At 41.4% G+C, this 144179-nt stretch overlaps 2 long non-coding RNA genes across 2 annotated transcripts; both read left to right on the forward strand.

The window, feature by feature from the left end:
- The first annotated feature begins 4293 nt into the window (after positions 1–4293).
- Positions 4294–91314, forward strand: LOC149918388 (uncharacterized). The gene is made up of 4 exons (XR_016465415.1): positions 4294–4416; positions 84049–84154; positions 85773–85977; positions 90788–91314. It is a non-coding gene; the product is annotated as an uncharacterized LOC149918388 (long non-coding RNA).
- LOC149918389 (uncharacterized) lies at positions 47381–61058 on the forward strand. The gene is made up of 4 exons (XR_016464934.1): positions 47381–47546; positions 47673–47813; positions 52484–52684; positions 56747–61058. It is a non-coding gene; the product is annotated as an uncharacterized LOC149918389 (long non-coding RNA).
- Positions 91315–144179: the final 52865 nt, after the last annotated feature.

Here is a 144179-nt window from a genome sequence, read left to right on the forward strand (position 1 = left end):
ATTGGTGATAAGTGGTTGCACATTTTAGGTCTGTTCTTTAGGTCTTAGTGCTTATGATCAGGACAACTTTGGTCCTGAGGACAAACTCTGTCCTGACAAACTCTAACAAGATATCTCTTCAACATTCTGAATGACTGCTTTGATTGCAGAGACTGGAGAAATCCTGGGTTTACTCCAGGGAGTAAAGCTATATACCTTTTACTTGAGTGATTTTTAGAACCAAGCAAAAATGTTCCTTTTTATTAATCATTCAATTATCTAATTTTCAACAGCGAAGCACATCACTGGTGAAGGGTAAAAAGGGAGTGATGCCCATCACTGGAAATCAAAATGCAATACTGGAGCACGTATACAGGAAGAGAAACAAGTCTTGCCTAGCACCAAAACATTAAACCCTGCAAAGAACTATCCTAGATGGACAAAACCACTGATTTCTGTGCTAAAGCACTTTTCACATGTTTGTGCCTTATGTTGTCTTTATGTTGATCTATTTAGTTAATCTGAACAATCCATGCCATCATCAGCATTACTATTTTTTTCACAGCTACCATTCAATTAGATGAATAATCAGTACCTGTTTTAAGTAAAGTAGTAGAACTTGTAGTGGAAGCTATTAAGATTGGTGTGGAACAGAATGGACCACTCATCTCTTTTATTAGAAGGCTGACAAGAAAGGGATCTGTTTCCTAAAGTGCAGGCTGCTGGGAGAGTAGTTTACTTCCAAGATAGCTGTACAGCACAACTTTGTACACTGGTACTACTCAGTCTATTGAATACATGGGAAGCTGATGAACACAGCAGGCTATGAAGTGCCTGACCCATCCCTACTGATGCTTTGTTTGTTGGCTGTATGTTTTGAGTGCTCTAGTTTTCTCCATCTTTACACTGACATTATACCAGTTGTAATTGCTTCCTGTTCATCTAAATACCCAGTAGCAAATACTTCTGTGTTGGCTGCCATTAACCTAATGATAAAACTCTATGCTGATGTCACTTTTGCTCATGAATTTGGATATAACTGAAAGATGAAAGCATAATTAACCTGTTTGTGTCAAAACTAAGCACGAGAACGTGCAAATGTCAGTATGGAAAGCATATAAAACCAACCAAACCAAATCAGAGATTTCCAGAATCCTCAGCACCTGGTACAGGACACATGGAGTTTTACCCCTGTGCTGCAGAAATAGTGCTGCAGTACAGAAAGGAAACTTTCAAAGGTGTTGATTAGTTGCAACTCTTTAACAGACCTTTGTGTGTCTGAAGCTGACTGAAAGAGAAGCACAATGGATAAAGTTCAGAGCTATAAGATCTAGGGGTGCCAAGTACAACGGGCTGTCATCTGATGTCCTGCCCCAAGAAATTAGGATGTTATCGTCAGACAAACTGTACATGTGTGTGTGTTTGGAAGAATGAACCAATAACAAAGCCAATGTCTTGCACCACCAAATAAGTAAGTCAGGAAGAGTTTAGAAGGGCATTATACCTGCTAGTGTGGGGGATGTTTATAGCATTGAAGGAGGTAAATATTAGTAGTTTTGTGCAAAAGAGACTCTCGTCCACAGACGCAGAGTGTACTGAGTGTGAGAAGGGCATATGTGTACCTGTCCATCCCAGTCTCTTCCAGCTTCCCAGTACCCAGAGCATAAGTGTGAGATTTGTGTTACAGTGGTCCCCTTTGCCTTCTCCAGGCCAGACACTGTTAATTCAGTCCAGCATTTCCTGGTTGAGTGACCTAGTGAATGAGAGCTTCACTGGCTCAGGCTGAACAACGACAATCATTCCTCTGCCATTGCTAGTCCAGAGATCTCTGTTCTTTATCAAATGAAGAGTGAGAAAAAATTGCAAAGCTGCTAAATCTGCTATGGAGTATAGAGAAGACTTGTTTGCAATCAATGCAGTTATCACTGGCAGAGGGATGGTGGGAGTTGACTGTCTGAACAGCAAGGAGAGCAGATAGTGGGCTGGAAGGCAAAAACAAGAAACCCATTTGATGTGATGAAGGAGAGAGAGCTGTCAGAGTGATGCATGGAGGGACCAACTTATAAGAATGAAAAGAAGTAGCTGAGCAGCAACACTCAGTAGATCTGAGGGAAGCACAGAAGTGTCAACTTTACAGATGGAGTGCTGGACAAACTAGAAAAACTGGTCCACAGTTTAGACAGAAACTTCCAAGCTCTCTTGGCTTATGCTTGTAGACTGCAAGAACAACACACAGTTACATCCTGTGGGAGCCCAAAGGGCTGTCATTTATAAAACCTGCCCAAAAAAGAGACAAGGACAGAGGCAAGATTTTTGGAAAAAGGAGAGTTGAAGCAAATCAGTTCATCTGGAGTGTTTGGCACATGGGATAAGATACAGAAACTGTTGCAAAAGCATAAAATGAGAGAGATTCCAAGGAAATAAATCTAGTCTGGAAGGGAAGGAAAATGAACTAGCACATGACCCCTGGTAAATAAGGAAGGGAGAGAACATGGTACCTAGAGAGAAGGTAGCAAGGAGACGGAAAGAAGGGGATTGCCTCTCTAATTATGGCTATCTATCTGTAACTTTCTTGAGATATAATGGGCAAAAGATGACTAACAAACGGCTGAGTCATGGAAACCGTGTGACTGAGAGTCTAAATTCAGCAGCTGATGAGCCTGAATAATCACATGAAACTTGGAATTTTTCCTCTAATGCTGTTTTGGTGCAGGTAATCCTAAGCCTCTGATAGCCAAGCATTTTCCCACTGCCATTTGGAAACATGCAGTTCAGTAAATAACTCAATATTCATGCTGACAGGTCAGTATATTACCCCATTCACCCATTCCTAGTGGAGGAGGATACTTTTGGCCAACTAAACTATTTGTCCATTTTCTGTCCATAGGTGCATTTACAGGGAAACTTAATCTAACGTTGTTAGAGCCTTTGCTGTGGCAATTCTGGAAATCAGTTTGCTTGGAACAGAAACAATGGTTTGCCAGTAGACTCATTGTCTACTTTCTGCCTGTAGTAGATACTTCAGGAAATAAGGAGAACGTGTGTCCTCCATTTCACGCTGCTGATTATTGAAAGCCTTGGTATCATATTTCTTTGACATATAGTGGTACTGCCACCAAAAGAAGCCTTTCTCTCCTCCTCTCCCATGATCTAGATTGAGGAACTAAAGTAGGTTAAAATTATCTCCTTTCCTTGACATCAGCTGACCAACTGAGTACTGCTGTTATCTGAGGTATTTCAGATAATATCTTTATGGAAAAGATATAAAGGTGAAGTTACCTCCATCTTCACAATGGAATAATTTGTTTTCCTGATAGCAATTACTGAATAAATGCTGGCTGATGGCAACTGGGATTAATGTTCCTCCCCAGCTGAGCTGGGGTTTCCCGTGTGTGCAGGGGGAACATCTGGGCAGCACTGGGCTTCTGTGGGTAGTGTGGATTAATGGAGTTTCTGATTTGGCAATCTGTAGCTTCTGTGAGACTGGCAAGTTGACCCACTTCTCCCTTACATTATATCATGGGAAAAGGGCAATAAAACAGGCACGTTGGCTACTGAGGGCAAATCTCAAATAGGCTATCAGCCCTAGGCTTCAGACATTAGTCATATGCAAATCAGTGAGAGATCAATGTCTAGGAAATCACCTACTGAAAATATTTTTTAAAGTATACAACACATCCTCTTTATAAAGAGACAGATCTGACAGGGCTGTTAGCATCACTTTTCTGAGCAGAAGCTGGACTTTTTCACAAGATTTTGTGATAAATAGGCTAGCCACGGGGAGAAGGGAAGCAAGGTGCTACCTGGCTCCTAACCCTTCCTCATTCATCTTCCATCCCTTTTCCTTCTTAGCCAGAGGGTCTCAGCAACTGATGCTTCTATGAAACAGCTGAGAGGAGGTGGCCTTCATTTAATTTCTCTGTGGAAAGTTTCACTGTCACAATTCCCTGAGTGGTACACAGTGCTCTGAGCCTCTGCCTGCACAACAGCTAGGTTTCAACATTTCTGTTTAATCAAGAGTGAAGCAAATGTCAGAGATTCAATGTTCTAGATCAGCAGTTTACAACACTGATACATCTTAATCAAGCAATTAGGTGCTTTTTTTGTTGTTGTTGTTGTTATTGTTTGGTGTTTTCCACGTTAGAGAAGGGAACAGATTTGCTGCTTTGCTCTGCTGACTGCTAGCAGCAGTGTTTGTTGTTAACAGAGACATTTACACCTAACCACCAGTTGGCAGGTGTTAACACTTTGTTACTTGCTATTCCCACATGCTGGGGATTGTGGGAAAGCTGTCAAGCTCTCTGTCTTGTGTAACGCTTCTGTTTTACGATAACAACAACAACAAAACCCCTGAACAAATGCAGAAGCTCTGAAGGAATACAAGGCTAACAACGGAAGCAAGAAGACAGTTTGGATGCCTTCTGGCTTCCAGGAGAGGTAATATTGGGCTTTGCAGAAAATTTGAGATATTTTTCTTGTTTTGGAAGCAGGTAGATAGAAGTTGAGCAATTTTTTGTTCTTTTTTTTTACTGATGTTATGGTCTGAAACCAGACTGTAGTATGTGTGTGTGCCCTGAGAGTTCCAGTCTACCTCTGACATTGTACTCGTTTGTACTCAGGAAAAAAAAAAAAAAAGTGTGATAAATGCAATCTATGAAAATAACATGGGAAGAGGGCTGTAATGCTTTGAGGGTGACTCTTGGAAATGAGAATTTCTATTGGTGCAGCCCTTCTGCAGAGTGCAGATGTGGCCAGGACTAAAAGACTTGCGAGCTACAGCAAATAGACGCGTAAAAATACTTCTTTGTCTCTTCTACTTTTGGTCATCCACATACTCACATACGTTGTCTTTGCAGCTACAAGGTCATTGTTTTATAGTCAAGTGATCCAGGGGATTGATTTATTGCTGATTAAGCGAGGTTTGATTGATTTTTGATTTACGTGAAGACAGGAAAGAAGGGGGAGTGGGAGGTGGAAGGCAGCTGCAGAGTCAAATACAAAGCGATCTGTAGCTATGAAACTCACAAGTGGGCCAAACGCTATCATAACTCACGTCTGTTCATATGACTGGCTGTAATAGGGCAGCAGTGGCTAATATGCACTCCTGAGTCAGTGTTACACTTAGCATTTCCTTAATCTGTGGGACTGTGCCCTCAGTGAGGAGGGACCTCATCGATGTACCTTTTGATGGGAATGAGGAAAGGAGTCACAGAAGCTATGCAGTGTGGATAAGCTGGTTTCAGGATAGGGCATTTCTTCAGATATACCCATGTTGACTTGAATTCATTCATGACTGTCCTGTCAGCTTGAAGCAGTGTGCCCTGACAAATGGGTTGGCTATGATTTTTCCTGGAAATACTGCATGACATGAGGGATTGGGTGGCAGCTGAGCAGCACGTTGTTAATACCGTGGATGTAGAGCCATGCTCTGGTGGCCTGCCCCAGGTCTGTATTATGCAAGGCATGTTGACATAGCCTTGATATCTCTGAATTTAAGTTGGTTTTTATTCTGAAAGACAAGCTTGAGATTAGCCAAAGTTAGTGTCTTAATGAAGGGACTGCTGGAAGTAATCTGCTGGGCTGTTTTGCAGAGTCCCAGGGTTGAATCTGAATGGCCTCTTGAGACTTCACATGTCTGTAAACTGCAGCAGTAAGTGGTTTATTTTATGGAGTCAGCCTTAATTTCTTAACATGAAAATCGTTTGTCTACCTGTGCTTCACTTTAAAAAGCCTAAATGCAGCCACCTTCTGCAAGCTGGTACTGAAATTTCTGCCTGCTAAACTTGGATATGTGGAGGAGGTACTGGCTTGTATGCATCTGCACAATGTGTTCCCTAACTTCAGACTTCTCTTAAAAAATAATTTTCCTTTGCTTGGCCACTGGGAGCAAGTCAGAGATGTCACTAATATTGATAAAATCAGAATGTTGAACTAATATTTGCAAACATATGCTGTGTGTAAGTGTGGTCCTGAATTTTTTCCTGTGCTTATTCAGTGATAATTGTGTCTTTTGAAAACCCAGGGTAGAAAAATGATGTAGCTTAGGGAGACCCAACAGAAAATCAGAGCGATCATTTCATGAATGGGACTCAAAAAGCAGGTTTGGCTTGTGCCACACATTGTGGCAGCTTACACTGTGTTAACTTAATTTGTTTGAGCAATACTTGTTTTTTTAAAAGAGGAGTCAGCATGATTTGTAGATCTTACAGGACTTGGTAAACATGAAGTTTTTGAGGTTAAAGTGAAAAGTAAGTTATTTAAAGCAGTGAAATTGTAAACTAGATCTGAGGGCAAGGCCAAGTTACCAGGCAATAAAAAGGTCCTTTCCGAAGACTAGAAGTCATTCCTCCCAACTTGAGGCCAGACATAGCTGTTAACACAGTCTTATCCATTGCAGAACTAAGTGAAATAGCTTATCTTGTGTGCAGAATGGTTTGTATCATTTTCCTTTGCAGTGCAGCAGGTTGGAAAAGATGTTAGCAGTCTTTTATGTCCTTTGTGGGAGAGTGAGATCTTCCTGAAACGTGGCAGTACCTTTGATGCAATTATATCCACAGTTGCTTTTTCTACTTTTACTGTGGAGAGGCCTACAGAGGAGCCCACTGTACCAAAGGCTTACAGAGGGGCCCTGGATGTGGCAATGCAGGCGTACACACAAATCAGTTTCTCCTTAATAGACCGTCTGTAGGGAGTGTGGATCCTGCAGATTCAAAACCTCTCACCTAAGCTGCTTGCTTATATGAGTATCTGAGAGACTAGAGCAGAGTTCTGTGACTTCTTAGCATCTTAGCTGTCCTGAGTTTTAGTAGAGTCTTCAGTATTCCACAAGGGGATTCATGTTTAATCTGAACTATTTGATCTTCATAAGTGAAACAAGGAAGGAGTGATTTCCTGAATTCCTGGCAGGATTTCTGTTCTTATTTTTTCCTCTTTATAAACTTCACTTTCTTTTTTTTTTTTTTCTTTTTTTCTTTTTTTTTTTTTAGCTTTCTTTTTTTTTTTTTTTTCCCACCCCACCCATGCTCTGACAGTGCCGGGAAATTCTGTACTTACCCAGCTGTACTGTCTGAAGAAAGCCAAGTTTTTTTTTTTTTTTTCCATGAATCAAAATCATAATAGTTCAAAATAAGTTATTAGCTCACTGAGTTTCCCAGAGAGAAGACATATCAGATACTTTACTGATATGCCCTTTGTACTTAGCCAAAAGGCTAAACAGAGGTTAGGACAAGTGGATACACACGACTTCTTTATCCAAGTCCTTGAGGACTTCCCATTAGCTAAGTCAGAGATTAACATGGATCAAGTAAAACAAGTTAATTTGTTTTGGTTGCAGCCCTTCTCCTCATGCAAACAGTGCAGCCTGTGGACTGAGGTGTCATCGTGTATCCTTCACATTACTCTCTTGCATGAAAAAAATACACCTCAAATAACTCACATCAAAATGGTTCACTGTTTGGGAAAATGTATTTTGAAATAGTTTAAGACTATGTTGATTTGTGTGTTAGCAAAGGAATCAAATAAACATCTTGTATATACAGCCACCGCTTCTGTGTTGATGAGATTGAGTTAATGCGTTGTGTTTTTTTTCTTGCTACTGTTAAATCAACTCCAAAACACTGGAGTTCTGTGGGTTAATACTGTCTTGCTGTGCTAGCAGTAGAAAAATGTTTGTTTGGACTGGCAGGAAACACTCTTATTTATTGCACCTCTCGCTGGGTGCATTGTAAGTTCTGGGCCACGGCAAGTGATTATGCAGTGTATAATCAGTGTTCCCTTACACAAACATTTGCACCCAAATCAGAAGGATGATAAAATCTGACTCAGTAACAACACCATAAGTTAGAACTAAATGTTATCTGTGACTGGAGTTCCCCAAATGCCCGGATATTTTCACCCAACAAGAACCAGTACACCGAAATAGAAGCCTGCATGAGAAAGCCTTTTAGGCTGCAATAATATTTCCTCAGCCGCACTCACTGTTAGATCCTTCCTGGCAGAGCTGGACTGCATCAGCAGGTCATGTTGACTTTGTCTGAATTGATGGGGTTTCAGCAGCTGTCCCTTGCTGCTTTCAGGAAGTCAGGTTGGGAGCTATTAGGTGAAACAGCCTTGTAAGATCAGGAAGGTGACACCAGTGCAGGGCTGTGAGTGGGGTTATGACTTGTGCCCAGAAGAATACTGCCCATATCCATGTGTAGGTGTGCCAGAGGGCTCCATAGGAAGAAATGTAAAATTCATGGTGTCAAAGTTCCCTTTCTGTACTGACCCTTGAGGAGCACAGCAGATGTGATATAGCTACTGCGTTATTTCCCAGCTGCTGACTAGTGAACTTGCAGGTTCTTTGCTGGGATGAGATCTATGCCCACCCTCACTAACTCTGTCCTTCCTAAAAAGCTGTCCTTCCTCATACAGTTTGCAGTGTTGCAGGTTTCAGGGAAGTATTAGAGAAGGAGAAATTGAGAAGAGGTCTGCATATCCTCAGAATAAGCAAATTGGAAAAACTTGCCTAAGAAATCTCTCCCTTTTCCTTGGGTTTGTTTTCATCTTACCTGCATTTTGCTGCCAGAGTGGTGAAGCCTGGAGCTGATGAGAAGCTTCTCATGGGAAATATGTTTTTCCAATAGTGAGTCTGAGCAATAACTCAGATAGTCAAGAAATAGTCTTTTCTCATCAAAAGGTCACTCCTGCAGTACAGATGTTTCACAGGCAAACATTAATATGTGGAGCTGTGATGCTGATCCTTCACTTTGGTTTGATGCTGTTTAATTATCTGATTTTTGAATAGCGTGGTCTTAGGTGGCAAATGGTAACTAGTACAGACATCAGAAGTTGAGCAGCAACTTTACTTCTTCATTTTCCTTTATTTATTTATTTAACTTGGGAACTTAAGAATTCCAATCTCGCTGCATTAAGCTAAGTCATGCAGAAATGCTCCAGCTGTTCTTTGCACTATGGAAGCCAAATTTGGCATTTTGATGTTTTTTCTTTCTCTGTTTTTGAGAGACCAATTGTGAAACGACTGTTAGGTAGCAGAATCTTACCTTGTGTTCTGCTTCCAGTTGTTTAGATTTTCATAGCTATCTTATTTAAGGTGGACTAATTCCAACTCATTGTGTTAAACACGAAGTCCACCAGCAGACAAACCGATCAGTCTTCTTTGGGAATTGGGATGTCTGGTGGCACTGGTGGACTATTAGCCCTTTAGAGTCCCTGTTCTCTTTCAGTGAGTGTTCTGGAGACTGTTGAACACACAAGAATTTTGGTTGAAAGCAGTAGAACAAATCAACAAAGCATAGCTACAGTTTGTTTTCTGTATTCAACAAGAGCATTATTGACTGTGGTGTATAGTGAACTTTTCTCAGCTTTCTCCATTTGCAGAATGAGACAGTCCTTTTAATCTCCCGAGGGAAGATTGATGGAAGACTTTTTTTTCTTTTCAAAAAGAAGATTTGTGTTCTATTTTTTCCTAGCAATTTTTAGGTGTGAGCTCTCTCTGAAATGTGAATGATCTTCACCACGGTGCTTGAACAAAGGCCTGTAGTCCATGCATAGCATGGAGCTGCTTGTCCTCACCTCATACTCAAGAGTATGAAAAAGTAGGAGCATTGAGTTTGGGAATGCTGAATACACAACATTAATTCCTAGAGCAATGTGACCCTTGCCCAGTTTTGGATGCTGATAATATGTGAGCAATTATTTCAGAGTCCTGCTTGTTTCTTTCTGCTTATGCTGTGTTTGTTGGAGGCACAATTAGGAAAACAACACACAGCATGTGCAGCCGCATGCATCTGAGCAGCTCCAGAGGTTGATCCGGGTTTTTAGTAACCACGTGCTCACATGCAACATGGTGTAGCCCCATTCCTCAAGGAAGCATGGACTTTCAGTGCTCAGTAACTTCTGGCTTAATGGGGATGAAAATAGTAGGTGTCCATGTACCAAATTATGCATAGCCTTTTTCACAGGACTTGTACTTTCAAAATTGTTCCTTTTGTTGTTGCTTTCAGTGAAGCTGAGGATTTCCAGTGTTACTAATATTCTTAATCTAAGTCTTTTTAACAGAAAAGATAGTCAGCTCTCATATAGCTAGAGCCAGGTGACTGAGTGTGATGGCAAAATGACAGGTGTTGTGATAACTAGCCTGTAATCAGTAAATGTGCTAGGTACACTTCTGTACTTGACCATGTGACAGCACAATAGCCTGTTTTGATCTTCATTTTCTCCTGTTAATTTGATGGCCTTTCTTATATCTCTCCCTGCCTATAGTCTTGTTAATTTGTGAGCAAGTGGTCAGGAAATCAGAAGATCATATACTTTAAATGAACAAGACTACATAGAGCTTTATAGCAATTCAAAAAATATGAAAATATTCGAGTTTCTGATATCACCTATTTTGTGTGTTAAAGATAGTGGGGAGCAAATCTTACAGGAAGAAGATGCCTTTTTTTGGAAAAAATAAAAAAAATAAGGAAATGGGCAATAGAAGTTGTCGTGGAATATGTAACAAAACAAAGGAACATGGCTTAATGGCCTTTTGATTTCAGAACCTTAGTGCTACAGCGGTGCCACAGATTTGACAGCTGTAGGAAATGTTAAACCAGTCCTTTTTCTGGGATTTGCCAGGATCACAGAGGCACTTGTACAGAAATCCATCAAATACTATTACTTCCATATACATGGTAATAATACTCTTAATCTTTATTACATTTTCTCTTGGGCCCATATAGTGCATGAATGGTTCTTGGCATGGTCACAGATCTATAATTGTTTGTATATTTGGCTTTCCTCTGGCCAACTCTAAATGAACATGTGTGGGAATCTTTGCTGCGTATGGGATTATTGAAGTACCATTACTATTTCTATACCTGTGCAGCATTGTTGATTGTGTCATCCCACTCAAAAACAAAACCCAAGGGAAATGCAGGAGAATCTCGGTGAGTTTTTGATCAAAATGATATACTGGAGCATCTAGTTAGTGATGTTCTATGATGTTAGGGCTACCTCTGGATGTTTCAAATTTATGTTGGCAGCAGTAACATTTATACTTTTTCAGCATAGTATAGAGGGGATAAGGCTGTGCTTGCAACTCATCTAGGAACACCTGAAGGAACTCTAAGCTACCGTGTCTGATAGTACAGCATTCAGTGCAGGCAGAAGTCCTGCCTCTGACAAGATAAACACACAGGGGACATTTCCTTTCAAGTGAGCTCGCTTCTCAGTCTGAACCAAAACAGAGCTATCTTTTTTTTTTCCTCCCTCAGCAGCCCTTCCTTTGGATCCCAGTATTAGGCACAGTACATGAAGTCCTCTGTTTTCTTTGTCAGGGTGATGTAGCTGCCGCTGGCAATGAGCAGCCAGTGGCCTGAACGCACCAGGAGCAGAGATCATGAGTTTCTGTGTAAATGACAATGAATGGGGAGGCAGAGACACGGGAGAGAGGAGGAATTTGGGCTTACAACATAACAAAAGAAGCTATGAGTTATGCTGCTATAAAAATTCTTCTGCGGGGTCTTCGAACCATTGGCACATCTCTGTTGTGGTTTATGACATTATTGGTACATATGGGGAGAGTGCCAGCCCTGTCATCCAGTTTTCAGGGTTATTTACTGTGCCACTGTCTGGAGCAGGCAGCTCAGAGACAGGTACTCTCACACCCTCTCTCCATTCCTACACTGTAGTTCAGCTATTTCCGTGTGGTGAAATCTATCACTATGGGGGAAAAAAAAGGGGCGAGAAAATGTGCTGGTATATTTGCTTGAATAGTGCACTGCAGGGGCCTGATTTTTCCAGGGAACTTTTGTGCCTCTGTGGCATCAACACTTGAAGTGGGACAGTTGTGTCTGCAGAACAGACCATGCAAATATCTGCAGAGTTCTGACTGACCAACAACACACTCAGAAGTGCTTCGTAATAGTCTTGACGGTGTTGGGGTTAGGGCTGTGGCATGTGCATGTGCATCAAGCTGCATGAGTTTGTCTCGCAGACCTTATGTGGCCTTTGGATCACCAGTGATCTGATCTCTGTTTCTCTTGTGTATTTTCTCTGGTGGTTTGATTTGGATAGATTTCCAAACTGTTCTAGGTGGTTTGAATGTCATGATGTGGTGAATGGCCTGGTCTCAGTCATGCTGCAAATCTTTTGTTGTTCAGTTCTTCTGGACAGGACAGAGTCTCTGGCCCTAAAGTGACACGAAGACTTCCCTAAAGGCAAGGAGGCAAACAGGAAGTGTGACTGTTCACAGTTTCTCCTTGATTCATTTGGGCTCAAAAGTTGGCCTCACATGTGAAAGAATAGGGGAGGCCTCTGCTGGCTGCCTTGTGGGAGACTTACACTTTACTTTTCCTAACTTGTGCCACAGAAGGCTGTGATCTCTTTCAGTTTTACGTATCTTTGCCCCGTTACAGACTTACCCTGCCTGTAGAGATATCACAAGGAGTTTGTCACATCTCTCTCTGCCCTGACCTCAGCACCTTCACCACTCTCTCTGTGGTCCCTCCCTTTTTGTTTTCCTCTTATCCGTCTCCCATTTTAACCTCCTATTAGGCAAAATCAGCTGTGCTGTAATGGAGGTTGTATGTGGGCTGAGAGAGTCAAAAGGATTTAGACGCTGCTGAGCACAGCGCATCTTCTTGACAAATAGCCTGGTTACTCTGGGCGAAGTAAGAAAAACAAATCTGGTTCTCAGCCATCACTGCCGAAGCCTGCGCTGCTGCTACACCCCAGACAGCGCTCAGTTCCCGTAAGAGGAGCAGGTCGATGGGAAGTTTTCTGCGGCAGCACTCCAGAATGCTCCCCAAGAGTCTCTGGGAGTGTCAGCAGATTTTTAACCTGAGCCAAGAGAAGGGCCTCAGCACATCGCTGGGCGGGCTGACAGCACCTCACAGCTATGCGTAGGACTAGTTCCATGTCAATGCACAGCTTTCCTGTAACCTCCAAGCTCTGCTGAGGACGGCACAGCGGAGGCCCTCGCTCTGCAGCAGAATGGTGCTGCCTCTCCAGCCAGAGAAAAGAGAGGAGAGCAGTTCTGAAAGAGGCTTTTTGACTTTGTGCCCTATTTCCGCTCCTCTGTGTTCTGTCTGCAGAGAGCGCTTAGCAGACTTGTGAACCTGGACGGCCGTGGGTTGAAAAAAAAATAAAAAGGAAAAGTGAGGGAGAGGGAAAGATGAAGGGAATCCGTTAAAAATTGCCTCTGTTACCTCATTAATCTTTTGCAGCAAATAATACATGCAGAATTCGGGCTAGCAAAGTCTCCAAAGAGTAACATTTTTTTTTGGTGAGGTTTTAACAAATTAAAGAAATAAATTAAGTCACCAACACAGCAGGCAAGTGTTTGAGGCCTCCAGGATTTGTGTGTTTTACCATTGTTCTAAAAATAAACCAGGGGAAAAAAAAAAAAAACTAAGTCTTTCCTTTGAGAAATAATATTTGCTCTAAGTGGCTGCACTTGGGCTTTACTCCTGCATGGCACCACACCACCTTCGTGGCCCTGCAGCTTTTTGGCAGAAGTGGCTGGGACAGAGGTAGCAGAGCCCTGCAGTGAGGGGGAGAGGCATGCTAGGAAGCTGCTAGTGAAAATTAGAGTCCCTGTGCCTCACCCTGCTGCAAATGCTGAGACAACGCATGTGGTAGAGATTAACAGTCAGCTGGCCTCACTAGGCCTAAACCCATGGAAAAATTTCTGTCCGCTTTGGTAGGTTTTGAAAAGGTGGTGCCTTGTGGCTCAGAGAAATGTCCATGCTCTGTCCTGGTGTGGAACAAGGTGTACATCCCAGTGTCTGCAACAAACAGCGTGGGCTGGTTTCTCTTTTCTCCTATGACCACCCACTCCCCTTTCATCCCAGCTGCTGCTGTAGCGCTGCTCACCACCTCCACTCCAGCACATCCTAGAATCATAGAATGGCTTGGGTTGGAAGGGACCACAAGGATCATCAAACTTCAACCTCTCTGCCGCAGGCAGGGCTGCCAACCTCTGTATCTAATACTAGATCAGGCTGCCCAGGGCCCCATCCAACCTGGCCTTGAACGCCTCCAAGGATGGGGCAACCACAACCTCTCTGAGCAGCCTGTTCCAGCACCTCACCGTCTCCCTGTCCCGTTCACTGCCTGCTTTGCTTCTTCCAGCTCCACTCAAGCCTTGCCTTGGGAAGAATAGCAACTCTCACCCTCCTTCTAGCCCATCCCATAAACAGGAGCAAGTCTTTTTTATTACAGAGTGTGATCTGCAGGCAAACAGACTGTTGGAGGAGGTTTTTTAAAGGTATAAATGATAAGTAGGTGTCTAGCTTCCCACTGACAACTATCAGTAGAAGTAGGGCATCTTGAATTCCTCCTCCAATCATTGTTCACATTGAAACTGAATTTAAAAAAAAAAAAAAAAAAAGGTTAAAGGATGTATTCAGACTTGTGAGGGCTAGGCTGCTGTTTTCTAGCAGGTATCCTGCAACTTGCCTGTAATTCCTACTTGCCTAAATTCTGCTGTAGTGGGAATTAGATATATGCACTAGCAATGTAAGGAAAGGTTTACTCTGACTTTTTTGCATAACTTACAGCTGCTAGAGCTCCATCATTCATTCCTTTAACCTCAGTTCTCTTCTCTGTAGAAGCGTCTCAGTGGAATTGGTTCCTGATTTTGTGTAATCAGTGGGGTAATCACATGTGCACAGCATGCATGCACACACTCATGTGCGTGGTGCTTTTGGGTAAGGGAAAGCCAGTTACCCATGGTGTTTCAGGCTCTTTGCAAATCTGTTTTTCTACTGTAGCTTTTAATTGCAAACACTCCTACTATTTTCCCCCTTTCATCCTTTCCTTATTCAGTGCACAGAATAAGCTGTGCTCAATTACTAAGTAGCAACTTAATGTTTTAGTTTTCTCCCTACTGCTCAATGTGTGGCCCCTAGCCATATTTACTGCACAATATTCAAGCCCTGCTCTGATGACAAAACTGTTCATTTCCTCATGGGTTTCTCTATGTCCTCGTCATTTTTGTATCTGTGGCTATGCAAGTGATTTATGGTGGAACTTGTTCTGGTGCTTGTCCCCAGCCTACTGAGGGTGCCCACTTACTGCTTTCATTCTCAGGATGGTTTTAGAGTGGAAAAATATGCCAGGGAAAGCTGTATAATTTTCTCTGAAGGGAGGTAACTACTTTATTTGTTTGCAGCTGGTGCATGTTCTGTTTTGTTACAAAAGCTGTGGGTAAGTAGCAAGAGCAAGGCCACTTTATTCTGCCTGCTTCAGTTTTGGAGAGATGGGGAAACTGCCCTTGGACAAGGGCAATAGGACAAGGAAGAACAGTTTTAAACCAAAAAAAGGGGAGATTTAAATGAGATGTCAGGGGGGAAATTTTCACTGAGAGAGTGGTGAGGTACTGTAACAGGTTGCCCAGAGAAGCTGTAAATGCCCCATCCCTGGAGGTGTCCAAGTCCAGGCTGGTTGGGGCCCTGGGCAGCCAGACCTAGTGCCTGATTTAGTGGGTGCAGCCACAGCAGAGGGTTTGAACTCTGAGGTCCCATCCAACCCAAGCTATTCTATGAATCTTTGAGGGCTATAGGGGAGAGCAAAAGAGCTTTTACAGAGGGCAGTATGTGTGAGAATGGATGAAATTAGTGTGGAGGCTGCCATGTACTAACTGAAGGAGAAGACATATTTTTCCATCTATTTAATGCTTTATTGAATTTCTCCTTTACATAAATTTAGGATAACTTTTTTGTGTGAGTTTTAAAGACTCAGGGTATCTGAACAAAGAGGCTCCTGGAGGTACACGTCTTGATCAGTGTTTTCCAGAGCGTGTGGCTAAACAAAGAGGTTTTTCTAAGTACTGCAGTTTCCTGAAGTATGTGGGACACCCTTTAACAGCCATGATGTAAAATACAGGGAAACATGCATACGTGCCTCAATTCTACTACTGTGGGAAAAAATAATTCCTTAGTCACTGCCCCTGTGGCTGTGGTGTGAGGCCTCAGCTTGGCAGGAACCATGGTTCAGTCTCCTCTGAGCTGCCAGCTCTCTAAACAAACTGTATTATTGAAACGGAAGAATCTGTTTTCCACAGGGACTTAATGTGACTTGTATTGAGCCCTGGGAGTTTCTAAAATACCAAATTTTGAAATTGTCATAAATAAAAATGGTCGTGATTTAAACAGGAAAGGCATCCTACAGTACAGAAATTTTGAGTCAGTGGAATCATGGAAGCAAAAGGGAAATGTACAACTGGTTTCAGTATCTGAACAGCAAGGTTTATCAAAGCAGGGGTAGAGATGCTTGTAGCTTCCCCTAAAGGACTTTGCATGTGGGCAGGGAGCAGCTGTGTTGCTGCATGGCCCCTTCTCCATGCTGATGATCAGCTCCAGCCTTCTGCATGAAACATCTGTAGTGAGAGGCTTCTGGCCTTACAGGGAGAAAGGGAAAGAGAGAAGCTTGCAATAAATGTTCTCAACTTACTTATAAGACATTGCCACATAAGTAAACAAGTGTTCTCTCTCGTTTGCTTAACAGAACATACTAACTGCAGGGATAAGAAGTATGGGGCAATAGGACAGGTTCTTTAGAAGTGACTATGGGATGGCTTACAGGGAACCAGGCTAAAGTGAAGCCAAGGATTGCTTTATGAGCAGCAAGTTTTGGAACACAGTAAAATATCTTAATTTTTTTAAAGAGGGCAGTTTGGAATCTCTGGCACAGCACTGAACCAGGGCTTAAGCACTGTAATGGGCAGGTGTGGGGCTTTTAAAAGGGGCTGACCAAGATGGAGGATATTCTAGGTTCAGCCTCAGATTTGAGTCAGATATCTGTGATAAGAACTGCCTTTAATGGGAAGCTGGAAAGGTAATATGAAGATGAAACAGTTTGAAATAAAAGAAGTCTGGCCAAAATTTTCTATTGCATGGGCTGCATAAGCACCTCTGTCTCAAGCTGTAGTTACTGATTGATCTATTTTTATTTTCTCTGCATCCCAGAGGCAAGAGTAAAGACTCCATGCCAAAAAGGCCAATTTTCCCTGTTTTTACCAGAATGAGCCTGAATTCCTGAAGGGCCAAATCAGTGAAGTTGCTCTAAAATTTTAGATAGTTTTGTAAGCATTGACACCAGGAACAGAAAGAGGTGAACCAAATCCCAGGCAGAGGATCTAAGGCCCTGGCTAAGTTTGGATCTTTCTCCACACTTGATATCTCATCACTGTGATTTAGATTCCCCTCTGCTTGATGTCTTTCCAAGATTTCTCTGTATTCAATTTATCCATGACAGGCTAGTGAACATCGACCAGCACTTCTATCAAAAGTTTTGGAAAGGGGACAGTTGAATATAATCTACAGATAACTGCAGCATACCATGACTGCAGATAACTGATCTCTCTCATGAGCAGATAATTCAGTTCTGTAGCTCTGAAAAGTTTCCAATGTAGACGCCTCCCAGGAGAACAGTGAAGATGTTACTGAAGTTGGGATCCTCTAGCATGGTGAGCTGGACCTGGAAACTCCCAGGTTTATATCTGCATCTTGGTTACCCAGAGGGTTTTATGGCTTGGGTAATGAATGCCCTCTAGGGTGATATGCTGTGAGGGCTTTGCAGCTTAAGCCCTCCACAAATTAACCAAAAAGGAAGAAATAAACTGCATTTTCTACTCTTGATGCAGTGGAAATATACAAGCAAATGTATTCATCTCTGCTGGGCCACATTTACATGCACATGTTTGTCTCTCACTGCCAGATCCTGCTATGAACTCCAGCTCTGCATGCTGTTAGAAATGGCAGAAAGAGATAGATATCTGTATCTATGCACATGCCCATACATACTTTTCGACCTGTAGCATATGGTGATGTTTGTTTAATCCATGGGAAACTCACATACCCATACATGATGTAACATGTATTTTCTCCACAAAATGCAAGCAGTACTTTTACACTGGTCTGTATTTTTTTTTTACGGGATCCGTAAGTCCATTTCTGCTGCATAACTGGACAGGTATGCTTGGTATTTTCTGCTTTTTCTTCTTTTTTTTTTTTTTCCTTAACTCCAGTTAAAAAAAAAATAAAGAGAAAAAACATAAATAATTCAGAACACATGCTTTATATCAACTGTTCCCCTGTTACTATTTTATCTCTATAAACAGGGCAGAGGCAAACCCATCCAAACATGGAAGGGGAGGAAGATGTATTGCAAAACTGTGGATGGGTCATATGAGTCAAGAATACATCCACAGATTTTTTTTTTATTTTTTTTTCTCTGGAAGGCTTGGCTCAGTGGTATGACACCTGTATTTTAGTGCTTCTGTGTAATGAGTTGATGAGTACACATATGGTGAATTGTTTGCACTCTGGTTGCCTATATGCACTCACTTTTTCTCTAGGACTTTGGATGTTCAGGCTTCCAGATATTCAGAAATCCCATGCTAACATGCTATATATAACAAGAGACTTTGTTGGAGGGTGCTAAACTTCTTGGTATTCCCTAGGAATTAAGCTCCTTCTAAAACACAGCGTTCGGGTCCATTTTTGTAAAAGAGGAAGCCTCATCTAAGCTCCTAAGTTATATGGAGTGCTTTGTTGAGTTAAAAAACAATTTGGATTGGACTGGACCCATGTACGAACCCTTCTCCCATGAAGATGTGTTGTTTTCATTTGCCTTTTCATCTTGTTGGTTCAACTGATCAGCTGCTGAGATAATTTCTGAAAGTTGCTTTAATTTCAAGCACGCCCTACGTGCTACCTGTAGTTCATACTTACTATGGTTAAATGTGGCTGAGAGAGCCCATACCTGGTCCTGTGTAGCTGTTTGATTCTTTTCAATAAGTTGATGAGGTATATTATTGTGTATTTCTTCTGACACCACAGAGTTAGACATAACCCTATTTCACTACGGTGATAATAAATGTCACTGTTACTTATGATTTAAGTTCTGCAAACTTAGTGCTACAAAACTAAAGATAGCATAACATATTAGGCTATATCCTAGGCTGGTGCATCTGCAAATGTAGAACATAACAGGTCAGTTTAATGTTTCAAAATACTCATTCCTGTGCCCTTTAAAAAATCTATGTGAAGGACACGCACATCATTCTTTCCCGGTACCTCATTTCTTTGTGGCTATAATCATAAAATCACTTCAACTGGAAATCAGACACAGTGGGGGACCCTAAAACATAGATGCATCTGCTGTGGTTATGGGGAATTCTAGACAGAAGGTCTTGCTCTGCCATGTTTTTCATCTGATCCCTGACAAATCTGTTAATGTCTCTTTTGAGACACAGCACCAAAGGGTTGCTATGAGGGTAAGTTTGCTAATGTTTAAAAGTATTCAGATACTGCACTGACAGAAGCTATATAGGTGAAGAGATAGAGGAGACATACATTTATTAATCTGGTAAAGGACTGGTATTTGACTCCCAGTCAAAACTGTATTATCAGCATGTCTCTTATCTCTGGAATTTTGTTTTGTGCTGTGCTACTTTGCTTGTTGGTTTGTGGTTTATTTTGACGCTTCCCAGAAAAGAGAATATTAAAAACACGTACAGCAAAAGCCTGGTGAAAGTTGTAAGCAGGTCTGACTGTCTATGGCATGACAGCCAACAAATACTACCCCCTGATCATTTACAGATTCTTGGGAGATGTGTTGAGTCTCAAAGGGCTGGATGGAGGACAACTCACCCAACCTGCCTTTCAGGAAACAATGTAATGTTTCCACCCACTTTACGCTCTCCTAATTCAGGACATGTGTAGTGTGTAATGATGAATGGGCCAACTCGTTATGTTGCTGTAAACTTGGTTCTCCACCTTAGAATACACCCTTGATTGACCCCTTCTTTTGTGGAAACTCAGCCCAGGGTTTTCAATTCACCTCTTGGGGGAGAGACAGATCTCACTAGCTGCTCGCAAATGCACTTCTGCAGAAACAAAAATGCAATGTTTTGTTGCTCTTGTTCCACCGGACAGCCTTTTCAAGTGATATGACTTCTTTTTGTGTCCCTTAAACTGTGACCAGTATTTATTTATCCCTTTTTAAACACAATAATTAATTTAAGTAACTAATCAGCAGTGTTGAGATGATCTTTGAACTACATTCCTACTACTGAAGGAAATTTGTGAATCCATAATACAAGAAAAATTCTATTATCTTTATTCTATTAGCTTTTGTACTAAAATGATTTGGCATCAGGAAAGACTTGCAATTCTGCATTAAATTTACAGTGTGGAGATGTGAAAAGTATTTATAGATTTCAAAAGGTGTTCCAGCTGAATCTGACAAGATTGTCTGGATTGTTTGTTATGAATAAAACTGTTTCAAGTCCCAGTGATTTGGGGACTAAGTTAAGTTTTTAGGAGTCCAAAGGACAGATTGTACAAGTAGTTGCCTTGTGTGGCAGATAGAGAGCAAATGGCCTGGGCTGCTTTCTCAGTCAGTGGAGACAGATTGGCACGTTCAAGACATGTTCCATTTCCATAGACTTTCATCTTTGGATGGGAGTTTATTGGTTGATCATGTCAGCTGGGACAAAACAGAGGGTTGTAATTAACCTTTGTCATCATCTGCCAATTCTAATTCTGTAAGCTTCCAGTTAAGAGAATGTTTCTGAGAGTTACCTGAAATGTTGACACTTTGGTCAGAAGGTGACCACATCCACAAAAGTGAGTGCCTCCTGTGCAGTCCTAGGAATTGAGGTCTTGCTGTTTGTGTAATAAGAGAGATTTAACAGGACTGTCTCCTCTCCTCCAGTCATGTACTAAGTTATTAACAGCACTAGAGGACCTAGTTCCTCAGTTCCAAATGGCTTCTATGATATAAAGGCTCCAAGAGGTTTAGCTCAAACTAGTCAATACGTTTCTAGACATGCTCAGCAAAAGTCCTAAAGGCTTCTCAGTATTCTGAAGGAAGACACGTGGTTAGATGAGGGACAGAAGTTCACTGACTTGATGTCAGGCTCCTCCAGTCCATGTAAGTGGTACTGTGTGTACGTATGTGCAGGCTTAGATCCAGTCCTTTCTCCCCTGTAGCCTTGAACTGGCAGGTAGATGTAACCAATTCATGGTATCCAACTGCAGGTCTAGAGTCAGGATCTGATAGCAGCATGTGTGAAGCATGGTTTTCTGTGGCTGTGGGCTTTGTGACTGAATTGTTCTGTATCTAAGAAGGTGTGAGTGCTATTCCAGGCTTTGGCTGTTGCTGGAAAATTCCTCAAAGTGCTTGCCTCTGGGGGTTCTCTGGTGACTAATAAATATGATAACACAGCTCTTCTTAGGGCTCTCTTGTTAAGAACATCACAGTTTTTTTCCTGTGCTCCTTCCTTACTTTCTCAGTATTTGTGGAAATTCATCTTTTATTTCTTAGTCCTCTAGCAACTTGACTTGAAATGTGCTAACAGGTTAAAAAGGCTTTGTTATGAGGTGAGAAGTTAGGTACAGAATGACATCAAGTGCTTTCATGAGAAAAGTAAAATAAAAAAGAGCACAGTATCTGTCCCAGGAAGCTTACTGTACCTGTAAAGGATGGGCAAAAGACAATAAGGTGAACTAAGGGGAGCAGTGTTTTTTTAGAGCTCATTTCAAAATGACTGGCAAATTCTTTGAGCAACTTGATGAGGCCCTCAGTTAAGTTTGCAACTACCTCCATTGCTGGAGTGCAAGGATATGAACTTGCTCAGAGGTATGATGCAGGAATTAATATCCTCACCTATTTTCCATTGCTTTATTTGCTTCATTATGTACTATATACTCCACAAGGGTTATGTAGGGAAAAGAGAAAAAACAATGAGAATCAAGATGAAAAGAGAGGATTGCTATTTTTTCTATAAAGAGCAGATTGCAAAAGTGTGGCATTTTTCCCACACATCTTGCATAGTTTTGAGTTTGGGTTTTTGAGGAGTTTTTAATTAATGTATTGTTTAAGTAACTGTAATGAGAAGAGCCACTGCCACTCTGATTCTAATGAGGATTGCTTGTGCTCTGTGTCTTTCTCATTGTGGCCTGTATCATTTAAATATTTTAACCAACATGTGCTTTGGCAGATTTCACTTATATCTACTTAAATTAAAGCATGTCAGTTTAGGAGCTAGGAAGCATGAAAATATTTGAGAGAGACTTGACATTCACTGCTGAAATCATTGCACTAAATATCTGGCACCAGTAAGATTACTTGAGAAGGGTTAGAAATTCTTTCTGTGTATACAGGCTGGACGTTCTGAACTTAAAGGAGAAAATATGTACCTCAACTTCTGTGCTCATAATTAGGGTCTCCACCAAAATTTCAGCTTGTTTTTTTTTCTTTTTTTTCTTTTTTTCTTTGAGCAATATGTGACTGTTCAAGTTCCTCAAAGTTGCTGCTAGGAGAACAAACAGTACCAGTATCTCAGAAGTAGTTGGAGTTATAGCACGAATTTAGCTGTAAAAGGAATGGCATTTCCTTATGTTCTCATCCTGCAGAAATGCAAGAGAAGATGGCGCTGAGCTGGAAGAGTGTGATGGAACTTAAGATATTTGGACAGCCCCAGCCACAGGAGATGAAGCTTAATTTCCCATGTGTATTTATATACTCTCCTTCTTATGGGTCAGTGCAGCAGAACATCATACCATATGTAGTATGTATAGAAGTACACAGTGGCAAACCTTTCTGTGCTGGAAACTACTTGCTACACTGAAGTCAAAATTGGTTATTAATACAAAGATATTACACATCTAATGTGAAACTCATATGTAGTCTAATTGTAATGGTACTGAATTGGCCATTGCAAAAGGGACCAGAACCCAAAAAAGGGAGTCTTTGCTACTACATATAGAGTTACTTTCTTTTCTCATTCAGGGACAGAGAATATGCAGTCAACAAAATAACTCAAAGGGGGCAAGATCTCAGGATAATTCAGGTTGGAAGACACCTCAGAGGATTTTAGTCCAACATTTTGCTCTCAGCAGGATCATGACTTTCAGATGCACCTTGAAAACAAAAACCTCCAAACCTCAAAGAAAGGTGCACAACACAGAACCAAAGAACCATAAAATACTGTGAATTGGAAGGGACCCTCAAGGATCATTGAGTCCAATTCCTGTCTCGACGCAGGACCACACAAAAAATCAGACTGTATGTCTGAATGCATTGTCCAAATGCTCCTTGAACACCAGCAGCCCCTCTGCTCCCCTCATTGTGGGGGCAAAAATTGCCCCTGATAATAGTATTTCAGCCTACCTACATGTGTGTGTGCCTGTGAAGGCACAATTTCTGTTATTAAGCAGACATGTAAGTTTTCTTATTTACTTATCAACTAATAATGCATTCTATGCCTACATTTATCCACTTGTACATTCACTGAACTGTGTATTTTTTTTTCCATGAAAGTCATATAATGAATTAAATGTTTTATGATAAAATCTGAAGCACAGATAAAAGTAAAGTACAAGAAAAACAGTATATATTTCAAAATATGAGAATTAATGTACAAATATTACATACTTCAAAATTAGAAACAATTTCAATACATTCTCATGTAAACCCAACTTTATAGTTTCGAAAGGGGTAGCAAATATGAAATTGCCAAAAAATAACCAATCACTAAGGCTTCTGAATGCAGACTTGTAGATTATAATCTACTAATAACAAATGAAACACGTGATGTGCATCACAAGAATTTTTTAACGTAGCTCTTGGAAGGGTAAAAATGACTGCAAAATCTGTGGTGTCTACACCTTGGCACAGAAAAAATAGAGTTGCAATCAGACATTCAGCTTGACAAAGAATTAGATCATGTCTCTTTACCAGACGTAGTGAAGTCCTATCGTACACAAGAAAAGTATTCCTCGCCTCACAATCCTGCCTTAATCATGTCATTGATTTTTGGCAGTACGTGTATTTGTGAACAACTGTTTTCAAGGATGAAGCACAGGAAAAGTAAAAGTGGATCAAAAATCTCTGGTGAGCACCTTGAGAACTCACTAAGAATTGCAACCATTTCTATCAAATCAGACACTGATGCGTTAGTTTCATAAAAGCAAGGTCAAATATCCCACTAGTATTTTTTGCCCTTTTTTTTTTTTAATGTTTTAATTAAAAAAAAAAAAAAAAAAAAAAAAAAGTTTTGCAACTTACATATATTAATTATATTACATATTTTATTTGTGGCCCAAGACAATTCCTCTTCGCTCAGTGGAGCCAAGGTAAGCCAGAAGACTGGAGACCCATGGTTTAGAGCTTGGCTCACTATTCTTGGTGACCTTGTTCAGCAATGGTGTGCTCTTCTGATGGCTGACTTCTGGTGCCTCAGATGACATAGATGAGGCCTAGCTGATGTTCTGATATCTTAAATAACATAAAGACCAGTATTGGGTGTTAAAAACAGAATTTCTTCTTCCAGACTATTGGAAAAAGACTGCCTGGACTACTCTCTGAAACTATGACCTACTTAGTCATCTACATCTCTCCTCTCCAAACATTTTATTCATATCTTTATCAGTTTTTCATATTTGCAATCAGTCACAGGAAGAAAGAGGCTTTTCAGTATCCCATTATCCATCCTTTATTCCCCGTTCTTTATTCCCTGTTTCCTTTAGTATTTAACTCTTGTAGACATTATCATCTGTAGTTACCATTTGGCTGTTTTGGGCTGTATTCTTTAATATGACTTACTTATTGTCAAACCTTCTGTAAGGTCTTACAAGGCCTGAGCACAGATTGCTCAGCACAGTCTCATAGCCACGGGAGGAGAATCATGAAATCTGGATACTGGCCCTGATTTGCCACTGATTTATTGCTCGCCCTTGTGTCCAAGTCAGTAGTTTTAAAGTGGCACTAAGCTGTCCCTCTACCTAAGCTCAGCTCATGAGAAGGTTAGCTCTGTTGTGCAAAGCTGTTTATACTCTGACTGATATTGGGTAGAACAATGATGAGGAAGCTGGGGTTGACAGAGCTGAGCTATTCTTTGTAGCGTTTGAGCTTTCTTGTAGGGGATTTTTGCTTGGTGTTCAAACTCAGAAAATGTCCAAGTGTCCAGCAGAAACCATATGGAGAAGTGGGTTTTTGCATTGAGAAACACTGTGCAACTCATCTCAACTTCTGACTTTATTCTTCCATTCTTCTATGCAAGAGTCTACCATCATCTCTCTTTCTTCCAGTTCATTCCTTTTCAGACCCAGAATCCCTGCTAGCAACCTTCTTAAAGTATTGAAGCGCTGAATGTTTGAAGCAGACGGGTAAATCTTTACTTCTAGATTAAGAAAACTGAGATAAGGAAAGAGGAAATGACATGACAGAGGGCACCTCTGTGCTTTGCAGAATTGCTGATTAACGTTTGCTGGGCCCCTTTTAATCAAAAAATGTTGGAGGGGCTCAGGAACATCATACACTCAGGGTTCCTCTGCGTTTTGGTTCTCAGTGGTTGTATGTAATGAATTTGTGTCCTCTGAAGAGCTGGACAGGCTTTCTTCAGCTTTAATGCACATTAATTTTTATGCATAATGTGGCTTGAAGAAAAGATGAATTGGTGGGTAGCATGGAAACCTGAGGCACATTGCCCTTTCAAGTAATGATTCTGCATATGGAAGGGTGAGGGGGAAATATTGCCATTAGGGCCTCTGTGATCTGTTCAAGGATAAATAATTTAGAAAACCATATTTGATTTGGAATGAAAAGTCTTGACAGTTGTACAGCAATGCACAGCGCTAATGTGGGAAGTCAGTCACAAACCACATTCATCACTGAACAAAACAGCCCTTATAAAGGTTTTATTTGGGAAAACAGAGAGCAAAGCAAAGCCACGTTAATTGTAGGTGGAGAAAAGCATCCTCCAGGCATCTGACATTTTTAAGAAACAAGACCACGTACATCAGATGCATCATGGTCAATGTTATGTGTATGCACATGAACAATTTTAAGGGAAGAGTATGCTGGAGTTTCCAGCACATGTAAAACTGTTTAAAATTAACTTGTGTAAGGTTTTATGGCATGCTGTGTAAGCCAGCAACATGGGGCTGGAGTCTCAGGAAGGCATCTGAGAAGGTAGAGGTCCCTGATAGTCTTTAATATCTTGGATATCCCATTCCTATGCTTCTGTTTTCCAACTGGGAAATCAAGATAGTGCCAAGATGTGACGGAGAGTCATCAAGTGTCTGCTTTATTCATTCTCATTTTGTAGGTTACGTTACTTTTTCAAAAGAAGTACTTGGTTCAACTACTGGTTGGTTCTCCTTATGGGAGAAAAATGGTGAGTTTGACAATTTAGATCCAGGCAGTAATGTCAAGGAGGTGATTTCACAGTGGAGGTAGGGCATGACAGATAGGGAGGAGCAACCACTCAGTTGGAGGGGTCTCCTGACAAGTGGACGTGTCAGGAGACAGTAGAGATGAGCAAGAAGCAAACAGCTATTCAGGCATCTTTGGGATGGCAAAAAGAAGCTTCACAGGGACCAGAAGGGAATATGCATGGCTTGCTGTGCTCCAAATATCAACCGAATTGAATGAAACCAGGCATGAAAGCAAGGACCTGTAAGAGGGTAGGGAAAAATTGATTTATGTTATCCATTTTATGACGATTGTCTTTGACCTAGTCAATCCAGTTTACAATGTTATAACAAGTGAAGGTTTCTCATTTCTATAACAGAAAAATATAGTTTTTTGGTGTTCAAAAACCTTTCTCATTTCCTTTGAGGGGCTCCAGATAAATGGGGTTTGCCTGCCAAATTGGGATTTCATGGCACAGGGATACTCTTTATTTGAAAGATAATTTGGGATTCTTGGAGTACGAAGTACCACAGAAGAATATACTTCTAATTACTGAATTCCTGAATCCTTAGTCTCACCTGGAAATCCACTTCATGCACTCATATGGAGCTTCTCCCTGTTGGTGAGAGCCTTGCTGAATTCTGCAAAGATTCTAAGACTTTAGTCCTTGAAGGTATGCCTATGTATCTTCTCTGCTGATACCTAATAGAAGCAGAAGCTGAAACATCTCCAGACAGTTAAACACTCAAAATTTTCTTCTTTGATCCTTTTTGTTGTTGTTGTTGTTCCAATCTGTTTCTTACAATCTTTTTGATGCTGAAGTGAAAGATTTTTGGGGACAAGACTCTCTCTGCTTTTGTGTCCCTGGAGGTGGGCAGATCACTGCTCAATGCTGCTATGGAATGATTCCCAGCAGCTCCAGGTCTCAGCAATCCATATAATTCCGTAAACATAAATGGAGAGGTAACTTTCCAAGTTTTACTCAAAATAAAGACACACAGTAAAACATGTGACACACAAAGCAAAATGTGTGATATATGGCTTTCTTTCTTTTGATCCTTTTTTTTTTTCTGTAGATAGCACATGCCAATTTTAACTTAAATAGTTCCACTGAGATCCAGTTTATTAGCTCTATTAATCTTTATGTTTTATAGATGGAAACCTCCCTTCTTGCCCATTGCTGCAGAAGTCACTGTACTAAGTTTCCAAAATATAATGGGAGCCCATTCAGACATCAAGGTTCTGGTAACTTGAATATGTTGGTGGTGGGAATTCTGGACACATCACTCAAAGTAAATTATTAATTATGAATAATAATATTTATTTTTATTAATTGTGGGTATGGAATTATTCTGGACTCTCTCCGTGTTTTAATGTTTTAGGCAGTGCTCCATGGCACTTTGACCAACATTTAGAAAAATGACCTGTACCTCAGAGCAAATAAATTTTTATGGAATGGAAGTGCAGGGTAGAAGTGAATAAGCTAGTTGCAATGGAAATGGAGTCTTTCAAAACACTGGAAAAGTTAGGCACTTGCAATAGCATGTGGTCTAATTTCCTGAACCTGTGAGAAAGGACATGAGTTATTATATAGCTTACTGCTTAACATATGTTTGCTTCCTCATGTATGTAGGCAGCAAGGGGGAAATATGTGCATGAGTCAAGTCCAGCATGTCTCGAACTGTCTCTTACCTACTCAAAACCAAAAGCAGACATTGTGAATGGCAAAAAGGCATGCTAAGAAGAGAGCCGGAGCAACTTAGAGCACTCTAGATGATTTTAGGCTGAACTGGACTGGAAAAAAGTTGCTTTTGTTAACAGATGCTTTTGTCATTGTTTGATAGCTTTTAGTTTGCTAAAAATTTATTGTCCAAATATTTTGAGGTTATATATTTTCATAATCTGAGCCACAGTGATCAATTTTGTGTAAGAAACGTATTCATCTGCTGCTCCTCTGACACAGCAGTCTTTCCCCAAATTTTCTGCATTCTTTTCACAACATTACCTAATAATTGAAGCTTACTGAAGCTTGAAGTAGAGGTGGGAACAGAGTGTGCAGTGCTTATTTATTTATTATTTGTTTATTTTAAGAAAGAAACATATCCCTAAGTTTAAAACTAGGAAGAAATCTTGATGTCTTTAAGGCTGCATCAAGATGGGATCCTGCAAACAGTTTTGTTTGCCACCTAGGAAATATAGAGTATTCACAATTCATATTCAATTTCCTGCCTATACAAGAATGGATTCTGGATTTCAGAGCCTGATGGTGGGGTGACATTGAATACAAGATTGTGTGGCACTTTATAGAACTTTTCCTTTATTAGCTGCTCTATAATCACATTAAGTTAGACTGAAAATTTGAACTAATTCTTTCCCTTGAGGCCCAGGCTTTAATAATGTTAAAAATCTGTGAAATAGGATAAATACAATTCAATAATTATATTGATAAATAAAATGAAAATCAACTAATTGTGTCATTCACTCAGTTGCCTGCCCCCGTTGTTGCTGCCTTTCTGCATCAGCGACTGCTAAACTTTTTCTGTCACACTTCAATAAATTTAATTGTACAGAATAAATGAGCTAATTTTTGAAGTCACAGGCTCTGTTTGCAAGATAAGGTTGGTGATTTATTGACCTCCTCTAACTCTGTAAGAGTGTCACCCTTCTTTTCACTCTGACAACCATAGGAGGGTTTTTTTGTCCCTCTTCAGCCACAACACTGCTAAATCCTACTTTGTGTATTTACCTTCCCATCTCATTTTCTTGAAGTCACATGATATGGTACAATAGACCAAGGATCCCTGTTTCAGTTGGTGGCTGCTCAGACTATTCCAAGTCATTAGGAAAGCTGTGGGGTTAGTAACTTTCTTTTTAATGCTGTTTTCTTCTGATGATCATTTCATTTGTTTTTCAAAAGGGTGGCTGTTGAGAGAGGGTACAAGAAAAGGGACAAAGATGAAAATCCATTTTCCCTAGAAGCTCTGGTCTGTTTCTCATTCATGAATCATGTGCTTATCCACCTTAAGAGGATGCGCACTCATTTCAGTGTTCATTCACAGTGATCATTTGACCCTGAACGTAAGCAGATATTAGGCATTAGACATGGCTTATGAAAATATTGCTTGCTTTTTAACGTTTGTTTCATAGAATCACAGAATGACTTGGTTTGGAAGGGGCCATAAAGATCATCTGATTTCATTACCTGCTGTAGGCAGACTAGATCAAGCTGCTCAGGGCCCCATCCTGAGCCCTTTTATATGGGGCATATAAAAAAAAAAAAGGGTTAATTCGATATTGTGGCACAACGCTCTCATCAGTTGTCATGCTGTAGCAATATGATCTCTGCTTAAAAATATATTGGTATTGTATCAATAAAGCACTTCAGAGAAAAGTGAAAACAACATAAACACATCAACTGTTTCAAAAAAAATGTACTTAAAGTTATACTTCCCTGAGTCTGACAGATAAATCCTGTTAATGAGAAGGATGGCAGCACTTTTTGTATATCATTAAATGACTACCTGTTGAGGTGCGTGGGTCTGTGCAAAGCAAACATTTTTTTCCTCTCAGGGTACACTATATCTGTTGTTCAGAGTGTGAATATGCTCTTCTCTGACAGATGCTAGGCAACACAGCCAGTCAAAAAAATATGAAAGCCAGCTAGTTTTTAGCAAACTCCCCTCATAGAAGTGAACAGCAAAAGACTTTTTATGGAGCCAGGATTTCAGTTGGGCATCTAGAACACAAACTATGAAAGCTTTTTTCTCGTGTTTTAGTTGTTGTATTGGACTTGTCTCTTCTGTAATTTTCTTCTAAAGAAGACTTATATCCTCCTAAATATTTCCTGTCAGATGTTGGCTAGGAGAACCGTATCCCAGGGAATTGTAGATGGAGGAATCACAACATCCCGCGTGCAAAGCAGTCCCAATTTCTGCCAAACTCTTCAGTGTTCTTAACTCAAACCACTTGTAGTCTTTGTGACTGAAACTTACAGCAAAAGGCAGACTAACTCAGGAAAATCATCTGCCACCTGGCTCTCCCTTCCTTCAAACAAAAACTTGTAATGACTTATCAGCCTGCCCTGGGAGCTCAACAACACGACCTATGTATGAGATAGCAATTGTTGCTTCTCACCATCCTCACCACATATTTGGTGTTTATGCCTTGGTTGCAGTGGGTCATTTAATTTAGACTACGTCAGGTGCCTGTGAATCTACACATGAACAATTATATTGTTTTTTTGTTTGTTTGTTTGTTTGTTTTTTCTGAAGGGAATGAAATAAGATTAAATTAAATCTGAATCAAAGATACTCTTTGGGGAAGAAATCTCTGCCAACTTTAACAGGATAAAATTCTGTGAGTATGTAATGTTTTACTACGCTGTAGTGAAGTACTTTGGAGAAAGATTTCCAGTTCATACAACACTTCCCAAACATGGATTGACGTTGTGCTCACCATCATTTTTCTACTTGCTAAGCAAGTTCCAATTGTTCTGCAGATTCCTTGTGCGGGGAGCGAGAAGATAACATTTGTACTGAATGGACTTGTGGGAGGTGCATGGGACTTCTGAAAATGCTAAGTGTGATCCAGATCAACTTTTTTTTTTTTTTAAAACTTCCCTTGAAAGACTGTATTTCCAATTAAATAGGAAATCAGAAAATCCACACAGTAAAAGAAATGCTCATTTTCCACATCACAATTTTTTCTGATGTGGCCCTCACCAGTTCTTAAATTTTAAGTAGAGGAAGAGAGCATATTTTCTAATTAATCCAAATTGTACGCATTCATCATGCTCTGTACACTATAATGCAATTCTGCCCTCCTTTATCCTTTTTTTTTTGTTCATTATGTGTATAACTGAGACTTGGTCTGATCTAGAACTGACTTGGCCAAATCCCACCTGCCTGTCACTCTAAGTCTGATCTATGGACCAACTGAAGGGTAAAAGCTCTGGTGAAATATGCAGTCTGTAGATGAAGCCAAAGTTGGGCAAATAATGGCTTTTTGTGAAAGAAAGCCTATTTTTTTCCAGTGCTGAATGTAGAGGCTGAACTACGTAGGCATGGAGATAAATCAGGACAGAGTACAGAGATGGGTCTACATATAATCTGGTAGAATTGAGGTAATTTTCTGAAATACCAGGCTTTTGGTTCATTCTGCTGAAGAAATAGAAGCCAATCCCATTACTAGGGCAATGCATGGCTAAGGCCAGGGCTAAGATTTGAGATCTTCATGTGTTCAACTTTAAAATTGTGCACTGAAGCCCAAGTGAAAACAAATGGATTTCTCTTGGAGAGAGGAGCCATTCTCTGCCCATGCTTCACTTGGGTCTCTATATTGCTAGACCTCATCCAGTCCCCAGGTCAGATCTAATATAATTGTATCAGAGCATCTCCCTAGCTCACAAAATGCATTTACTGCAAGGCACTTGTTTCCAGTTGGGATTTTTATTTTATTTTGGTTGTAGTTTTGAGACTGACTTGGAATTTTTTATATAACGTCAGCCACCGTGCAGATTTATGCATTGTACTATAATTACTTAAATAAGGGATTTTGTATACTACAGCCAGTGATTCATAAACTGCAGGGTATCTGCAAAAACAGGCTTTCATTGGGATTATGGGATGTAAAATGCCTGAAGGTTTTTGCCTTTGATAGCAGAGCTGCCATTGCATCCACACAGGGTTTGTCTAATAAATTGTATTAGTGCTTTCCAGCATCCTGATAGCTTCCCTCCCCCAACCCTTTGCTATTCTGAAGTTCTTTGAAAGGAAAAGTGGTTCTCTGAATTATTGCTGTGGCAATCACTAAAGCGTATGTTCAGCGTGCTTGGTGTTGATCATGCAGTATAACAGAGAAGAAAGTTGAAAAGGTTCTTCGGGAAGGACTTAATATTGCCATATTTGCAATAACATAAGATGAACTAGAAGTAAAGAAGTTGTGGAGGGTGTGGGGAAAAGACTCCAGTTGGATGTTCTCACTGCCTTCAAGGCAATTAAATCACTTGGCTTATTTCAATTCATGGTTATGTGGCTAAATCTCCTCCCTGCTTTTGGAAATAGTCTCAGTCACTGAAAAAAATGGAGCTGTTGATTGATTTAATTTTGTAACTTGACATGTCAAATAATTTTAAGTCTGTGAAAAGGAAGAGGACATGCTAAAGCCATGATGTTCATACCTGTGTGTCCAACCAGTATGTTACACCAGGAATCCTACTATTTCCTTCTAAGAGATGCAGCTAGAACTAGGCAAGAGGAATCAAAAATATCTGATAATGGTTGTCGGCATGATAAAATAATCAAATAAATAAATAGAATGAAAATCAACCAACCCTAATTCATTTAGAGGATAGCCAGCTTCTCTCCTTGCTGACTTTTCTGTCAGCCCATTTATGAACGTCTGCAAGTTTTGTGCCGTGAAGACAAAAACAAAATTGCTTGTGAGCTTCAATTATGACAGGCACAGTATTTCAGACATGTTGACGCTTGTTTTTATGTTGGGATCCACATGGCTGCATTTTATTTCTACAGGTTGGGAAAGATCCTGTTCTTACTCATATTTTTCTCAGATCTAGAGCTGTATAGAAAAAAACAAAAACAACAACAAAAGAAACTGCTGTTACAAACTGCCTGTCCTCTGAAGTCATTACAGCTCAGGTAGAGATGATCAGTGAATAACAAGTACAAGTCAGGGTTAGTAAAACTACAGCGCATGTTTGGTGCTCATCAGATTCTTTGCTGGCTTTTGTTCCTGTGCATTAGGCATCACGTCAGCCATTAGGAGCAAGAAAATCCAAAGCCTCCTGATCTCCACTCTTATTCACTTCTGACTGCTCCTGCCTTGAGCTGCCTGGTGTGCAGCAAGTTGCTTTCGGTTTTAAATACTTGCTAAAAATCAGAGGGCAGCAAGCAGGACATATCTGTGTATATGGTATTATTGAATACCAACAGACAGGGCGATATGTTTCTGGCTGCTCTGCTCAGCAGAGGTCTTTTAGGGTTAGGTGCTTTGTAAGGGTTTGCTTTTGTTTTTAAAACCCCGCATGCTTGCACTCTGGCTATTCTCAGCTCTCTTTTACAGTGCTCAGCCATGCAGAGCAATCCCAAACAGGGCATCAAGGGACACACAGCCCCACAAAGCTGCAGGTGGAGCAGAACTCACTGAGGCTGCTTTCCATATGTTCCTTCCCATGGGGGCCTGCCTGGACCTCGACCTGAGGAGGAAGCAGAATGGAAACTTAATGGAGAAGCGAGTCCCACCCCTCAGGTACATGAGGTTGCCAAGCTCTTTTGTTCTGGTTCTCTCTGGTTTTAGCATGCTTCTGTCTGTGAGGGGATACTAAAGGGGCACTGTGATCTTCCCTTACTCTGCCTAAGCCCACAGCAGCATCTCCGAGTCTTCAACCTTAATTTGCAGCATTCAAAAGAGCCTTCCCCTGTTTCCTCTTCTTCTCCTAATTTCTATTTTTTTTTTTTAAGTCACTTCACATTGATTAATCATTTCATAAATGTTTCGGGGTGGGATTGTGAAACCTTTACTGGCAAGAATTTTTCCCCTGGAGTCAAGGAGACTACTCATTAGCATGACTACTTGCCAGCATGAGGGAGGGATTCGCAATCTGGACGTTTGTAGTTTTAAAAATATGTCTCTATTTGGCTGATTTGGGCAGCTGAGCAGGGCTGGTTATGGAAATCAAACTAACAGGCTGTCACACTCTGTTTTACTTCAGAAAGCATCTATAGTGAAATAATGTATTTTTACATAACACACACACATTGAAACAGTACTTTTGGTAATCTGATCGGTGTCTTCATTCTGATGAGCATTCTCTGAGACCCTTTCATTACGAACCAAACCAAACCCTGTGTCCTTAAATCTCTTCTCTATACACCTCTTAGGCTACACACAGTCTAAAAATGTGTGTAGGTCACTACTGACAAGAAAGCCATCATGTGCCAAGTACACAAACCTGTCAGAAGCAGTTGGTGCTTGCAGAACACCTGGGCTTGAACCAGGTGGGTGCAGGGTTTAGTGGCTGAGAAGCTGTGTAAGGTTGTGTCTGCAGGCCATGAATGTGGCATGGCTATACCTCTTGTTCCTGCTTCCAAGAAACAGAACTCTGAGGAAAGAAGCCTGGCTTCTTTCCTTGTAAAACCCTTGTGTTACTCTGCTCTGAAAGTAATGAATCCTATGTCATGTTGGCCCATGACATCAGAAGAGGATATTGATGGTATAGCAATAGGGGCTGAACCTTCCCAACAATACTCCATTACATTTTGTTGTCGTGTGACAGATGGTAGCAGAGGGGCAGTCTGACAGAATAGTGTCTGACATGGAAGCGCGTGATGAAGCAAAGGTGTGTCACTGAATTCCCCCATGTGGAATAAATGGCACTCATTGACAGTCATCAACGCTTGCTGAATGTTTCTGGAGACCAAACAGTGGATGTGAGCACAGTGAGATGATGGGTGGAGTGTTTCAGCAGTGGTGACAACAACAATGGGTCACCTCTGCTGGTGCAGATTTTTACAAGCATAGCATGAAGGCTCTCATTCGGTGCTGGTGAAAATGCATAGCTGAAGGTGGTGAATGTGTTGAAAATTAGTGTTCCGTAGCTGAGAACTTTCTCTATCAAATAGTGCTATTGTATCTATTGTGTATATATGTATACAATATTGTATATTGTATTGCTTTGTATCTTTTGTAGTTACCATGGGAATAAACAAGAGGCATTACTATTGGAGCGATGTATATTACGCTATTTCCCTACTGTGAACTGGTCACTTCCCCTTTGTTTAAGGACAAGCAAAACGATTCTGCTGCTGCTCTGAGTGGCTAACAGCAGTGGTGACCTTCAGGCTCGCTACTTTAAACTGCCTTGGGGTGATCCCAGTGAAAAAGCAAAACAACATTATCTTTCCCCCACGTCCTCCATCTCATTCCAAGGCATTTGCTGCTGCCCTGCATGCAGTCTGGATATTTGGCCTGGGAGCTGGGCTGCTGAAGCTCAGGAGTTCCCCTCCTCTGCGTCTCCCTCCACCTTGCACAAAGCTGACAGGGAGATTTTTCACCTCCTTACTTTCCTTTTTCCTCTTTGATTAACTTTGGACCAGATGGCCAGTCCCCAATCTCTCAGCATGCATTTGACTGACAGGAGCCTTTGATAAACCTCATAAGAATGAAGTCATCTTCAGGTCACCTCCTCTGCCTGGCCTTTAGCATCCCGCACATACCACCATTATCTACTGAATAGGAGACAAAGGAAATTAGCTCCAATTCCCTATCATCCCCATTATTTCCACACTGATTTAAACAATGAGGCAATGAGATGCCCTTCACTTTCCTCAGAAAGGTACAAATGTCAGCTGTTAAGAAATGCAAACAAGAGGGTTCCCATGTTAATGGATGGGCTTCTTTGTAAAGCCATGAAGTGGTAAAGTGGATTTATTCACTGCCTGCCTGCTTAACATACTTCTAAACAAATTCTTTAACCACTTTTATTTTATACACAGTGCAGAGTGCTTGAGAAGCCGCATTGTTTTGGTCTGGAGATTTATAATGAGGTGATATACCACACTCTGCTGTGTTGGGTTTTTTACATATGCAGTTGTCAGAGCTTCATTTGGGCTCTGATATATACAAAAAAAGGTTTAGCTGCATAAGAATCCAAATACTGAGATGTAGGAAAACCACCTCCAGGTTCAACTGAGAAAACAGATTTGGATGTGCTGGACGGAGGAAAGGAGCATGAATCAGAACAGAATCTCTCCAGAGATTTATAAGTAGTTACATCATGTCCACTTGGCTATGAAAGAGAAACAACAATATGCTTTGAAGAGTGTTGCCCTAGGGGTATTTTAGGCCAGGCAAGCTAGAAAATACCTTTAAAATCACATAGATGACTCTGAAAATAATGCCTTCTCTTTACTTATATGGAAATTGCGACAGATAGAAAGAGTACCATAACAGTTTAATAGAGCAAATTCTCAGCTACAAAACACTATTTTTCAGCATAGTCACCACCACTAGCTGTGAATTTTTGCTAGCAATGAACAAGAGCCTGCATGCCATACTTGTAAAAATCTGCACCAGCTGAGGTGACCCATTGTTTCACAGTTGCTATGATGGTGTTGTTGCTAAGAAAATGTTGCCCACGTAGTCCATCTTTCATCGACCTGAACAGTGGAAGTCAGAAGGCGCCAAATATGAGACCATATGGTAGGTGTGGTAGAACAGTCCAGCCAAGACTGGTGATGTGCTCCACAGTCCTCAAACTGGTGTGAGGCCTGGTGTTATCTCATTGCAAGAGAAAGGCTGTCTTTTTTCTGTAGCTGGAGTCTGGAAGTTTGAGCCTTCAGCAGTCAGCATTGTGATGTAGTGGTCAGAGATGATGGTTTGTATGGATTTCTTGAAAACCAGAAGGATCACCCCTTTCCTATCCCAAAAAGCAGTGCACATCACTTTACTTGTTGAGAGCTGCATCTTGAACTTTTTATTTGATGGGGAATTCATCCATGAACTGCTGTTTTGCTACTAGCTTATAGTGGTGACACTACTCCCCATAACTGGTAATGATGCAGTCCAGGAAACTGTCAGCTTCAGCTTTGCATTGGATCAGTAGGTACTGATAAACTTGCATGCTTTCAGTTCTTTCAGTTCCTGTGGGACTCACCTGACGCAAACTGTGATATTCAACATTGCCACCATTCTTTCCAGTGCATTGAAATCGATGTTCAGCTCACAGTTCCTTGGTTGTAATCTGCTTAATTGTGGAGATAAGCTGACCAAGATGTTATTTCGTGATGTGACAGCTGTTCATGGCCATCCTGAACATGGCTTGTCTTTCTCGTGTCTGCCACCACTGCTGAAACACACCACCCATCACCTCACCGTGCTCACATGGTCTTCACACCACGTTTGGTCTCCAGAAACATTCAGCAAGTGTTGATGAATGTCAGTGGGTGTTACTTTTTCCACACATGGGCATTCACTGACACACCTTTGCTTCACACTCACTTCCATATTGGACGCCATTTTGTCTGACTGCTCCTCTGCTGCCCTTTGTCACATATCAACACAATGTAATGGGATGATGGTGGGAAGGTTCAACTCCTACTGCTATACTACATCCACCTCTGATGGCCTCTAATCTTGGGCCAATATAATAAAGGAGGAGTCATTACTTACCTTGATGAGCTTTCTTTCCCAAGATTGTGGTCTTCCACTTGAGTTGATTTGTCTGGCAGTTAGATCTGTTCTTTCAACAAGAGGAAGTATCAAAATGTTTGGACACTTGCATGAAACTATTCTCCAGATCACTGGTTCACCCACATACATTGCGGAAGACTAAAACAGCAAAAATCTCAAAATTAATGCTTGGGAAAACTTGTCTATACAGTGTGATTTACATTAATATACAATTCTTCTTTGCTTACTAGTCAGAATCTATCCTCTGAAAGAGAGATTACTACAGAATCACCTCCTGATGTACGGTTGAAAAACACTGCACAAGAATGTATCAATTTATTCTATAGAACAAAGATCAGGCTGAGCTAGGAATTGTGTTCCAGTTGTCTGGTATGAAGCAGCATAGGAGCAATGACAACATGTCAAGTCAAAAGTCTGGTGAGCAATTCTGCCCACCTGTTATGCCACATTGCTAGATCTTGATTTCCTGTGTAGTCAGTGGAAAAAAGTCATCTTGGTACCCAAGTTAGGCTTGTAGAGAAGCCAGTCATGCCTACTTGATATGTTGTGACTGCTGCTTGTGAAACGTAGGAGTCTGAATTACTCCTTGCTTATTGCCCTCAGATGCCATTGTAGAAGAGATTTCTAAGTTGGGCTCTTATGTTGGGCAGCATGAAGACGGCACTGAAAGTCTCAGCCTTTGAAGGACTTCCTGTTGCTTTAGAGTCATAGGCAGAGTTTGCAACATACCTCTAGTCACTCATAAAGCTGTCTTCCTTTTTTACAATGTTTGCACAGATACCTGCATTTCAGCAGTGTCACAGAGAACCCTGATGATGCTTCCAGCCAATTTATGCTGCTGGCCACAGTCTGGCTAGCCATGAACTTTGTCTGGAAAGTGGTGGTAGAACTGGAGTAAAAAGGGCCAGTCTAGATTCAACATATTGGTGTTGCTGGAGGAGGACATTAATGCATACAGAGTCTTTCTTCTTTTGCTATAGGAAAGTCTTTTTATGGAGGGCTCCCCCAAGACCAATTGGGGCTAGAAAGGTTCCCTTTTAGACTTAGGCATATAAACTCCAGCAGAAGCCTGCTAGCTGATAGAATGCTTAAACAAGGTAAGTTAGGCCTAATTCATTCTTCAACCATTCCTGCAAAAATCAAAAGAAATATTTTGCTTCTTTCATCTTTCCAGTTGAAAAGCTACTAGTGTGGCCTGCGCCATTACAGAATTCCAGCTGCATTTGAATTCTACCTTCCTTGTTCCTCATTTCTCTACATTCTACCTTGGAGTGGTGAATCAATTGCCACAATTTTGTTGGTGCTGACAATAAAAGGACAGTCCTCTGACAGCTCTAGGGAGCTTTTAATTCATGTTACCTCTCCAAGTATTTAGCTAGCTAGCACCAAAGATGAGATGCTTGTTTCCCTTTCCCAAGTTTCCCCTTTTCCAAGATAATGTTTCTGTCTTGATAATGATGGACTTTGTCACCAAACTGCCTTTATTTCTGACGCTGACATCAAGCTGTCATGCTGAATGAAGATGAGTCCTAGGCTTAGATAACCTAGGCCAGGGCCTAGTCCTGGGAGCATCCATTAGCCTCTCTAGTATTTTTAAGTCATTTGAAACTGCACTTTTGCACTGATAAGGGTGGAAAGCTCAACACATTTCCTTGTGTCCTGCTGCACACTTTGTGATTGAAATCTGGAGGAGGAGTTGAGCAGTGGTTATGAGTTTGGCAACCATAAAGGTTCTCTTATAGACCCTGCTGTGTAAGAGTGCAGATCAAGGTACAAAAGCACTCCTCTGGAGAGCTTGTTTTCTTTAGATAGAGACGGCTGAGATGCATGGAGCTGTTCTGTGACAGAGATTGAAATCTGTCTGCACTGCCAAGTGTTTTGTATTTTTTTCAAGCATGACTCTCTCCCACAATTTGTTCTTCACATGCAACCTGTCACTACTTGAGGTATTCAGCTTTCTCTGTGCAGATAAGTGGTCACACCAAAAAGATGGACAAATACACTGGCACCAACACAGTTTCACTTAGATCACTTTACAGTAAATACGGAAGTCCCTCTGAAGAAGCAGGAGCATGGCAACAACTCTAATCTCAAGGTTTAGAGATTTTTTTTTTTATGCAGAAGTATCAGCTGTCTGCAGTTCGAAGTGAGGGGTTGAGGGTGGGGGACTTATGCTTCCCATTTTGCTTTTAAAAAGGTCACAGTGAAAGCATGTGATAGAGTATTTTGCATGGAACTGCCTATGACAAAGACAAAGACAAGGGGTTTGACAGAGTGCTATGAAAAGCAAGTGAGAGAAAAGGAGAGAAAGATCTGTGTTAGATTTTTGAGGTATATTTGAAAGAATGAAATAAAAAAATGCTTTCAAATCCTCGGGGACTTTCCAATTTATCAAGAAAGACACATTCTTCCTAATGAAAGGTTACTGACCTTCATGAATGTGACAGTTCAATTACAGCCCATTCATATGCAGAGCAGCCGTTGATAAAGGATTTAGGAAATGTGACTAGCATAGCAAAAAAAAATCAAAAAAAAAAAAAAAAAAAAGGAAGGGGGAAGTGTCTAGAAAATTATTTTTTATTGTGGAGCAAGAAATATAAATAAGATTCAGTCAGGTAGTAGAACCTTTTCTTCTCTGGCCCAGCAACCCATTAGATTTGCTTCAGTGAATACATTGACTTTTTTCCTCTTTTTCTACTAATATTTCTGTCTTTTTAATCCTCTGAACTACTAAACCTAACAAATCATAAAGCCCTTGGGGTGCTGAGATGCAAGGTTTCAAACATTTTTTTCCTCTGACTGGCAGAGAAAGCTGGAATGTGTCCTAATGTTATTTTAAGTGCTTGACTAGTATTTAAACTCTTAAATGGATGGAAAGTTAAAGCAGCAGCGAATGCACACGCACATACATGTACCCCCCTTCCTTTTCCTTCCACCTTCTCCTCCCCCCGTTTCCCCCCACACACTGAGTTTGGCCTCTCCAAGGCTGTTAATAGCCAAAGCAGATATTGGCTAGACTCTCCGGAGCCAGCCTTCAGCCAATGGAGGGTGACACCTGTGAGCTGATGTTTGTTGAACTCCTCCAGGTGTAGGAAAGATGCTTAAATTGACATAAGGCAGGAGCTGTAAAAACAGGCAAGTATGTCATTCATACATAAAGCTCTGTGGAAGATCCCAAGGCCAAGTCATTGCAAAACAACTGGACAGAAAGAAAAATGTTTCACTTGCTTTGAAATAATTCCAAAATATCTGTTTATCTATCTGCATGCGTACACACACTCATGGATCTAGGCCTATGTGCACATGAAGTATTCCTGCAGAATAATGCGAGGTGCATGTCCCTACATACCCAAGTACAAGCCAGTCTTGTGCTTCAAGGTGATGGCAAACAGAGGGTTGTGAAGGTAGGTGAGAATAATCCTTTGCATAGTGTAAATTCTCACAGGTGGCCCCAGAAGGAGTGGCTGCGGAGGAAGTTTACTGCTGACCTGTATTTATGTTAGGTCATGATTATGCGGGAGGCATTGTCTTCTACAGAGCAGCAAGCCATATTCTTGATTTGAGGCAAGTGCTCAAACCCAAGTGCAATCAAATGGGTGTAAAGAAGTGCTAAAATGTCTGTGGAAGGGAGAGCCAGAAGACATTTCCTTGACCTCTGCTCAGTATCTGTGAAACAACTTGCTTGTTTCTAAGAAATTAGAAGCTTGGTTAATTGGCTCTACCTCCACCCAGCTGAAATTTTCCACAGTTTTCAGGCAGGGTAGGACTTCAGAAACTGAGACTGCGATCTTTGCTCTTGGTAGTAGGGCAAATGTGGGGGTAGTGCACTATATTTTCTGCTTCTACTATGGCTAGTTACAATTTCTGGGAATCAAGAACCTCTCTCAGTGCTTTAATCCACTGCATTAGATGCCCATCTTCCCTGACTGCTTGCTGATTTTCAAGACTTATCCCTAGTGGATATTTTGAGCACCCTGCTGAATATTGTGTAAGTTCTCAGGAAGGTCCAGAGGGCCTGTTCTTGAGGTCACGAGGCTTTTCATCAGTAATCATCCCTTAGTGCTCGCTTTCAGCCTCTGTTGCCTCATTTAGGCAACAAATGATCATTAGGTTTAGGTGTTCATTGTAGAGGAAAGAACACTTCCTTGTCCTTAGTCTAATTTTAGATCAAGGGCTGGCATGGAATTTGCTTTGGCAGCTTAGAGTGATAATGTCTCATAGTGGGGTATACAAATAAAGTAATCAATCTGTCTTTATTGGTTCTTTCAGATAACTTTGAAATGCATAATTGTAGGGTATTGAATTATGGAAATCATGGTAGAAATTACTGGGATCCCCTTGGAATGGTCACATTCTCACTTCTCTTTTAAGCAGAAGATCATCTGATCAAAGAGCATTTTAGGGCAGCTTGCTTTATTCTCCCTTTTGTTCAACACGTACCTGAGGCCCTAGGAGAAATGAAACCAATACATTCCAGAAAGATGTGTTCCCCAAAAGCAGGTAGGTGCAATGCAACAGGCAACCCAGTGCCTATTTTGGACACCTTGATGGTTTTTTTGTATGCTTCTTGTTCTGGTAGTCTGCAGTGCAGACTGCACTAGAAGCTGGCCAGGCTCTGAGAGATGACCATATCCTCTCTCTCAGCCTTCAGCTGCCTCACAGCTCAACATAGAACCAAGGCCCTTTGGCCACAGGAGAGGAGCTTCCTACTAATATGCTCACAGTTTGCTTTTAATCTTGAAAATAAAAACAAGATAAAGGAATTGAAAATACTGATATTTCAAAGGCCAGAAAACCTCTTTCAGATTCACTGTAGATAGCATCCCCGTCCAGCAGAACATTAAAACACTAGAACATTACTTTTGCTGAACTGAGGACTGAATCAATTATATTTAACATCGAAAGAGTACAAGTACTAATCCAAGTACACCCTATAAAATTCTATGTGTCATCCCTGAAATATGCTTTCTGCAACCTGCTGCAGTGTATTTGGATTATGATGTGATATAAAGAGTTTACTGGAATTCTTCTGGGCTAACCACTCTGCAGTGTTTTGTCTTTGTCTCTTGTAGATAATGCATGCCATCAAGACTTTATTTTTTCTTTCTTCATAAGATCCACAAAACAAGACTATAAAAAACATGGCACAGAATATCTTTACTGTCTTTCAAAATCAGCCTTACTTTCCACCACTAGTAAAATATATTTAATTTACTTTCATTGGCCAGTGAACAATTTGATCAACACTGATTTTTAGATCAACACTAGATTTAGATTTTTAGATTAACACTCATTTTTAGACAGCTTCATTGTCATGGAGATTTTAATATTCAAATTCAATAAAAGACATCTTTACTGAATGCAAAATAATAATTATCGGTAGCAACATCATGAGAACATTTCTGATCATATTTGCTTTGGTTAAAAATATCGCCTTTGTTTTCTGCTTGCATTTAATTGGCAGGGTGCCTTTAAAGTTTGCTCTTGGCCCTGAGACTTGAAAGTGCAGTCAGGCATGTGGCTGAGAGCAGTGCTAATAGGCAGCCTGCATAACCTCACCAGCTAAAGCTCACAGGCTATGAAGGGGTTGTTCAGCAGGGGAAAAACACAGCCCGCTGCCGCTCAAGCTAGCATGAACTTTACATACTGCATGCCTTACTGATTGATTAAAAATGTAGTCATCCTTAAAGACAAATCACCTAAGGACTTTGAGTAAGTCACAAACAGAAAGATGGTTTTATGGAGCGTACTTTTACGTAACGGGCTCTTCCAGGGCGAGGGCTTTGTTTGCAAAGTCAGTGAAAGTTGGTTGGTGATTCTCGTTAGCTTGCTGGTTGAGGCAGGTTCTCAGGAATCAGCTCACGTGGAACCCAAACTGCACCTGAGCAAACATTGGAAGGTGGGGAAAGAATTGCTTTCAGTTTGCAGCCACAAAAGTTAAAGTGAGTTATGCATGTAGCAGTGGGGAGAGCTTTCTCTCATGGCAGATTGTTTGATAAGATAGGGCAGGAATTAATTTTAGTGGGGCTAGTAAATGTTAATTACTATATGGCTGCCCCCTTTCTAGCTGGATTTAAAATGTATCTGGAACAGTAAAATGAATCAAACCCTCTGTCTCTCAGTTGCTCTGACACTGTCAGCTGCTATGAGATGATATACAGGAAAGTCTGATATATTTGTGTACATATAATGTACCTGACTGCCCATGTTCTTTTTATGGTAGACTTAACAGTATGTAGCTACAGTTTCAGTTCAGCATGAAGAGCATCAGAGACAGAAGAGCAGGTCAGCATGCAAAAGCACATCGTGTCCAGGCCAGCAAAACAGCCTCTGAAAGAGTATTCAACCCATCCCATTGACAGTTAGTCACTGGATCAAAACCTCAGCTGATTTTCTTGCATGAAGTAAGAAGAAAAAAAAATTCCTGTTGTAAGCAAATGTGATGCTATCAGTGTGTGCTAGCTGCCCTCTTTCTGTTTAGGCAGATTTCAATGTGGACATAAATTCTTTCAGGTGCAGCTAATTAAAACTGTGCTGAAGAAGAGAAAGGCACAGTGAGTGCATGTATTATCTGACTGGCCTTGTGAATATTTTACGTGTTAGGGTAGAGACCATTCTGTCTATAGTCTTACACATATTGATACTAAGAACCAGACCCAAACAGGCATTGTTGGCTCATATCCAGGAACTGTTACAACTGTATGTGTATATATCAAGCTTGAAGTATTTAAAATGACTCCAACTCTGGTGTATCAAAGTGTCTAGAAAACACATTTCTTCAAAAGAGCCTTTTCTACTTTGGAAAAAGCAAGAAAAATAGTAACAGGCAAGATATATTACAAAATCTGGGCCTCCATCCAGGAAAAGCACAAGTTTCCAAGATCCTCACATTTTTACATTATGGCTTATATTGAGGTCAAATCTTTTTAAGGTGCACATTTTTCTACTGGGTACTTGAAAAGGAAACAATGTGTGTTCATTTCCGTTCTGTTTCTTTATAGTGCATAAAGGAATCCTGTGACATTTGTTTTTTAAAAGATTGTGGCTTCTTTTTTTTCCTGTAAGGTTCTCCTCTTGTCTCTTGGTTTGCACTGCACCAGCTTTTAGGGCTGAGGATTGCAGATCCCTCCTTCAGGAGGAACGATAATGAAACATGAACAGACTTTCTCCAACAATTTTTTTTAGCAATCAAAGAAAGCCTATGAACACTTGAAACTTTTGAATCTTTGTTCATTTAAAATGGGTTTTGCTTTCATTATCACTCTTAACCCAATCAGTTTTCCAGTCCTCCACAGGTCTGGAATGAGATAATGAAGACATGAATTTGCTACTGTCTGAAAAGACGCTGGGAGAATAAATCCCTTAAAAATAATATTAATAAAGAAAAAACCAACAGCTGAAAAAAAAATCCAATCTTTTTTAATAGCCTTTAAAGATTTTTGTAAGATAAAGAAAAATCTCCTTAGTGAGTTCAGCAGTTCATCTCTTCTGGCTGCAGTGATGGAATGCTCTGCTCTTGGTACCATCCCCTTAGAGAGCAAACTGGCACTGGCACAGATTAGCACTGAGGGTTGCTTTGTTGTTCCTCTCCTGGGTTCTCTTGAGGGCATTGCTGGGATGGCTCCAGCTCAAGATAGTGTTCAGCCTACCAGGCAGCCGATCCTGTCCTACTGTTTTGTGCCAGGTGAGAGTTATAGCAGATACGTTACATATTGCTGTCTGCCCTTGGCCTCACTCTGTACACTCCGATGAAAATCCTTTCCACTTATCCCCCTGTCTGCCACAGTTAATCCTATGCAGCCCTTCTTTTTAATACTGCATGTGGATACATGCAAAATTCATTACTAAGATGCCTTGCTCAGGTTTATCTTACTTTCTATTTGCCTTTGAATGTAAGGAGCCCCAGGGATTTCATATTGTGGCACATACTGACCATTTAGTGAAGCTGTTAAGAAAAGAGAGGCAAGATATGGTGATGCATAGTCTCTTGCTAGCCAGTCAGCTACACAGTTTAACAATGATGCTATTCTACTTTTTTCTTCGCTTGATTCATGTTTTTCATGAATCATTGACAGAGCTGGTATCAATCTCATTCAAAAAGGTAACAGATTCCAGTGTCTGCTGTATTATACACGGATAGCACGTGCATCCATTGCACAGGCTTTGCCTGGACAGAGATACTGTTTGAACATTTGCACATACTGACAGTCTGACAGATGGAGAACATGTTCGATCTACCATGTATGTGCTGTGCAAATGCTCCTAAGTCCATCCTGAGTTCATCCAACCTGCTGTCTGTGTGGGTTGGCTGATGTCTCAGTGCAGCTGTATTGGCCAGCCTTGGCATGAGAAGTGCTGAGTGGGGCTCTGTGGTGTGCTCAGGGCAGTTGGACACCTGCAGCCCTGCTGAGAACCATGTTACTGCTCCTGCTTGGACCTGTCTGTAGGGCAGCCAGCGTGCCCAGGCAAATGCTTCAACACTTATTTTTCATTGGATTCTCAGATGGAGAAAAGCAGGTTTAGGAAATCTTCTCCTGTGCAGTTCTGGAGTCCCACAAAACCACTCTGTCTTTGCTCCACATATCTCCTCTCCTAAAAATAAGGCCAACAGAAAGAGCAAAGCTAAAAGGAAATGACACTTTTGGATAGTTCCCAATGACTGGAATAGCCCAGCAATTTGCTAGAGACAACATAATTTATAACGAAAGCTGAAGTGATGCAGAAGAATCAGTCCATGGGTTTTGGACCTGGACACTTCCCATGGTGAACTCCATGCATTTCCATGGGAGGGATCTGAAGAACTTCATTGTTTACTCTTTTTTTTTTTTTTTTTTCCCCTGTTCCAGGATTATGTGGTAGCCACTAATCTTAGTATCTCATATTAAGAGATCTTGGAAGTACATGCCTTCCACTTCTGCCTCGTGTAAGAGCTTGCTTTATATACAGTGAAAGATAAGAGGTTTATTTTCTCTGTTAGAGATTGTGTGGGTAAGAGAACATCCAATCTGTCAAACTCTTCATGACTAATAAATATTAACTGCTTCAAGTTTCTAATTACCTCATTTAAAAAAAAAAAAAATCTGTGGCCAACTACTTAAATATTTAACCATCTGCCAAAAAACACTCTTAGAGGTTTATTCTACAGCATATAGGCAATGTTGGAAGCTATCGTATTCTCTAAATTAATATGACATTGATTTTTTTTCCCTCAAGTCAGTAAAGATAGCCTGTTAAATTTTGTCAGGATCTTCACATAATGACACCCCAAGCATCCTCCAGTACAATGTGTTGGAAGTTCAAATCAACACAGAAAGGTTGAAAAACTCCCTGTGTTAAGATATTGAACAGTTAGTTAACCCATGATGAACACATGGGAGCTAGACATAGAATATGCCCATTGCCTCTTCTATGTGATGCATTAACTGAACACAGTAGGATGCATGCAGAACAAGAAAAATGATACTCATTTTCAATTCAAGCTTAGCAAAGCAGATGTATACCAGCTGGGCTCCCAGCTCATCATCTTCTCACTTTCACTTTCCTTTGCATTCTTTGCTTCTCTTGATCTGGCAATGTCTCTGAGACTAATACCTTGTGGGGAAAAAAGGGAGAGAGAAAGACTTTGAAATGCCAGGCAGCAAGCAGGAGCAATCTAGACAGCAGGTGATATTTCAAAGCATCAGGTCAAGATGAGTCATCAAGCCCTAAGGCTTTATCAGATTCCAAGAAGCCTCTGAATTCCAGAAGCTAACTGACCTCTTTAAAGGTGGTAACGAATAATCGATATTGTATTTGATCCCTTGCATGAAGGTATTACAACAATGAAGGCACTATGCCTTTTGAAAGGAAGAATAACATTTTGATCTTACATGGTAAAATTGCCATACTCAAAGAGTACTTCCTAGCTCCTATGCTTAATTATGTAATGGCATCCAGCTGGACTACGAAGGCCTCTCACATAAAGCCAGGATCCACTGAAAATAAAATGCTTGAGAGGAAATGTTTGGATTTGGAGGTCCTTTGCTGTGGAGTTTTTGAGGAGGGTACCATGTTGTATCATTTTGATGGCATTCTGTTTAAGACTGAGATGACCAAATCAACACAGCACAAAGGCTTCTGATTCTGAGAGGAGACCAAGAAGACTTTTGGTCTAGTTTCACCAGCAGGTGAGGGGAAAATGCCATTCAGAGAGATCTTCCAAAAGGCTATGGAAGACACATACACAAGGTCAAACTTCTCTCCTTACCCCTTGTTCTTTCTCTCTTATCAATTTTACTTTCCCTCTGCTGTAGCAATTGAATTATCTCATGAGACAAAAGATTGAGGGATATCAGCTTGAGCTGTCCCCTTGCTGATCAGGGAAATCCAAGTATCTTTTGACAATGGAATAAGCACATATGGACTTCTGTAACTGCATTTGCTATCCGAGCCAGGTAAGGAATTCAGTAAGATGTCCTAGAGACCTGAAGTCCTCCTTTCAACATGTTGCTGTAATGTTTAATTTTTTTTTGTTTTAGCATATGTTTTACTTTACATTTTACTTTTTGTGAAAGCTCTGAAAAGCTCTCTTATAAGTTAGATACTGGGATGCCTGCCATGCTGGCTGCTGTTTCAACTGAATTACATGTGGGACACATGTCTTTCTTGTCTTCCAGGTTGGTATATGTGCATCCTTATTGGTTGTATAACAGTTGTTTTTTGTTCGTAATGAAGTGCTAATTCAGTGTTGGGTTTTGGAACGTGAGGTTATAATACTATTGCTAACAGTACATTGAGGGTATACTACAGCATGAAACCTCTAGTAATAATCTGGAAATGGACTTCACACCTTCCATGCCAGTAGCATAGTCCATTAGTAGAGCTTTGGCTCTGGTTGTATGTTATATTAATGACTAAAAGCTCCTAATGCACTGAAGAGACAGAGCTGCTTCACTTCTTGTCATTTTTGGCTGTTGAGGAGAAAGACTTGAATGAGGCCTCACAAGTAGCAGCTTCATAAGTTCTCCAGGTGAAGAGTCTTGTTTTTATTATGTTTAATGTGGCTAATGATTCTAGGCTCTATTTATGAGGTACAGCATTTACTTGCAGGTGATTTTTCTTGTTTTCTTTTCACTGTGTTTGGCACAGACTATATGAAATTGGAAATTACTGTTGAACTGTATGAAATTGTTATTACTGTTGTAGAAATTTCTAAACTTTAATTAAGAAAGAAGAGCCCTTTGAGATAATAGTACATCTCTGATCAAGTCTTAGGGATGGAAAGGCTGGCACCAACCCATGATCTGCTGGAGGTTTGTTAGAACAGGTGTCAAGCATGTTCTGCTTTCTCAATTCTACTCCTCACTCGAGCAAAATTTGCATCCGTATTGCTATTAGAAGCAAGTATGTGTGGAGAGAGTTATTTCATGGTAAGAAAATACTACACAGCAACAACTTCTGACCTTGGATTAATGCTCCTTGGAGTTGGTGGGAATGTGTATGCTGCCAGTGGTCAGACACTGTTAGCTTGAACCTGTTTGTCCCCTTCAGTTCTTGCTCAGTACTGAAGACTCCATAGCTGTTTCCACTCTTTGCTGACTTTGCTTTAATCATAGAATCGTTTACATTGGAAGGGACTCTTTAAAGGTCATCTAGTTCAACTCCTCTGCAGTGAATAGGGATATCTACAGCTAGATCAGGTTGTTGTTGCTCAGAGTCCAGACTGACCTTGAATGTATCCAAGGACAGGGATCATCATATCTCTGGGCAATTCGTTCCAATTCTTGGCTACCCTTATTGTAAAAAACTTTTTTCTTATATCCAATCTAAATCTCACCTACTGTAGTTCGAAATGATTTCCCTTTGTCCTATCACAGCAGACCCTGCTAAAAAGTCTGTCCCTGTCTTTTCTGGAGCTCTCCTTTAAATTCTCAGAGGACACTATCAGATGTCCCCAGACCCTTCTCTTTTCCTGACTGAATGGCTTCCGCTTTCTCAGCCTGTTTTTGTAGAAGAGGTGTTCCATCCCTTGGATCATTTCTGTAGCCCTCCTCCAGATGTGCTTTAATAGATCCATGTATTTCCTGTACTTAGGACTCTGCATCTGGACACAGTACTCCAGATGAGGTCTCACCAGTGCAGAATAGAGGATCAGGATCATTTTCCTTGATCTGCTGGCCACACTTCTTTTGATGCAGCTTAGGATACAGTTGGCTTTTTGGGCTTTCAGGAGAAATTGCTGGCTCACGTCCAGCTTGCCATCCACCCCATAGTCCCTCTTGATAGGGCTGTACTCAATTCTTTTGTCCCCCAGTTTGTATTGGTAGTGGGGGTTGTTGCAACCCAGGTGCAAGGTCTTGCACCTGGCTTTGTTAAATGTCATGAGGCTCTTTGGCCCACTGCTCAAGCTCATCTAGATCCCTCTGAATAGCATCCCATCCCCTGGGCATGTTGAGTGCTCCACAGAGCTTGGTGTTGTCTGCAAACTTGCTGAGGGTGCACTTGATCTCACTGTCAGCATCTCTGATGAAAATATTAAAGAGCACTGGTCCCAGTACTGATCTCAAGGGACACCACTTTTCACTGATCTTCATCTGGACATTGAGCCATTTACCACTACTCTCTGGGTACAGTCTCACAAACTGTTTCTTGTCCATTGAACAGTCTACCCGTGAAATCCCCGTTTTTCCAATTTAGAGGGAAGGATGTTATGGCAGACCATGTCAGAGGCCTTACTGAAGAGCAGGTAGATGACATCAGTGGCTCTTCCCTTGTCAACTGATGCTGTTAGGCCATCATAAAAGGCCCCTAGGTCAAGATGGCCCATGCTCGCCATCTCTTATCACCTCTCTGTCTTCTGTGCTTAAGCACAGCTTCCAGGAGGATATTCTCCATGTAGTTTAAGGATCATGAAGCAGATTTAACCTTTACTTTAGCCTTGTTCTTTTCAGTCACTTGCCTTCCAAGTTATTCTTTCTATCTATACAAACTAGTCAGATCACTTTCTGTGAGTATCCTGACTCAAAGTCTTCCAAAAGCCAATCTCCCTCAAGGTATGTAAGTGCAGGAAGAAAACTTCACGATGCTAGAAACAGAATTACTACAGAAGGAAAAAATGTGGAAAATGCTAGATGTTTAAGCTCAAAATCAAGTATTAGTGTTTTTCCTGCTTCTGAATTTGCTAATTTTTCCTTGTTTTCTTTTGGTAAATTCTGCTGTTCACTGTTGGGCTTTGTGTGTGTGTTTACACATATATATGTGTGCATGCGTATAATATACACGCATCTGTGTGTGTGTTCATATACTTGTGTGAGAGTGTAGAGAGATATGCCAGTTTTTTTCAAAGTAAAGGTATAATCATTATTATTAGCTGAAACAACAAAAGGAAGGAAATGGATATGTAAAGGAACAGAGTTCCTAGTGGTTCTGTAAAGCATCAGTGAAGGAATTTGTATTGTCTCTCTGTTTCACAGAGAAGTCCATGACTGTGCATACAATAAACTCATGTAAATTGGGACACTGAAGTGGTGGAATGCATTGACAATGAATTCAACCCTCTTTCAATTGATGATAGATTTTCTACAGATAGTATCAGTAGGCACAGCAGAATTGAGATGCAGTGTATTCCTTCCCTGGAAGAGAGCTGCTGCATCTGAATTCTGTGCTTGGAATTTTTGACTCTTTTTCACTTGCTTTTCTGCTCAGGTGATACTATCAACTTCAGAAGAGCTTTTGTTTAGAGCTGATTTTTTTTTTTCTTTCTTTTCTTGCTTTCACTGAATGTAAATGAAACATTCTGACTGCCGGTGGGAGCGAACATATAAATAAACAGAAGCACGGCAAAAATTTCATTTAAATGTGAAACAAAAGCAGGTCTAATCGCAGCTCAGGTCATGCCCTCTGGGGCTGTCTGGTCAGTAGCAGCATGTTGCCGTTTTCCTGTAAGTGGCAGCCATTGTGACAGCTTTCAGTACAAAATCAGCTAGGAAGTTTTAAACTAGTCAGAACACTGGTTGAAGTCAAGTTATGGCAAGGCACCAGCTAATGAACCATGCAGGTTTTCTGAACTCTGTGTTGACACAACCGCTGCTGTTTCACAGGCGTTTAAGTTTTGCTAGGTTTGTGCAGCGGCCTGCGCAGCACAGCAGCCATTGTGGGACCGCCATTTAGGTGCACACTTTGTGTTAGCAGGCTTACACCGAGCAGGCCCTGCTGTTCTCCCATCTCCCAGAAGAGATTTGTGAAAAGGGGGAAGGGCCTCAAAGTGGGAGCATCCTGGGCAGTGACCAGGGATGATGTATACTGCAGTGTTTTTCAGCAGGCCTCCTCATAGAGACCATTTCAAACCTCTGTAAGCACCGATTCAACGACTCAGTTATGCTTAAGGCCCTCTGCTACCAACTGTAATGACTTCTGTTGATTAAGCAGGCAGATTGAAGAGTCTGGAGGGCCAGTCTGCAAGCAAACAGTACCTTTCTGCTGATGATACCTTTGATTTCAATATTATTCACTCCTAGGTCAATACTGAACACAATATTTACAGTCTGTGACCCAGATGGCTCTGCCAGGCTCCTCTGAAAGAACATTAAATAAAAATGCATTTTATAAGAAAAGACTCGAAAGCGTTAAAAAGTGAAACAGAGTCCATTTCAAGCCTTAACATTTTGAAAACATTGATGAAATTAGTTTTTCAGTTTTACCAGCAGTACTTCCAAGCTTCCTTCCCACGCTGCTGTGCAAGTTACTTGCAGAGTACCCATACGAATCCTCAGCAAGCCTGACTCTTACTTTTCTCTGACAAATGCTCATGCTGTGAAAGAAGAGGCATTCAGCTGGTCTGAATTGAACAGGCTGTCAGACTTCCCTAGAGAAGTTACCATGGAAAGAAGCTTCTTCAAAACTTTCTTTAAAGTGAGGGCTGTTAATCAAGGCCGTGGTGCTCTCATTAGAGAGGGGAGGAACCATTTAAAGTCAGGAAGCTGCAGTATGTGAAAGTCATGAAATTGAAATGAACGCATCTTTTGCCAGCTGGTTTCACACCCCCAGTTGGCAATCCACAAAGGTTTAGAGGGGGAATTAAATCCACTTTTCAGCAGAAATAACTATTTTTGTGATTATCATATAGATTCCATGAGCTACACTTTGGTCCTATCAAGACAGGCAGGCAGCTGCATGAGAGGTGGAAAGAGAGAAAATGATTGAGATGAAATCACCACCAACAACTATTGCAGGCAGCAAAGCAGCGTTGGATCCCAGCCACGATACTTCTGCAACCAGGTGTGAATGAGCCTGATGGGATATTATTATGGAACCTACACTGAAAAAGGTATATGGAAAGCTGTCTGACATGGGCTCTATTTCAAAGAAAAAATACAGATTCCATCCATATTTTAATTACTTTTATTTTACTTCTTTTGCTCTCGGGGCTAAGATTGCCTTAAATAAAACGAGATTAAAAAAGTAGAGTGAAATAACACTCAAACAGAGACAAATGAAAGTGCTCAGAGAAGAAAGGGTTTGTCCCAGTATCAGTCTTTAAACAAGCTGAAAGGCCTGAACAGAATGGGCGACTGAAGTTCCTTATCGCTGTTTGGGGTACGGTTCTATTCTTACATGTTTTTCCCAAAAGCCACTTGCCTTCAAATTCCACGAAGCTTTATTAGAGCAGAAGCAGAGCAGTATCTGATTTTGGTCAGGAGACTGCTGCTTGAGTCCAAAAGAGATGACTCAGCTCCCACCTTTATCAGCTCTGGGCACAATCTTACCTTCCGAGCACAAACGCTACAACTGGGTTTCCAGCTGCAGAGCAAATCTGTTTTGTGTATCAAAGGTCAGGATCGAGTCCTCAACTGTGAACTGCAGGAGTATAAATACTTTCTGGCAATTGGACTTTTGTTGTCTGGTGTATCTTCCAAGCCAACAATTGTAGCGCCTGCTGTTTCTGATAGTGATTTCCCCATCTCCTTTTGGATTACTGGAAATACATCCCTGTGCAAAGAGCACATGTATCTCTTGAAGTACCAATTTGTGTCCCGTTGTGATTATTTAAGAAGTGTCTGGGAGCCTTGTAGGGACTCAGGCCTTGGAATGAACTAAAGATTAGTTTCTATTTACTGCAAAGCACCAGCAAGCATGCTAGCCAAACATCCCTGGCAGGAAAGCAGAGAGCAGCAAACTGCAGCACTCCAGTACCTCGCCAGTGGTGTGGCTTGAGGGTGCAGACTGGCTCTGGATGGGCAAACAGTAGAAGGTTAGTGTATTTCTGTGTTTAAAAGGAAGCTGAGAAGGAGAGAATAAAATATGAGCTCTCTTAAATATGCAGTAGTTTCGACAGGATAAAATAAGGCCTACCCATAACCTCTAAGCATTGCTTTAGGAGTTACTGAATATTAGAGAGCAAAAATGCTTTCCTGTTTAGAAGATGGCATATTGGTTTTTAAAGGCTCACTACCAAGAATCCATTTTGTCACCCCATTCCTCCAGAGAACTCACCTGTGACTATTTCTTCTATTGTGAAATAGAAATAAATATGGTCCTGTCATGGTTTTAGAGGCTGGTACGTTTCAACTTTGTCTAGAAGACTCCACTGATTTGTGCAGGAAAAAAAAGAAGGGAAATATCCACAGTCTCTGTGTTGTTGGTTTGCAGGAATACTATAGAAATACAGCAAATCAGTAGTACACAACCTTTTCAGAACCCATGTGTCATTCTGACAACTTTCCAGGACCAAGGGCGGCAGACTTAATCTGCATACATATTAACATAAATTTACATAGGAATTGAATCAGAGATGAATGCGCACAGTTGTTATTATTGTGTATTTACAATAAACTGCACTGTAAGTGTTGACAGCGCTTCACAAAACAGAGAGGAAGACAAAACATTCTTTGAGAGTCAAAGAGTTAAGTGAAGCACCATTTTCCTGAAAGTGGTTCTTCATGTCTTCCCAAAAATTTGATATGGCCACAGACATTGAGGAATGCATCTTTGAGGCTGTCAGATGGCTACTGCTTTTGTGTGAATAGCAGATTAAATCTGATCTTCCACAGAGAGGAACACGCTGTGTTCTGTGGTTTGGAGGGATCTTGATTTTTTTCAGGGACGGAGGTAAGAAGTCTGAAATCTGTGCACCCTTGTCCAAATTTGTATTTCAGCTCCTACTTTTTTTTTTACCAAGTTCTACCTCTCTGGGATCCATATAGCAAGAGGAAAAGTTTCCCTTGCCTAACATTTCTGTTTTCTGTGCACTGAAGCAGGCATTTCTGAGTTTGTGCTGAAAGAAGGGTTGCAACAATGCTGTGTATTTGAGGGCAAGACTTGGAAAATCTGCAGGCTCTTGGTATGGGAAAGTCAGCGATGCACAGTAGGATTACAAGTACAGAATTTCCATGCAATTTCACTCCTAAAGGAAGGAACTCCTCTGAAAAGATCTTCAAATAGATGTGCTTTTGAAGTGGAGCGGAAGAAAAAAAATATTCTAAGATAGTTTTTTTTTTTTTTCCCCAAAAATTAATCAGCAGTAGGCACTGACATTTAATAAAATGGCCCGTAGCCCTCCTGGCCATAGAACATCCTGGGAAACTCTCCAAACTGCCAACACAATTGCTGGATAAGCCTGCCTAAGGGACCCGGAGGGCACTGCCAGGAGAAATATCCCCTTTAACTTTCAGCCATGGTGAAGCTGTGTATTCATTACCAAAGAGGTGGAAGAACACCACGATGTGCTCTGAATACGTTGTTTAATGAGCTTGTTTAGATCTTGGGATTAACTCTTATTTTGACCGTTGTATCTGATGGCTTTTCTCTTAAGAAACTGCAGAATAATTGGGAAAAGGAGGTATGTGTCCAGCACAGCCCTTTCTGTACTGTGTTTCTGGGGATCGTGTTCAAGGTAGAGAGGGAAATTAATGAAACTGTAAAACCATACATCTGTCAGTTCAGATAGGTCTGACTTCTTAGATCTTGAATGTGGCGGCTTGGGAAACTTCTTGTTTAGAGCTAAGTAGATCCCAGCAAAGGAGTGAGTGTCATACATGGTGCAGGTGTAAATCAGAGTGAGCCCCTGCATCTTTTGCAGGAAATAAGCCACAATGGGAACTGGGTGTTGTTCAGAATGTTTTTTTGACAGACATCTAACCTCCCTTAAGGAGGGACCTTGGGAATGAGAGAATAGCAGTTATGAATTGGGTCTCAGAGTCCCAAACAGTTTGCCATGTCAGCCTAACCCATCACCCTGCAGCAGCTACTGCTCATATGCGAGTTCTTAGCCTGTAACGAGTTTATGACGTAATGCAGTAATACAATTTATCCTCATCTTTTTTCACTCCAGGTTATCTCTGTGTGTCTAATGAATAAAGAGAACCAATGACCTTTTTCGATATTTCTCCAGTGGGCCCAATATCAGAGTATAACTGCATCTACGGGAATAGGAGATTGATATAGTAGCACGTATCTCTTTGTCAAATTGATCTAGGCTCTTTGGTTCAAAAGCTTTTCTTTTACTGTATGAGTCTTTCTTTTCTGTTTGAGTCAACTTTTCTATTGGCAGTCTAAAAGAGGCAAATGAAACTGTCCTACTGCAAAACCTGGGACAATTGTTGGCCATCCTAAAACATGTTCATGCTTCATGTCTGAACAAAAAATCATAAATAATGTTATCCCTGTGAATAACCCAACTCAGTGCTTTTGCTTAAAAATCATCTCATAAATTATTCATCCGGTTCCAATTTTTGACTGACTTGCTGAACAGAATCTGGGTCATAAATTGATATTTCCTAAATCGAGCCAGTGACAGGGTGGATTACGTAAGGACTTTCACTGCAGATCCCCAGGTCCCAGACCTTGCTGCAATAAATAATTAAGTATTTTATGGAGTATAGGATAAATCCAAGAGACTGGGAAAGCTTTGGTTTAAAATACACTACAGTCTAGTGGTTAGAGATGCTCCTGGAAAAGACAGGCTCTTCTCCCTGGTCTAAATCAGGCAGAAGAGGAAGGTGAGACCAGTTCCAGCCTGACGAGGGAGACAATAGATGGGAAGGGTGATTGATTTCGCCTCTGCATGGTTTTTGTAAGGCACCTATGTAGGAGGCATGTTTTGATAGCTCGAAAGCCAGGCAGAGGAGTGTTTATTATGTGAAAGTGCAGATATGAGCATCAAGTTCCTTACAGCCAGCATAATGCATGTATGTCTCCAGCAACTGAAATGTGAAGTGCTTCTGTCATGTAACAGTAAACATCTGTAAACTCAGCTGATCAGTTGAAGGTGTCTTGAAGATCTGAATCTGAATTCTGGTGCCTAACATGGCAGCCCATTTCTGTAGTCTATTTATGACTTGGGGATCATGTGTTTTTCTGTTTACTATAATTTTTCAATTTTTTTCTCCAGGCTGCTATTTTGAGCTAACCTCAGTACCCACAGAGGGCTCCATGACCCATCCGCCGACTGCTGAGCTTGCTATGAGACTAACTGCAACTCTGAGCCCGGTTTTCCCTCCCATCTGGCAGTGAAAATGAACTGCTGCTGACTGAATGACCACTGATTCTCTTGGAAGCAGAGCTCTGCTAAGAGCAACAGCCAACTCTGTCACCATTTGTGAGGATTTGTAGCTTGGGCCCTGAGACATCTGGCTGAGATATTTACGCGGTCCTGTATTGCACTCGCTGAGGCTCTGCGTTCACATCTGGAGTCTAGACTGAGTGACTCTATGGGCTGGCCTTCAAGCCTCCGAACAGCTCATGTCCCTCTTGTTCTCTCATTTTGTCCTTTTATTGCTTTATTGGTTTATTTATTTGCCGTAGGTGCTCCTATCACGACTCTTCAGACATTCCTGTCATGGCCACTTGAGAGCTTCAGTGAGGAATGGCAGCAACTGAAAGAAACCAGGCAGAACCAGATGGGATGGGTAGGGAAAAAAAGGCTGTATTGAGGCAAGGCTTTGATTGCGTGGTTATGGTGACGGGGGATGGCTGGTGCTTGATTACGCTGTTTCTTCTGAGGCATACAGCTGTGTTTGTGGGAAATGACAATGCTCATCTGAACAGGGTTTGCATTCAACACATGCGGCAGTGAGCAGCGGTTTCGGTAAGCTGTTAGCTGGCCACGTGGCTGAGCCAGTCAGAGGGATGTGTTGCCCAGTATCCCGAGTCAGATCCATCAGAGGGATGCAGTTACAACCTGGGTCATGGCAGAGCTTCCTGCCTAAAGCTGGCTGAAGCAGTACTCTGGCTAGAGATAACCTCCATACAGTGTCCTCAGGGGTAAGGCAGGGGGCCAACACCTAAACCAGGACATGACAGGTAGAATTGAGTGCCAAAATGTAGAGATCTGAGATACCTGAGGTGATGGCACAGGGCTGGTAGAATAGGAAAGACCTAGAGCATCTAAAAGAGACATCCAGGTTTAGGAAATTAATCTCTTCCACTATTTTCTATTTAAAATATTCTGATTTTGCATTTAGTTGGGAATCATGTTTTAAATTTGGGATGCTACGAGCTGTAGCCCTGTACTGGTGCCGTACTGCAACAAGTGGCCTCCTCCTTGATCTGAGCACTGGCCCCAGCAATATTAGCAGCTCCTGCTATTCCACACTGGGAGCAAATCTTCCCAGATAGTGCTGCTCTCATTCTCAGCCTCTTCGTTTCTTTCTCTGAGCCTTCAGTCTATTAGTTCCATTTGCTCCTCTGTCTGTCCCATATTCTCCTTTGTTTTAGTTGCCTAACAGGCCTGTTTGCTGCTGCTGGAGAAATACTGCTGGAGAGTCAAGGGCCAAATATTTTTGACAACTGTGAAGTTTGGACAAATGCAGTGGAGAAACTGAATGATCTAATAGGGAAAATGAATGTAGTGCTTGAAAAGATGGTACTGTGGATGTACCTGTTTGTGCAGGTAGATCTGGATATCTGAAATCAGATAGATTTGGATATAGCTAAGCCAGAATCTACGTTAAGAGAAATTCAAGCACTGAAATACAGTTCAATTCACGCTTTAAAGAAGGGTAAAAAGGAATTCCAGCTATTCTCTGTGCACTTGAAGTATCCAGCAACAGCGCGATGGCAGTTCTAAGTAAAGGGCCTTAATCAGAGTATATGAAAAGCCTGATGATGTTTGAAAAACAGGTCCAGCTCCCAAGCATTGTCTCTTTCCCACTATCAATGACACCCATTGTGCAATAACAACATTTGCACAGAGATATGTCTTGTTTTGTGTACAGAGAATGTATCGAAGCAGTCATAGGGCTGCACTAGCCTTGGCTAAAAAAGTCCCCAAGGGCCCGTCTGCCAGCTGCTGACTGATGTAGAGCCACCACTGCTGATAATAGGGTACATGTGCTGGCTTTGAGCTGAACTAGGCAATCTGGGGCACAGTTAGATGTGCTCAACAAGGATCGAGTTCAAACCTGTCTAAGAAGTTAGTTCCTGTCAGCGGTGATTTAAGCTAAGTGGTTTTTCTGTGGATTAGGAAGGACGAGAAACGCTCACACAGTCAGCTACTTCATCTTGGCTGTCACAATGGTGATTTCAACACAGCCAGGGGAGTCAGAAAGGCAGCAAACAGCTGAGATCTGTAACTTCCTAAATCAAACAGGCACAAGCTGCTGAAGGTGTATTTCTATGAGATGTTTGCCTGCTTGTATGTAGCAGAATTATGCTGCCTACTTTGCTTCTTGCAGGTAAATGGAATCAAGAAGTGTCTAGACTTTGAAGATGCAGGTCATTGTCCAAGATTGGGAAAAGCTGCTGTTGACTGATACTGCTGATCCATTCAGCAGCTCAACTGCAGCAGGAAGAGCGTCAGTGTGGTTGAGGCTCAAGAACATGGGTTTTTGCTCAGAGATTGACATACCATGGCTGAAGAGCGTGTAAATTTCCCCTAAAAAAATGATTGTTGCAAGATTCAAGAAATGTAAACACACTAACAATTAGACAAAAGAACATGGTACGTGGCATCTGTGTTAATGTCACCTGAATTCTTTATCAGCCGCATTCCTTCTAGGAATTTCCCACATGTGGTAAGCAGGATATACTTTTGTGCAAATAGTGTTTCACACCATCGGGCATCAGTGAGGTCAGCTGCCCTGTCTTCCAGGCTTAAGAGCCAAAGTTGGCCTTGTATCAGAACAGTCATATTGTGAAGTAGCTCAGCAGAGCTCCTCTGTGTTTCCCAAAATTGTTCAGTTCCTTCTTCAGAAGATCATGCTTTACACAGCAGGAAATGCAACTACAGGTCTTCCTAGTAATTATTGCCTCCTTGAAGTATTAATGCCATATTCTCGTGGAGTTCTGGAGCAGCAGCTCAGCTGTTAAGCATTCTTTTTCCTGAGAGATCATAGTGAGAGCACTTTTCAAGATCCAGAAAATGATCTGCATGTTTAAGCTCTACGTAGGCTCTAAGCTTGTAAGTTAACCCCAATAACACCAATGATGAAATTCTGGTTGTATCAGCAAGAGTTTAGAGATATTAAGCAAAACAAAAAATTACAGTAAGTGCTGAGTGACTACTCTGGCTTGGCTTGGACAGGCTACAGTGAAACAAAGGTTACTTCTGTCTGGACTAAATTCTTCTGTCTCCTACGTGATCATTTTATTTTGTAGTGAAATGGCAAGTGGAAAAAAAAAATCCAACTAAAATCAAGCCAACCAAACCAAACAAACAACAACAACAAACCTACAAGGAAAATGGCTTAAGTCTTATTAACCTGGTGAGGATCCCACTGACCACAATAGTATTTTACCTTTGCAAGATTAAGAGAACAGCAGGGTCTGAACAGTCAGGCACTTAGTTGGGTTGTTGGTGTTTCTAACCCTTTAATAAGGCAGTGCTGAATGCAAATATCTTATAATCTGAATGCAGAGATCTTATGCCATCACTCAAGACCTCTTGAAGGCAATGCACACAACATACAAATAGAAGCTGTAATCTATAATGCTGCAAATCCTTTAGGAGGATTATCTCTGTTATCTCATCTGACATCAGAGAATTACATGTAATATAGGCACATAAATGGCTTAGTCACAGAGAGATCCTTTAGAAAAGGGTAGTAGAGAGGAAGTTTTGTTTGTTTCTAAGCCAAGAAGAAGAGGGAAAGCTCTTCCAATGACAAATGGATCTGAGTTAAGGTCCTCTTTGGGTTCACGGCACATCTTGCTCACTAGAGAGAATTAGCTGGGGGAACTGAGCCCTCACTGTCTTGATTTGCATGTAGTCATTTGGAGCCATGCAAAGAGTGGGTGTCACACATGCTTGTGCCTCCATTACCCTTTGGTTAAGATCAGGAAATCTGCGTGTAAGTACTGGGGCCTGATGGAAAGTGGTAGACAATCAGTGATTTAATGCTGTAGTTCACACTGGCCAAACAAAAGCCCTAGATTTGAATAACCTGAGCTCAGGGTAAAATTGCTTGACTTATGAGGTTCAGTTGCATGGCTAAGCTGATGATTTACTCATTGCAGAGCCAGCCTGGGTTTATCTTTCATAGATCTCTCCTACTGTCTTCACTTATTTTTCTTTATAGAACCCTGCTGGTTTCTTTGAAGAGAAAGTGAAAAACTGATACGCTATGATGCAATTTCCCTGTTTTCTGTGACTTTTCTTATGCTTCCTATCTTTCCTCTTTTTTCAGTGAGGTGAATGAGATTCTAACCTATTCGTGAGTGCTTGCTCTAGTTACCTTATTCCCTTTTCCTTCTCACCTGTGTGTTTTTCCTCCTAAAATCTCACTTTGGCTTTTTTTTTTTTTTTTCAAACAATAAAAGTCCGTTCTTAAAAATATTTAATTAGAATCCCATCCCTCTGTAGTTAGCAACCAATTACCAACTCTTCCCTTCCTTTCATCTCTAATTGCATCTCTGACAGCAATGAATGTGTTGTTTATTGCCCATAAGCCAATGCCAGAGGTGCTGTCCCAGATCCTCTCCAGTCCGGCCATTCTCATTCTCTAATGATGGTAGGACAAAAGGAAAAGAAGGGAAAGGACATGTTGACATACCTTGTAGTTTTAAATACCTATTTTATGTTCTCCTCTTTTGGGGACTGATTAAAAACCCACTAAATCTAATTAAGTCTTTCCATTGATGTAATGATCTTTAGACCAGGACTAGGAAAATCATAAATTGTGTGAGCCAGGGTTCAAAAGGAATCCCAGTATTTTTGTTCATAGATGGCTTGTTTCCTGTAGCTTTCACACTGTCCTTTCCACTCCACTGACCTCTGTCTGATCGTATACAATCTCCTTTATATTTGCTTTTACAGGATAAGTAGTTGGATGTGCATAGAAGAATGTTCCATTTTCCGAAAGAATTTCTTGGATTCCCTGAAGAGATTAGTACAAAATTTTAATTAGGGGCATTGGCAGAGTTCCCAAATGCTGGTATATTAGGCAGCAGTTTTCATTTTCATTCCCACATTTTGGTTCCTATACAATGCATCGGATTTCAGTGGAACTGTGAGACTGATGATTGGTTTACTTTAAATGATGCACATCTCGTCCCCCTGGTTTTTGTCCCTCCCCATTGATACGGATGAGTCATGATTAGCAGCACTTTTGTCTTTCCCTTCCAAAGGCTGGGGAGATTGCCCAATGTTCTGAGGACAATTGTCCAAAAGATGTCAGAGTCTGAAGTGACCGGTAAAATTTCCACTAAAACTCTGGAAGGCTTACAGGAGGCAAGTGTCATTAATTAAGTTTAAGAACCTCTACAGTGCTGTGGGAACCTGGCATAAAATACGCAAGCTGAACTTTGTTTGCAACTTCCTTCTATTTAGGAATTCATTAAAGGACTGGAGCGTTTGCAGGGATTTCAGGACCCAGTGCTAGAATGGCTAATTGCTGGCTTGGTCTTTTGTATACAGAGCATCACATAAAAGGACTGTGATCAAAGAATGCAGGTGCTGCTGAGGGCAATCAGAATGCAAGTATGGTGATTGCTTGCCGGATACAATATATAACGTTTCATTTAGCTGTGCTTTGCTTTGGTCCGTGATTGGATTTTGCAGGGGTTGGTGAATGATTTTGACTGAAGTGATTTAATAAACGCATTGTTTGAGCAGAGCTGGAAGTTTGTACCTCTTCTTTCATCTTCCTGTGTTTTTCCCCTACCAGCACCCAAGAGGAACGTAACCACCACTGCAGATTTAACTTTGTTGAAGTCTGTAGTGAGTTTAAGTTGCTGTTAGCTTCCTCAGTATGCTACAGGTGCCTGCCAGTTAATTTTACCTGCATCTGGGGTTCTTGCAGTGGAGGAGAGCCAGGTTCTGCAGTGTAGTTTAGCTTATGTATCTTCACAGTGAAAGCTTAAGGAATCGCCAATAATTTTATTACTCTATTTATCATACCTATATTTTCTTCAGTTCCTTCTGCAAGCATTCTCATCAAATGGCAAAGCAAAGTCTATATTGAAGCTTTTTCCTTTTTTACTAACCATCTGATTTGATCACCACCCAAAATGGCACAAACCATATGAAACAAGTAGAGCTGTGGCCCCTGGCTTGGAGAACATGCATGAGTAATTAAATCATATGCCCTTCTGTCACCATCTTTTGCAGGGAGAGGGATTAAAATCTGTGTTCACAGGCTGAGAGCAGGTGTCTGCGATGAGATCCCATGCTGTGACATGCATGCAGCACATTCTTACATGAAAAGCCTTGGCTGATGAAGTGACCACAGGAAGACAACACGGAACCCTCCTGGCAGGATCAGAAGAAGCTTAATTAAGCTCTGTGGTTAATGTTAAAGTGAGTGTGTGCCTGTTTCAGATGAGCATTAAGAAAATTGAAAGCATGATCATATTTTAATTATATCCAGGTCCTCCTGACGTTCCTCAAGCAAACTGAGCTGCCTCTTGCATGGTCAAATGATACAGTGACTCAGATGTGAACGCGCACGTCTTTACGTAGATGGGATTTGGTAACTGATCCAATGTGGTTTTAGAGTTTGTTAGTTATGGCCGTATTTTTCTTTGGCAGAAGGCAGCACTGAACTCGCAGTTTCTGCTGTTATTCTAGAGACAGTTGCTGTAGTTGTAACTAAATTGCTGAAAGCATGAACTACAGACTCCCTATAATTTTGCTAGAGCTTTCATTAAAGAAGGTAGAAAAAAATAAACTAGACAAGATTCAAAAGAACAGGTGAGTGTTTGTGCTGGGATGGTCAAACAATACGACAGTAGTACTGAAGGCAGCAGTCCTTTGCTTTTTATTGCTGTGCTTTGCCACTACAGAACTTAAAATGCTTTCCCAATTTCTGTGAAGCAGCATGAGAAGTTCTTTACGTGTGAGTGACTGCGGCTATTGTAGTAGTGGTGAAGTAGAGGTTTGACAAGTGAGGTGTTCTGACAGCACGAGGAATCAGTGATGAAAGAGAAAAGGCAAGACTAAAATACTCATGCCCACCTTAATTCAGAATATGAAAAACTGTAGCCTGGCTGTGTAGCTGTATGTGGATTGACGGAGCGACAGATAAAATCTTAAGGCTTCATAAACACCTTTGCTTTTCACTCTATAAGAATTTGTTCTCTCTTGCTTGTCTTTTTTTTTTTTTTTTTTTTTTTTTTTTTTAACATAGCAGGCTAGGACTTTCTCAAACATGAAAGAAGGCTCTGTTTGAGAAATTCGTTAGCCAAATTAGACATATAATAATGAGGGGGTGTGTAAAAGGCAGCTAGGAATGGGGGTGGGAGCGGAAGCATGGACAAGGATAGCTAGAGACAGTTTTCTGCAAGGGTAGCTGATTGAAACAACAGTACAGTACCTTGACTAATGTAGAGCTAATTAAGCCTGTATAGGACAAAGCATTATCAAATATACTATGGGGAACAATCTTTCTATGGTAAATCAATCCCTGATGAAATTCCATTGACTTCAATGGGTTTTCTTCTGGGATGAATTTGGCCTGATAACCTAATAAGTCTTTCCTGTCTCTAATTTCTAAGGTCCTTTTGTCAGAAGCATAACAAGGAACTTCAGTCTGGCTTTCAAAAGTGCTGAACACCCAAAACTCCTACTGAGGTCTCTGTGAATCACAGGTACTTAATACCACTGCAAATCAAAGCTGAATGAACCGTTTCATGTTTGCTGTGAGTTTGCTTTCTGTACAGTGCCATCACATCTGCACAAAGACCCTAAGTTAACCCCTAAGTCTTTTGAGGCAGAAACTTCCTATGTGTAGGTACCTCATGCAGTGCAACACAGAGCTCAGGAAAGGCCTCCAGCCATTAGTGCAATAAAATTAATTAGTATCAACAACAGTAAATTATAAGTTCACAGTATTTGTATTTACAAGGCAATGGGGAATGTATGTTTAGGCTGGCTATGTACAGACATGCCTACTTTTGTTACTCAGCTTTCAACTGACTGGCTTTTCAGATGAATTATCTGATTTTTCAGGTAAATCATTTCCAGATTGTTCACAGTATTTTTTTGTGAACTGTTGTGGCTTAACTGGGCAGCAGCTCAGCACCACACAGCCATTTACTCAGTCTCCCTATCAGGTGGGATACGGGAGAGAATTGGAATGAAAAAATGAAGTAGAACTTGTGGGTTGAGATGAAAACTATCTACTAAGACAGAAAAGGAAGAGAAAATTAGAGTAATTATAATAATGATGATAATATAATATATGTATACAAAACAGGTGATGCACCGTGCAATTGCTCACCACCTGATGACAGATCTGAGCAGCAGTTGGCTTCCCACTCAACTCCATACCTTTTTTAAAGTTTTTGTGTCATATCATATGATATGGAATATCCCTTTGACCACTTTGGGTCAGCTGCCCTGGTTCTGTCCCCTTCCAGCCCCATGTGCCCCATCAGCCTCCTTGCTGGCAGGGCAGTAGGAGAAATTAAAATGTCCATGGCTCTGTGCAGCACTGCTTAGCACTAACTGAAGCATCAGTGTGTTATTAACATTGTTTTTCTCCCAATATCAAAACATGGCCTCACACCAGATATTATGAATGGAGAAAAACCTTTGTCTCAGCTGGAACTGGAACACAAACTTAGAAAATGTATCTTTTTAAGAGTCTGCAAAAGCAATCTTTGGAGATAGCCACAGGTGAAAATGACTGCATCTTATTATGCCTGCAGCACAGAATGAGTGACTCTTCCCTTCACTCTGCAAGTGCTACAGATTCATGTGCTTCTACTAAAATCTCTGCGTGCCCAATAAGTTTACACTGGATGTTACAGTTAGCATTTGTGAGGTGACCAGGACTATCGTGTAAAATCATATCATATTGTTTTGAAAGGTCCAGATCAAACATGGGACATGCTCTTTGGAATGTTATCCCTTTTATTGCGCTGTTACTGTTAAGTCTGTTCTTTTTTTGCTTTCACTTCATGGAAGATGCGTATCGTATAGATAATGACAACATTTTTGTAACATTTATATCTGTGTCTCTCTCAACTTCTTGATTTTATGTAAGTTCCCAAAACAACAACCCCATCATGGAGTGAGCTGTGCCCTGATTTTGTTCAGAGGGCAGTCTTTGAGAGGAGGATTACAGTTTATCTCTGTTATTTAAAAAACAGATCTATTTGATTACCCAGTTTGTTTTTCAAAAGGACAGCTCCTGGGAATCTTAAAGAAATCCATAATGCAGCAGGGAAGGAATATAATAGAACGGTTTGGGGAAAAAAATACAAGGAGAGGAAAGCATAACGTACAATACACTTGGTGTGAACTTTTCCCAGAAGATTGCTTGAGCCTCATAGTTCACTTACAACCAGAGTACAGTGATGCTGGGCAGCCTGCCAGTGCTTGTTATTGTAGTGCTGTGTGAGCCAGTTCCCTGGTGAAGAAAGAAACAGAGAGGCAGACTTTTCTTTGCCTTCCATAACTGTCCCGCACGCTCCTCTCTGCTGTGTCAGAACACCCTCCTGTTCTCCACATCAGGGTGCTTTGGTGCGTGCAGACCTGTGCAGATGTCACACTCATGGTTTTGCATGTGGTGCTCCTCACTGCACTGGAATTTCAGCTAACAGCTCTGACAGTCTAAGGGTAAGGCACCCTGTGATATGCATAGTGAGGAAGGGTTGTCCTCACAACAGGAGTATCTGGAAGGGAAGGGAAGCATTCTTAGGAGGGGTGCAAGGCTAAGGTGCATGTCTACTCTGAATTTTGCAGTCAGACACGAGCCAGGGCTTAGAACCATGCTACAGATGCCAAGGAGGCTTCCAGTTGCTCAGAGCACTGGCTGAGCTCCTTCATGCAAACCCGCAAAGCAGCACACAGACACAGAGGAGTTAACTGCTCACAGTCTGTCCATGAACGTATAGCAAAATCAAGTATGGATGAAGGAGGCCTCCCACGTTCTTGCATCTATATTCTACCTGGAAACTCATCCAAGAACATTTCAAAATCAGCAAACATGGAATGGGGTTGTTTTTATTCCCCTCCCCTCCACATCCACACACCTCCTCTTCATGCTGGTATATTGCCTCGAACCCTGAAACTACAGTGCTCTCTGGCAAGCACTTGCACAGCCTCCATCAGAAGCATGCTGGGCTCCCAAATGTGATAAAAAGCTGATAAAAATGATCTGGGCATTAAGACAGCCTCAGTGGAAGAATGTTCAGCTAAATAGATACCATCTGTCCCTCAAAGTAAGCACGTCCTCGTTCTGCCCTGGCCTGACCACTATGAGCTGTTGCTTTTGTGGTGCAGTCCATGTGTGGACTGACCATTGTTCCCAGGACCTGGGGTGATTGTTTATGCAATGGAGTCTTTATGAGAAACAGTTTCAGTTGTGGGTTTTTTGTTTTATTTTGTTTTGTTTAAAAAAGAAGAAGAAAAAAAAAAGGATTAAAGATTGGTAATGAAAACAACATTTTTGCCTAATACAGAAAAGTGATGGACTGGAGCTCAGCTGAACAGTCATGCTAGCCTGCACAGCACGTTTCTTTAGGGAAGCCAAAGAGGGAAGGAATCTTGAAGAACTAAAAGCAGCATACAAATCACCACGAGACTTTTCATGTCAATAATGAAGAGTGAAAATATTTCCCAAGGGCCATGGGCAGCTAGCACAGAGCACTGACTTTAAAATTTGTATATGCATTTTCTTTACCTCCTCACAGGCACAGATAATGGAACAGATCTTAGAGGAGGCTGATACTACCAACCGTTGATACAGACACATAGGGAAGAGGTCAAAGGATCAGAGGAACCAACTTTCTCTGAGCACAGCTGAACAAAATCTGGGACTCTCTGTATTTATGTGAGAGTACAATTTGCCTAGAGTCCTGCATAGCCCCAAGAACAGAAGTGCTGTCACACTTCCCCAGGGAAGATCAGGAAGGAACATCTACAGTGGGACAGGGACATTCTTTAGTGAACGTAAGCAGAATCATGCTATTTAGTCAAAGCAAAGCTGAGCATCTGAAGGCCTGGGCCTCCCGGGTCTGATTGAGCTATATGTTGTCATTATCTCTATCTCTAGCATTGTCTTTGGTGCTGCCTCTTGGATGGACCTTGGACCTATGTTGTAGATGACTTGCTTTCTGGCTGTCTTCCTCAAACCTGTGTTGTAGTTCTTCTTCAGTCCTGCCCTAGGTCCTGTCTCTTTTCACTTGATTAAGCTCATGCAACATCCAGGGCTGTTGAAGGCCCATACTATCAGCTCTGCCTACTGTGGGCAGGCCCTATGGGATGGCACCTTGTTGATGAGGGTGCTGCCTGCTCTGGGCCACCCATCTCACCTTCCCTAAGGGAGAAACCTGCTCTTGCATCTTCCTCAACAGTGCCATAGCCTCTATAGTAGTCATAGGATAATATCATGTGAACTTTAGCAAGCAGTCACACAATGTAAAAAGGTGTTATCCTATTGTTTGTTGGCAGCGGGGACGGAAGAACCTGAGGGCAGCAGGAGTGTCTTTTCCATTATCTGCTGTAGCAGCCATAATGTGTAACAGCTGCTTCTTGGCTGGGAAAGGCTGATTGTCAGGACAAGGCAGGTCAGGGTCAACTGTTTGCCTGTGCAGTTACTGTTGTCTGTGATCTAACTGAGGGACTGGGAAATACTTCAGTGCTCTGAAACTCTGGGCCTGTAGAAAATTACCAAAAGTGTCCTGGAGCACAGAGTATCAGCTGGAGCGCTGCTTATATATTTGAATCATAGAATATTCTGATATGGATAGTTAAAATCTCACGTGGCACCTCACCATCAAAGCTGCTGTAAGGGTCAGAAATATCCTTTTTTTTGAGCAAAAGTTTTGTTGAAGAGGATAGCCAAACTCAAAGGAACTCCTTGTTCTTATTCATCTCCAGTGAAGTTTGGGCTTTAAGTAACCGAAGATGAGGACAGCTGATGAAAGAAGCTGAGATCTCAGGAAAGAGACAATAGTTCTGTCATTCCATGCCTCAACATCTGCAAAGGTCCCATGGACCCCAAAGAAGAGGCTGCTGGCACTGCAAGGGATTCTGAATGCTTCTGATGCTTTACTTGAAGAGAAGCAACTTCTGTATGGTCAATGTGTAAATCTGTATTCCTTTTTCTCTTAATTACTTTTCATTTGAAAGTGAATCCATCAACTTGGAGATGTGGTCTTAACAAAGCCTGGAGCAGTGGCAGTACAGAGGCTGCATGCAAGGAAGAGCAGCCAGAAGGGATCTTCACGTGCAGTGCATCCTGCAGTCCCACAGCTTGAAACACTTCCAAGGCTGGACGTAAACCCATCTGTCTAGGAAGTATGTGAGATCCTCATTTGGATCAATTAGGGCATACAAGAAAAACTCAAGAATATGAGTAAAAGTTGTAGAAGTTACAAGTGTATACTGCAGAGGCCTGTATTTTGGAAGGATCTTCCATGAAGCGAAGGATTTTCCCCATATTTCTGAATCAGAATGAGTTTCTGGTATACAGAAAGACAAGAAGAAAGTCAAATTGTTGGGATTTCTGATTTGGTTTGTTTTGAACTCTCCTTCACCCTTCTGTGACAGAAGACAACACATGCAAATAGCTTAAAAGCAGGTTGAGGGATGGTGGCCACTGATTTGCGCGCAAAGGGATGCAGTGGAGAAGGGTTTCTGCATGGCTGCACAGTAGTACTAAAAGATTGTGCTTTATAAAGAACATGTACAACAGTGATGTTATTCAGAGCAGTACTTGCTATAGTACTTGCTATGCCATCTTCTGATTAAAGTTTAAAAGCACTTGGGGCCTTAGGGTGGGGGCAGAAGGTGAAGCCTACCAAGTGTTTGACTCTTCATACAAGAAACTATTCACATATTCATGCTTACAGTCAAAGGATAGCCTATTAAGAGGTAAAATTCTGCTCTGTTATTTGAAATGTTCAAGATCAGACCTCAGTAAAAACATTCTTCTTGTTGAAGTTGGGTGACATGAAACTTCTTTTGATGGCTGTTGCAGTTTAGCCTTCATAAGTTGATTAGAAGGGCTGATCCGAGGACCTGGTTTATTTTCACTGCATGTGTTACGCAGATTTCCTTAAAAAGGAATCTTATGTCTTAGCCAGGAAGATAAATAATGAGAAAACATCTGCTATTTAAGCTCTGGACTGACCTATAAATCTTAATGACGAATGCAATACCAGAAGCAGAAATCATCTACAGATTGCAAAATAGTCACACTCTCCCTTTTTGGTTTCTTTTTCTTTTTTTTAATTATTTTTTATCAATGTTGCTTTCGTTCCTTTAATTCCTTTAATTCCGAGTAATTTGGAAGCTCACGGTTTTTTATTTTCCTTCTCACTTTTTCATTATAAGTGATAGGAGCTGCTGAGCGGAGGGCATGGCAACCATAATAACACAAGAAGGATGGAACAGACAGCCTCTACAAGAAGCTGACAGGCAGAGAATAATGACAGAACAGGGGATGGATAGCTAATAGGATGATTTACTCTTGAGAAGCTCTGGAGAGTGGGATGCTTCTTTGCCTTTTTATTTCAACCTCACATGATGGAGAAGAACAGGGTTTGCTTAACTACTTTAATCCTTTACTGTATTTTCTCCTACCAGGGGATGGGAATGTGTTTCTTTCCTCAGTGCTTCTTTGTGGCCTGTCTCCAAAAAAGACTGCTCCGCAGAGTAACAAGAGACCTCTCTCCTTTTGCCTATAGAGTTGCAACACAAAGGGCCAGCATACATTTAAAACAGCTGTACCTGTGATGACCAAAGAGTTAAAGATGCTAAAATATAAAAGAATGGAGAATGTCAAGTTCAGAATTCAGAGAAGGAGCTTAGTGTGGGGCATGGCTTACCTGCAGCGTGAGCAGAGATAAGGAAATTCGAATTTAGCTGAGATGCTGAATAGAACTAGAGGGCCCCTCACGCAGCAAGTCATTCTGTTATCTGTTTGTTTACTGCAAGGTCAGGCTAATTTTATTCTGCATTTCTTGTTGCTTTAATCTAAACATTGAAAGAGGCGATGTTGGGGTAAAAGTCTCAGGAGATCTGGAGCAGCATATGGACCATATCTCTTGATAAATCGTGGAACTATCCCCTTGCAAATGGGGTATTTCTCCTACTGAAACTGTCAAGGGATCCTTGCATCCCATGAGTCAGTATTCCTTGTCTGTAATTTCAAAGATAGGTCAGTGGGTATGGAAATCAGTCTACAGAAATTAATTCACTTACTTGTCTCTGATTGGGCCAGGTGGTACAAGTAAGCTGGGCTGGAAATTCAGCTCTCCTTTGGGAGTGGTTTTCTCTGGGCAGAAATTACCCCATTCTGAATTACTCCTGAGACGCAACTGTAGTGCTGGAGTGGCTGGGCTGGCAGTGTTCAAGCACACAAGCAGACTGCAAATAAGATAATGTTCATTGGTTGAAACAGAAATGGAGGGAGGGAGAGCTAAAATTAAACACATGGTGATACTCTGTTGTGTTGTTGTTTTTTTTTTTTCCTATACCACCTTCTTGAAAATCAGGTGAATCCAAGTGTTACTCTGAAGGGCTCTTCTTGTTAAATTGAGATTTTTATAAAGTGGAGCAAAGAATTTTGTCTAGAAGACAAATAGGAATCTAATAAGTAAATGCAAAAGAGACTGCAAACTGACAGTGCTCAGAAGAGGGTGAACGAGTTTGACTGAGATCTGGAGTAAAGCAGTCCCGTGCTCTTTCAATTACAGGTTTAAGACTGCCACAATTGACAGATTAAAGGTGTTCACCCTAATCCAAATTATACTTTCCCCAGTCAAATTGACCATTGTGTCAGCTTCAATTTGTTCAGATATGTCACCCACAGTGACTGATTGGACTGATTCACTTGCACACTCTTTGACAAGGTCCTTGTTTTGTGTTCACTCCTTGCTATTTCCTTGCCATTTCCCTTGTCAGACAGATACTCTAGAGGCATTTCCATTATCTTCCATGGAGCTGTACCTCAGAAATGTAGTGGACTGGAAAGAAAAATCCTCAGGCCAATTATTCTGACATAAACTCTACTTATCAGGGAGCACTAGAATATGAAGCGTAAGTTAAAATAGCTCAAAAATAGGATGCACACATGCACATTTACTTACAACCCAGACGTGCACCTAAGTAATGCTCTGCTCAGAGTCTGCTGTGGCTGCAAATGAATGAGTACTTTTAAATAAGAAGCTACCCAAACATTGCCAAGTCCAAATTGAAACAGTCTCTTTAAGAATGGAAGCACTTCAATTTAAAGCAAAACCAACAAATTATTTGCACAGCTTTGCCCTGTCTCATTTCTGTTAGAAGGAAGCACAGCAAACTGCTCAGAAAACAGTTATCCTGTAATCTTTCAGGCTCTCTGAAAAAGGAACCGAAGTCATGTTTACACATTTCTGAGAGATGCTGATGCTGATGCAAGAACACTTCCTTGGATTAGGAAGTGAAGAAGAGACAAGTTTCATTTCACTCACCGAAGGAAGGGGAGATGTTTGTCTCATAAGCACAAAGTGGCATTTAGATTATTGGCTTTCAGCTTTAAGCCAAATTTCATCAGATGGGCTCTCCCTTGAGAGCCATTGACATAGCACTGAAGAATGTTCCCATTGGGAGTTTTTGGCATCTGGAGAGACCTTAGTGATGTATCCTAACTTTCCTCAGGAGTATGGGCAGGCCTGCAGGGAGACACATGGTAACATGAGGGTGGATAGCAAGGTGAGAAGGTGCAGTGGCTCCACTGGAGCTGTCAAAATCAAGGCAGTGCAAAAGGGATGAATTTGCTTGGAAAAAAAAGCACTCGTCAGTTCTCCATACTATCATTTCACATACATGGTGAAATGATTGGCACTCAAGGCCCCGGTATCATCCTTGCTGAAGTTTCACTTGGATCTTATTTCAAGGTCGACACATGTATAATTAATTTCACTGTCCTCTCAGATTCTTTTGCATCTTTGGTAGTGTTGTGGGGTTTTTTGTGTTTTTTTTTTTCTTTCTTTCTTTTTTTTTTTCCCTGTTGTTTTGCTCTTGGAAGTAGACATAAAAATGAAAATGTTTTGATCAGGTTACAAGTACGTAAAAATATCCAGTGTTATCTATCTCTGTAATCCATCTATCACAGTGTCACACACAGCCATTAGTGTAGTTTCCAGACACTGCAATATATAACATTTTTAAAAGATACTGCAGCCAAAACAAACGTTACTTGCCTATCCACAAATAAGGGCTCATGGCTGATTTTAAACCCAATAAGCTTGAAGGAGGTTTTTTCCTCTGCTTGTAGCGTTGAGGGGGGGTGCAGGCACAGGTTCTGTGTAGGTAGCAGGACATTCACATGCTACAGAGACTTACAAAGCAGTACATTAAGGACTGAGTAGAGTGCCTCTTGTCAGTGCTAGAAAGTCCAATTGCTGGATTCTATCTCATACTTCTGGATTTTTTTGAAGTTTTGAATTACAGAGAATGGGGGGAGGAATGCACTCTTTTTATTCTGTTTTTTTTTTTTTTAAGCAATTCTGACAACTTTGAGAATTGGTGTAGATGTTTGAACTTTGACAAACAGCATCCACAAACACACCTATGCCTTAGGGTTTTAAGTAGTCATAACGAAAGATATGCAAAAAGTGAAGCATAAGAGCAGAGCAGTACCTGGCATTGTCTGTTTGTCTAACATCAGATAGTCTAAAATTCGTGTCTCATACACACCCCTTACTATTTATGTACAGCAGCAGAATTCGTTTTTAATGGCTGATTTCCCATTTTTTTCCTAGTAATGGCTCACGTTCCACGGAGGTAATGTGGAAACAGTTCTCACTGTCTACATCTCTTTGGGTATGCTTGAAATCTTTATGCAGAAGCAGGCTGAGTGGCCACTTTTCGTTAAGATGTCTGTGATGCAGGTTGTGAAGTCTCGGAGCAGCTACCTTGTCTGTTTATTGATTGTGAAATAAAAAGGTACTGCTGAAACTGTTTCTGTGATCAGAGTTCAGTTTTCATGGAGATGAGCTCAGTCTGTCACTCCCACTTTAATCTGGAAGTGAGAGATTTTTTAGGTAAGCTACTAAGGCATGCAAGGCAAGAAGGCAGAAGCTAAGAGGGACCACAGAGGTGAGCTTGTTGAGTCAGTACTGGTTAGTAACAGTTTGAAGCTGAGAAGCAAAGGCATCAGAGATTCAGCAGGGAAAGAAAGCAGAAAAACATCATTGACTTGACAAGATTGAAAAACCCTCAGAGAAGAGGCAGAGAGGAGGAAGGCAGGGCTGGGGATCAGCCTGTTCTGAGGAGAAACAGAGGTTGATGTGTCTCTGCATGATTGACAGCACCTTGGCCAGCAGAGACTCGCAAGGTGACTGCCCTGTGGATACTGAGCATATGAATGCTTAGCCTAATAATGTTAGCTCTGGCCCGCCGCTGCTTGTGGTAGCAATAAATATGAACAATTTGTGGTTTCTGCAACCCTGCTTTTGGGCCTCTACGCCCAATAAAAATGGCCAGAACATGAGGGTTATATTTAATGTGATCTCCTTTATCGTGCAGACTGCAGCATTGGCCTCAATTAATTCCTCCTTGTAATGGAGGATATCTGTTTGAAGAAAAAAGAAAATTCTCTCTTGATTGAAAAGTTTTATGGTGATGTATACTCTATTAGCCCTTGGGAAATAATTCTGCTGGTTAATTATCCTGAATGTTAAAAATTTGCATGTAAACTTTACTCTGAATTTGACTGTTTTCAACTTCCAGCCACAGAATATTATGATGTATTTGCTGAACTGATTTCTGATTTTCTATTTGCCGATCAGATTTCCGCTGCCTGTTTTGATGGTGAATATGTCATTTGCCTTCTCCGTGATGAGCAATGAGCTGCTTGATCCTCTCATCTTCATGTGTCCTCTGCCTGTCATTCCCCTAACTAGATCTTTTCTGAATGCTCTCCAGTTCTTCAACACACAGAAATATTCACAGTGCTGAGAGATCAGATCACTGGGGAATGCACAGGAGACACAGCAGCAGCAGGAGATATCCTCTTAATTTAACTGAGCACATCAATGGCTGAATCATCAGCCTGAGGATTTCTATCCAGCAAGCCACCTGCTGTGTCACCTACCACAACTTTGGGCACTGGCTGTTGGAGCAGCCTGTGCACCCTATGAGTGTGGAGAATCCATCCACAGACATGTTGTTTGCTTGTGTCTAATTGAGCAAGTACCCCAGGCTGATTTGCGATCTTTATCACTCCCACTGACTCTTTTTGTCAGGATGGGCTTAGTCTGGAATGCAGTTATGTATCCATCCATGTCATTGATAAAAGTGCTCAGTAGGAGAGAGGCAAGAATTAATTGCAGTGGAGCTCGCTCAAGTCTTACCTCGTTGACTGATGTCACTCTGCTTTCATTCTTCCTGAACCGACTCTCATAGCATGCTGTTCTCTGCTTATCTGGGGTTCATAAAGCATAGAGGAACATCTCTTGAAGCCTGCTCCAGCAAACTTGGAGACATGGCAGTGCCCAGATAGACAGCTGAAGCGAAGCAGTGTACCCAGTTAGAAGCCAGGTGAAGTCCCACCAACATGTTATTATTGAACCTGCTACCTCTCACCTCTCTGATGCTGCTGCTTCAGCTCTCTTATTGAAATAGGGCTGAAAGCTGATCCTTGAAGATTGGCACTTTCATCACCCCAGGGACATTGTGTTTGCTGGTGCCAACAGATTGAAAGTTGCCCGTTTATGTACATGGGGCAAAGAGCGACTTAAAAAGTGTAATGTTTCCTGACTTCCCTGTGCCTCTTCTCGCAACATCAATATTGCCACAGCATTTGCTGTAAAACCAGAAAGATACATAAATGTGAAAATAACTCATTTAAACGAACAACACAGCAGACAATGCAGGAAAGTGCAGAAGAAATAAATGTGTATCGTACAGGGAATACACTGTATTAACTAAATACAAACATATTTTCTTGGGCTTTGTCCTTTGGAATGAGAATGAATGGGCAGATGAACAGAAATGGGACGCCCCTGGTGAAGCTACGCTTAAGACAGTAGAGTTACACCAGGGATACATTTGGCTGATTCTTTTGCTAGCGGCTGTATGAAAAAAAACTTTAATACAGAGTTTCTGCATGTGTGAAGTGTATGCCAAGACAAATGCAACATGCTAAATGGAACCTCCTGATTTATTTAAATTAAAAATACGCTACAAGAAAACTGTGTGTAATTGGAGTGGAATGGATCCAGACTGGAATCGTCTGTCTCGTGTCTCCAGAGTGTCTGAGGGAGGAGCAGAATCTTACTTGTAAACCTAAGCAAAGTAGAACATGCAGATAGCAGATAATTTCTTGAAACTGCTAAGATCCAGCAAGGGACTCGGAGCTCTTTAAAAGACAAAGGCTGTAATCAGATGTAAAATAGCAGTTTTGGCTGCAGCTGATATGGGCTAATAGATTACCAAATGTAGCCTGTTTTTATCCGTTCATGAGTTACCTTACTCACTGGCATTTGCCTCTTTATGCCCTTGCAGTTGTCTCAGTATCATTGTCACTCTTCAACTGGGCAAAATGTTCCAAGTGTATACGTAAAAACAAAACAAAACAAAAAACTATAAAAGATGTACCTAACTAAATTTATTTTGCTTTTACTGTGTTGGAGTTTAAGCCTGGAGATGTGGCAGAGGTGGTGGCTACCAGTTGTGCCAAGCACCTGTGGCTGGGCTGGAAGGGACAGTATCTTGGTGCGGATCATCAGGAGCCAGAACAGCATCTCTTAACACAGTCTAACATTAGTATTGGAACAGTACAAACCTTTTTCTTATAATCCCAATCATCTGCTACCTCGTGGTGCCCCAAACCCTTCTCCCTCCACCTTTCTGCCTGTCCTTACCTGCAAAACCATTTAAGCTGTGTAGCAACTCTTCTGCTGCTCAGACATCTATCTCATCTATCAAAGGTCTGGGGAGTTTCTCAAGCTCTAGAGTTCTTGGTCCTCAGTATTTGCTATGCACGACCAAACAGGTACTCCCAGAGCATACCTAACTTTTGCTGGGAGGAGGAAAGGGGAGAAGTGTTTGTGCATCCAGTAACTTGAGACATGGTAGACCCAATTTTGAAGGAACACTACAAGGAAATCTAGTGCTCCCATGTGTACTGTTGGAAATGGTACAAATAAGTTGCCTCAACACATGAAGAAGCAGTTCTACTTAGCATGAAATAATTATGCAAATGCTTCAAGATGAGGTCAGTGTAATCATGAAAGCTAATTCCCATATTAACAGTGCATCAGATACATTGAGTGCCTACTGCTCCCAAGAAGGAGCACAACTGAATAAAAATCCACAGCAGTTCTCAGCCTAGATGGCTCATTATGGAGAATAACAGGACAGCTTTGTATCCTGAAACTTACTCAGAGCTGGTTGCAAACTGTTTTAATTTTAAGGGCCTCTCTGTGGTAGGAAACCACCAATGAGAGGAGAATGAGAAATTCCTCATATCCCTGGATGCAGGTTGCCTTGCATGTTGAGAAGTGTGATGCTGCAGCAAATGTTTCAATGGAGGAGTTGTCTTGGTTGTGTATGTACTGCAGCTTTCTTCTGTTTGGTAGAAGCACCTGCTAAAAGAGAAAGATGGTGTAAATGTATTGGGAAATATATGGAAAAATATTGTGTAGTCCATAAAAAGAATTCAAGGTGAGATGATTTTCAAAGCTAGTTTTTGGAAAGTTGGTGCTGTTCTCACTCAATTCTAATGGAGAAAGGGTATCCAAACTGAACACCTCTGAAAATACCTCCTTTTTTAAGGAGACTTAAATTCATTCTAATTGGTTTGTATTCTTCAGCTGTTTAAGCACTTCAGAAAATGTCATAATGAGGCAAAAAAAAAAAAAAAAAAAAAAAAGTGCTAATCAACTGAATCAGAGAGTTTAACTTTAGCAATCTTGCATTAAATTGAGACTTTGTACATGGCTTCCTAAAGAAGTTGTCTCCTATATGAAAAATAGTAGGTAACCCTAGTGCTATCAAATCCAAATGCCTTGGAGCAGTGTAAATAGCCTGACTTTGATGTCCTGAAGTTTGAATACTGAATTGTTCTTTCACAGCTTGATCCAGTGACCACAGAAGTCAGACAGAAACATTTCTGATGACTCCAACAGGTCTTGACTCAAGCTTTTAATATTGCTTTTTCCACCCTATTTAATATCTGGCCTCATCCAGCTCTGTTCCTGTAAGAAAACTCCCAGGGAATCTCATTCTGGACAGTATCTGACTTCTGCCTAATTTCTTAGAAACAGCAAGGTCATTTGGTAGCACTTTTGAACTCAAAGCCTAAAGACTTGTGAATATGCATCTTCTGCAGATGTATACATGTCTAGACAATAAGGTTCTATAGAGTTTAGTGGGTTATTTTTGGCTAATGCTGAAGAACTGCGGTGAGTATTCTCAGTTCCAGTTTGTGAGATATGCACATCTTTTTTTGAAAGAGTTATGCAAATGTTAAAATACTAAGGAATACTAAGTGGTGGAGAATAAGGCCCGTGATAATCTCTCATGTTGGGAGCATGTTCTGCAATCAAGCTCATCCACTGGAAAGAACAACACCGAAGCCCAGCAGTTAATATGCTGGCCTGAGCTCTTGCAGTTGTGTATGAGGGCTGCTCTGAAAATAATGACTCCTATTTTATTATGTTGGGCTACAATGTCAAAGGCAAATTTTGGTGGTATGGCAGCAGAGGGTGAACGTTCCCACCATGTGACAGATGGCAGCAGAGGGACATTCTGACAGATTGATATCTGACATGGAAATGTGGACGAAGCAGAGGTGTGTCCCTGAATTCCTCCATGCAGAAGAAACATCTCCCGTTGACATTTGTCAGTGTTCAACTGCTGAACATTGATGGTGACCAAACAGTGGATAGTGAGGCAGTGGGTGGTACATTTCTGCAGTGGTGAAAATGATGTGAAAGATAAGCTGTGCTCCATAGCTGTCACACCATGAAAGGAAGAGAGTCTCAGTTGACTCATCTGTGTGAATTGGCTAATGGTGGTGACCATGTTGAAAAATAATCTTTTTGTAACAGAGAATTTGGTCTATCAAATAGTGCTATTGTGCTCTTTGTAGCTACTGTAGTTTCCATGGAAAAAAATAAGAGGCATTACTTTCAGAGCAACCCACATACTTGATTTCAGTCCAGGCCTACAAGCTGCACTGCATGAATTGCTACAACTTTGCCAGCCTGAATTTCTCTCTGTTTAAGGGAAGAGGATGATAACTTCTTCAAAAAACTTCTGGTAGGTGCTTGTTTTGTTTGATTAGAACCAGTTTGCTTATTATTGCCCAGAAAGCAAAAGAAATTCAAAGAAATGAGAATTTTTTAGACAGTGCTGTCAATTTGTTGATGGCAAGTTTCGCACTGGTAGTATAACAAACAAAAAACCACCACTCCCTTTGAACCTCACTTTCTCCCTGCACATGGAGTTTTTCAGTTTCACAGCGCATCACTGATAGTGGAGGGAGGGGGCAGAGGGGAGAAGTAATGATTTTGGCAGCGACATCATTGTGATTTACTAAAATAGCAGCTCAGCAAATCTGGTTTCTCAAATATCTTGTGTTTTGCTAATTACTGACAGCTTTGTTTTGAACTGAACGTGAAACAATGTGGAGAAATGGGCAAGCATGGCCCCTGACTCACCACCGCCTGGCTGAGCTCGGCAGGTGGGAGCAAACTCTCTCCAAGAAGGGGCCCAAGCAGCACTCGCTGCCCCAGTTCTTCTGGCATGAGGCTCTGCAGATGGATGCAAGGGAAGAAGCCCTGGGGCTCGGCTATGAGGTTCCCCAAAGGGGCTCTTTCCACCCTGGGCTTCTGGTCCAACAGAAACGTGGAGATCTGGCCAAAAAGGGATGTGAAGCAGGGTGTACAGCACATGGGGTTGCCTGTGAGGTACCCTTTTACCCAGCCGTGGTTTGCTGTGGGCAAAGATGAAGTGTGGGATGGCTTGGGGGAACCTCTGGTTTCAGTTCTGTCCTGTGAGGAGACATGAGGGGAAGTAGACCACCAGTGACCAGGTACTGGAGCAGCTGCCCAGGGAGGCTGTGGATGCCCCATCCCTGGAGGTGTTCAAGGCCAGATTGCATGGAGCCCTGGGCAGCCTGGTCTAGCATTAGGTGGAATGGTTGGTGGCCCTGCATGTGGCAGGGGGGTTGGAGATTCATGATCCTTGAGGTCCCTTCCAACCCTGGCAATTCTGTAATTCTGTGATTCTGTGACAGCAGGCATCCCTGCAAGGGTCAGTGTATTTACCTGGAAATACATTTTTGGGGTTGGTGGAGCCAGCTCACTCTGTCCATGTTTACTTCAGACTAAGGGACCACATGTTGTGCAAAGCAGCAAAGTGCAAGATACATATTTGAGGGCAAGTGGAGCCAGAGTAGGCACACTCCTCTTACATTTGGCATTTCCCTGCTCACATGGGAATTCAAGCTGACTGCTGCCTCCACATACTTGGATCTCTGCATACTTCAAGTGGTGCTCAGCCCACCTGGGTCAGCCAATGCAGAACATGCACAAAGTGGGGATAAGTTTGAGAGCTGCACTCTAGATGGAGGTTTTCTGGGCAGAAATTTGGGAGCTCTGTAGGTGTGGGTACCTGTTCTGCAGCTCCTGCCTGCACTAGTATTCTCCTAGTGAACATGATGGAACCTTGGTACCAGAACATGGAAAAGTTCTAAGCTGGAAGACATTATTTTGTATGCTTGCATTCATGTAACTAAAATATTCAGTGCTCCAGGAGATCTCAGGGACTCAGAACATAGCAGATACTTTAAGGACCTCAGCCAGATAATGCTGTTTTCAAGCCAGGTTAATAAATTTGACAAAAGCAAGAGAAATTCTTCAGTTTCAGAAGAATAGGCTTTATACCTATTCTAATGAAAGGATTCTGGGATTAAAATATCCATGGGAAACGGTTCCTGAGAATCCTTATGTGGTGACAAGATATTGGACTAACAAGACTGCTGGCTGTCTAAAGCCATTTCTGCATAAATGTGCTCCTAATGATCCCATGGCGACTTCTTTTTGACCTATGTTTATTTTGTTGGGTAAATGTCACGTCCGTTTTTTGTCTCTTTATTACCACTGGTTCACCAGGCTCTGTGCGTGTGTTTGTGTATGCATAACACATAGACATAATTACACATAAGTCCTTTGGTGTCACTTTTCCCAGAGCAGTGTAACACTTGGCATATGAAATGAATTTGTATAGAAATAAAGCTACAGAGGTTTTTTTTTTCCTTTTCCCAACCATTTTTTTTCCTTTTTACTAGTATATAAGAGCAGTGGAAATAGCAAGTCAGAATATATCTGTAATCATATGGCATGAAAAGAAATTCAATTTCAGAAAAAAACGCTGTGCTTTTTGTCTGCGTGCAGGAGGAAGCCTGCAAACTAGTACAGCACACATCAGAGATCCAGCATTTGTGACTGATAACGTGTTTTGAGAAGCAGCAGCATCCCAGCCCTGGTTTGTCAAAGCTGTTTTGCAGCTGCCCTTCCCATGAAGTTAACTGGAGCTAAGGACATGCCCTGGGAAATCAAGCCTAAAGCAGTGTGCTGGGAATGCAGGCTGCGAACTTCAGCTCTCCCACTAACTCACTGCTTGACCTTGAGCACATCAGAAGGCAGACAGGAGTCCAAGAGTGATTTGGGGCTGCTTTTCCATCATTGGGTTATCCTTCTTTAACTAGCATGCGTTTGTCCTATTACTCATCAGGATCTCATTTGCACAGCCTGAAACAAAGGGAAAAAAGGGATCCTGAATTCCAAATTCCAAGTTGCAGTCCCAGAAACCTTGCTGGTAGGCTTCTTCTCTCTAATGCAGTACAGAGGAGGAAGTGTGGCCTCTGAACTGAGATTTTGCTGGATGAAGCCCCAAATAATGTTTCTGCTTCCAGCACCCCCCACCCCATCCTACAGGCTGTGTCCTGGCACTGTGCTCCTGTGTATTGAGGTAAGGCAGCTCTTCTGTCCTGTAGGTGGAGAAATCCCTTGGCCAGACCTTGGTGGATCCTCCAGGTCCAGCCTCTGTCCCCCAGCTGCTCCCCAGCACAGCACTCATTTCTGCTGCAGGTCAGTGCCTTGGCCTCCACACAATGAAACTGTATTTAAAGAAGGAAGGGATGTAACAAGGAAAGAAAAGAACCCAAATGGTGGGATTAAAGAAGAGAAAAAAAATTCAGGAGTGCTAAGTACAAAGGGAGTTAAAAAAGGAAAGGGAGAAAGACTGGAACAGCACTGAATATTTGAATTTCTTTTGTTTGAGATATTTTTTTAAGCCTCTGGGAAATGTGGGGATGTTTTTTTTCTTTTTGTTGTGTATACATTTTTTCCAATTAGAAGAACCTCCGCTATATATTTAGCACTATTTAGAAGGAAATGGGAAGATAAGGCTGCAGAGGAATGCTTCAGGCTAAAGTTAGGTTCTCCAAACTGGCTTTTGTTGTGCCAAATGTGAATCGCTTAATAATTCATATTTCAGAATACATTAATGCAAATGATAATTTTAGCTTGCTATTGAATTTTTAAATATGCAATACAAGCAATTTATGTTTCTGTTCATTTTCCCAGGTAAAACTGTTTAGACATTTTTAACATATGCTTGGTTTCACTCATCATATATCATCCCATTGTTTTAATATGGGGTAATTAAAAATTAGGAGCATTGCAAATAATACATAGAGCCCTGTGTTCATGGAAAAATAACATGGAACTGATATTCAGCCTTGCACATTGAATGGGAAAGATTTCTCAGTCGTGCTGCAGAAATAAAATGCCGGTGTGCTGTGTTTATGCAGATAATCTATATCTAAATAGTAATTACTGTGATTAATCTGTTTATATCCCTTTCTTTATCTCTTTTTAATTTTTTTTTTTTCTTCTGGAATTTTTTGTAATGTTACAAATAGTATTTGGTATAGGAAGGACAAATGTGCAGTTCCTCTCCTGCTGAGCTGGCTAGACAATTAGAAGACTGCAAATCAGAGGTTACTGAGGATTCGCTTTCTTTTTTCCCTTCTGGAAACCGATGGTCAGCTCCAACCCTGCTTCTCAGAAACCTGCTGGGAGCACAAGTGGCTGACAAATGGGCTGGACCCAGAGGGCCCACTGTGGGCTTTGGCAAGGGAGGATAAGGAGCTCTGTGCATCCTGCATTGCCTGGCAGCTCCCTGGGATCCCCAGTCAGTTGTAGGGCAGGAGTCATCCCGCTGTCCTCCCTGCACAAATGGTGATGGCCCAGGAGTGTGGGGAAGCATTTAAAGGACCAGGTGGGGACAAAGGATGCAGCACCTTGCAGAATCTTGCTCTTCCATCAGTAGTGCATGCATCCTCAGTGACATGTTGCTGAGTAGTGAAATGTCTGTATAAAGGGCCGCAGGGTGAGAGGATGTCCTGAGGCCTTGCTGTCACTTTACTCTTCCTTCAAGTCCTCTTCCTCACCATCCTGACAGTGACCCCGAGCTCTGATGTGCCTGTGGGGATGGCAGCTTGACTCTCACTGTGTTTGAAGGACCCATGACTTCTCTTCCCCTCAGCTGAGGAGGGCCAAGAGCCCAACTTCCACCTCTTGTCCACTCCTGAAGGAGATGATCCCCCACCCTTCCCTCTTTTATCTCCAGGGCAACGGAAATAAAAAAGGTTGCTTTCCATCTCTTTTCTGGAATGGAAACCCATCCTTTACCAGTGATAACAACGCAGTGCTTTCCACAAACACCTACTAGCCCCTGGCTTCCACTTGGCTGTGACTGCTCAGCTGAGATAAAGTAGGAGCATTTCCTAGATACAAGATCTACAGGCAGATATGACCCATCTCACTGCTGGACCTATCCCTGAGCTCCCATATGCAAATCTCATCCTGTACTTAATCAAATATCATCCATCCGGGGTTGTGGGGGGAAGAAAAATGACGGTGCTATTAGAAAGGAAATGGTAATGAGAAGAAAAGAGATATTAAGGAAACAAAATAATTTGTTACAAATTAATATTACAACCTGGGGATATAAATATGTCTGCTTATTGGAACGCACATACTCCCCCTTAAACCATTGCTAGAAGCATAAAACTTCCCACTACATGCTGTATTGGTCAATGTATCTCTGTAAGAAGGTGCTTTGTATCTCTGAGGTAGCATAAGAGCCATTAGATGTGGGTGTTGCTATGGTAACTGCTCTTTTTTTTAATTGAATAGCATAGTAAGTAGTCTTGTAAAACCCACGAACCCGTAACTTGCTGGTGCCCTGAGGCAGCATTAATGCAAGCACCTTTTCTTTGTCTTATTTCCTTCCTACAGAGATGCAGGTATCTGAGCACAAGCTACATCCGTGCAAGGCTAGTTACTGTGCCAGGAGAACATGTCCAACTGCCTCTTAATAACAGGATGATAAAGAGAAGGCCAGGTAAGATATACCAGATTTATTCCAAGGCACTTTGTGTACCATGGGGTTAGGTAGATAGAAGACTCCCTGTATTTTGCAGCTGAGAGGGGTATCCAAAATCTTCTGCTACTGTTCTTTCACTTCCTTCATACATACATTAGGACTTTTACCCCATGCTGCCTGCCCCAAGCAATAGTGCTGTATTGCAGCCAATCAATGAACCATTGAAATGAATCCTTCTAGTACAAAAGACAGGTTGGATTATATGAGTTAATTATATTGTACTATAGATTATCTTTAAGGTTCTTTCCAACCCAAGCCATTTATGATTTTATGATACCAATTTTGTTTGGTGTAAGATTTATTGTTTTTCTTTTAACATGTGCCAGGTGAGATACTCTCCAAATCTCCCAAATTTTCTGCTTATATAGTCTTCATCTTTCCAGAAGAGCAGTGCTCTATTTGACTGCAGAGTTGGATCACCCACCTGGATCTTGGATCCTGCCCATTTTTGCTGCTGTTCGTGCTTTAAATCATTAGCAGAGCATTTTTATGAACACAGGAGTACCTATCTTCTTCCAAGCAGGAGGCTATCTCCCTGGTTGAAATAAAATTAGCTTAATCTGGTCAAAGGCAGGAAGTTTTGAGCTTCAGCTCCAGAACTTCCCTTGCTGCTGCTGTCAGGCATGCCTTGTCACCATTTTGCTGTGGGATGCTTTGTGCTGGCTGTCTCCCCAGTTTCAATGTCCTTGCACATGGGGGTCTTTTTTGTCACTGCTGGGTCACCGCCAGGCTATACTTGACCTGGCTGAACTGTCAGCAAGCTGTTAGCAGCCAAAGGGAGCAGGTGACCCTTCCTCCCTGCCCAGCCCCTCAGCCCCACACAGATGATGTGCTTTAGGTGTATTCAGGTCACTGAATGGAGCACCACACCGTGATGGCTACGACACTGGATGAATAATTAACTGCAAGGCTTCTTTTGTTTGGAATTTTTATTTATATGTTCTCAGGGACAAAGTCCCCAACTGAGATCCTGGGAATCCCCATTCAGGTGCTGCAATACAAGGGTGGTGTTGATACAGATTTTGGAGATAAGTACGGTATGCTCAAGGTTTCCTGGTCACCTAAAAGTTCTGCTTTGAACACTGCACATTTTTTTCAGGTGCTCTCCATTCTCCCAGCATGGTTGTTCCACTGCGGAAAAACAAGTCAGATGTACAGGGGAGATGCTGCTCTGAGCCTCCCGCCTGGGTATTGTGTTCAGTAACATTTTGATGTCAAATAAAAAGAGGAGAGAGAGAGAAATGATGCCAAGCAGAAATCTCAGCTTCAGACATCTGTTAACTTTGAGTATGGTAGAGAGGAGCTGAGCAGTATGGTCAGAGCCTATGGTGTATTAATTAACAAAAAGTGAGCACAGTCACTCTGGTTCAAAGAGCTGAAGTAAACTCAGGGTGGTACAGAAGCCTGGGGTTGCTCTGCCATTTGGGAAGGCAGTTTCCCCTCTTTCTGAAACAAGTTGTGGACTTTAATCAAAGGCAGATCATTTTCTTCTGAAAAGTATCTTGTTTTGCTAGGGTGGCAAAGGCTTCTAATTTGCTTTGATATATATATTTTTTTATTATTTTATTTTTTCTAGTCTTACCTGGGAGATGTCCTTTAATAGAAAGGACAGATTTATAAAACAGATAAAAAAGAGAAAATATGCACTTGAAGAGCCTGGGTTTGTTCAAGTACAAGCATGGAGAGCCTGAGTGATCTTCACATTCAGATCACAACTTTGCTGCAAAGGAAGGTCACTTTTGCTTGTGTTCTGGGTCAGCTTTTCCTCTTTCGTCCCCTTGGTAAGATCTCTCCTTTTGTATTATTATGGATCTACCTTGGTTTTGAACTTTCTCCTTTATCTTTCCTTTGTGTGTGTGTGTGTGTGTGTGGAGAGAACTGATATTTCATCTTTTAAAAGATTTACAAGAAAAAGAAATAATATATGCACCACTGTGGAAAAGCATGTCTCTGTTCATACCTTTGCATTTTACAGGAAAATATGTCATTCCTTTCAGATCCATGAATTAAGATGCACTATTTTTTGCTGAAGGCTATTTTAAATTAGGCTAATAAATTGCTGCTCTCTGCCTTGCGTGATAATGCATTACATTATCTACTGATGTACACGTATTGTTTGACTCTAATGGTGTGGAAATTAAATGTTAGACATGGGCCAGATGTTCCTATAGATGAATATGAAGTATGACTCTGTCGTAGCTGAGTCTCAGTGGGACAGAAGGGAGACTGGGAGGCTTTCTGAACAACAGCAATGCAATCCTAAGTGGGTCACCCGCACCCACACCCATGATCCAGCCCTAACACTGAGTGTTTATGGGCGTTATCACCCTCAGCTCTGTTACAATGCTTCAGCAAGAGCCAGTGCCTCTCTAATTTCAGATGCTTCAGTGCTCGTAAGGCCAGGAAGAGCGGCTCATATCGAGGGCAAATGTTTGCCATCCCTGCCAGGCTGGCAGAGCAGCTGAGGGAGCATCATTGCCTGAGCTGCAAAACGTTCTGAAGCACTCCCTCTGCTCTCCCCCTCTCCCTTGTTTTCATGCAGTGGCTGAGGGGGCAAACAGATGTACGTTACAGTGAATATTAATGAAGGTCCCCCACTGGCATCTCCTCTCTGGAAAAGAGCGGAGGGGAAAGGCTTACAATCTCCCTCGCAGGGCTAAATTACCCAGTGACTCATAATCTAAGTACTGGCCGAATGTTGCTGAACACGGGTATTTAGGATATTTGATAATGATGGACAGGGGCATTTTCAAAATTGGTAATGAGGCAGCTTTGCTTTGGGGATCTTCTGATTCACTACAGCTCACTAGCACCTGAAAGGAAGAAAAAAAAGTCCTAACAATGAGATTAAGTAGAGGTTTCTGTTCATGTCTATGTTCATGTTGTGTGTGAGATGGAAAGGAAGGACAGTTTTTACACCATCAAAAGAACAAACCAGGACTTGCAGAGCAGCAGGGGATGCATGGCTGCTTTCTTACAGGGTAGGAGAAATAAGCATCCTCTCTGCTGTCAGCCCCACTGGAGCGGTTTCCTTTGGCCCCTGAGGATTTTTGTAGGCTGACCTGTGGCTCCTGGCTGGCAAGAGACGGAGGGCAGTGAATGGCTGAATAGGAGTGGCACCAGGGAATGGGCAGTGGAGAGCCTGGAAAGGGCTTTCATAGCTGCTGCTGCTGCTGGAATAGGGGGCATTGGTGTGCCCTGAAGGGTGGCATTATCTTAAGGGGAACTAGCTGTGGCTGTAGCACTGTGCTGGATGCAGGCTTGTTTTTGTATGCCCAGGTTCACTGAAGGCCAGGCATGGTAAAGCATTATGTGTGCCATTCCTCCTCCTGGCTGATGTGGCAGTCAGGAGCATCAAGCCCCAGTGGGGAGCTTTGGGCCAGCCACATCTGTATCTCTTACCAGATCTCTGAGAGGCACATGGTGATGGTGTCCATGGGAATCCCCAAAGGGACACCAGTGCCAGCCAGGTCCTGCCAGGGGTGATGCACTACACTGACCCCAGGAGAAAGACAGCATCAGGTCTTCACCATATGATTTTTAGAAAGCCAGGCTCATTCTCCATTTAACTACAGTGTTTCTCAGGCTTGTCAGTGGCAGGCACCATCAGAGATGCTGAAGAATGTTTTCATCACAGCTAACAGAGGGCTATCCAGATTGCTCGTAACTGTTTTTAGCACAGTAAACATGTAAACTGAGTGCCTAGGGGAAAAAAAAAAGTGGGAAAAAAAAAGCTTGTCCTTACAGTAGCTGATCATTTTTAATTAAATCTCAATCTATCAATCCATTTATTGTGTGAGGGAGAGAGAACTAGACCAGCATGATTTAGGATGTGGGTACTGTTGGCATAGTTTAACTAGACCTCAGCAAAGCCTTTGACACTGTCTGTCACAGTATTCTCCTGGAGAAGCTGGCAGCCCATGGCTTGGACAGGTACATTCTTTGCTGGGCAAAAAACTGGCCGGAGGGAGTGGTGGTGAATGAGGTTAAATCTAGCTGGCAACTGCCCATGAGTGGTGTTGCTCAGGGGTTGGTACTGGGGCCTGTCCTATTTACTATCTTCATTGATCACCTGGACAAGGGGACCTTCAGGAAGTTTACAGATGACATGAAGTTGAGAGGAAGTATTAATCTGCCTGAGGGTAAGAAAGCCCTTCAGAGGGATCTGGACAGGCTGGATCACTCGTCTGAGGCCAATGGGATGAAGTTCAACAAGACCAAGTGCTGAGTCACTTTGGTCACAACAACCCTAGGCTGTGCTACAGGTTTGGGACAGAGTGTCTGGAAGTCTGTGTGGAGGAAATGGACTTGGGGGTGTTGGTCAACATTTGTCTGAAAGTGAGCAAGCAGTGTGCCAAGGTGGCCAAGAAAGCCAATAGCTTGTATCAGAAATAATGACATTTTGACTTGTATCAGAAAGATTGTTACCAGCAGAACTAGGGATGTGTTTCACCCCTTGTACTCAGCTCTGGTAAGGCTGCACTTTGAAGGGTTGCGTTCACTTTTGGGCCCCTGACTACAAGAAGGATGTTGAGGCTCTAGAGCCTTCTCTAGTGTCCAGAGAAAGGCAACAAGGCTGGTGAGGGGTCTGGAGCACAAGTCTTATGAGGAGTGGCAGAGGGAAATGGGATTGTTTAATCTGGAGAAGAGGAGGCTCAGGGGAGATATTACAGCTCTTTGCAACTGCTTGAAAGGAGGTTGTGGCAAGCTGGAAGCTGTCCTCTTCTTCCAGGTTTCTGGTGATAGGATGAGAGGGAATGGCATCAATTTGCACCAGGGGAAGTTCAGGTTGTTTGCCAGGAAAAACTTCTTCTCTGGAAGAGTGGTAAGGTGCTGGAATGAGCTGCCCAGCTAGTGATAGAATGACTGTCCCTGGAGGTATTATTGGGGAATATTGGTGGTAGATGAACGATTGGACTAGATGATCTTTAAGATCTTTTTCAACCTTGGTGATTCTACGATTCTATGATTCAGCAGAGATGACTGCTAGCTCCACACCTCCACACAACAGCTGAACCAAACCCTGCTGTCAGCATGGGGACACAGAGACAGGATGGTCCCACCTGCACAGCTGTAGGACTCAGAGGCTAAGACCACCTGTCAGAGCAAGATGCCACTGCGAGGTGATGTGTCCCCCCACCTTACTAAGCTCCCCCAGCAAGGCGGCTGTACTTCTCACAACAGTAAGCTGTTGTGAGATGGGCACCAGGGCATGGGCCCTCCACTCTTAACATCTGCAGTCCAAGGGTGAAGGGACTAAAGTTACTTTTTGGTTTTTCTTTAGGCTCAGGGTTTTACCCTTTTCAGTGAAACTGGGCCCAAGTAATTTAAAATAGAAAGCTAGAGGGGAAGAGGAGGGGTTCATTTGACAAAACACGGTATTTACTATCATCTTTTCTCTCTCTGACTCAATATTAGCCATATTATTTATGAATGAAGAACAAAAAAAGTATCATGAGAGTTGCCAGTTTTGAATCCACTTTTGGGTCTGGGTGGAGGCGGGAGGGGGAGAGAATGGCATGCATTTATCTGCATTCCAGGAACAAAGAACCTCAAACCTGGGATTATTCCCTATTTGACAAAAATGGTTACATAGATTTGTATTGACAGAGCCAATTTAGCTCACAGTATAGTTCCCAGCATCTAAATCACCTGAAAGTTTCTTCTCTTCCCCACCACTGTCCCAATAGTGAATGCTGTATTTCATACTTAACTGAAGTACCTAAGTTCAAGAGAACAAGTATCTTAGCCATGTCATAGCATCTTCCTTAGTTACAGCACTACATTTGGCATATGTATTAATTAGCAGTTCTCCTGCAACTCACATTTCAAAGGGCTGTATATCTTCAGTGGGAAGAAACCACAGCAAGCCAGAAGCTGTCCGAATAATATAGCTGAAGAAACTATCAGGTTTTCCACATTCACACAGTAGCAGGAATTTTGGCACAATTACTTTCTGTTTACTGCAGTGGAAAAAATAATATTTATTCTTTATTCAGATGAAACTACTAAATTAAAAATCCTTAAAATATCTGGATCTAGAGGAGTTAAGAGCTTGATCTTGCACTTATCAACTGAATGGAATATTGCTCTGGTATGTTGGGGGAGCAAGACCAGACCCTATTTAAAGGAATTCCATACTAGGTATAAAGCAGTCCTTAGTGACTGAATGAAAATTCAACTCAAACCTCTTCCTTCTCTTTCAAAGATGGGTTTTTACCATTCTGGATATCACTGATTGATTATAGGTTTCCATACTCAGCTTTCACTGAGGGAGATGGATTTTTTTTCCTATATATTTCCTATATATTTTCCTCAAAATTCTACATCTTTTCTTGTTGCGTAAATTAAAGTGGCATGATCTTTGTCATTTGTTATAATGGCTTCTTAGAGCACAAAGGGACTCCCACAGAAACCAGATGGTAACGGCAAGTGACTGTCAGGCACTTTCTTTCCCTTCACCAGAAGGTGCTTGGAGATCCTGCATGGGATGATCCCTTGTTTCTGTGACAGGGTTGTGATGACTTGCTTTGTGAGCAGCAAGTTGACCAATTTGTAGGATTTATATCTATGCTTTTCTGGTCTCTGCAGAGATTTCCAAGGAAACTCCTTAATGAGGACTCGTCCTTCTTCCTTACAACGTGGACCCATGGCCAAGGAAAACTATGCCAAGATTTCCAAGCTTGCAGACACCACCACTGCAACATCTGATCAGAACAACTGCTACCATCCGGAGCTGAGCACATCTGAACTGGTGAACAGGCTGACTGATCCCCACTCACGTAAGCCAGACAGCTTGCTTATTACTAACAGCTTTAGCTGGAATGGTTACTTAATTAAAAATGCCTTGACCAGTCCCATCACTGCAGGAAGCCAAGTCCAAAAAGACTGAGAAAAGTCACTGTGAATCCAAATAAAAACCTGTCATGACTTTTCCTTTGCTCTTCAGTTTCCAATGCAGATTCACTTCCTGATGAGTCATGACACGTGCACAACACAGCTGTTTGAAATAAGTTGTTTCTTCTGACCATCCCCTGCTACATCTCCTTCCTCATCCCTGCATGTCATTCTTGTTTCTAGACCTTACTCACCAAAACTTTCCAAGAAAGAAAGAGGTAAAAAACTTTCCATGCCCACCAGTGCTGTTATGACAGTATGAACATTTGGTGTGGATTTACCCTACAGTTTCAACCCAGGACTGCGAGCCTGAGCTCTGACTGGTGACATGAGCAATCCCTGTGCCACTACAGGGGGAAAAGAAAAAAAAAAAAGAAAAAAAAAAAAAAGAAAGAAGTGGAGGTTAAACTTTTGAAGAGTACCAAGAAATGCCTCAAGTTACATCCCTGGCCTGGAATTTTGTCCCATGGAAATGCTCCCAAGCACCCTCCTCCTGGGTGGTTACATGGAGAAAGCTGGGTGAGCTGACATAAGAGGCGCTACCAGAGCTTTGTTTGTTGTGTAAAGCATGAGGACTTACTTCTGTCCAAGGAAGTAAATAGTGTTTGTCTGCAAGCTTATCCTGCTACAGTGCTAAAATATTTCCCTCCTGGACACTTTCATCTCTTTATTTTTGATTAAGTGCTGTGCCTCTGCCACCTTGCTGCTGCTTGCTGCTCCTTTCTCCGACAGTTCTCTTTTATTCTAGCTTCTCTGTTCACTTTTGTCTTTGCTCATTTGTTTTTTTCTTGGACATTTTGTGCAATATGCCGTCATGTACCATCATGTTTTATCCTCCCTCAGCTCTACATAGACTCCAGCCAGTACTTGTAAGCTTCCCTGGCAATTGTCCTGGAGCAGTGTTTCCATACTAGCACTTCCTTCATCCTTTGTCCCTACCCAACTATGGGCATTTGTTTGCATTTGCACAAAGCATAGACATTCTGTTTTAAAGATTTTATCCTATAACTATGCCAAGTTCCTAACACTGTTTGCATCACCTAAAAGGTTGCATTCTTCAAAGACAAAATGAGAGCCTGCTAGCTGCTCACACTGACTGACTGATAAAAAAGCAAACACAAGAACTCTGAAAAAAAAGAAATTAATCTGTGTGGGTTAGTTCATGACCCTGACAAGACATTTGTCTATGTCGTAATCATAGAATGGCCTGGGTTGGAAGGAACCTCAAAGATCATGTAGTAATCCCTGTCTTCAGTCTACCACTGATCTAAGCATAAAGAAATTGGCAGATCTGTGTTATCTAACAGCACCCTTTTCAGAGACTTCATAAGGAAGCACGTACTAGCTGGGCAGCATACTTTATAGCAGGAGAAAATTGACACTCTCATGTGGGATTCTGCCATGGTAATCTCACTTAACACAGGCGATTCTGTAGCTTCTCCAGTTGGTTCACACTTTCAACCTTTTTGAATTTACTCAGGAATTGATTCGATGGAGAAATTCTAATGCTCACATGAAAATCCTACTCTGCAAAGAAAGGTTTACTCATTGTCTAGGGCAGGGCTGAACATCAAGATGCCTATGGACTCGCTGCCAAGGCTCTACTTCTTATGTCACCTCAGATTCTTTAGTTCATCCAAGGCTCAGAGGAAGTGTCTAATTCACTTTCTGCGATATCGTATTGCCCACACCCAAACTCTGACTCTTGGCTGTTCTTTTTCTCATAAGGCAGCAGCCAGCACCTTCCCCTGCAGGCTCTGACATCTCTATTAGACAGGCTATTCTGCAGTCCATACTGCAGACATAGATATCCATCCTGCATGAGGATAACTCTGCTTTAGAGGGCCATACCAGCTGCAGTTTCTACTGCAACACCTTACTTCCTTTTGTTCATAACTTTACCAAAATTTAACAGTTTGAACTGAATTACTGAACAAAAAACTTTTCCTCTTACCATCCAAACCTAAGCATATGGGCAAAGTTCAACTATAGTATTTCACTCTTTTTCTAGAAATTGAGACCAAAATCAAGGAAAATTATTTGTTTAGGGAAAAGAAAGACATCCTACAACCTTCATTAAGGTACTTTCATATTCTGCTACCTGGAAATAGACATCTGCTTTCAGAATGCTACCATGTGGCTTGTTTGTCATTTTTATGGACATTTTCCTATATATGACAAATTGCATATATTTAAAATAAAAATCTCTATATATTTGTTTATGTCTGGAGAAGAACCTGTTGAAGTTGAGGAACTGAATTATCTGAGGAGTCCAATTTTCAGACCCTTCCAGTGTGGACACTTCATCTTCTCATGCTTGAGGACCAAATTATATCATCTTGCTATCAAGTGACTTGACATGTTTTAGCCAGAAGTACAACACAGTCCTTCCTTGCTGAAGTGTTACCATCACTGGAACATAATGACAGGAAATTCTCCTTTTAATTCCCAGTTCTTCATCTGGTTTTGCCCAAAAGAAAGAGTGAATGAAATGAGTTAGAATTAAAAAAATAATAATAATTCAAATGAAAGCAATATTTGCTCATATAGCATCAAGTACAGTGATTTTCTGATGCTGGTGGTGATGGGGAAAGTTGTCAAGGAAGTTGTCTTTAAGCTCCTTTCCAACTCAAACCATTCTAGGATTCTGTAAGATGTGGCCATTTGTGTTCTGCGCTCCTGACTGAATATCTAATAATAAAAATCAGTGTCATTCCTCTGTGCTCCTGAAGACCAAACTCTGTTCCAAATACTCTTCTTCCATGCAACTCCACTGATGTGCCAGGGGTGCAAAGACAGGGTCTGACAATAAGAAATTGCCACAGTGTGAGTGGGATCCAGAACATTAAAAGGTAAGGTTACGATTTCTCAACATGAAAAGTCTGAAGGAGGATTCCTGTTCAGAGGGATTTCATTTTGATTGGGAAACAAATGGAAGAGAAGACTGTGTACATCTCTGTAAAGTGCTGTAGCAGTTTGCCATGATAGAGTGGCAGCTGGGGACTCTCTGGAAATGCAAAGGTATAGACAAAATGAAGTCATATTAGGCACAGAACCATCTATCTCTCAGCACCGGAGCTATCTCTCCCTAATGTATGTCACATTTACTCAAGAGTGGGAGAAAACACTCATCAGATTCCATAGTATTTATGGAACACATTGAAATAAATTGTACCTCAGAACAGCAGACTTTCCCCATAAAACAAGGAGTGACACTGATATAGAGCTGATTTTCTTGACTGCCATTCTCAGCATTCTGGAGAGCCTGATCCTGGATAAGGCAATTTGGCAGATAGCTAGCTGCTGTAGCTGCTGTGATGAGGGCGAAGACATGCATTTGTTGGAAGGAGAGGTGAAAAGGAAATGTAGCTTTACCTTCTAAAATCCAAGCCTCTACTTTAAGAACAAAGATATCTTTATCAATTTGGCAGCCAGTATAGCCAGTTCTGATGTAGGAAAGGTCAAAGATATCATCCTTCTATTACCTAGATTCTAATTAGGTTGTGAGTTAACAGGAAACACTGAAGTTATTTACACAGGGATTGTCATGGACCCTATTGACTTGAAGAGACCAAAGACTCCAGCAGCTTTCAAAGCTGCCCTTTGCACATGTACACGATTCTGCAAAGTGCAGAAGAGGAGGCTCAGGGGAGAATTCATCACTCTACAACTACCTGAAAGGAGGTTGTAGTGAGGTGGAGACTGGCCTCTTTTCCCAGGTAACTAGTGATAGGACAAGAGGTAATGGCCTCAAGTTGTGCCACGGGAGTTTCAAGCTGGATATCTGGAAAGATTTCTTCTCAGAAGCATGGTGAGGTATTAGAACAGACTTTCCAGGAAGGTGGCAGAGTTACCATCCCTGGAAGTTTTCAAGAAAAGGGTAAATGTCACACTGAGTGACATGATCTAGAAGGGTCACAGCCATGGGTTGATGGTTGGACTAGATGATCTTAGCGATCTTTCCAACCTTAATGGTTCTGTGACTCTGTGAAATGTGCTGAATTACATCTTAGCCTGGAAGATTTTTTTTTAAGGACATGCATGGCTATTCCAAAAAAGAGAACTGTAGGTCTTCAAAGAATAGCTGAGAAGTCAGTGCAGTTCCTCAAAGTGCTAAGACTTGCCTATCTGCTCTCCACACAAACTCCATACAGACCATGGTGTCTTAATTTAGCAAAAGACTATCTAAGCAATAAAATGGCATAAGGGATGAATTCATTCCATTTTTGGAAAAAGTTCTGCTCATTTCCATGAAAAACCGTGCAATGGTTGAGGTCCTTTTGACTTACGATGAGAGATGATTTTGACCTGCTCTCTATCATCTGCTAGGCTGCAGCTGTGCCCTCTAGCACTGTATATGTATTCCAAGCTCATCTAGACGTGGAAACAAAAGCACAAATGAGATGACAATCTTCCATTCTTTCTATGTGCTGCCAATACCTGTCTGTCCCTGTAATGACATTAATCATCTTTTATTTATAGTGGAATATTGGAAGCTTCAATTTTTCCCTTTTGATTTATTTGTAGGACAACAGGTGCACAACTTAAGCAGGTGTATGGATGTGCGCATACGCTGTGAGTTTGCCAATAGCCAAAATACATCTTTAGTAAATGATTACTTGTACCAAAGCTGCCATTATTTTTAATTCATGCCTAAACTTAATTCCACAACTGTTAGCTCCTACAGTCTATTATGTGCTTTGTATTGCAACTGCAGTAATGCAACTCAGATATGCAAAACCTCTCACCCTCCAAAACCCTTCGCAAACAAGATGCCCCTAAACCATACACTGCTCCCAGTTTCTGAAGCTTGGAAAAGGTACTGAAAATGTATCAACAGTTTCCATTGGCAACTGCTGCAGAATAGCATGATACCAGTCCAACAGCTGACACGAAATGCCTTTCCATATGTAAAGCTGTGCCTTAAACACACAAGGGACACTAAGAATAAACGTATTTTCTTTTCCTTTTGTCTAACAGCAAATGGGTTGTGAAGAAGTGCTGGATGCCTTAAAAAATGCAGTTATAATTTTGGATCCAAGCTGTGAGAACACTCATTGGAGACAACTGTTCTCTCATGGGCTAGCCTTGAATAAACAATCACAGCTCTGTGTGATATTACTTCTTAACCAGATTCTAGCATTGAGCTGTTGCCTTGCCATGGTTACTTGCCTTTTAAACCAATGTTTCTTTTCCTTCCTTTTTGCCAAGATTCTTGGTCGTTTGGCAGTGGCTCGTTCTCCTTTGAACTTTTGCCCTATTTTAATCTCCACCAAATTTTTAGTCTAAAAGAACCTTTTCAATGATATCTTTTGTTGTCCTGAATTTCTTTTCTGTCTGTGAGAACTTACTTGGGGACATGGCTTACGGGAAAGTGCCCAAGTGACTGTCTTCTCCTGAGTATCCAGCAGCTGGCATGCATCCGTGAGGAGATTATGAAACAAAGCCACAACAGCACAAGACAGTGGCCACTCCTGAAATAAAATTAAATAGTAAAGAAGGACACACGTACACACACACACACAAACTACCAGGTCATTCACTGGGAGATTTACTAATGCTTGTTAGCTCCTGAGCTTGCCTCAACTGAATTCATCTGAGGATAACACCGTTAAAACCCATGTCAGAGCATCACTCTGCCACGCGGGGGTCCAGAGCAGAATCCCTCACTTGTGCTGTGCCCCAGGAGCTGGCAGAGCACTGTGTCCCATGGATCATGTGGGAGTCCTGGAAAAAGGAAGCATGTCTCCGGCTGCCTAGGGGTAATTCTCCAGGCAACCTGGAAGAATCAAACTCACAGCTTCTGTGAAGAAGTTAAAATTCATCTTATAGCAGGCAAACACATCACCTTGACATATTTTGACTTTTTTTTTTTATGTGTTTCGTCTTATTTGGAGACTCAGAGGGGAGAAATGCATGCTCTCTCCGAAATATTTTTTAGCCACTAATATTATTCCCACTTCTAAAAAGAAAAAGAAGCCAACACGATTCAGTTTCAGATTCATTAAAAGACTTCACTGTGTGATTTTCTAAAATAAAGGCAAGTACATGTGTACAGTATTCCTGTGCATAACATACATGTGCGTAAATATATGTGTACAAAAACAGTGACAGCATTTCATATTCATATTTATTATTGGGAAAACCCATTTTCTTACCAGAAGCATAACTGCCAAATTTCTGGCATTAGTGAAAGCCCAGCTATTACTATTTAGAAATCTCTGTTTCAGGCTGAATCATTTTTTGGCTGAGTTTTTAATGTAAAGTAAAACCTAGCACGAGCCTCAAGGACAACAGACCCCTGTGGTGTGCTGTATGTAAAACGAACCACACTAATGTCATTCTGGTATGTGCATCATATATTCTGAGAGAGAAACCGGGGCCAATAGTTTAGTCATATTTATTCACAGACTAATAAGAAGCTGTGTTAATTGACTAAGATATGCCTAAGACCATCTTTTCAGCATTTAAATAGTTGAGTCGAATGTAGGAAGACCAGCAAGATACCTATTTCCTTTAAAACATAACCTTACCAACACTTTGTGTTAGATGATTTTAAATTAAATCAAACAATTCAAAGTCTATCCTTGCTCACTCTTATTTATTAACTTTTAGAGAGCAATTTTCTTCACAGTAGCAAAATCAATACTCTGAGATAAAACTTCTAACAAGAGTTTCCTTTCTCATAAAATTTTATTGGCAATTTAATTCTTCATCTGTATTGAAATGGTAAAATGTAAAGAGCAATGTTCTTTTTTGCTAGTAAAACATCCTTATTTACTTTGGGACACGTGCAGAAGGCACATTTTCAGCTGAGTTCAATCATTTTCTGTTTCCTTGATATCTTCATATGCAGACAATCCTGACTGACAGAAAAATCACTAGCTAATTGACTACGGCATGCTTTATATGCAAGCTTTATATGCAAGTATTGGTTACAATCTACTCTTTAGACTCCCTGTGCTTGGGCTGAAGGCGGGCAACCTGCAGCAGAAGTGCCCAGCCACACACAGCACTGCTCTTCACAGACTCAAGATGTTACCTTGGGGTAATTTGCCCCTTAATGCCCCATATGCAAACTTCCAATTGACTGCAGCTGGATTTCTGCATCTCGCTGTACTACACGTACAGCAGCAAATTCTTGTACTACCTTGGGCATGGAGAAGAGGTGAAAAGGCACGCTATACCCCTCAGTCCAGGACGGGAACATGGGTATTTATGAGACAGACATGCATCCTTTCCCATAAAAAAGGAGGAGACAGAGGAGGAAGACTACTCAACACCATGCACAGGGTTTGGTTACACAGTGGTAATGTGCTGCCATTCTCAGCTCGTCCATCCGGCATTTTCAAAATTACACTGGTAGTAAGTAAGGCTTGAGGGGCCGGCTGAGCTCAGCTTTTAGGAAGGAGGCTCCACTGCGTACAATGCTGACTTGAGTCCCAGTGTCACTTTCCCACACGGAGCAGCCCCTTGATATGTGAGTAGTGCCTATGACTTCTGCTGGGACCACTCGCAAGGACAATGCGGCTCAGCAGGCTCTTTGTAAATGTGTGGCTGCCATACATTCATCAGCAACAATGACTCCTGTAATCATTTACAATGCCTTTGGGCCTCCGTGTGTAAAAAAAGCACCGCTACGCCAAACCAATGGGAGAAAAGCTTGTGTGGTGGTGGCTTTAAAATCGGAATTGTGAAGCATTATTTGTATCGAGAGATGAAATAGCAAGAAGTGGGAAGGGTGAGAAAACATGAAAAGAAATGCGCTTAGGGAAACAGAAGCTGGAAGTAATCAATAAATCATAGAAGAAAGTAAAGAGAAAGAACCTTTAAAGTGCCCAAGCTTAAATGTCAGGAGTATTAGAACAAAAGAGCTCAAAGCAGAAGATTGTGTGACAGAGGAATATGCTGAAACTCTGTCAGAAAGCAGGCTCACTCCTGAGCGTGGAAAAGAGTACAGACAATGAAGGGCAGCAGAGAAGAACAGAATAAGAAATGAGGACACCGTGTACGTTCCTCTTCCTTAAATAGCTTGAACACACAGGATTGGTATTATTGTTATTAGGAGACTCTGAGGAGTAAAACTGGAAAAACACCATCACAGTTGTTGAAAAGATCAGCTTTAAGCTATGTAATATGCTAAGAATGTGCTATCATATATGCGTGAAGGTATGCCATCAATATTGCAGAGTAAAAAGATCTTGCTTACATTGTCCTCCGCCAAAAAGAACAGAGCCAACCAAGGCAGAGCTGTTGTTACATTTATCCCTAGACAAATTCCTACAGTTACATTTTTTTTTCCTAATGACACTCTTTCAGTGATGCACTTAATCACGCATAGCTCTAGGCACAAGTGCTTGCCCCACTGAAATCTACGTATATAAACATACACTTAAAGTTAAGCTGGTACTCAAAATGTTTTGCTGAGCTGAAGCCTACGTGCTGATGGATTGCCTAGTTAGCCATAAGCTGCACGGTTACATCTGTTTTTGACTTCTGGCTCAGAAACAGATACCTGTTCTGTTTGAATCAAATTTATCGTGGCTGTTACTCACATAAAAATGCTTTTGGCACCACACACATCTATGTTGTGAAACCAAAATTTTTACGTTAAAAATGGATTTGCGGTCAACTGAGCAAAGGTGGTTTACATTCTGCTCTGCAGAAACCTGTATGGGAAGAAATTAAACATGCCTTGATGTATCTTGAAAAAGAATTTGGGAAGCCCTCACATAGGCTGCTGGAACACATCTGTCACAGCAAAAGGCAGACAAACCCTGGGCACTGTGCTTTGGGTGATGGACTTTGCCAAGCATGGCAGGCATGAGGGCTGCTGCAGGTACTGAGCCACACTGGCAGGCAGTAGATCTGAGCTGCAGCTCTTTCTTAAGAGCCCGGGTGGCACTGCCCACTGCACAGGTCTCTTTTCTGGGTCAAGGCTTAACAGATGCTCTTTGCAAAATGTTTGCTTGAGGTCAGGATGTGATCGTAGTAAAAACCATTATAAAGGCATGCCCCTGGGGTATTTGTTCTTGTGGGAATAAAGCACTTAAAATCTACATGGACCACTCAGTCAGTGGCAGGAAAGAGAACACATATCGAATTGTTTGTAAAATATGATTAGCTTGAATCCGGTGGTGATAGCAATATGGAAACAGCAGCTCAGTCCACTCTGAAACTATCCTGCTATTTGACAATGTGCACACAAATGACAGAACTACTATGCTGTGCCAGAGTAACATCAGCAGGTAAATTGACTGTTAATGCTTGTGTTAATGTTACTGAGCATGTCCACAATAAAAGAGATGTTTCCAAAAACCTGATTGATCTGTTGACAGGAGAGTGCTGAATCAAGCAAAAATAAAATTTAAAAAATGTTACCTTTGCTGTTCTTTGACAGCAAAGAATTCTGTGGTATGGCTCTGTGAGGCATTTAAAATTTCACTCATAATTTCAGGAGATCTCTCATTCAAATTGTCAAAGCCTAGCAAGCTTGTTAACAACATCAAGGGGTGACTGGTCCTTCATCTTCTTGCTCTTGTTCTACTGAATGATCGATGAACAAACTAAAACTGACAGCTACTGCAAGGATAACAAGAATTAGGAGATACAAAATATGTTTCTACCCCTCCCTGCCTAATCCAGCCTAAGGTAGTTGATATTCAGTTCCAGAAAACGTTGAAAAACTAAAAAGTGCTGTAGCTTAGATCCTGGATGTTCTGCCTCCACCAAGCAGGGCCACTAGAGTGGCATGAAGCAGGGCAGCTAATGGAACTGGAGTCCATCAGTTGTTCTCTTCTTTCAGGGCGCTAATTCTACCAGATACAAAGGTAATCCACTGAAAGAATTAACATAGAAGTTCTAAAGTCTCCCCATGATTTTCAGTGCCTTGACAAATTTGATTGTAGGAACAGCAAAACAAAACCTCAAGCTATGACCTTTTTATTAAATATTTGATCTCCATTAAAATATCAAGACTTCTTGGTGGTGTTAGCTTTCACTGTGAGTGAATGCTTTCAGTCCATGTCTTAGTTACCCTGAATTCCTAGTTGAGAAAATAATAAATAAATAAATGTTGACATACATGAAGTACTGTGCTTATTCACTGCTTACCAGTGTTTGAGAGCGTAATGACAGGACTTTGAACTGAGAGTGAGTAGATTTGGATTAGGTATTAAGAAAAAATTCTTTACTCAGAGAACGGTGAGACAATGGCACAGGCTGCCTTAAGAAGCTGTGGATGCTCCATCCCTGAAGGTGCTCAAGAGCATGTTGGCTGGGGCCCTGGACAACCTGATCTAGTGCCATGCAAGGGGGATTGGAACTGGATGATCTTTATGCTCCCTTCCAACCCAAAGCATTCTGTGATTCTATGAAAGCCAATTTTGATGAGATTCACTTAAAACGAATCAGGGAACTAAACCATATTATATAAGTAAGTAGTCGCTAAGAATGGCTAAGGTTTAGAACATAACATTAACATTATAAGAAATCACACAAATGACATGATCCAACCACAGGATATGAGATGCACTGGTTGGAAGAACCACACTTAGTTTGCTCAGGGATATTTTTTTATCGGGAAGTCAAATACAATATAGAAGGAATGGCCTCAAGTTTACCAGGGGAGATGCAGGTTGGACATTACGAAAAACTTCTCTGCAAAAATGGTCAGGCACTGGAACAGGCTGCCCAGGGAGGTGGTGGAGTCACCGCCCCTGGAGGTGTTCAAAAAATGTTTAGATATTGTAATGAGAGACATGGTTTAGTAAGAAATATTGGTGACAGGTGGACAGTTGGACTAGAAAATCTTGGAGGTCTTTTCCAGCCTTGGTGATTCTATGATTTTTTGATTAAATGAATTATTTCATAGATGTTATTCAGCTCTCTCCAATCAAGTCAGCAAGATTTTAACTGAAGTTTTCTCATGCTTGGCCAATCTGTTTGATTTCAATGATGAGATGACAGGGTTGGTGTATGAGGGGAGTACAGTGGATGTGATTTATCTCAGCTTTGGCAAGACTTTCACCACACTCTCCCATATTGTCACCTACATAACATTCCAGAAATTAATGAGTTGCAGACTAAATGAATGGACAGCGAGATGGACTGTAAACTGTCTGAACTGCTGGGCTTAACAGACTGTCATCATGAAGTCCAGCTGGAGGCCAGTCATAGCTGTGTACCTCATGGGAAGATACTGAGGCCAGCAGAGTTTAACACCTTTATTAATGACCTGGGCAACTCAACAGAGCAAATCCTCTGCAAATTTGCAGATGCTGTAAAACAGAGAAAAGTGTTTGTTAGACCAGATGCTTGTGCATCCATTCAAAAGAACCTTGACACACTGGAGAAGTAGCTAACAGGAATCTCATGAAGTTAAATAAAGGGAAATGCCATGTCCTCCTCATGAGGAGGAACAACCTCTTGTACCAAGAAAGGTTGAGGCCAGCTGGATGGAAAGCAACACTGTAGAAAGTGCTCTGAGATTCCTGGGGAGCAGCAAGCTAACCATGGGCCAGCAATGCACCCTTGAAGCAAAGAAGGTCAAGAGCCTCCTGGGCTGCACTAGGCAGAGCATTACCAGCAGGTCATATAAGGTAATTTCTCTCTGTTCAGCCCTGGTGAGACAAACGTGGAGCACTGAGTCCAGCTCTGGTGTCTCAAGTACAAGAGACCTGGGTAAACTGCAGCAAGTCCAGTGAAGGTCCGGAAGGATGACTAAGGGCTTGCAGCACCTAAGGTACAAGGAGAGTCTGAGAGAGCTGGGACTATTCAATCTGGAGGAGCAAAAGCTCTGGACAACTTCATCAATGTGCATAAACACCTGCTGGGGGATGATATGGAAGCTGAAGCCAGTCTCTTCTCAGAGGCACCCACTGAAAAGACAAGATACAATAGGAACAAATTGAAATACATGAAATTCCCTGTAAATTTATATATATATATATATTTCCTGCAGGGATTGTTGAATATTGAAAAAAGTTGCCCAGAAAGGGTATGCAGTCTTCATCCTTGGAGATCTTCAAAACCCTAATGTTTTGGTATTGGTTTTTTTTTTTTTTTTTTTTTTTTTTTTTTTTTTTTTTTTCTGTAGGGCATCTGCCTGCTCTTTCTGTATGAATTGCAAAAGAGTAATTTTCTACTCTTCACCTATTGTTAATACAGACAGATGCTCTTCATAAATGCAGTGTCAGTCCACAAGTCAAATGTATATCTCACCTGCCACTTCCCCTACAATTTCAGGACTTGGGACCATGCACAGGTTGCACTGTTAGTGTCTCAGTTCAGACCCACATGTTCCCTAAACCAGTCTTTTTCCCCAACTGCCCCATTGGGATCGCAGTTGTCCATAACCAAAACATTGCTGCAACTGTAAAATTTGCCTGCAAGTTCATTTCAATCTGCTGCCTACAGTAAACAGGTGGGTTATGGCTTTGTCCTTCATGTTCAGCCTCGTGTCAGTTCCAAAAATCTTGCTCAACTGCTGTTCAGAGATCTCAGCTGGAATCGAGAACAAAAATCTCACTGAACTTCATAAAGTATTTGGAGTAAAACTGACACATGACCGGGGATAGAAGGAAGGCACAGCCAGGAGGGGAGACAGGAGTGTGAAAGACTTCAAAATGGAGAGAATTCATTCTTGTTGGTGAGAAGGCCTTGAGGAACTCAACCTACAAATTATCTCATTGTTGCAAGAATAAGAGAGAAATCACTCATTACTAAAAAAGCCTTATAGTGCTATTCAAGCACACTGAAAGCTTTTCTGAGAATATACCTTCTGTGGAGGAATGGAGCCAGAGGTAATGTTTTTTCCAACTTTTTCCTTTGTAATTCTATTTCTCCTGTGATGTTACCTGTTATTTAATGTGATTATATATATGCATACATAAATGTAAAAATAATTGTAAATATAAACAATACCAATATAAATATGTGCATGCGTATGCAGAAAATAAACATGTTTGTTTATTCCCGTTGTGTGTGTGTACAACTACTGTAGTAAAATCCTCTCAAAGCAGAAGTGTTTTACAATCCATTATTTTTTGCCTTATTTCTCCATTTGTAATGCCAGCACCAGTTAATTTACAGGGCTTATTTCTAGCACTAGTCAGTGGCAACAGTCCCCAAAGGAGGTTACAGAGAGCTCAAAAATAATTCTCAGCCAGTATTTGTTGAGATCTGTGTGCCAAAATAAACACACGGCTTGTGTATTTGTGTATGAGGCTCATCCTGCCCTTCACTGCTTCTAAGTAAACAGTCCCCAGCCGCTTTACCTGCATGAAGCAGGATGTTTGGGAGCACAGAGGCTGTGTGCTCCACAGTACCCCTTGCAACCCACTATAACAACTACATTGGGAACTGGGGGCTTGGTGACACTGGCAAGGTTTAGGCTAAGCCACAGTTGCCAGTGACACCCCATGGCTCCAACAGCCACCCAGCAAGAGACCCCATAAGCCCTGCTGTATGTGTGCGCTGAAGTTACTCGCTACTGGTAGCACGGCTACATTTATAGAGGAACAGCGTAAATTTGACCTAAGATACATTTGTTTTGTTGTTGTTGTTTTATCTATGCAGTGGGGCAAAGGTGCATTTCTCCTCCCCTCTTCCGTTTTGGATAAAGCCTTACTTATTTTCACAGGAACGTTAGCTCAGAGCTGCTGCTACTGTGCACAGCCGATAAAACTTGCTTGGAAAGACCATATGTCACATGGATCTGCTCAAGAGGCATGAAGCCCTGCCTGTTTACCGATCCTTTAAAGATACAATTTTATGCTCAGTTAAAATGGAAAAGAGCATTATGTTTAAAGATAAACCCATTTACTGTGCAACTGCTTTACTGAATTCTGTCACCAAATTACTTGTTAGTAAGACATTTGGACTGCCTGTTAAAAAGAAAAAAAAAAAGTTGTTGCACATCTCTTTCTCCTTGTTTATCAGTTGCTATGACAATGCTAATGACAATAGCATCACAGACCAGCATTAAAATCTTTTACTAGAAGCAAGAATAGACAAAATCAGTTCCGAGGAAAAAGCTCCCTTTATTAATGTAGTTCTTTGACCTGGGGTGGTTAGCCAACATTCATGGTCCCTTCAGGTTGTTTCTGTTTGGAGAACAAACAGATGAGAGAGTGAATTAGGTTTTTCACTGTGCTTCTGTTTATTTAAAAAGAATGTAGACAATGTCCTGTTACTCTGGGCTCAGCAAGAGTCAAAACAATGGGCGGTGCTTTCTCTTTTCACACTTCCAAGCTTCTTTTGAGCCATAACTCAAGCTAGCTCCCTCTTTGCTTTTTCTCAGGGTCAGGCTACAAAGGTTTTCCTTGTTGGCTCTGGTGTGTCCTCACTACTTCCTCTGTCTGCTACTCTGATGTTTCTGCTGTCACTTTCTGAATCACTCGGTTTTATCATAACCCACCTTGTCCACAGAGCCTGATCCTGTAGGAAAACTTTGGTCCCCCATCTCTCAGAGCTGCCAGACATGTGCAGTGTGAGGAATACGTGTGTGGCTCCTGGGGATTTCAGTGAGCATATTCCATAAAGAAGGTAATTTCTAAGCTTTTCCTAGGGAAGGGAAGCTTTCTCACCCACCATCTTCAATGAAGTTTCACTCCTGACTTCAAGCATAGCACTGAATTTATTTCCAGTAGTGTATTTTAGCAGTCTAAATGCTTGTTTTCTTAGTTCAATCAGAGAGTCTTCTTCCCTGTCAGATCAGTTTTTGTATAGAAGTGCTATGGGGAGAGCAGAAAATATGCTACTATTTCCGAACAAATCAGCCTCCAAAGCAACTATAATAAAGTTGTGAATAAGTCCTAGAGGAATTAAACAGATTTGACAGCATTTAATTTCCATAAATTTAGGGCCTGATCCTGCTTTTGTTTTGCTAACAAGTACTAGAGGGAGATAAAGCAGGAACTGAAGAGCAAAATAACATCCCAGCTAAGCAATGACAGGCAGGCGTGTGATGGAGCTGTCGGGCCACTTCCCTGCCCAACAGAGGTAACTCCAGTATTCCTGCTTTGGATCCAACCCATTTTTGCTGTGCCCAACAGGTCCCCTGGCCAGGCCTGACTGAGCTGCACAGGCACTACTTTTGTCAGCAACTCTGGGGCTGGCACTCACGGCTTTATACTGTCTGGAACACAGGTAGCATACAGTGTAACCTCTGCTCAGTCAAGGCAAAGATCTCGGACTTTCAACAGCAAAAACTTCCAACAGTTGCATTTTCTTTTTTGTTTTTAAGCAAACAAACTCAAAGAGTTTTATTTTACCTTGGCCTATCATCACAACTCACTCAGCACAAAGTTTCTTCTATCTCTTAGGCCAGGCACATCCCTGGTTTCCATATACTTTCTTATTCCTTCCAAAAGTCCATTTCCTATCACATTCTTCCCATCTTTATGTAGGTGATAGATTGTGATTCTGAGCAGGAAAGATGGTCTGACATGACTTCATACAACTACAACTCTGAAAATTCTTCACTACTGCAGGTGAACCAGTTGAAAATTTTGAAATGGCCCAACAGAATAAATGGGCATCTTTGGTCACACTCACAGCAGTAACACTTCCACAGTGATGAGACCACTGAATGCTGTTTTTCTAGTATGGTGAATTGGGGGCATGGACCTATAATCAGTGAACTCAATGCCATGAAAAACCTTTGAATTCAGTATAAAGTAATTTAAATGGAATTCCCTGTGAAAGAAGATGGGCTTGCAACTTTTAATCTGAAATCTCAGAGCATCCACTCACCTGGTGAGCCAGTAATCCTCAAGAAATGCCCTTTTGCTGTGACCACTATTTCTTAGTTAATGTACAGTGAAAAGTATATAATTGGTTTAATCTTTGAGAGAGGGGTAAGCTTTCTTCAAGCACTACACAGAGTAACCAGCTCTCTGCATAGAACATCCAGTTAAAGGCACGTGCTATTCAAACTGAAGCACAAGCTTCAGCTCAGTCCACAGCAGAAAATGGAGTTTGAGATTTCCAATTTTCTTTTGTTTCTGTAGGAAAACACAAGTATTCTGAACAAGAGAAAAATCCATTTTCTTTTAAAACTGTTTTTGAAGGAAATGGTTCAACAAGTTCTAGTAAGATTCCCCACAGAGTAAATGTTCTCAGGATTGTGTGTTGTTAATTTCTTCCATTTTTCAATAATCTGACAGTCTCTTGATCAGGGTCAGAAAAAAAGATCTTCCCGCTTGAGCAAGTATCTTCAATAATCTACTCTACAATAACTGTTCTCTATTCCAATTACTCTCATAGCGAAGATTTGAGAATGTGACTCCCACATCTGAATCATGGATCAACCATAGATTTGTACAAATCTGTACATGTGCCAGAAGTACCAATGTGATCCAAGTCAGAAGGGAGCAGACAAGTTTATTTCTCCTGAACCTGCCTTGTGCTTATCTTTACGCTGCCTTCATCCTTGCACTGTGACCCTTTGCAGGCTGCAAGACAACAGCCAGTCTCAGTCAGCATAAAACTGTTGTTGAAGACAACCCATCAACATTTTTGGAGCTAGTGCAAATCCAGTGTCAGCACTTGGAGTACAAATCCAGACGAGCTGTGTATGATCACACAGGAGGAGCACCAGAACCGGACTTGCTGTATCATTGAACCACAGCCACAGAAGTGTATCCTAAATGCAAGGAGATTGCCTTATGAGGCCATTTTGCCTCAATCTCTCCTTTTGGATCTGTTCCACTTTGCTTGCAATGTTAATATTCACTGAGTCAGAGAGCATGAGAATAACTCTTTAGTGAAGGACTTAGGGCATTTGCTGGAGAGGGGAAACACATGGGTGCCAGCATGGACGGAAGCATTTCAGCAAAGCAGAACCGTGCCAATAGGAGAGACAAGCAGCCACTAGCCCTGTACTACCTGTTTGCCTGTTGAGATACATTCACAACCTCACCAGAGGAGGACAGACGTGTAATTTAGAGCAGTCACTACCATCATCCCCTCCCTCTAGCTGTGACTACTGCCCATGAGGAGACTGGTACAGTCTCACCACGTCTTTGCTTACTCAGGCTCTGTGTGCATCCAGCTTGGACACCCTCCTGCCTGCAGTGACCCCCTGCATTAGATCAGACTACATCGGCTGCCTATTGCCAGCAGCTATAGTCAGGCACAGCCTCGGAAGTAAAATATTAACACACTCCCGTGGGAAAGGAAAATTCTGATTTAATGATAGCATTTTGCACTTTCTGGTTCTTTTCCTTAGCTGCTCCTGGCTAAAATGTTTCCTTGGAAAGTCACTGCAAAATTTTTTTCTAGTCCCATATGCCCAAAATCAAGTGCTGTTTTTAAAAATTGCCATCAGCTGCTTGTGATCTGCTTCATTGTCTACATCCTTCTGAAGTTCATTAGCAAAAGTCCTAGAAACCCCAGCCCTATGGTGTATATTTTCTCTCCCTTTTCCGAACAGTTCAATTATGCCATTTTTTTAAGGTTTTAATATTTTGTTCCTAATCCTGATTTAGAAGCATTGCTAATAAATTGACAGGTTGTGACATGTCATTGTAATTTAGAGCTTTTTCACCTTAGATTCAGAGTGATGCTTTTATGATTTCAGCAGGCTTTTTATTCACAGCTCCATAAAGCTCCCATCTTGAGTAGCTCTTTGAATGGGGTTGTCAAGACAGCTATGTTTGGTGCACATTTTTTCCTGGAACTGAATTCAATTTTGCCTATAAAGTTACAATTTCTCTGTCTGCAGCTTGTTTTGTTCTGCAGTGGCTTAACTTTTCATTTAAATCATCTCTTCTCTTGCTAGCACAGGATATATTCAAAATACTTACATAAGGAGCTTATTTTTATTGGTTGCACTTGAAATTCATCCCCTTCGGTGTCCTTCCCTCTTTCATTACATACCTAACAAATCTCAGCTCATCATTTGCTTTGTGTTGTGATGTACTGTTGTATTGTGCCCAGCATGTTCACTGGAACAGAAGGTTTGAATATCTGCATCTAGCAAATGGGAAGCCGACTGTAGTTAGAGCCTTATGATTACTGTTTAGCATTTGCATTGTGGTGTTACTTGGAGACCCTAGTGACTGAAGCTCTGTTTAGTTTGGATCTGTGCATATCTATTCTGAAAAGACAGTATGTACACTAAATAATTCATGGAAGAAGAAATAATTCTGTGCTGAATGCAGCTTGCCAGTAATGTAGTTTTGCTTGACCTAAGATGGGAACTCCTGAGCATCCTCTGTCTCCAGTAAAATCTCATTATGGAGAGGTGGTATTTTTTACCTTTATTTTGCAGATTTCTGCTTTACAGCTTACTTCTAAAGGAGATCTGTGGAAGGTAACCATGATGAATAAGTTCATTGTTACTTAGTGGGTGCAATCTGGCCACACAAGAATTAGCATTTGCTTTAGAAAATGTTTAATTTTTTTTTATTATTTTTCTAAAAAAGATGTAAAATCACCACTTTAAAGACCAGACACATCAATTCTCTAGAAAATTTTAAACATTAAAATGTTTTTTTTTATTTTCAGTGTGAAATTACCAAAGTGACTGAGAGAAGGTAACAGCAGTAGTCCAGAGCTTAGAGAGATTTGAAGACAGTTTCCATCATGCTGTGGTCTTACAAGTCAAACACAAACTGTGGGCACAGGTAGGATTTGATTTTTGGTTTTGAAAAGCTGGACATACAGGAATGGTAGTCCACTGATTCTTTCCTAGGGCTCAATGAGGCTTGGCTGATGCCTAGGAAAAGATGAAAATCTGTGCCAGGCACATACTTTTTCCTCGTCCTTCTTCCACAGACAAACCTGCAAACTGAAGTGGAAGCCTCTCTGCTGTGCCAACCAGGCCATCTCTCACGGTCTGCAAACAAATAACCAGAGACAGCAGCCTTTCAACCACACTTCTGCTGGGGCTGCTTGAGGAGGCAGCCTGGAAAATTTGGAAAGCCATTGATTCGTTTTAGAATACACACACAGACAGAAGCAGTGGGACTGTATTTTATCAAAAAATTCCGGTGATAAATTTCTGGGGGGAAAAAAATAAGTTTTCCATAAAACTTCCTATGCTTAAGCTATTTCTAAATGCAACTATTAGACACTTAAAAAAAATATGAATGCTATTTTAAAGGCTAATTTAAACATTACTGTAATGGCTAAGGTTTGGAGAAACCTTTTTACACGATGTCTGTGTGTGTTCATAGCTATAGGACATGCGTATGCATTATTACTATCTATGTGGTAATGTGACAGTTGTAAAATGGTTTAATTTTACTGTCATATCACTAAAGACTCTTGCTATCTAGTAGCAAAATAACTGTAATACTCATGTCTCCTATTTACGTTGTAATGAAATAATATTGACAGTTTGAGCATTACAACATAAATGGAAGACACTCTGAACTAGAAGACAGTTATCCTAAGTGGATATTATTATCTTTATCTGTCACTACTAGTAATCCCTAAATAGAAATTAGCCTCAATATTTTTTAAAAGAACACTGGAATTCAAAAAAACCCCTTTTCATCTCTGAGTCATACATTCAGTTTTTAAAATTTTCTTTCTTTTTCAGAAAATTTCAAAAATGCTTTTTCCTTATATTTAACTACTTCCAGTGAAACATAAATTCTGAACTTTTTCCAGCTATAAAGGTAACAAAGACTTGAAATCAGCATGGTCAGCATGTTGCTGATCTAGCATGACCCACAATATTTTTTAGTGGGGTTTTTTTGTGTTGTTTTTTAAATTTTTGGTGCTACCTAGAATAATACCTTATATGCTTTACATTTTCTGTTGCAATAACATATCAGGTCAAATAATGTGTTTAATATCTGTTATTCGTTGATGTTAGCTCACAAAAAGTTGGGACACGGTCTCCTAACACTGTTTCATCTTGCATAGCCTTTTAGCCTTTCTCATGAGTTACATTAAAAGAATCCCCTGAAAAGAACTCTTCTCAAGGGTAGATAATGGCAGGACAAGGGGAAATGGTTTTAAGTTGAAGGAGGGAAGATTTAGGTTGGGTGTCAGGGGGAAGTTCTTTACTATGAGAGTGGTGAGGTGGTGGAACAGGCTGCCCAAAGAGGCTGTGGATGCCCCGTCTCTGGAGGTGTTCAAGGCCAGGTTGGATGGGGCCCTGGGCAGCCTGGTCTAGTATTAAATGTGGAGGTTGGTGGCCCTGCCTGTGGAACACGGATTGGAGCTACATGATCCTTGAGGTCCCTTCCAACCTGGGCCATTCTGTGAAAAACCACACGGTATGTTTTTCACTCTTTCTCAAACTAACACTACTGGACAAATACCTCAGCAATAGATATGTGGCACAATTTTGTGATGAACCTCTAGCAAGCACCTTTCCAATCCACCTGGATGGATCAGTTCTGTCTCACTCTATGCCAGAGAAGGCAAACATTATAAAAGAAGCCAAGAAGTTTCTTGTTTTGGTTTCTATTGCGCTATTACATGGTGTATACTTTTTTTTTTAATGCTATTCCTTCCGACACTTTATTAAATTGTTGTACTTTCATGTCTTTTCTACCCTTAAGTTCTGCAGAGGATTGTTTGACCTTGTATGATACTCTCCACTCGAGCAGCATGTAAGATGGGACAGCTATATCGTATTCTGTGTACAAACAGGGGGTTCTCAAACTCTGACAAGGGCAGGCCCACCCAGTTAACCTTCTTCAAAGTTATGCCAAACTGGCTGCAAAAGCCTCATTTGAAGCACTTGTCTTCAGCCTCCCAAATGACAAATACATGCGAATGTATTTCCCTGGGTATTTTGCTAAGCAAACACGGTGTCAGAAAAGCAGTTTGACATTCCAGGGTGTGTGTGGATAAACAACATAAAAAGGAGTAAGCAAAGATCACATACTGTACTATAACTTCAAGTTCACAGGCCAGTAGCCATTAGGAAGAGTGCAAGAGGGAATAAGGTGCTTTACCCTTCCTCTTGTTTACTGAGGAGCGAGGGCAGCTGGGCAGTTATCCAGTGCTGACAGTTGCTGTAGGTTGCTGTAGAAGTCTTCCCACAATAAAAGAGGTACACTCACCATGCAGGAGGATACACCAAAGTTCATGTTCCTTCTCCCTAACCCAAATGAAATAGTTCTAAGATATTTTTGCAAAGCTCTGTTTTTCAAATATTTTGTTAACTGTGTAGCAAAGTAGGAAGCAGAAACGTTAAAAACAGAGACTGGAGATTAGCATCAGTCAGATCCGTTGCTTGAAATTTTACCTAATGATAAATGCCTTTCGTGGTAACTTCTTATAACCCTCACACCAGTCTATTCAGGCACAAGATAACTGTGCACCTTGATGTTCTGCACACCTTTTCTACCAGTAGTCCCTCTTTCTCACCAATAACAACTATTTTCCCGACGCCAACACATTTTCAGTGAGATCTGTGGTTGACAGATGAAGAAAAATACACCCTCCAATTGCTATTTATGATATGATTACACAGGTCAAGTTTAATTTCAGCATTGTGGATGAATATGTTACCCAATCATTGTAACGATGCACTCTCAAAACAGCAGTGGGGCTGAGGATGGAAAGAAAACCTTGTTTATAACTTCTCTGCTCATCAGCAGAGTTTGTAATTGGAGTTTGTAATGAAAGCATTCTGACGCAATCATCTGTGACACAAAGGTAGGGAATTTTCGTACCCTTCTATAGTCACCATAGGGGTAGCTGTGTGACAGGTGAGTAAGAGAGGCATGGCAGAGAGTGCAATATTGCAGAAGGGATCACTTTTCCTCAGGGCTAAAGCAAGAGTATACTTAATCAAATTCGCACTTCTCAGGTAAAATACAATGCTGAATATTGCTCTCTAAACTGCAGGATCAAGAAACCACCAGTGCTGGCCTAATCCAGCTCGTGTTATGTTGGTGTTTCATCAGTAGTCACACGTACTTCACAAGCTTTGTGTTCAGTGGAAAGGAGCTTTCTCAAGACCGTCTGAGCACTTCCCTGCAGCAGCCTTCAGACCAGCAAAAGGAGGCAGCACTGCTGGATCAAGGCTGCTGAGGTGAGATGCAGGAATGGACTGAACCAGGGCAGCCAAATCAAAACACCTGCAGAAACACTACATGAATTTGTTATATACACACACTGAAGATTCTTGCTGTAAAGTTCAATAGCTGCAGAAGGGATTTCTTTGCCTCTTTTTGCCAGTGACAGCTGTGTTTTCATAATGCCAGACCAGAGCTGCTCTATATATGTGCTTTGCCCCTCCGAGGCTTTTTGGGATGCTTGTTTATCAGCCATGGGAAAACTCCCTTTCCCGCAGCCCGCCCTCCTCAGCGTCCCGCCTGTGAAACCCGGCCGCCCCCCCGCCCGCCCTCATGGCGCCCGCCGTCCCCGCTCTCCCGCTGGCGGCGGCCGCACGGCCAACGGCCGCCGGGCTCCCCCTAGGGGCGGCGGGGAGCGGGCAGTGACGTTGCCGGGAGACCGGCGGGAGCGGCGGGGTGGGCGGCGCCCGGGGGTCGCCTCAGCGCTCGCCACCTCTCCGCGAGCCCTTCTGTGGGGCGGCTCGGTGGCCGTGTCCGTTAATAAATAAGTAAATGAATAAAAGTAACTGCAGGTGTCAGTCCTCGAGGGGGGCTCCGTCCCTCCCGGGGGGGGCTTAGAGCCCAGCTGAGACCCAGTGGCAAAGCCCTTATGGGTGCGTGATCCTCACAGGCGCTCCTGCAAACCAGGGTGGACAGTCGCAGGCAATGATAATGACATTCAACAGCAGTCCTGGCATGAATATCACTCTTTAAAAGGCAGAAGACGCTGGAGTTAACCTTAGCTGCCACATACTATAGCTAGCAGCACCTGAGACCCATTAGTTCATACATAATTTCCCCTGGAACGCTGATTAATGTGGCTGTCCCGAACGCAGTTCAGTGTTCTGTGAGATGCAGTACCAGGGCTCTGTGGCTGTGCTGCTATTAAAGTGTGAAAAAATGCTATCCTGTGCTCAAGTTGGACCTCGTAGTGCAAAGGGGACACGTGGCTTGGTTGGGAAGGATGTCTGAGACTGGTTTTGTGTTGGTTTTAGAGCCTCAGAAAGCTGCTGAGCACAAGAAGCGGTCAGTTAGACCCAGGCATGCTGATCTTAGCCTATATCTGTTGGTAGAGCAGGCATACAGCCCCCTTACATTTAGAAAACTGCTTCCTTGCTCACTGGCGATTTTGCTTAGGCTCTCACAAACCTCAGCTGTCAGCTGTGGTCCCACAAAAGTGGGATGTCAGAGTGTATCTCTGAGCTTTCTGAGAGCTGGATTTCTGGTATGTGGTGAACTCTGGTCTGCTTAGGCGTTGAAGACTGAGGTGTGTGGAAGGGGGGGCTAGGAGCCACTGAAACACGCATCTGCTGTCTTTCCTCATGCCTTGCAGATGCATGAACACATTCTGCACAGGGCACCGTCTGCATTGCCTCAGACTTCAAATCCCATTACAGGTGATTACAATAATCAAGAGAACAAATTCACAAATCATCTTACCCAAGTCCTTGTATGAAAGAAAGGGCATCATTTCCGACAGGCTGGATGTAGAAAGATTGATTTCCTGGCATCCAAACGTAAGAACAGCCATACTGGTTGAGACAAGTCCATCCAGCCCAACAGCCTGTCTTTTGCATAAAAACCAGCTGATGCTTAGGGAATGGCAGAAGAGAAGGCTGAGCACACAGTGATGGCTCCCTGGCACACTGTCCCAAGCTCCAGCAAGCTGTGGCTCCCCAAGCCAGATGTGGTATCTTTAATAGCCCTTGGTAGATTTTTGTTTCCATGAATTTGTGTAATTGCTTTTTGAACCTGTATCAGTTCTTGACATTGCAGCGTCCTGTGACAATTAGTGGCAGGCTCCAGCAAAGCAGGGTGTAAAGAAGAGCCCTTGTTTTGTTTGTTTTGAACAGATCACCTAGTAATTTCATCCAGTGCTCCTACTTCTTATGTTCTGAGAGTCAATTACAATCATTCCCCATTTGCCTTCTCTGAGCCATTCATGATTTTATAGGCTTCTCCCATATCCCTCTCACTTTTCCATACTGCAGGCAGATACTATAGAATTTAGAATTCTTAGATTTTAGAACCTGTCTCTAGTTCTCATATGCTGTGTTGAGGGCATCAGATTTGAACAACATGGAATGCAGGCATATCAGAGAGATTTATACTAGTGCACAGCAGTGCTTTTGGTTTTTCTCCTTCCATACTAATTGATAAAATTTGATTTGCTTTTTTGAACACCTCTGAGACATTTTCGTAAATATATTTAGATTTCATAGAGCTTCCATGATATCCTTTTGGTACAGTAACAGTCTGTCCAGCACCTCCAGTTGTGAATGCAACGTTGCCTGCTTTGTCTGTTGGCACTGCAAGTATCTACTCTGCATTTCCTCCTTCATTTTGTCACCCAATTACTCAGTATCATGAGACCTTGTTTTTGTCATGTGTCATGTTTTTACTACCATAAATAACGTAGCATCACTCACAAAGTTTGCCACCTTGCTGGTCATCCCCTTTCCTAGTGTATGAGTTCAGCAGATGGATTTGGTAGATCTTGGCAATACTGGAGGGACACAGTGGGAAGGAAAAAATGAGGACCTCAACTACTTCTCTTTTCCTCAGCACAGCTTATATCTCACTTAGATTTGGATTGAGCCGCCTGCTCCTCACATGGTGCAGGCAGACCCACCTTGATTTTGCCACAGATTTGTAGGGATGCTGATGAAGGCTGGCCAGTGTGTGTAAGGCCAGGTGTTTGGCTAATATAACTGATTCACACCGAGTCAGGATATGGACTCAGATGGGACCCACGAGTGTGTTCAGCCCCTCACATCATGGGGATGGGGATGCCCACAGTGGAGGCAGGCGGGTGGCCTAAGTGGAGTCCGTAGGGCAGAGTGGGGGTGAACTCATCGAGGCAGCATCCATCCTTCACTCACCTGAAGGTGATACCACCATACCTCCCCAAATCCAATTCCTGACAGGTATGCTCATTATTAATAACAAGCTTTCTGAGGCGGACCCCAGGCTTTCTCACCACTTGCCTCTGCCGAGCGAGGCAGAGCAGAGAGCGCTGTAAGCAGTGCTTGCACAGCCGGAGCTGTCCCCGGTGTGTCCCCATTCCAGCGCGCCAGCCAAGCGTTTAAGACACCTGCTTCTTTTTGCTCCTGTGCTGGCCATAGACTAATAGGGACAAACAGGAAGAGGACTTAACAGAACGCAGCAAATAATTGTTCTATGCCAAAAGGGAATGTATGATCAAAACTACAATGGGCAGGCAAGCAGCGAGGCAGTGACCCGAGGCAGCGCAATGTGTCAGGAAGAGAGAGCAGCAGCCCAGGGACAGCAACAGCCCAGAGCCTCAATTTGTAATGACTGTGTGGACCACATGCCAAAAAGTCTCTCCCCACCTCCTTGCTCCAGAGAGCTCTCCTAATGTTCTTAGCTGCTTGGACATCAGGACAAAAAGAGCCTGCACGCATCCAATATGTGACCCAAGGCATCTGCTTCAGCAGAGCAGCACTGCAGAACCTGCCTCTAACGCAGAGCGCTCCAAACACCTGTGAGTCAGATGATGGCAAATTCTCCCTGTCTTCACAAGCACAGATGAGTTTGAACCTTCTGGGCATTTTAGCAGTTTACCATCTGCACATATAACCTTTTTTTTTTTTTTTTTCTGAGCACATGGAAGTCTTGTAGGAGGATGTTAAAACCAGGAAACAAAATAAGGAAACATGTTTACACCTGCTACATCTGTTCAAGAATTTTCAGCTTCCATTTCACTATTGACTTTCACATTCCCTCTCCTCCTCCCTCCTGTTTGGTCAAATGCCACCATTATAAACAATTCTTATTTTTTTCACCCAAATCTCTCAGACTTTCTATTGAATAGATATCTTAAAGCAAATGAAGTAAGCTGTGAAATGGTCTAGCAAGCGACAGAAGCAAGTGCTGGCTGCTGTATCTCATGCTTATCCAGAATTGTCTGGATATTTGGATTCATTGTGGAAAAAAAAGCCTACATAAAATATGATGATTTTAGTTTTTTAAACTAGAACAAAAAAGTGAACGATAAACCATTCCAGACACAGATGAATTCTTTGTGTAAGCCAAGTGCAATAAAACAATTTCATGAAAAGTAGATTATGAGAAGGATTATAGACACACACACACAAAAAAATATCAGCACAAAGAGGAATGTCTCTGTTAGCAGATGCCCCAATCAATTATAACTGGTTTATTATGAAAGAGAAAAAACATCAGTATCTGCTGTCACGGGGGATCTGTTTAGTTGAAAGAATTACCTGTACAGTTATATCTAACATAAAGTCAGACCTGCAGATCTGAAACAGTTACGGATGGGAAGATCTTCAAATGTTGGGGGGTGGGGAGGAGTAGCAAAATAATTCCTCCTGAACTGAATTCAAAGGAGATTTATTTTCATATTTTTTTCCCAAATTTTATGTTATGATTGTTGCAGCAAACATTATATACAATATTTTTCAATTAAGCAAATGCTCTCATTAAAATGATTTCAAGAGTGATTGCAGTGGCATTTTTACAACCCCAAAAAATTAATATGTTGATACAGATGTTGAAAACCTAGCAAAAAAGATTGGATAAATTTGGACTTCTTCACTGAAAAAAATCTACTTCTGCTGATGCGTTTCTTTCTTGGAAGATTTACACTGGCTTTGTGAATACATGAACTGGATTATTAGTAACACGGGCAAGGTAGCAGTACTTGGAAGAATCGCCTGCTCCCCATCATTTCCTAATAAAGCCCAGTTAATGGAAGCAAAATGCCTTCATGGGTCAACAATTAACTTTGAAATATGCTATTTAGTGATTGTGGCATTTAGTATTACGATAGTACCTCTGTTTCTTTGAATTGCTGTGTGATGCTTGTGTGAAGCATGCAGTCTGAAATGGCAAGAGAAGTTAACAATATTAAATTCAATATAGTACATGCTTGCAAAGGGTTGAGGCAAGTCCTGTGGTCCTAATACAGGCAAATTCTCACTGACAAGTCTTGGCCAATACAATCTGCAGGTGTCCACTTTCTTTCAGGATTTAGTCCAGTATTCAACCAGAAGAAAACAGTTCAGTAATTCATTAGGATATGATCATGCCGGGCTGGTTACTAATTGTTCAAAATACCATTGGAGGCACTCCAGGATGCTGCACAGCACTCCACAGCTGGCAGCCGTGGTACACAGGCGGGTATGCCACCCAAATAGAGCTGAATAGCTCGGGAGCTGCAGGAGAAAAGCAAAATCCCTGGCGGCCAAGCCCATGGGAACCTTCCTGTCTTGCAGGGAGGGAGCTGCAGGTGCAAGGGGCTGCAGGCAGGATGAGTGCAATGCGCAACCCCACTGTCTCATGCTGAAGAGAAATGTTACTGGCAAAATAATTTTACTGCTGGCTGTCAAATGGGAACCGCAGGGTTCCTCTCCTAACAATGAAAGGCTGACTACTGTGCATTAACAGCCCTGCCGGTGCACAAAGTGGCCTAGCCTGTTATTAAACTGTACAGCTAAAGCTGTTGTTCTCCACTTAGCTGAAAGTGAGTTACCATATTGCATGTCCCCCAAGACGTTCCCTACCCTTGACATATCCTCTCCCTCGCATGAGTGGTAATGACTGGGATCAGATCCCTCGGGCTCCTGCCTGGACTGCTTTACCTTACTTCGGAGCAGCTTCTCTGTAGAAGGGTTGGTCTGCCCCTATGCAAATCCCTACCTCAGCCTTTATTTCTGAAACTCCTTAGTGGCCATAAGGCTCTTTCTCTGCAGCAAATACAGCCAAGAAAACTCACTTGTCCTCTAAGCAGTTTGCAGGTGGATTTCCCATGCACAGTGTGGACTGGATTTTAAATGTATGCAAATAAGCGTTTGTGTGCCTGACACCATGACACAGAAACATCAGGATTTACTCACTGACAGTTTTTTTCATGCACTTTTAAATTCACACTTGCAAATTTGGCTCTGAAAGTAACAGAACTGCAAAAATAACAAGATCCCAACATCCTGGGAAATTTCACAGTCATACTGAGTAAGGATTTGAGCCAAAAAAGCAGCACAAAGAAGATGGAGATGCCTTTTGTTGCATACACATTACTTTCAATTACTATTATTTAAAGAAAGTATCTGCTTAGTATTAGTCTCAGTTCCTGAGGACAGAGTGGATGGCCTTCACACACAGTGCCACAACAGATAAAATCACTGCTCTCCCTAGCAGCCTTTTTGTGTCACCACTTGGCTTTGCTTATACTGCATGTATCTAGCCTTGATCTGTCACTTTCTCCAAGGCCAGCAGAGTAAACTCATCCTCCTGACTCATAGCTCCAGATGGATTCAAGCTCCAGCACACTGTCCCCCTGGAATTTGGCATATGTAGGGTTTATATGCCCTAATCAATCAGGCTGATTTCAGTTAATCCTAATCGTCCTATTAGGGTTCCCAGATAGCAACAACAGCAGCTAGAAATCCCCAAGCAGCCTAATTGACTTCATCTAATTACATTCCTTCTTGAGATTTCCATTAAACTCTCCCCTGAATTCATTACTGTTGTTGGCTGCAGGTTTCTGTGACTCCTTAAAAAACATATGCAGCTATTAGGATAGCTCAGTTCCAGAGAGCTTGATCTCACTATACGTGAGACCTGGCCACCTCCACACAGCTACCAGTCATTCTTCCTGCTCCAGAATATATCAAATGTGCCATCTAATCATGTAGTGGAGGATACTAGTTTTGACTCCTGGCACTTAGGCTCGTTTCTGCCCATGTGCTGCCTGTGGTTCCTTCTTTGTAGCACTGAATGAGCTGCACAGTTCAGAGACTGCCAGTTCCTATTAACCTCTTGCATAAAGAATTTATAGATATGTCTCATTACAAGGTAAGAAGCTGACATTCATCTCAAAAGCCGTTAGCTTGGAAAGTAATGCTCTTTTGTCAGTCTTTGCCTTCCTCTGTGCTGTATGGTAGAAAATTGTAAACTTATCAGTGGGGTTGACATCTGTCATAGCTGGGTTTCTTTGGCTAATTTGACCACTTCTTATATTAAAATAATGTTTTGGATTCCCAGATGTTCCTAAACTCTCAGTTCCTGCCTTTTCTATGATACAGAATTGTAGTCCCTGGAGAAAGGAACGGCTGTCTTCCACCCATAGAACTCAAAAAGTGAAAACTTCTCAAGTAAGGATCAAATAGTTGAACCTAAGCTGGTTTCTTCTGTACATGCGACAGACCAGCTCCCATGAAATACAGCAAGGCTGGAAGGGAAGACTCCTTTCCAGTGAGGATTTTACATACAATATGCATGCAGATCAGTGCTTTGAAGTTCATTTGAAAATGAAAACAAAACCCACATAAGACACCAGGATGCAGGTACTTTGACAACTGTCAGGTTGGAAAGTGCTTTATATGTAAGACAAGTCATAGCGTTCAGTCTGTTTGGAAACTGATGCCACTGCTCACTTTTACAGACAGTTCCTCTAGGTGAGAGTGACACTGATATCATTCACATAGACACTGCCAGATTGATGCCAGTGAGACAGCAAAACGTTCAGGTTCACTGGAAGGAATATAACACCTTGGCTAAAATGAAATCCTTGACCATGTAGAAAGGGAGAGGGTCAGAAAGGTATCTGCCCCTGCCAAATGTTTACTCTTGCATCCCTGCCTCGCAAAGGGTGTGTGCCATGTCGAGTCAGAGCCAAGGACAGTTAAGAAGTTCTGTGTGAATAACACCTGACTGCTGTGGGCAAAGAACTATGAAATTAAGCCATAAACTACGTATGTGGTCATTTTAACTAAGTTTAAGGCTTTGTAAATCACAGGGTTATAAAGCAATGCTGGGGAGAGGTTATATTTTACAAAAATATTGATGTTTACGCTAGATTAATGATTACTTGCCTGTAGAGAGGAACAGCGAATGGAATATCTATCCAAGGTCAGGCTGTGTCTGAGCTGCAGATACAATAAGTCACTAGAAAGTTTTAAGCAAGAGGATTTGGCCTAAACAGATTTTTTTTCAAAGAGCTGGCTAAGATTGCTAATTATTTCTTTGAATAACTTTGAACTGCTAGTTTCTGAATCATTGTCATTCCAGAGGGATTAGTAAATCTTTTCAGTAAAAGGAACACACACCAAAACTTTAAAAATGCACTTACAGAAACCTCCTTCTTCTTTTCTTGTTCTATTTTGGCACTAACCGTGCAAGAGGAAGCTCACTTAAAATAAAAGTAGAAAAGAAAAAAAAAAGGTGAAAAGGAATAAGAACACAAGCTAGAACTGAAAAAAAAACCTTAAGTGCCTCCTTGGAACTGGAGACACTGGTGGCTTTATAAGAGATGCAGGCAATCAGTGCTTCGTAGGCATTTGGGGGAGCAAAAGCCCAATTCCTCTGCTTATCAGTGGCACTGGCCAAGCAAACACAGGCAGTATTTTCTACTAGTGCAGTATACTGCTCAATGCTATTTAAGCTCACATTGATAACTTTGCTCCTTATCTTAAATATTATGCTCTGCAGATTATTTGCAGTTTCAGACTCCTTGTGAAAGCACACTTTGCTATGTGACTCACTTTTAAATGTTCAACTTTCTGCCTTCGGTCTAGAAAAGTCTGAGCTGACGTATTTATCCTGCTGATACACAGATTTCTATGTCTCAAACTTCTCTGTTTTCATCAAATGATATGATCTAACGGGCTGGCTAAGTCAGTGGGGCTGAAGAAATATGAGGAAACAAAGAGATGCACGTTTCCACTTGCCTTCTTCTGAGAAAATGAATTTATCTGAAAATGTTACGCAATGTATCTTCTTGGTCCACTGAAACTTGATGTTTTTGTTTGCTTGTTTTAAGGAATGCCTTGCTTGTAGAATCCCTGCTGTCAACCAGACACAGCTTTGGGGGTCCAAAGCCACACTAGGTAGAAGTGCCTAGATGATCTGGGAAGCTTCCAGATTACATGTCATCCATACTGTCTCCCGCTGGCACTAGGACAAGTTCTCTACCTGTTTCTGGTTCAGCACTCACAGCTGTGCCCACGCTCTCAAACACAACACAGCCGCAGACCTACGTGTGGGAACAGCTGCCTTCCCAGGAAGCCCACAGAAGTCAAGGGGAGGGCAACATTAGTGAATGACAGACTATGGGGAGGTCCCTAAAGTGCACTTTTGCTCATCTAGTCAGCCATCAATTTCACCAGCTCAGCATGTTGGCTGGCAGCTCCTTGAGGTTTACGAAAAACAGTAGGGCACGTTGCTCTTTTCTGTTGCACCAGCTGAAGCAAGAAGTGGAAATGGTGATGTTCCTGGTTTCATGGAGAAACTGTTGCCTTCCTTCCCTTACAGAGAGTCTGCGCTGTTTGTTCACACTGGTGCTGGGCATGCTGTGATCTACTGGGGCTAGAGATACCGAATGGTTTTGTTTGGGGAGAAGCTGGTGCTTTAGGGGAGAGGGGTGGGAAGGTGGATTGCCTCCATCTATCTGAATGATGCTCAGCAGATGCACAATGTGACCATGAGGCCAGGTTTTTTTTCTGCTGAGGAGGTCTGATCTGGGGCTGAGCTCCTCCATTGCGCTGTCAGACTACAATGTTTTGTCCGGTTGAGTAAAACTCTTATGGTGAAAATTAATGCTAGCATTTGCTTCCTTCAGTGGTACTGTGTGCAACGAATGCCCTGTGCGAGAGGTGCACGTGGATCCTGCAATTTCACTTCCTCTGACTGTCATGTATTTCAGGATGAGAGAAAATCTCCTGTTCCTGCAACATGAGCTAAGGCAAAGCTAATCTCACTGTGAGAAAGCATTAGTTTCTTAATTTGTGCTATTGAAACTGCTCTGTGGACTTCCATTTGCTCAGGAAAGGAACTCTAAAGTAAAACAACTGCCATGCAGGGGAGGCTGCAGATGGCTCAGTAGTAACACAGATACTGTACACCTGCACATGTTTGGCACAGAAGGGTTTGAGTGCAGATTTGTGAGCTAGCCAAGGGAAGACAGATTTATTTTTTTTGAGGAGGCGGGAAGATCAGATCACCTCCAGGTGCTACCCTGATAAACACTGAGAATAACTCACCAGTCCTCTTCAGTTCTTCTCTGAACAACTTCATCCTTGAGATAGGAATTAGAGGGACAGATATGTTATCTGGGAAGTTGTCCAGATTCATTTACAAGGAAGTTAGATACCCAGCACAAGCCTGCTTTAAGTAAAATTGTTTGGTTTTTTTTTCACCCCTTGGTATGTTTGGAGGGCGGGGGAGGGTTGGTTCTTTCTAACATTAACATAGGCAGCAGGGACATTGCACACAGGTCAAGCTTTCACAGTTCCTACAAGACTGTTAATTTTGGAGACCTGAATATAATTTATTCACATGCAAACCAATCCTCATTTTGTTTGTTTAGGCCTGCTCTCAAATTGTAATTCAAAGAGATTTTGTAAATTAGCCAAGCACTCAACACTAACCTTCCCCCCTTCTCTCCCCTCAACCCTTTTCAGAAGAAAAGGATGCCTCTTCCAGAAACCTGTTAGCAATTAGGAAGGAAACAATGTGGGGATTTTTCACTTGTTCCAGGAGGCTCTGAGTTCAGCCAGTGCTATGGGGAATGGTGATAGGTGTCCTGTGCCATGTACACAAAGCCCAGTGGTCAGCTACAGAAGATGGGCAGTCATCAAGGATGAGGTTAAGTCCTCAGCCATGTTTCCTCATGTCATGCCACGTAGCCTACAGTTCTACCTAGCTGTACTGTTTAGGTTAAAAACAACCCCTGCAGAAAGCATCGCATTTCACATGGTCCCCAAGTTACCTCACTTGGAACTAGCAGAAGCTACAACACAGTGCTGTGTTGTACCATCTAGGTGTGTTTTTCCGTGGAAACCTCCTTAGGTCTCTACACTATAAAACAGGAAAGTCTTAACAGAGATGCATACAGATGGAGAAAGCAATGAAATGCTCATTGGTGGTCCTGTTGTTTCAGATACAGCCCGCAGGAGGCATGGCAGAGGGCAGAGCAAGGCCCTTGCTTTACAGGATGGTCACAGTATTTTAATGCATGTTAGTTTTAAAAAGTGAATTAAACTAGTGTAAAACACTGTGTGGTCACTCTTAGTTCAATTTAACATTGACAAGCATGGATGACAGGTCATATTGATTCTGATGTAAGCGGGATTTCAAATTAACTAAGCTGTCTGAAGAGTGTTACACACTTGTTTAAGTCCATAAATCTAGAGGAAAACCTTTGAACAAATGGCAGTAGTTTTCTCAATGAGACAAAACTTGCAGCTCAATACTGATTTTGACAGATTTCCCATTAAATTTCACTGCAGACAGCTGAGGAAAGTTATATGGGGAGCAGAATGGTCAATATTTTGCCTAAGTAAATATATAACACAGACAACCTAGCAAGAGATACTTATTTTGTCTGACATCAACAAGACTGAGAAATAATTGGTTTTCTTCATTCTAAGGAAGCTTCTCTGCAGACAAAATAAACTCCAAAATGAATCCTAATGTTATATGAAAAGACAAGGACTTTATTTCTATCCCCACTTTTGTACTGCCATTAAACTCTTCAAAGGGCGCTTTCTTGGCACCTTTCAGAAACAATGTGCTGAGCAGAACAGACCATTGATCTCACAAATCTGGGGCCGAGGGAATGACCACCATGCAGTGTTGAACCATACAAACAGAAGCGAAGGAGAGGAGAAAGTAAGAAAAAGGAAATAGGAAAACAAAATACCCAGAGAGTGAGACTGCAGAGAAGGTCTTCTGGGTTATCATTTCTATGTTTGTTTGGGGAAAAAATATGCTGGGAAATAAAAGGGACCAAATGCTGTGGTGCACAGAAGTTCACATTCTGGGCATTGGTTGTCTGTATGCATTCAGGCAGTACTTGTCAGAGATCCTTCTAGGCATAGGCAGTTGTGCGACCACTCATTGCATTTATTGGAACAGCCCAGAGCCTCTGGCCCAGGAGCAAGCCTTCAGCTTCTGTTTAGCACCATGCTATTTGTCCAGCTGGGGGAGGGGACAGAGCCTAGTTCTCCACTGCACCTTGCTGTGGCAACTACACAGTCCTACATGGGCAATATCGCCTAGGAATGCAACGTTTGCAATTGACTCAGCAGAACATTTCATCTGCTTCTTTTCATTCTGAAAAGCTGAGGGCCTGCTACATGCACATTCCATGCAGATGGGAAAGCCAGCCAATTCAGTCACATGTATGTTGTTGTTGTTGTTGTTGTTGTTGTTTTCAAAAGGAAAATAACAGAGTTCACTTTTCTTTACAGTTCTTTTGAATGCTTTTCTTTCCAAGTGCTCATCACATTGGCTTAACATCACACAATTCAAAAACTGCAGTTCATTTGCAGTGCTCGAACTTCCACGCATAATTTTCATGCGCAGCCTGGTAAAATCAAGCACAAGCAGGGAACAAATGACAGAAGAAACATTTTCATGACTTAAAATTACACTGGGAAGAGGGGAAAAAACAAACTTAAAATGTGCAAACAACAAACTTGTCCATTCACCACAGCTGTGTGCCAGCCAGTAGTTCCCATAGCTTCAAGACCAATATATTAAGCTGACAGAAAAAATGGCTGCCGTCTTCTGGGGCCAAGTTACAGCCATCCTTGTGGTTTGAAAGTCTGAAGTGCAGTGCTCAGATAAAGCAGACAACTCTGCTCCACTCTGGTGGAGACATTAGAACACAAGAGAGCTTCAGTAAGTGAGCTCCTCACTTTCTCTCCTTTTTTTGTTATATTTTTCCTCTGGTGGGTTGAGTTGGAGCTCCCAGAATAGATGAAATCCAGGCCTACCCAGTTCTATCAGTCACCTGCTGTGAGCCTCACTCCATTAGTGAGGTGTTGCCTTTGGGCTGAGTTGTAAAAGTTATTGGGGTTTTGCACTTCTTCCCCCCACTCTTGGCCTTGTTTGTGCTTTTGGAATAAATACGGAACATAGTCTGTCCTTTTAATGCAAGAGACAATGAGAAGGGCAAAACTGTTCCCAAGAAGTCAGTAAAAGTGGTAATGCCTATTAATGATTGCAGCAGAGTGCTTTTCAGTTGCCCTATTAAAGGAGCTCTTTGTCCTAATAAATACCAATGAAAAAGCTTGCTCTCAGAGCACCTACCCTGTACTTTATTTATAATGAGTCTTCTAATGAGTACATAGTGTTTATGCTTCCTTGAGAGACTCATCACTCCCTCTCTCAGTCTGTTATTTAACATACAGTACTCCATGAAGGTGTCCCATTTCATCCCCCATACCCCCCCACCTCATTCTGCACACAAACTTCCCCATACTGCTTTTTTTCAAGGGCGTAGGCAACTCTGAAGAAATAGTGAGCACAGGAAGTGAAGCAGACTTCCCAAATGTTAGGCACGATGTGGAAGGAAGGGGAGCAGGCACCCCAAATTTTTACTCTGGCAGTGCAGGCCCTCTAAGGATACAATCAGCATTAAGTCAGTCCCAGTGTGTACTTCTTCAATCAGCACCATGCTGCTGCTGGTGTTTAAGTGGTCACATATCTTTCTGTTATACCTTGTAAAATACCTGCTAAGCCACAGTCCATTTACCTGTGTCTGATGGATATCCTAGCTGATATTAGCCACCACTGACTAACAAGACCTAAAGGCAGTCACATCTAAGAGACTGAGAAGTCCTGCTGGTAGCATTGAAAAGTTCTACCTGTTCCTCTTTGATGGGTAGTTTGGAGGGGATTGTCAAGACAAAGAGCTCGCTTGTCAAGTAGCATTTTTGTCAAAGCTCCTTGTGGCTGTAATTTAGCATGGTACATTCTGTATGTGGCTGTTAGGTTGTGATACAATTTAAATTAATAACTTTGTGAGGCTTCACATGATATTCTGCTGCCATTCAGAGTCATGCCTTGAGATCGTGGGATCCGACATGACACATCCCTAATGTGATCTTGCGACAGAACAGAAGTAATTTATGTTAGCAGAGTATCTGAGGAAAAAAAAAAAAAGAAGCCTATTATAGGGTTGCTCATCGCCTTAGGCCAGAAGATAGGCTCTGAAGACTCTCTTTTATTCTCTGTGTTTTTCTTTTAGGCTTTGAAGCTATGAGTAAAAGGGTTTCCCTTCCTTAAGCAAATCAATTCCCTGTCCTCTTTCTGAGTCTCTGCAATGTGTGTTTCCACAAGAGACCAAAAGTACAGCGGAAGATTGTATAAGATGATTCAGTATCAGTGTTAAAGATGAGCCCTATATTTGCTACCCATCACCAGCAGAGCCACATCAGCGTAAAATCATAATAGCAGCAGTCTTTGTGCTATCTAGTGCTTTGGCGTGTATAAAATCAAGATTGTGTTTGGAATTGAGGAAGTCCTGAGAACAAAAGGGCTCTTTCATCTGGAAGAATAAAAGAAAGCTGCTCCTTAAAGAAGAATGTTTTTCAGGGCTTCAAACAGACTCATGATTCACTTAATCTTCTTTGGAGGGTGCTCCCCTCCATAGTTGGGTTCCAGTGGCAAGGAACGTGGGACTCCTTGTCCATTGGGTTGAATTCAATGCTCTATGAAATGATGGCTCCAGTACAGCACTCAAGGTGCTTCAGTGTCCATCCCTCAGGGAATTCAGTGCGCTGAATAAGGTCCTGTGTGCTTTCAGAGATTCCATACTACTGTTTTTCTTGATGAAATCACAGAGACAGTGAGTTTCAATAAGTAAATGAGTACTCTTCAAGAAAAGTGTCTTTCCTATTCACTTCACAGTTGGGCATATGTGAGGGTCTAAACCTTGACATTAAGTTTAGACACTTCTTAGCTTTCAGTATGCATTACACAATGAGTTGTGTGCTACCTTCAGAGCCCACTAAAAAGCTGTTAGCTCGTTCCTACAACGCAAGACATTGAGATTTTGCTGTTAATTTCAATATGAGTAAAACTGTGCACAAAACCAGCTGTAGGACAGCATTTAATCATAAAGTGTGCACAGTAAATGTGTATAGGCTTTAATCATAAAACATGCAAACAAGTTCTGAAAGAAAAATCCTCTTCTTCCTCAAGAATGAGAAGGAGGACACATTCACGGCTAATGTTTTGCTTATCTGTTTCAAACAGCATTTGATAGTAGGCGTGTGCGTGAACACATGTATGTTTATGTGTGTAGTGATACATTCTGAATCACTGGTATCACATGGGTAACTCTCCTACATCCCAGCTTTTTCCCACAGCATGTTATCTCACATTTTTGTGAAGCGTGCCAAGTTCTTGTATACTAGTTATTCTTTCATTACAAATATGCTGCTTACAGTTAATTAGTTTCCGTAATGAGTGAAGAGCATAACCAGTACCTAGCTCCCAGAACAGTAAGAAAAAAATGACTTTGGGTTGCTTCAATCTGATTATAGTGATGGTCTCTGCCTAAGCAAGATCTGAATTAGTAGTAGGGCTAACCACTTAAAAGAATGGAGCTTGGATTATCTGCATTGAGCATATCATGTATTTCACAACAGCAGAAGGATGCTGCCTGTTTATGGCAGATTACCAAATGTCCAGTGAATGTTCTACATGGTAAATACAGTTCCACTTGTCAAGATGGTACTGGAAATTTCATGTCACCAGTTCCAACTTACCAAGATAACAATCTGACTTAATTGCTGTACTAGCCTACCTAACATGAAAATATCCATTTCAGCACCATTTTTTGGTATAAAGTTATCTACAGCTAGACTCTTACCCTTCTTAGAGTTTTTCAGTCCCAATTTACATCTGTTTCAACACTTGACATGTACTCAGCAAGGTACTATTTCATTTTTTTAAAGACGAGGGTTTTTTGTTGTTATTGCTTGTTTGTTTCGCATTGCCTTTCGTCTTGCCAAGTTTGTGCATGAAGTACTTTGTTTCATCAATACTTTGAAAGTCCGTGGGCTCTGATGAGGTGCATCTGAGGGGCCTGAGGGAGCTGGTGGATGAAGTTGCTAAACTACAATCCACTGTGTCTGAGAAGTCATGGCAGTCCAGTAAAGTTCCCACTGACTGGGAGGGGAAAAAAGTGAAGCAGTTTTATAAAGAAAAAAAGGAAGACTCAGGAAACTGCAGGCTAGTCAGTCTTGTCAGTCAGGCTAGTCTCTGTGCCCAGCAAGATCACAAAGAAGGTCCTCCTGGAAACTATTCTAACTCATGTGGGGCCCTGAGCAACTTGATCTAGTGGAAGGTGTCCCTGGTTATCACGGAGGGAATGGAATTGGACAGTCTTTAAGATCCCTTCCAATCCAGACCGTTCTATGTTTCTATGGTTCTATGACTTTCTGTAGTTTCTCTGGAAGGATGCAAAGGTATTGTGGAACAGATGGAAGGGATGGGGCATCAATTTGGTTTTCCTCCAGTAATATGAAGCAGTAGAAGTAAATACTCCAGCTCTGTCTCTCTGTTCATTTCTTGCTGCTTGGGTGGTTGAATGATAAAGGAGAATTCTTTTTTTTTCTCCTCCTACTCCTAACAGGCTGAAAGGGTTATATTTAAATAATGGATCTTGTAGTCCTGTGTGCTTTGCAAGCTGATGCTCAAGTGCCTGCTTCTTTATTGTAAAGTTGATAACACAATTTTTACATGTAAAGCCTTCACAGCAGGCAGCTGAATGGCTGTCCAGATGGCAGGATTGTTGTTTGGGAGTCCCTGAGCTAACAACTCCTTAGTCATCAAGGCTCTTCAATTATTGTCATCTCCCTCTTGTAAGTGTCTCCATTGATTCATATCAGTATCGCAAAGGGACATTTGTTGGACTTAATCTTAAGAAAAAGTGGTGGTAAAAATGTATGGCAATTCATGATGGCCAGAAGGGGTCCCTACCTTTGGAAGCAAGGTTTGCTGTTGCTTGTGTTACATATTCAGCAGTTCACAGTAGTGGCATTCTGCATCACTTGGGACAGGAAAAAAAAGTAAGGCATCTCAGTAGCAGGGCATTAGTGCAGACTTCCAAAAGTAAGACTGTCAGGGATCACTTCTTAATCTTATTTGAATTCAATTGCAGCTTTACATGTGTATGGTTTTCCACATTAAGATGTAAAGTTTATACAAATCTGAGGTGTGAATGGTTCCCCTGAGTGCTGATGACAAATATTCCAGTATCAACACTTAGCTGTTAAGCTTACCTTAAAAACTTGCTGGGGTGAGAAGCCATTGGTAATTTCTCTACTGACATTAGATAGCAAAAAAAGCTGAGCTTCTTAGCACTTCTTATGGAGACTAACTGGAGCACAGTGCATGTATGAACCATCCTTCCCTGCTGTTCCAGCTGGCTGGTAATTTATGACAAAAGATCCACAGTGTGAGAAGTTAGAGCCCAGAGTCAATGACAGGAAGTTGAAAATGAAAGGTTTTTAAGTCCTAAGAGTAGCTAGTCATGCTCTCAATGCAAAGGAGCCATAAAAGTCAATTAATCCTTTATGATTAGGAGTATAGATAATTCTCTTGTTTTTTTAAACAACAGTTTGTTGTTAATAAAATGAATTCCAGCAATATTTCTATAGAAGAAATAGCAAAAGGTGTGAGAAAGCAGAAAAGCTTATTAACTTATTTCTACTTTTAAATTCTCCTAGATATCTTGCTATTTCACTGAGGGGCATAGCAGAGATAAGAGAATGCCCACTTTCCACAGATAACTTTAGCTGGCATAGTCACCAGCAGTGATCTCAGAGCAGACAGAGATAATAGAGACAGTTGAACAAGAACTCTTCTCTCTGCAACTTCTTTAACTCCTGATGATCCATAACACTAAAATGGGAATGACCAGGATTTTTTTGTGAGTTGAAACCTGGAGGAGCTTAGCCAGAATCTCAGGAACCTAATTTAATATTCTGAATCAGATTTCACTACAGCAGAGTTTAGGGAATTTCACACGGTAGAACCTGAAAGAATGAGTCCGAACAACTGTTTAATGTCAAAATGTCAGCAGAAAAGATTTCAAAATGCATAATCAAAATTAACAGTAAGTCTTTACATTCATGTGGTGTTACCCAAAAGTTCTGAAGATACTCAAACATTGAAAACTAATCTCCATTTCAGAGGAACAGAAAGTAGAAAAAGTGATGCCACTATTTAATAATAATAATAATAATTAATAATAATAATAAATCTCTTGGGGCTGGTGGTCCATAGATCTAGAGACAAGTTACCTAATTTTAACACCAGGTAAATCACTTCTGAGGAGGGAAGTCACACTACCCAGATTTATTTATAAAGACTGTCAGAGGATGAACAGATGGAAAAGGGTGATCTCACTAATAGGGTTTACTTACATATCTAAAATGTTGTCTTATAAATGAAGTCTAAATGAAGTCTTATAAAAAATATAAGATTCTCATGTGGAGTGGTAAACCAGTAAAAGATAGGAAGCAAAGGAATATACAGCCAATTTTCACTGTGAAGGGATGTCTAGTGGAATCACACAGTGATGTGTACTGGGACTATATTCATAAAATAAGATGAAAAATTGGTAAATAAAGAAGTATAATGATGATGCTAAATAATTCAAGGCAGCAAAAATGCAATTTGTCTGTGAAGGATTCAGAAATACCTCATGATATTGAGTGACTGAAAAATAGCAGGGCAAAGTAAATTTGATTCTGGCAGTCATGAAATAACACACATTAAGAAAATGACATCTATATATGTGTGCATAACAGCAGTGTGTTGTAGTTGAGCTCTTGCCACTCAGGAAAGAGATTTTGTGTTGTGTGGACAAGGTTTTGAAAGCATCACTTTGGTACCTATCACCTGCTAACTTGGCTTGTAAACTGTTAGGAATTATTAGGAAGGAAACTAAGTGCAAAAGAAAACACATAATTATGTCATTGTATAATGCCATATAGAGAAGTAGGGTTTCTGGTTTAGATCTGAAAGGAACATGCTTGTTACAGTAAGAAGCCACCAAGCAATGAATAATAAATGAAGTGAAAGATCTGCTTAACACCTCACTGTGAACGAAAATGATAATGTAGACAAAGGGTTTGTGGTGTTTGGGGTTTTTCCATTTGTTTGTTTGTTTGGTTGGTTGGTTTGGTTTTGGTTTTCTTCATAGTTCAAGGCAGGACAAAGGCAGTTGTCAAAGGCTATAATAGAGACCTATCAAATTAAATATTAGTTGGGAAAGGTAAATTGAGAACAACTACTCCCTCTTTCTTCCAATATAAGAAGTAAAGACATCAAATGAAATTATCAGGCAACAGGCTGAAAGCAAAAGGAAGTACTTTTTCACACACTACATAATGAAATTGTGGAACACGTTACACAGGATGCTTGCAAGGCTGAAACCATAAATGAGTTCAAAAAGAAATTATACAAATTAATGGAAGAAGGGCCCTTGATGGGTTAAACCTGATGATGTAGATGCAATTTACAGGTCAGGAAGAGTCTCAGTTTTTCTGGAGCCAGAACCACTGTGTAGATTCCTTATTCTTTCTCTGAGTACCCACTACCAGCCATAGTCAGAGAGATGATGTTGCACTTAGGTCTTTGTTCTGACCCAAAAGAGCTTGTCTTACATTTTTTACAGGGAACCATAACCCAGAATTCACTATGAGCCTGGAAAAGCCAGTCTGTGAAGCTCAGGCACAAAATAACCATTGTGTTAGACTTGCTTTTAACAGCTACTGAGCTCTCATTTTTTGATGCTTTCTGATTTTAAACTCTCTCAAATTATCACTGTATTGCCAGCATGCATATTCATAGGGACTAACCTGGTCTTCACCTGGGGGAAGTAGTAGCAAGCACCTTAGGAAACTGTGGCAATTCAGTAGCAAGTACTGTGACAGAAGAAGCCTCTGTAGAACAGGATAAATGGTGCTGGGGATCCCATATCTGCACTCTGCATCTTTGGCTGGTGGTTAATTCTAGCTTTAGTTTGGTTCTAGTGAGGAATACTGCTAGCAGCTGCATCAAACTAAGTGCATGGTTGGAGTGCATATTGTAATTGAATTTCATACAAAGTTTGTGTGTTCCAAGACCACTCCACAATGTGAACCAAAGCATAGTAAGAGGGTGGGAGTAGTCAGAGATTTATTGCAGAAATGTATGCCTGACCCAAACTGAAATGCTAATGTGGTACACCCACTGACTGCTACAAGGAGTCTTTGTAAGAGGCTATTGTCAATGTGCCATAGGCTAGGAATTTAACCTACTGTGAACAATTAAAGTTTTCCATTTTGTTTCTCTTTTCCTCCTTCACTACAGTTTACATTGTGATTGTGTCAACCCATTTATTTAGAAGTTAATTCACTGCTTGTAAGTCAAGAAATATGGCTCATTAAGCTGATAGACAGCATCATTTATTTTCCTAGCTTTTAAGCAAGGGCTTGAACTGTTTTTGTCTTTTTAAATAAAGCTTCGTAAATATCAAGACGCCTTGTGTGGCAGGGGGCACACCCACCAAAGGACATGCAGCATGTCAGGTTATGTAATGGAGTCTTGAATACAACATGTAATTCTCATCAACATTTGTGGATAGATCAGTAGGGCCCTAGGAACAGAAAGCTTGTATACCTTTGCACTCAAAACAGTGTTGCTATCATGCAAGCTACTGCATCTGTATATTACAGAGTGTGTCTGCTTTCAGGATTTATGAAGGTGGGATGAAAGAGAACCAGAGTTGGGATTCACCTTAGAGGCTGCTGTGTATAAGCTGGACAGAATTCAGACTGGGATTCTGTGGCAATGCTCACACTAGCAATGCTCATTAGCAAAACTGATGCCTACTTGTGTGACCTGGTGTAGGGAACCTGCTTTGGCAGGGGGGTTGGACTCGATCTCTGGAGGTCCCTTCCAACCCCTACAATTCTGTGATTCTGTGATTCTGAACTCAGCAGACACTATTAAATCTTTGAGTACTTTTGTCAGTTTCAGGACAGGTAAGTTACTGACATCAAACATTAGACCCAGCACTAGCACTATTTATATGCACAATCTTTCTGTCCCAACCTGTTCCTAGCAAACCATCACCAAACAACAAAGCAAAATAAGTGCTAGACTAGAAGTCATGAGAAAAGCAGATATGCTTGTAAGGAAAGCATAATTCCTTTTGACTCTAGTTTCTCCCAGTTTGTAATATTAAACATTTCCTAGGAATGATCAAATGTGACCAACATCCTATTGGACCAAATCCATCAGTTTTACTAAAATTTTCACATAAATAAACATAAATAAAATCGTTTCCTGTGGTAGTAATAATTCAAAGCTTTGTCTGGATGTAATTTAAATTTTCCTTTACAGCTATACTTCCAAATGTCTCATCGTTTCACAAGTTCATAATATCACATCAACCTAAAATCCAGCTGGAGCTAAAGGTGGTGGAGCTCACATGCAACCAGTCCTTGCTATTTCAAAAAACAACAAAAAAAAACCAACCCCAAACCCAACCAACCACTAACTAACTACAACTATCATTAATACTGAAGGGAAAAAATCTTGTAATTTAATAAAAGGTCTCTCAAACTGCCTGTGGTCTGGGCATTGCTTTGGATTGGAACTTGACTACTTCATCCAATAGGACATCCATCCAAACAGCAGTATATTCATACTATTCAGGCACCAAGAACAGGAGTTTTCTCCCAAGGCAGTGCATGCTACTGTCATTTCCCTTGCAACTGAAGAGCAGATATTTCTTGATGTGAAAGGTAGCAGAAGCTAAACAACAAACTGTATTCACAATACTACATTAATGTTCCCAGTCACGTGTCTGAGAGTTAAGAAGACGAAAATCTGCATACTGTCTGATAATGAAGTTAGATCCTTAAGAGCTTATGATATTAGATTTAGAGCTGAAGGGATGTTGTTCTGAGCCCAGGTTGCTGCTTCCACAGCTTGCTTTTTCTTTTACCAATCCCTCTCTGTCTCAAACCTGCATATCAGTTGAAGGTCAAGTACTGAATCTGTGAGGAACACTGCGCTGTTCCACCTTTTGGAAGTACTTTCTCTTCTGTATGATGCTTAAGTAGGTGATGATACAATGTTAAATGATGTTGGCTTCATTAACATTATCTCCCTTCTCTTGTTATAACCTGGTCATAAATGTTTATGACAGTGCACTACAAAAAAGGTTTAACTGCACTCCAATGGAATGATGTCTGATCACCAATTCCACACCACACATCTCTCTACAAAAACAAACAGAAAAACCTTGCAAATAGGTGCAGTGTTAATCATAAACTTTTATATTAGAGCACTTTGATCAGCAATTCCTCATTGGAAGAAAAAGCCCAAAAAACCTTACACAGGCAAGCAAAATAATATCCAGGATCTGACCTGGAAACAATATCTGTTTGTGAGATTCTCTTTATTCCATGATACAAGCAATAGGAAGGGATAGTGCACATTCTGCTTCCCATTTCTAAACCCAAGTGCCCACACGGAGACTTGTAAATATGAGAGTAGATCTGAAAGTAACACCTCCTGCTTTATCATGTTGGCCCACAATGTCAGAGGTGGATGTTTGTGTATGGCAGTAGAGGTTGAACCTTCCCTCCAGTGTTCCATTGTGTTTTGTTGCTGTGCAACGGATGGCGGCAGAGGGGCAGTCTGACAAAATGGCACCTGATATGAGAGTACAGATGAAGCAAAGGTGTGTCATTGATTTCCCCCATGCTGCAAAAATTCCACCCATAGACATTCACTGACATTTGCTGAACGTCTGTGGGGACCAAACAGTGGATGTGAGCACAGGGAGGCGGTGGGTGGTGTGTTTCCACAGTGGCGACAGCAATGCTAAAGACAAGCAACATTCCAACTGACAATGCCCAACTCTCACCCCATGAAATGAAGAATGTTTTGATCAGCTCCTCTGTGCGAATCAGCAGATTACAACCAGGGAACTGTTGTGAGCTAATTATTGTCTCCAATGCACTGGAAATGATAGTGACAACATTGGGATTTGGCAAAGTTTGCACCAGGTGGTTCCCAAAAATGCTCACACAGGAACAGAAAAAACACCACATGCAAGTTTGTCTGGAGCTGATGAAGCAATACAAGGCTGAAGGTGAGAGTTTCCTGGATCACATTATTACTGCTGATGATACATGGTGTCACCACTATTAACCGGAGTTATAATGGCTGTTCCTGGTGATATGTGAATTCCCTAAGGAAGAAAAAGTTTAAGATGTGGCCCTCAATGGGTAAAGTGATGTGCACTATCAGATCATGTTATTTTGCTCTACGTATCTGTTGTAGTTTCCATGAAAATAAATAGGAGACATTACTTTCAGAGCTACCTATGTAAAATCGGGTGCCACTCAATACCATCTATTTCAGCGACTGTTTTGCTTGTCTTATGCATTTATGTATTTAGATGCTGTCAAAAATGTGACAGCTTTACTTTGGATCTTGTGGATTCAAAAAGATTATTTAAACTTACTTTCTTGGTACATCTGACCAATGAAGCTCTCAGTATAACCTAAACTTTTAAATCTCTGAAGCTAAGTAGCACGTTTGAGGAGCAAACAGACAAAAAATTATCTCATCAGGATTCACATACAAAAGTAGGAAGCTGACAGAGGCTGAAACCTGAGTTGTAGTTGCAAAGCTGGAAGGAAATAGTTCTCTGCATTCTTTAGAAGATCAGCTAAAGACAAATCCAAGGAGTAATGAACCTGGTGAGTTTGTTTCCTTTCTCATTTCTTATTTTTCATAATTGACTTCTATTAGATTGGATTATAAAGTGGACTCAAATTACTGACTCACCAATCCCAAGAAGGCAAGTCTTTAAAGTAATGAGATTAACAACTGTTGATCAAAGAAAATCATCATAGATGCAGAGCTCTGCATTTGTTGATGAAATATATTGTTAGGGAGTGACTGCTGGTGGAACTGTTGGTAGTTCAGTCTGGTCACCACAGGCAGCTGCACATGTTGCTCTTGAAGCAACAGAGGCCCCCAAAAAGGAGAAAACAGTCAATGAAAGTTCAACTGTTTTTTCAGGTACCTTTTTCATCCTTTTTTCCCTGTCTTTCAGAGATACTGGAAAACATAGTAAAGACAGGAAAGAAACTTCCCAAAACAAGCAGATGTTGTTCTATTAAAATGAGCTCATCTCTGTGTCCTTTATTATTCCAGCAGCTCGGCAAGATCTCTGGGCTTAGCAGGAAGTTGCACAGTAATAAGGGAATTAAACAAAATGGTCTTTTTGATCTTTGCTGTGATCTTTCCCCAAATTTCTGTCAAACATGCAGCAGCGTGTCAGAGCATCCTCAGGAAAGGGTAGTTCATGGTGTACCCTGACATCACGTTGGCTATCTCTATAAGAAAGGAGACATGGAAGCCATCTAACTAACCCAGGGACCAACATTTCGTGGCAGTGTTAAAAAAATCGGAAGATTGAGGTGGAATGGATGCTCCTGGGATTTATGGGAGGAGACAGGGAGATGTGGAGATGGAGTAAAACTTCTATCTTCAAATCTCAGATTAAGTTTTAATGAGCATTGAAACTAGATGATCTTTAAAGCCTTTTCCAAACCAAACCATTCTGATTCTATGATTCATTCCCAGAGCTCAAAAGTGGCAACTGTTTTTTCTTACCATTAATTTCTCATTTTTGTCCTCTTGGTTTTCAGCAGGACATGAAAACAAATAAATAAATAAATCAGAATACTTCCCAAAGTGACCTACATTGGGAATGCTACTATTACAGACAACAGGTGGCATCTATCTAATTTATCAGATCCAAGTCATTCAGATAATTTGGATTTCTTCTGAATAAGCATTAAAAAAAAAAAAAAAAAAAAAAAAAGTTGCTCTCTGCTTGCCTCATTTAAAGGGATTCAACTTGGAGTAAAATTCATATAACTAGTTCCTCAGTTCCAAATTGTGGTTGGTTGTGTTGATACAGAACAGAGACAGACAATCACAGTAGTGTCACATGCCTTTACCAAGAAGATAGGATGATCCTGACCATCTCTGGAAAGTGTTATATCCCAGCCTCAAACTAACAGTTCCTCAATGTGTCAGGCTCTCCAGTTCCCCTATTAAAGTAATTCTCTCCCCATTTTATATAGTGCTACAGTACAGTGTGTATGCAAGGTGCAGAGAGGGACTTGAACCCAGAGGCGAGAGTGCTGCTGATTGGATTTTTGTGACAGAGGCACTGAGAGCTCCATTTCCAGCCCAGTTCTCCTTCCTAAATCACAGGCACTAAGAGTCTTTCACAAAGGAAATCTGTTTTTCTGTGACACTTGGGGTTACATTCACAGCATAAATCTTCTACTGACCAAGCTACTCTTGCTATTGAAAAGAGTTTAAAAGGCTTCAGGCTGTGCCATTTCATATGTTTTAGTACAGCGTGATCATGAAGGAAGTGACTTGAAGCAGGTGTGATTTCAGAATATGCCAGTTGACCTTAAAAGTAACCGTGAATTTTAGCACAGTGATAACCACAGGCAATTATGTACATCTATCCGTGTTCATGTCAAGAGAAAGATGGGAACTAGATTCTCCAAATGTCAAGACCATGAAAATATTCAAATAAGCCCCTCAAGAGCAATAGCAGAATCTCCCACTTCTCCTCTCTCTTCATCAAAAGAGGTGAACTCCAACTGGCAAAGCAGATAGTGAGGGAATTACAATGACAGAACCAATGAAGCAGTTATGTGGCTTCAGTTGCAATAGTACAAGGATATTCCTGCATACAAATCTTACAAAGCCACATTAAGAATTCACATCTAGGTTGAAGTAAAAAAGAAAATTTTCTGCAATACTTACAGTGAATTTTGCAACAATTCACACTTAAGCCTAGGCTGTAGTATATACAGAATCTCAGCTCTCTCTGGGAGTCTAGTCAGGGCAGAGGGCAAGCTGTGGTCCAACATTAAGTGGAATCCAGCCCCATTCTCTATTCAGAAAGAAATGACCAAGTTCTAACACTCCAGGTGTTGAATCAAAGCACATGCATTCTGAGGCTGAGCCTGCCAGGGCCTGAATATACCAACAGATTGTGCAAATTCTTCCTCCACTCCACCTCCACTGGGCCTGCACTGGCTGTGCCAGAAGCTATCTTTGCTAGCTATCCAGTGACACATCTAGTTGGAGAAGAGCCGTGAGAAGCCAAATCAAGCCTTCCACCCTTTGCATGGGAGCTGCATTTATGCTTGTGATATTGCTCCTGAGGCACACCACAGCCATGCCAGTCTCTGGCCGCATTCCTCCCTGATCCCGACTCATTGACTTGGCTTCCTGGATTGACCTCAGATCTGCCTTATCACTGGGGGCTTTTCCAGCTCTGGCTAACCCTCATTTTTAATGCTGGACCAGTCTCTGCCATCACCTTGAAGCCAGCCTCTGCTCCCAGCTCGCCTCCCCCAGCAGAAAATCCTTCTCTGCCTGCATGCTCTGACTGTGCCTTCAAGTCCATGGAGAGTGGTCTGGATAAGGAATATTGCAGAGATGGTATGATTCCTATTACAAACCTTCTCAGTGGAGAAACAAGGGTAAGAGCAACTTGAATTTTATTTTCCTTATCATTTTTTTCAGAGCCCTGGTGATGGCAAAATGAAAAAAAAAAAAAAAAGATTCCAAATACATCTTCAGTTTTACATGTATGCCTGTTTCCATCAGGCTTTTTGTGGAATTTTAAATTCCTTATTTTAAGGAAATCAAAAAATGTAACCATATTTCTACTTAATGGTCAATTCATGACTGTCTCTTTTAGCCAATCTGAACACTAAATCCTGATTGAGCTACCAAATAGAGCTTTATACTGCACTTCATGTGCCTGCCTACATCAGTGAGTCTGAGCACTCCTGCTGAAATTCTGTAGGGTCAAAGTACAGAAGAACCCATCTAAAAATCTGATGCAGAGCTCTGTGTGGGAAGCAAAAGCCTCCTGAAAACTGTAATTTACTTCAGTGATTTTGGTGTTATTATACTTTCAACATTATTTCTGCCAGAAGTTTGTGTTATGGCAAGTTCCTAGCTAACAGTATGAGAATGAAAGAAAGCACTTTTTCTAAGCATTCATTTCATGAATAATGCACCACTGAAGAACCTTATGACAAATTATTTTGTAGAACATGATAAATAACATGAAAAAGTGGATTCTGAGACATTATCTCTAGCCATTATGGTAAGAGCAGCTTAACTAGTAACCCTCTATTGGTCTTTCTAATGTAATTCCCCATTTGTATGCTCCTAACCTACCCACAACAGGGAGACAAAATGTATCCATTCAAACCTTTGCTTTAACTTAGGGCATCCAGTAAGACTCAATTTTCTGAAGAGAGCTGGCACTTTTATGGAAAATTCATTTGACAAAGAATTGAGATACTGTATTTTGTGCTGGCATAATTTCTGTCATTAGGTAAGAGCAGTGGGGAAAAAAAAAGAAGAAAAAAAAAATAAAAGAAGAGAAAAACACCCCCAACCTATAATTTTGGTGAACACTGCAGTAAAAAATTGGGGCACATGTCACTTTATGCATTGAAGGGAGGATACAAGAGGGAAAATGGGGATGCTGAGGAAGCAGAGGGAAAAGAGGGAAGCAGAAAGGAGTTGCTTTGACCATGAGAAGACTGTAAGGATGCAGGGCACAAATACATATGAAAAATAGGCTTCACTGATTCCTGTGGTCGTAGAGCAACTTGTTTTTTGAAGAGGAAGCCATTGCTCTATTAGGCCCCATTGTGTTATTTTGAACAAGAAGCCAACTTTTCATTACCAGCAACCCACATTAGCCTTCTTGATGTCTGTCAGACTCAATCTCAGAAGTCTAGCAATTACTCGAAATTGAGCTCAAAACAATACCGAGGTTTTATTGATAGCTTCTCATCAGTGGCTTGCTGTTCCTTGCCTTTCAGCCGATAGCCTGGAGAGCATCCAATTCTCCTACACCGTGCCCAACAGGGTCAAATTTCAGCGAGGTTATTGATTGTGACTTGACATTTAAGGAACATATGACCATTGTGACATAAACAGCTTTTTACCAGCTCATAAATACTGCTCGACTGAAACATCTCCTTCCTCACGCTGGAAACTGAAACATTATTCCTTCTTTCTGCTGTGGCTCAGCATTTAATACTGTAATTCGCCATTTCCTAGATTTCCAAACTGCAGAGATAAATGCTGTTGTGAGAGTTATTTCAGGTACTCAGTCTTGGAGTCTCTACTGGCTGGGCTGAACAAAATCAGACAAACTTTGTCTAGCACGAATTTCAAAGAGAAGAAGCAATAGATATATCAATACTACATGGATTTTTTAATGACATCCCTCAGCAACATAAAAAAAATATATTCTTTTTGTTACTGTGGTCAGGCTCTGGCCTTTTACTTGCTGGGAGGGATGGAGGGGGTCTGTCAAGAGAAGATCAACATTTGAAAGATGTGACTTATTTGTGGTGAAACTGGCCTTTGCAAGGGCAAAGCAGTGCTATTGTGTTCCCTTGATTCCTCTTTTTAAGGCTCCATTTCAGACTAGAAACTATACCTGTCTGTTTACTGATATGCTAAGCTCTGAATCTCACAGTAATTTGGAATACTCTGCCTCCTTAAATATTAGACACTAAAGGAAAAGAGAAGACGCACATTCAAGTTTCAAACACTTTCACTATAACATTCAGAGCTTGGATTTTACTAGTTAGAAATCTGAGACCACATCCCAGATAACCTGAAAAAGTGTCCCCAAAGAGGGCAGGACTACCATAGACCAGGCTGTTAGAAAACATTAACATCAGTGATTCTATGCAAACTCAAGTGGCTTTACCTCATTCTTACTAGAGGTTTTATTAATTACTGCAATATAAGAGCAATACATGAGTTTGCCACCTCTTTTATACATATCTCACTGAGTTCATTCTGGAGCAGAGATTGCTGGACTTAGATGGCCCCTTGGCTTGATATTTTTGCAGTATGTGTTTAAAGGATGTGATTCAGTTGCACTGCAAAATATAATCAACGCTTTTTTTTTTTTTTTTTTTTTTGCCATCTGCTTTACCATAATGTTACTGAAACGCAGTAACTTGCCTGGATATTATATTTCCAAACAGCTGAAATATTTTTTTTTAAAGAAGTCCTCTCCCTTTCCATTAATGCTCATAAATTTCTTTTCAAGATAAACTAACAACAGATGTGATTAGAAAGACATCAGAGATATGTTCTTTCATCAGAGAGTGAATTTTGTTAGAAAACAAAACCAAAATCCAACTACTTTTACAAAATAAAGATGTTGATTAGATGATTTGGAAAGTATTTCATTTTGCTACGTGTTCCTGTATAGTATATTTTACTTTTCTTGTTCCTGGAAAAATATGAATATCAAGCATGCATTCTGTTCTAACCTCTTGACATTGTAAAACTTACATATTTTAACCTTAGAAAAGACAAGATTCAGTGTCTTTGATTTTTCCTGTTTGCTGTTTTCACAGTATTCACTTTAAAATGGTCACTTTAAAATTTTGACATGGGAGTCAGATTCAGAGCATTGCCAATCTGAAAAGGCTGCAGTTCCCTCAGGAAAAGAGGTTATCTATGGCATGTGCATGTAGCCATAACCTCTGCACAGAAAATGTGTAGGCATGGTGTAAGTCACAGATAGATAAGAAAGGCCTGGTGGAAGAAAAAATGCTTCATAGGAGCTGGGACTTTTAGCTGGATCCTAACCATAATAGTGTTGGATTCACACCACTATTACAAATGGGACGTGTCACATTTTGTCTACAAGGAGACTTAAGAATTGAGGAAAAAAAAAAGAACTCAGCCATGAAAATAAGTAAATAAACATTAAGCATGATAAAAACTCAAGGTTACTGCTAAATGTTTCCTCTTTATTTTAGCAGCATAGCTACATGTAGATCGCTAAACATTTCACTGTGTGGTAAAGAACATAAGCAAAACTATTTTAAAAAATATTGCTCAGTAAAGCATCAGTCTGAAGCACTCTGATAGAAGCTGAGGCATGGAGGAGCTCTGCAGCGCTATGACTTGAGTCATCCAATTTACCTACCAGTCAGGTGAGAATTAGCAGAACCCATATACAGACAGTCAATTCTGAGATATTTGTTTCTGTGTAAAGACATAAACAGTATTTCCAGATTTTTTTTTTCCCACTTCTTGATGTCAGCAGGGCAGCTGAAGCTCCCTGTAGAAAACTGGAAGTACAAGAACTGCTTGAAAGACAATCAACCAAATTGATCTCCAGCTCTTCCTTGAGAGAATGCAATTCCTCAGCCAACTGCAAAAAAAAACTCAGGGCAACTGCAAAAGCAGGAAGAAAAGGAAAGCTGACCAGTCCTCACATCACCCTGACCCTTGAAGCCATCCTGCTGCTCCACAGGCGATTTCACAACTGAGCTATGAATGATCCAAAAAGCCTTTAAAGATTCTCTCCGACTTGTTTTGCTTGTTCATGAGAATATGTTGCTCCTGGGAAGTGATGTGGCCAGCATGTTGTGAGTCATGAATTGCACTGATTGCAAGCACAGCTGGGAATCCTCTTCAGCCATTCCCAATTGCTTCCTTTCTCTAGCCTATTTTATCATTTGATTTTTTACTGGCAGAAAAAAAAAGTTAAATTAAAAATAGGCCTTTGTTGCTTTTTCTGGCCCCAGCATTCCTTGGCAGCTGATTTCACTCTCTCTTTCTTTTTCTTTTTAAAAATATTCTTTTACTTAGAGAGCATCACACCACCCTTATTTGCCCAGAAGGTCTCTCTGCTCCTCCTGGCCAGCCTGGCTGCTCTCTGTTGGGACTCTTATAGGTGATGGGGTGTCCCCGTACTGCACCTCCTTCCCTTTCCCCTTCTGTCTCCTGCCCCACTCCTCTATGTCCACCCATTCTGTATACAGGCTCAGTGCTGGAAATACTTTTACTTAAGCCCTATTATTGGCTTTCCTGCAGAACGGGTAAGTGAAACCTGGCACTGTAACTCAGTAAAACCTTTTTGTGTTCCTTGCTCCATTTTACACAAAAGCCCAGAAATTTTCCCTGCAGGCTTGTAATTGTGATGCCGTTATAGGATAGCTCTTTTAAGCCAATCATCTGAAATGCCCATCTTTCTGTGTGCTATTGTGTGTTGGAAAAGAGCGAAGCTCCCTCCCTCCTTGCTGTGCAGACATCCCGATACTGAAATTAGGCTGCACAAATCTGCCTCTTCAAAAGCTGAAATAAGAAATGAA

The sequence above is a fragment of the Phasianus colchicus genome, chromosome 3 (genome assembly GCF_987193195.1).
Source record: "Phasianus colchicus chromosome 3, bPhaCol1.hap1.1, whole genome shotgun sequence".
In the NCBI taxonomy this organism is placed as follows: Eukaryota; Metazoa; Chordata; class Aves; order Galliformes; family Phasianidae; genus Phasianus; species Phasianus colchicus.